Source organism: Alosa pseudoharengus, unplaced genomic scaffold (genome assembly GCF_046254945.1).
Source record: "Alosa pseudoharengus isolate Yale_2024_CS ecotype anadromous, Long Island Sound unplaced genomic scaffold, YU_APseudo_1.1 YU_APseudo_1.1_scf_4, whole genome shotgun sequence".
Taxonomy (NCBI): domain Eukaryota; kingdom Metazoa; phylum Chordata; class Actinopteri; order Clupeiformes; family Clupeidae; genus Alosa; species Alosa pseudoharengus.
In genome coordinates, this window is record NW_027468774.1 from 23,227,582 (window position 1) to 23,341,100 (window position 113,519).

General features: G+C 41.8%; 10 protein-coding genes across 25 annotated transcripts in view; 8 read left to right on the plus strand and 2 right to left on the minus strand.

Annotated features, from left to right (window-relative positions):
- The first annotated feature begins 15,333 nt into the window (after positions 1-15,333).
- On the plus strand, positions 15,334-17,082 carry tmem205 (transmembrane protein 205). Its single transcript, XM_076266850.1, has 4 exons — positions 15,334-15,416; positions 15,831-15,940; positions 16,036-16,199; positions 16,334-17,082. The coding sequence occupies exons 1-4, from the start codon at positions 15,406-15,408 to the stop codon at positions 16,634-16,636; spliced, it is 588 nt and encodes a 195-aa protein (XP_076122965.1). The 5' UTR covers positions 15,334-15,405; the 3' UTR covers positions 16,637-17,082.
- A 1,803-nt stretch (positions 17,083-18,885) lies between these two features.
- On the plus strand, positions 18,886-28,557 carry rab3db (RAB3D, member RAS oncogene family, b). 5 transcript variants are annotated; one of them, XM_076265365.1, is made up of 7 exons: positions 18,886-19,388; positions 20,907-21,031; positions 21,959-22,020; positions 22,146-22,382; positions 25,043-25,161; positions 25,384-25,508; positions 25,826-28,557. In XM_076265365.1, exons 3-7 carry the CDS (start codon positions 22,018-22,020, stop codon positions 26,011-26,013), a joined length of 672 nt encoding a protein of 223 aa, XP_076121480.1. In that variant the 5' UTR covers positions 18,886-19,388; positions 20,907-21,031; positions 21,959-22,017; the 3' UTR covers positions 26,014-28,557. The 5 variants fall into 5 exon arrangements, with proteins under 5 accessions (XP_076121480.1, XP_076121478.1, XP_076121479.1 ...); XM_076265363.1 differs by lacking the exon at positions 20,907-21,031 and adding an exon at positions 21,333-21,477; XM_076265364.1 differs by lacking the exon at positions 20,907-21,031 and adding an exon at positions 21,333-21,448.
- Positions 28,558-30,015: 1,458 nt separating this feature from the next.
- Positions 30,016-35,584, plus strand: epor (erythropoietin receptor; the record flags this gene model as incomplete). The annotated part of the gene is made up of 7 exons (XM_076266656.1): positions 30,016-30,049; positions 30,354-30,410; positions 30,610-30,755; positions 31,054-31,207; positions 31,360-31,447; positions 31,553-31,640; positions 32,906-35,584. Coding segments are annotated over 7 exons (1,365 nt in total), but the record flags the coding sequence as incomplete, so codon positions are not given.
- Positions 35,585-35,832: 248 nt separating this feature from the next.
- swsap1 (SWIM-type zinc finger 7 associated protein 1) lies at positions 35,833-37,425 on the minus strand. Its single transcript, XM_076266657.1, has 2 exons — positions 36,925-37,425; positions 35,833-36,448 (listed from the first exon to the last, which is right to left on the minus strand). Exons 1-2 carry the CDS (start codon positions 37,195-37,197, stop codon positions 35,840-35,842), a joined length of 882 nt encoding a protein of 293 aa, XP_076122772.1. The 5' UTR covers positions 37,198-37,425; the 3' UTR covers positions 35,833-35,839.
- Positions 37,426-37,448: 23 nt separating this feature from the next.
- Positions 37,449-44,261, plus strand: znf653 (zinc finger protein 653). The gene is made up of 10 exons (XM_076265367.1): positions 37,449-38,054; positions 38,274-38,314; positions 38,460-38,759; positions 39,129-39,682; positions 40,153-40,336; positions 40,824-40,914; positions 41,178-41,292; positions 41,721-41,835; positions 42,488-42,587; positions 42,954-44,261. The coding sequence occupies exons 1-10, from the start codon at positions 37,624-37,626 to the stop codon at positions 43,129-43,131; spliced, it is 2,109 nt and encodes a 702-aa protein (XP_076121482.1). The 5' UTR covers positions 37,449-37,623; the 3' UTR covers positions 43,132-44,261.
- A 1,167-nt stretch (positions 44,262-45,428) lies between these two features.
- On the plus strand, positions 45,429-51,265 carry LOC143103066 (tetraspanin-1-like). Its single transcript, XM_076266851.1, has 8 exons — positions 45,429-45,578; positions 48,113-48,190; positions 48,580-48,795; positions 49,216-49,290; positions 49,434-49,541; positions 50,119-50,244; positions 50,339-50,431; positions 50,690-51,265. Exons 2-8 carry the CDS (start codon positions 48,134-48,136, stop codon positions 50,741-50,743), a joined length of 729 nt encoding a protein of 242 aa, XP_076122966.1. The 5' UTR covers positions 45,429-45,578; positions 48,113-48,133; the 3' UTR covers positions 50,744-51,265.
- Positions 51,266-52,198: 933 nt separating this feature from the next.
- LOC143102845 (tetraspanin-16-like) lies at positions 52,199-56,811 on the plus strand. The gene is made up of 7 exons (XM_076266658.1): positions 52,199-52,275; positions 52,995-53,192; positions 55,298-55,372; positions 55,478-55,585; positions 55,739-55,891; positions 56,337-56,420; positions 56,694-56,811. Exons 1-7 carry the CDS (start codon positions 52,210-52,212, stop codon positions 56,808-56,810), a joined length of 801 nt encoding a protein of 266 aa, XP_076122773.1. The 5' UTR covers positions 52,199-52,209; the 3' UTR covers position 56,811.
- A 1,884-nt stretch (positions 56,812-58,695) lies between these two features.
- Positions 58,696-67,418, plus strand: LOC143102025 (tetratricopeptide repeat protein 39A). The gene is made up of 18 exons (XM_076265368.1): positions 58,696-58,985; positions 59,795-59,899; positions 60,423-60,554; positions 61,222-61,280; positions 61,662-61,729; positions 61,933-61,997; positions 62,252-62,351; positions 62,465-62,530; positions 62,802-62,910; positions 63,238-63,305; positions 63,591-63,650; positions 63,949-64,110; positions 64,544-64,635; positions 64,790-64,910; positions 65,013-65,124; positions 65,345-65,459; positions 65,727-65,843; positions 66,645-67,418. Exons 1-18 carry the CDS (start codon positions 58,951-58,953, stop codon positions 66,754-66,756), a joined length of 1,698 nt encoding a protein of 565 aa, XP_076121483.1. The 5' UTR covers positions 58,696-58,950; the 3' UTR covers positions 66,757-67,418.
- Positions 67,414-70,837, minus strand: gadd45gip1 (growth arrest and DNA-damage-inducible, gamma interacting protein 1). Its single transcript, XM_076265369.1, has 2 exons — positions 70,437-70,837; positions 67,414-67,881 (listed from the first exon to the last, which is right to left on the minus strand). The coding sequence occupies exons 1-2, from the start codon at positions 70,829-70,831 to the stop codon at positions 67,575-67,577; spliced, it is 702 nt and encodes a 233-aa protein (XP_076121484.1). The 5' UTR covers positions 70,832-70,837; the 3' UTR covers positions 67,414-67,574.
- Positions 70,838-95,704: 24,867 nt separating this feature from the next.
- The window catches only part of nfixb (nuclear factor I/Xb), a 120,257-nt gene continuing 102,442 nt past the window's right edge, over positions 95,705-113,519 (plus strand). For 3 of the 12 annotated variants that reach the window (XM_076265382.1, XM_076265385.1, XM_076265377.1), the window contains exons 1-2: positions 95,709-96,116; positions 101,620-101,703. In XM_076265382.1, the coding sequence (XP_076121497.1) occupies positions 96,114-96,116; positions 101,620-101,703 (87 nt within the window). In that variant the 5' untranslated portion in view covers positions 95,709-96,113. Of the gene's footprint in view, positions 96,117-101,619; positions 101,704-105,426; positions 105,585-113,519 lie in introns of those variants that run through there. The other 9 variants (XM_076265376.1, XM_076265378.1, XM_076265383.1 and 6 more) reach the window with 7 other exon arrangements.

The window sequence follows — 113,519 nt, forward strand, 5'->3', positions numbered from 1 at the left end:
CAATCCAACTGCTAGGACAACTTTGCGCCACACACACACAGCCAGACAAGGAGGCCTTTACCAATGCAGACTTTACCTTAATGCAACACTGGCCTATTATTAGAAGATTAAAATGCACAAGATTCCCCTGTTATGAACCTCTTGGGGATGTCTCACTTGAACCCACGTGGCTATGTCACTAAACTGCAAATTAAAATTAGCCCAAGGGGATGAACCATAGAGATGCCTTGCTAGGATGTGTCGGGTAATCAGTGGAGCTTGCATCAACAGGCTAGAGGAAGCACGACAAAAAAGCTAATGGCCATTAGGTAATAAGAGACACATCCATCTGACCCCTTTGACCCATAGGCAAAGGTTCAATTAGTACATTCAATGGGGAGTTTTGGGGCACAATTGGCAACATCATCTGAATCACATTCAGGTCCAAATGCCCACAGGGGTTCAAATTCGACCCACATTCATTTCCCGATTCCATTTCATCTCTCCTCATTGGCAAAAAGTTCATTCAGGCACAAAATGGTCAACAAAATTGGTTGGATCTAATTATGTCCATACAATGAAGATCATGTTTTGGTTAGCAAATAATTATGTTGTTGAAATGAACTTTCAAAACTCATGTGTTTTATAGAAATGTCATCGTAAAAACACTTACATGCAAATCTATGGTATCAAAGAATGCCCCCCCCCCCACCTTTTTCACTACAGTAAGTGCTGTTGGAGTTATGAGTACCAACTCTCAGGTGCCAGAAGGGCAAGGTGTCTCCATCTGTTGTAACAAACACCCCCTTAATGACACAGGAGGGGGCTATTTACCCTCCAGACAGGGTCAGCGCTGTGTAATCCCTCAAAGCCCTTTCCTATAAACCAGCTAAGCTGTTTATGGCACAATCCTGTGAAAAGGGGGGACACGTTTCCTTTTCTTGGTCAATTACTTCCTGGGGAAGTGACTTTGCCAACCGGTAAGACAAACATCTCCCATCTCCCGAGGGTTGTAGTAGTGCTGGTGTTCTTATGACTGTTTGTTGGGAATTAGTGCAGTGCAATGTTACGGGCAAAACTAGTTTCTCAGGCCTGTAGCCAAAAAGGCCTTCACTTTCCACTCAAACAAATAGTTCTTGTTAAATAGGCCTAGCTAACTCAAACAGCAACCGAGAAGCAAGCTGGTTCCCCCTTTGTGTATGAAATGTCTCACAGGTAATACCTCTAACACATACATGGGCAACATACGGCCCGCGGGCCACATCCGGCCCGTGGGCTTTCTCTGACCGGCCCGCGTAAGGTCCGTGAAAGAACAATAGTCAAGAGCCTAGCATAGAGATAATGCATGCAAATCAATATCTTGTTTTTATTTTGAAAGCGGCTGCTATTTGTACGCCCATACATTTGTGCGTGGATGCATACGACGTAAACACCCTCACTGATGTGCTGGTGAATAGAATTTATGCTTCTGCGTCGACACAATGTAGTTGCCTTTACGGCGTAAATCTTTCAAAGTTTTGTGTCTCTTATGTCTGCGTCGCTCACCACCGCAAAGGTTGTTAGAACCAGGGGCGTAGCCAGGATTATTTTATAGGGGGGGCCAGCTGGGTCCAGACTTTTTATTGGGGTGGCACTTGGGAATCAAAACTACTATTTAAAAACTACTCAAAAAGTTTTGAAGATTAGGATAGCCTATTTTAATAATGGTAATAAATTGTGTAAAGCCAACACTGATACACAGGTGAGTTTGTTGTGAACTCCAAATCATTTTCCATAAAAAGTACATTATGACAATGCACCTTACTTAATCAGTCTTATTCAAATGATGTTAAAGAATAATAAATACTACAAATATTGTATTCAGATATTTAATCTTATACTGATGGCCAAACTATATTTCTTTCTGATATCCACTCTAAGTACTTGGCTGTAAGTAACATGGCTCTGAATTAAGAAATTAACCCTTAGAACCCTAGACTGTTTTAAGGGCTTTTCCACTACCTTTAGTTATAAGCATTTATCCTGGTCATTGTAAGTGCCATTTACACATGCTATATTTTTTTCAGAACAGTCTAGGCTACCCAGATCTGCCACCAATTCATATTAATACTTGCATTGATTTAATTTTGATTTTTAAATAATACAAAGACAAAAAGCGTATTATACCATTCTTATTTTGAAATGTATCTCTGTCAGCTGGACATGACTTTCATGTATGTGTAGGGCAGACTGTCCTGAATCTGGCAATATAAGAACCATGGTGGAGGGGGGCTTTGGGGCTGAGCAATTTACAGACATGTGGTGTGCGCCTTACAGAAATAAATGCCATTTTTTTATTTAGTAATGAAAAATGCCCTTTCTGCGCTCCATATGACACGAACTGATCTGACCTGACTGAACCCGAGTTTGCGTGTTCTGTGTGTACACTCATGATGATTCTAAAACAACTTTTTACTGCATTGTCATGAACAAAGTGAAGGCAAAAAGGTGTTTCTTTGTCGAATAAATTGGGATGCAATGTGAGTCTCGAATTGGATGCCATGCAGGAATTTGCTGGGATCTCAAAACCGCATTATGAACATACTTTGCCATAGAGAAACACATGATAGCGTTGGATTATGAACATGCCTTGCCACTACAACACAAAAACGTGGGGTAAGTGGAGCTATATGAAGTTATTATTTTGATGTCATTTCGTCTGTTTTATAACCCAGAAGGATGTACTTGGTATCAAATGATAGCGCTGTATCTCCTCTTTCATCTGACATATCTATCCGATCACGGGTTCGTGAGTAGGGCCTAATTCAAACGAGAGTTGGTTTTTGTACATGATGTTATTTTGCAGTCACGTTGTCTGTTTTTATAGCCCAGAAGCATCGATATACTTGGTACCAATAGATAGCCCTGTGTCTCCTCTTTCTTCTGATATGCTTGCCATATCTATGCGATCACGGGTTCGCGAGTAATTCAAATGAGAGTAATGTGCGCAGGTAAACTATAAATATGAATCAATTTGATTTAATTTCATTTTTTTTTCATACTTGATTGCACAGGCAAGAGTTTAGTCTCTTTGGAAAGCCCCACTTCTGCTCTGTCACACAATTAAATTAAAGTTTCATCTCGCTGCGATGAACAGTTCTGGAGCAATGTAACAAAGAACTCAGGCAAAAGATCTGCCTTACCAGCTATGACAAGAACCACATGCAGTCAGCAAATTGTGTTTTTTATAAAGTAGCCTAGCCTAGGCCCTATTAGCCTACTTTTATTGGAGTCATGATGCCTAATAGGCTTGCATTTCGCCTGAATTTTATCGAAATATTTTTGTAACAGCGTTATCGCGGGCATCCGATTATTTCTGATCAGCCCCACACGTCAATGTCAGAGCCTACCTAAGGACAGCCCAACGCAGCTCACTTGGCTATGATTCGTGACACATTCTAATCTTATTAGCATTAATGTTCCAACTCATAATCAACTCACCTGTTGCTACTGAGGTTAAGTAGTAGTCTACTGTCAAGTGTTTTTAACAGATGACTTGAATTGTCCCGCTGCTGCTGCTGCTGCACTAGGCCTAGCCTACTCACGATTTGATCACAACCGTGGGCTACACTTCCTGACTGGGCCAATGGTCGTAGATAGAGTGCAGTAATTGGTTCAGTCCCTGCTTTGCAAAGTGTTGGCAAAGTGCCGTCGAAAACGGCAGCAATTATTTTTTTCTTTTTTACTTTTCACTGAACGGAGCTGGGGGGGCCAGCAGGGTGGCCAAGCTTTGACCAGTGGTGGCCGTGTGCCCCCCCTGGCCACCACGTAGCTCCGCCCCTGGTTAGAACGAACTCTTACTGCTGCTCGTTGGCGATACGAAGTGTTCATTTCAAAACGTTACTGGCAGATAGACAGTTTACAATCGGATAACCCCGTAATTGTAACCAAATTATGTCTGAGTTTATTTGCAAAGCTTATGTTAGCGAACTAGTATGATGCTACTACCCACATGTTGCTTGAAGCAGCCGGCTCAACACACAGAGCGAGTTCACCAATCACAGTTATGTGCATAAAGTTAAAGCAAAAAACATAGCCTACATTTTTAAAATAGTTTTCTTTGTGCATGTTGATTAACTAATGACAGCCTACTATTGTCTGCTCCACATTTTTGTAGTCTAATTCTGCATAGAGTTCATTTAATGATGGTAATGATTTAATGATGAAATATTGTTGATGAAATGGTGGCACATTTTCATGACCTAGCCTAATTATATAGATATTGTAGTACTTTTTTATATCAGTCTTTGAAAACTGAAAAAAATGTCAATGTCAAAAAAACATTTTCGAGAATGAGGATTAAATACTGGACATAGATTAAATATTGCTGTTTTTCCTTTGTCTCCCTCACATTTTCATCTGTTACGACTAGTAAACAAAACCATATGATTTACTTAATGTTATACAAGAACAGAATAGAATTGAACAGAATTGAGTTCAGACTTGAGTTCGGTATTTTGAGTCCGGCCCTCCTCAACAGTCCCAGTTTGTCATGTGGCCCCTTGGGGAAATTAGTTGCCCACCCCTGCTCTAACAGTAGTATCAAAATATTTCTCAGCACAATATATCATATCATTCTGGTGGCAAGTATAACAATATTTCTTCATCTAATATTATTGTATGCATTGGTATTTTATTATGTCTACTCTAAGTAATAAGTGATCGCCAGTGTTGGGAGGGTTACTTTCAAAACGTATTCCGTTACAGAATACAGAATACATGCCCAAAAATGTAATCTGTAACGTATTCCGTTACGTTACTCAATCTGAGTAACGTATTCTGAATACTTAGATTACTTCCGCATTGAATTGCATTGGAATGTGGCCATCAAATCCTGCTTAGGCCTACTAAACAGGCCTATTCTGGTGTGTTCATCTGTTCCAAATGGCTGTGTTAGGCCCACATAGGAGAATGTAAAGTCAACTAGGCCTAAGCTACCTGATACAACTTTAAAATAGCAAGGTGACCACTAAAACTACAGCAGGCGACTAGGCTAATTAAAACAAACAAAATAAATAGGCTACTTTAAGGGCGTAGCCAGAAATTATAATTAAGGTGTGCCTGTGAGATTTTTCGGTGGCATCAACCCAGTACAAGTGAGGGGCGCATATGACTGGTGGAACGCAAATGACCTGTACATGTAAACACTATGGGCTACTGTATATCAGTGCTCTCAAAATGAACGTGATCGCGTAATCAAAAACCGCACGTTAAAATAGGCCTACTCGCAAGAATAATTCTTCAGAGGCTGCACCATATAATTCATTTTAAAACGTAAATGTAGATCTAATTAGAAAAAATAATAATCCATAAAGCTATTTTAAGTTAGAATAAACAACTTAGAATGCAGTGCCTATTTTAGAGATTGGTTTTATTGCCTAGGTCTAAATCAACACGTGAACTAGGCTTTGCTTATTGCTTAGCAAACTGTGTAACCAATTGGCCGAAGTAGCCTGAGCTATTAATACTTGGGAAAATATCCTTTGAACAGACATCAGGAACCACGATCAGTGAGGAACAGGAGTTACCTCCACTTACTTTACTCGTAATTTGCTGTGCAAACAGTCATTTCAGGGTCTCCGATATGACGCGTCCATAATGCGCGCTGGCTGCGCTTTGAGGCTAGTGCAAGACGGCGGGGCTTGGATTTAAACATGTAAACAATTTCATCATAGATTGCTTTCAGGAGCTTCTGGGAAATGGACTTGCCTTAATTTATTTAGTGAGTGAACAAACTTATGAAACAGAGAAGTATCGTCATGTAATCCATTGATTTCAACAATGTAACTGTATTCTAAATACCAACTATTTAACTTGTAACTGTATCGGAATACAGTTACTCATAATTTGTATTCTGAATACGTAACGCCGGTACATGTATTCCGTTACTCCCCAACACTGGTGATCGCTGCAGAAGTCCACAGTATCACAGTATCAAGATCTAGTCCTTCTTTTGCATCATGGTAAAAAAAGTTGACAACAATTTTAGCGTGCCAAGATGCAAAGGCTTCCAGTACACAAAACAATATATAGTAGAAAAAAATAGCAGTGCATCACATAATACTCTTGTAAAATAATAGCAATAATATAATGTCCGTATCGTCACCTCTGTGGCTATTCACAGCCCCTACTGTAAAAAAAGTTTCATGTTGGAGCACTTGACCCCACGTGTCACAACTCCTTTCTCCATGTGTGTGTTACTTATCGCCCTTTGCTTACAACAGTACGGAGCCCGGGAAGAGTCACGTTGGTAAATATTTTTTATTTATTGCGTTCTCTCGCAACAACTTTTGCGTTCCCTCGCAATACTTTTTGCATTCCCTTGCAATACCTTTTTGTGTTCCTCAGGATCATATGGAGCCCGGGAAGGGTCACGTTGGTAAATATTTTTAGACCGCACTATTGCGTTCCCTCGCATTAGTTTTGCGTTCCCACAAAATACTTTTTGCGTTCCCTCGCAATAACTTGAGTTCCCTCGCAATACTCGATGCTGCTCCCTCAGCGAGCCGCGCCACATCCCATATCGAATTGGACAAACGATACTTTAAAATCCTCACTTTAATGTTACTGTGTGAGGCTGGCAACTATAGTTATGCCAGTTCCAGCCTCACAGCTGTTATGCCTCACAGCCCCCCCCCCCCACTAGATCCCACTCACTCACTGTGCGCTCTGATATGACACTGACCATGAACTAACGCGCTGACAGCGCTGTGTGAATGGGGAATGAAATACGGAGCCCAAATTGAAACTGCAAAGCAACGAAAAAAAATGATTCTGAGGAACACAAAAAGGTATTGCGAGGAAACACAAAAAGTATTGCAAGGGAACGCAAAAGTATTGCGAGGGAGCGCAAAACTATTGCGAAGGAACGCAAAACTATTGCGAGGGAGCGCAAAACTATTGCAAAGGAACGCAAAACTATTGCGAGGGAACGCAATAGTGCTGTCTAAACATTTACCAACGTGACCCTTCCCGGGCTCCGTAGGATCAGGCCCAGGTTAAAGTAAAACTTAATAAAGTCCAGGTTATCCATGATGGTGACTGAAATCCAAATCAACCGAAGGCTAATGTGAGAGGCTGGAAATACAGAGCCCTGTGTTTCAAGGGAACTCAAAAGTTATTGTGAGGGAACACAAAAAGTATTGCGAGGGAACGCAAAAATGATTGCGAGGGAGCGCAAAGAGTATTGCGAGGGAACGCAAAAGTTATTGCGAGGGAATGCAAAAGTATTGCAAGGGAACGCAAAAGTATTTCGTGGGAACGCAAAACTATTGTGAGGGAACGCAATAGTGCGGTCTAAAAATATTTACCAACGTGACCCTTCCCGGGCTCCGTACAACTGTTATCACTGACCCCTTGTAAATCTTCATGCTTAATCCCACATCTCCCTTGACCTGAGTCATAGCAGATTAGAGCTCATGGGAATCCTCCATCCTGATGTTTTTCATCTAATGGACATTGGACAATGTATAACAAGGAACATTACTTTGCTCACAGCGGCTGACCACCAATACTCAAAATTAAAAATTACAAACTTAAAATAGAAATTTATTCAGCTTTGTAGCTATACAAATTCAAATTCATACATTATATCACATTTCAAGAATTAAAAAAAATTAGCCCAAGGGGATGAACCATAGAGATGCCTTGCTAGGATGTGTCGGGTAATCAGTGGAGCTTGCATCAACAGGCTAAAGGGAGCACGACAAAGAAGCTAATGGCCATTAGGTAATAAGAGACACATCCATCTGACCCCTTTGACCCATAGGCAAAGGTTCAATTAGTACATTCAATGGGGAGTTTTGGGGCACAAGTGGCAACATCATCTGAATCACATTCAGGTTCAAATGCCCACAGGGACTCGGGTTCAAATTCGACCCACAGTCATTTTCCGATTACATTTTATCTCTCCTCATTGGCAAAAAGTTCATTCAGGCATTCATTTATTAGCTAAAACTTCAAACTATTGTAAATTGAACAACACCAGTCCCTCACCTGTGATTTTGATCTTTAGTGTGAAGGGAATATTTCTGTATGATAATTTCTTGCCCCAGACGAGGTGGAGGCTTAGCCCCATTTACATGGAGAGCGTATTCTATCCATTTTCCCTTTGATCTATTCAATGCAGATGTAGGTGTGAAAAGCTTCCCTGGCTGGGTACCTTCTGCTGTCTGTACCATCTGTTCCCCAATCTCCTTTGTTCCGTTTTTTAGTAGACAAAGACCCTGGGTTCAACCTTAGCTGAATCATATGTTTGTGTTATTAACTGTAAATGTATTCATGTTTGGTATCATTTTTATAGTCTCAGTACAAGGAGTACAATGAATTAAGTGTAAGAATGTTTAAAACATCCTGTATAACATTTCTACCTGAGGAGCCTGTCTTGTATATTAATAAGTAAGTGGGTGTGTGTAGGTGTGTCTGGGTGTGGCTCACGGAAACGGCGGGAAGGCAAAGCCAATCAGAGGACGTTGCACCTATGACCACCACGTGAACCACACCCTTGCAAATTGAGCATAAAAGGCCAGCCTCTTCCTGTAGTCTTTAGAATTTGTAGTCGAAGCTTCCGAGCTGAAAGCTGTATTCTCCCTTGACGCGCCTCATTGACAAGAATAAACCTGTTTCTTGATTGACCTTCATCTTGACTGAGTTTCCGGCTAACTTTGGTACACGAAAATTTACCAACAAGTGACAGTTAAGGTATTGTGGCTTTGACATAAGATGCCATGACACTGCAACAAAATTGATTGACCAACGATTGACAATCTGTTGACCACATCAAAAACACAGAAGTTAAACAGCACTCTGATCAATCAAAGCCTATTTTTAGACACAGTAAGCACTTTCAAAAAAAGAGAGGATTACTAGGCATCTTACTCAGCATTGGATTTCCATGGCTATCCGATGTAATATACAAACAAATTGGCAAGTGCCAATTAGGAGGCAGAATTATGGAGCTGGGGAGGTGTCATTGGAAGATATTTTTGTATATTAAGAGATTGTGCGCTCATTTTACTAAATTGTCTGCTCATTTTACTAAATTGTGGTTTAATTTTACTAGATTGTGTGCACAATTTGGCATATTGTGTACTCATTTTACTACATAGTGCTCTCATTTTACTACATAGTGCTCTCATTTTACTACATAGTGCTCTCATTTTACTATATGTGGTCTCATTTTACTACATAGTGCTCTCATTTTACTACATAGTGCTCTCATTTTACTACATAGTGCTCTCATTTTACTATATGTGGTCTCATTTTACTACATAGTGCTCTCATTTTACTACATAGTGCTCTCATTTTACTATATGTGCTCTCATTTTACTACATAGTGCTCTCATTTTACTACATAGTGCTCTCATTTTACTATATGTGGTCTCATTTTATTAGATTGTGCGCTCAATTTAGCCAATTCTGCACACATTTTACTATATTGTGCGGACAATTTACTAGGATAAATCATGAGCATGTTTTACTAAATTGTATGTTCATTTACAAAACTTAAAATGAGCGCACAATTTAGTAAAATGAGTGCATGTTTTCTGGATATAGGCCTACACCAAAAAATCTCTTGCAGTGAATGACCCCTCCAGGGTTCTGTATAGGGGTCCATTTCCCAAAACCTGTTGCTAACCTGTTAGTAACTTTGTTGGTTGGCATTGGGAAATTGCATTGCAACCAGTAAAGTAGCTAACTTAGTGAGCAACTACGGTTTTGGAAAAAGCGCCCTAAGTTAGCAACTTTGTTAGTTGCAATGCAATTTCCCAATGCCAACCAACAAAGTTACTAACAGGTTAGCAACTATGATTTTGGGAAACGCACCCCAGAACTTAAAGGACAATTCCGGCGCAAAATGAACCTAGGGGTTAATAACACATTTGTACGAGTTCGACCGTTCGCTGGGATTTATTTTCATGCTAGTCGAATGTGACCAGTTTTATTGCAAACCGCTAATAAGTGTTTAACGCTAGCCTTCGGGGCACACGTACAGTAGAAAGAAATCGCTATTTCTATACCACTAACAAGGCTCAAAATAGCACCACACTTACACAGTAGCATAATGAGGGTCTCTACATGTAAACCGAAGCATTGAGAACTTTGTAAGTGTACAGGCAGTTTATTAAAAAGAAACACATTACCGTTCACGTCTGGTTCACATACAGGCAGGCGCCTTGGGAAAACGAAACTCTGGGATGTGAAGTGAATCTCATGTGAAACATTGTTGCTGAAAGAAAGGACTGTGCGAAAGAGAAGCACTGAACGCAACAGGAGACATAAGAGATGGCAGGCTATTTGAACGAATTTGAAGACATCGAGGATGAACCCTTATTGGACATCGGAATATAGCCTACCAACGAAGAGCTGCGGAGCTCCGTGAAAGGGCTATGAGAGAGAGAGAGCTAGCTGTAGTCAATGCTGCACACAGCCTCGCACTTCTAGAAACTGTAGGCTACCTGCGGACATTGTGAAGCTATAGCCACCGAAGAGGAGTGCCTGTGTTGCATGGAGTGGGACCTGTTGCGTCGCGACCCCCAAGAGACGCAGTGTTTTGTAGAGTCTGAAGATTTCCCCTTATTGATAAACAGGGCTGTAGTTGAAACTTTTTTCCATGTCCCGAAAAGAAATTGGAGGCGGCGATCCATACCAGAGAGACCAGATGGACATCCACTAAGTAAGTACACTATACAAGTTATGTTACATCGGAGCTATTAATTCTGATAGGCCTATATTGAGCAAATTACGTTTGATTTTAGTTCACATCGCCTGCCTGTATATGTGAACAACCAGACGTGAACGGTAATGTGTTTCTTTTTAATAAACTGCCTGTACACTTACAAAGTTCTCAATGCTTCGGTTTACATGTAGAGACCCTCATTATGCTACTGTGTAAGTGTGGTGCTATTTTGAGCCTTGTTAGTGGTATAGAAATAGCGATTTCTTTCTACTGTACGTGTGCCCCGAAGGCTAGCGTTAAACGCTAATTAGCGGTTTGCAATAAAACTGGTCACATTCGACTAGCATGAAAATAAATCCCAGCGAACGGTCGAACTCGTACAAATGTGTTATTAACCCCCAGGTTCATTTTGCGCCGGAATTGTCCTTTAAACCAACTTAAATTTACGAAGCAAAAGAAAAGAGCTCTCTTCCAAAGGGTGATCTGTGACTTGCACACAGGTAGTTTATCTCACATGGGTCCATGAGTAAAGACAAACAGGTGAATTTATTGTGTTTTTATGTTACAGCAACCTACAGAGACATCAAAGTCCCTCCAGGTGAGTAATCTACATCAGTGTTTCCCAAAGACTGGGTCGCGACCCACAGGTGGGTCGCAGGAGATTTTATTTGGGTCGCCAGCACAATTTATGTTGTCTAATAAATTAAATATTGGTGGTTGCATGCATGTTGCATGTTAGATCTGAAGTGAAATGGGTCGCGATGGTCTGTCATTTTTAAAAAGTGGGTCCCCAGAAAAAAAGTTTGTGAAACACTGATCTACATGACTCACTTAGGTCAGAGCCGTATACGGCTCTGACTTAGGTGGTGTCCAACTGCCACCTAGTGGTCATTATATGCACATATTATTTACCAAGAAATACATGCACATCAATTACGGATTACTTTCAAAACAAATCAAAAGGCAAAATCTTTTCTCCAGATATTTACTGCATGTTTGTTATGTTGGAGTATTTCAGTTGGACCTGTGATATACGTGGAATCCAGTGCTCTATTTCCTGCTGCAAAAGAAACAAACTAAGTTGTCAACTCTAAGTTGTAAACTCTGCTTTTTCATCAAACAGAATGAATCAGCCAAAAGTGGTTACCGAGATGTTGGGATCATTTCCTTTTTTATGTTCAATGACATCATTGCAAGTTGAGTAGAACTCTCATCGGAGTCTGAGGTTGTTGGCAGAGATTTGGTTGTTATAGGTTTGAACACCCGTCCTAATGAACACAGACACACACACACACACACACACACACACACACACTCACACAAAAATACACATACACACACACACACACACACACCAAGGAGGACTTGTAAGCGTTTTCCTCATGTTATTACAAAACTATACAGCAATGCAGAATACTCCCTTTCATTTGGAAACATGACATCTTACTAGGTTTTATAGGAGCCTTCCCCTTGGATATGGTTATCTTCTGAAGTGACTTCTGTAGTTGTGAAATATCAGCCCTGAAATAAACCAGATGTAACTCATAATATACTAATTTCAGCTTTGCTTTTAACATGGAGCACTAACACAAACTGAAGCACATCATAAACATTCAAGTTGTCCCACATATACATTGCCTCATATAGGCTGCATTTTACCCATCCTGTGATCTGCGCAGTGTGTCATCTTTCTCCATACAGCAGCTAATCACACTCTCCATGCACTGCAAATGCCACCCAAGAGACTATTACTTCAAAGTGCACATCAAGGAAACATTACCCACATAGTGACATATTTATGTTGCAAACCACACCACAAAGAATCCAACTGACAGGTTTCACTTCAGCATTTTATATATTTGGCTGTACTGTATCTTCTGAGGTTCAAGGTGACATAAAACTTACTCTGTCATTGTAACACCTCTCAGTCAGTTTCCGTTGCACATCCTCTCTTTGATGATCTACACAAAGGTGACACCAGGTAAGATCCAAACACTCACTATACATTCATCAAGACCTCTGCTAAAGAGATAGTGTGATCGCTATAGCATATATGTGCCTTATTATCAGGGAAGCAAATGCTGACGGAATTATGGACACCAAGAAAGTTCAGGTTAAGCCAGAAAACAAATTCATATCCACTCAAGCATTCATTGCTTAAAGGTAAATCTATGTTATCTAGTACAGAGTGTAGGAGTTTAAAGCTCTGCTATATGTAAGAAATCCAACTTGCTGAGCTGGTACTGGATGTCGTGCATCTCCTTCCTCAGCTCTCCTATCTGCTCCCAAAGAATCCGTCTACTGCATGCATTTCCAGAAGAAAAAGATGTGTGAAAACCGGATGCACATTAAAGAAGAAATCCGTACGATTTTTACATGGATCTTGATTGCTAGACGTCGCCGAGTACTGTCGATAGGAAAAATAACGACCAAATGGAGTAGCTGCAGTAATGACTAGTACTCCCATTGAGCTACAATGCTAGGTCTGGGGGCATCATCTAAGCATGCCTTTTTTGCCTCTTAACAGACTCAAAATGTAATTAAAAGGTCCTTACGTAACAAAACGATGCATTTTCTGCTCATTATAGCTGTGAAGAAAGCGTTTGAATTCAAAGTTTGTACTGTCACATACCTCAGTTTCCATCAGTCTCTTCCAGGAAAGCCCAAGGCAGTCTGTTGTCAAGCTCATGCTGTCTTTGCAACGAGAACTTTAAGTTTATTTCCTCTCAAAAATAGGTAATTAAGCACTGTAATGGTTATGATATTAATGACAATGTAACTACATGGAAACAGTCCAAATGATGCCTAAGCTTGCACGTTACTGAAAGCTAGCTCACGCTGCATTATTGTGGGAATTCAGTTGTTGCAGGAAAAGGCAAGCAGAGTGTGACAGTAAAAACGTTGAATTAGACAGCTAATGAGTAGAAAATGCATTGTTTTGTCACATAAGGAATTTTACTGACATTTTGAGTTTGTTAAGAGGTCAAAAAAGAGGCACGTTTGATGCCCCCAGACCTAGCACTGTAGCTCAGTGGGCTGGGAGCACTGGCCATTAGCTGCAGCTACAGTTCCGTAGCACCGATTTTGGTCGTTATTTTTCCTATCAGTAGTAGGCCTATTCGGCGACGTCTATAGCGATCAAGATCCATGTACAAATCGGCCAGATTTCACCTTTAAGAGGTTTCAGATCCTAGACTGTCATTTGGATGTTGATAGGTATAAAGGTGACTTGTAATTGTGTAATTGTCATCATCATCATCATCACCATAATCATCGTCATAATCTTCTTCGTCATTGTCAAGACCAACCTAAACTAGATAGATAGATAGATAGATAGATAGATATACTTTATTGATCCCTAGGGGAAATTCACATTTCATAGCCTAGCTTAGAAAACTTAAATTTCCTAGGGGAAATTTACATTTTCTAAGCTAGGCTAATCGATTTTCAATTGGTGTAATCCTTGCCCCTCACACAGCCTACCTGTGATAGAGTTCCTGGGCAAGGTGGCTGAGACCAGCCTGGCTCTGGGGGTTTACAGGGTAGGGTTTGGAGCTTGACGGCAGGCAGACAGAGGAAGGCCCAGAGGAGGAGGAGGGAAGCAGCAGGCTGCGCAGGTAGTGGAGCTCGGAGGACACCTCACAGTGAAGGGCCTCGAAGCGCTCCTCCAGCCGTTGACCAGAGAGGTGTTTGGCGAGGTTGAACAACTCAGCTGAGGAAACACCAACCAACGTTGTAAAAAGACAGTTAGTGTGTGTGTGTGTGGATGTGGTTATGTGTGTGTGTGGGGGTGGGAAGAGGGAAAAACCTTGAATTTGTGCGATTGCAGCTGTATTTTGGTTGCTTTCAGTCTGTAGAGCACTCAGTGTTTTGCTCAGTGAATCGATACTCTAAAGAAAGACAAAATAACGGAGAGAACACACATATAAAATAACACAGTGAATTCTCAAGTAAAACACAATATAGGCCTAATTATAGATATTTTAAATTAAATGTAAAAGTCTTATCTCTTTTACTTTAAGGTCTTATTGACCACCTCAGAGCAATGAGAGTCCAAGAGAAAGATTACCCAGGCTTGAGTGCTAATTTGTGCCTTCAAAGCTTGCATCTCATCAATGACAGACGGTCGTACCAGAACCCCTGCACAATTTAAATGTACTATGTGAAAATGTTCCTTAAAAAGTATGACTGTTAAACAAATCAGAGGCATAGATCTACCTGTTGTTCTATGCATTCCCTCAGCAGCTGGCTGCAGAGACTTGGATGTACTCTAAAAGAGTAATAGATTGATTAACGTGAAGCATTTCATTTCCCTGATATTTTAAATAACTAGATAATGAGCCAAGCGCATGAACACTTAATTTTGTTACTTGTAGCCTACCATTCCGCTTTCTTCATCCATGACTATCTCAACCAAGCGTTAACACATCAATGAAAAGGGGCCGGTGTTACATAGTAACTGCCATGCAACATACATTTCATATAGTGAAGTGTTGTGTCATAATGACGGGGAGGTTCTAAGGGAACCCGTGTGTTCTCAAAGATGATTGGCTTGAATGTTTCTAAAGGGAAATTGTGATTTGCGGTTGGCTCTTGGAGGGCGTGGTTTAACAAGGAACACATTTTCTTATTACGAATTCGCTTTTAGTATCCAAAGCGGACCCGAGACGACGCCTGCCCAAGGTCCAAGTTCAAGCTCAGTTCATTTGATGCACGTAAGGTAGGCTAATCAGACAAAAAACCGGCTTTAGCCTACACAATTTATCATTGTGATCATCTATAACGATAAAGGCACACCAGGAGTTTTGAACGTAACTTGTGTAACAGGTCGTTGTTGATTACATATTGATTAACTATTTTATGTAGCCTAATAATTGTTTTCGTTTGTCACTATAATGAACAGCTTGTAGCCTATTACAATAAAATTGAGTGGTCTCTTTGAATTCGAGGAAATTGGTTTGCTGTACTGGCGGCCTAATTTGAGTAGATAGGCCTAATATCTTATCAAGGTTGCACAGTGGCATCTGAATAACGATAGCTGTGAGAGTAGGCATGGGCCAGTGCCTAGGCTAAGCTTGCAGCCTCTTGTTGCAGTGACATAAGTTCCACTGAAATAATTGTAATTTCCTTACAGCCAGTTCGCCATGGCTACTGAAGGGGATCCCACAGACCTTATTAAAGTGCTTCACCTCTTGGTGATCTCTTTCACTTGGGGGATGCAGGTGTGGGTATCTTTCATAGGAGGTAAGGATTGCCTGATGTTTGAAATCATTTACTTACTCTTTGAGTAATGTTTTCCTAATAAAACAGTGGCATCTCTCTCTCTCTCTGATCCTCAGGCTTTGTATTGGTGTCTCAGGTAACACGACACACCTTTGGCCTTGTGCAGAGTAAGTTATTCCCTGTCTATTTCTTCTGTCTTCTGGGAGGCAGCTTTGTAAACCTAGCAGTATATGCAGTGTACCACCCCAGAGAACTACTGGACTGGCATGAAGGGGTACAGGTAAGCACCATGGTGGCAAATTAATATACTGCATGCTGCTCTTTAAGAAGGATCTTTGAATAAATAATTCAGAATCTGGTCCTCTGCATGACATAACTCCATAAATACCTGTACACACACCTCCTCTTCCACAGATGGCATTTTATTTTGTGGCTTTGATCATGGCTGGTATGAACGCACACTGGTTCGGCCCAGATGCTACAGTGGCCATGTTTGAGATGCAGGCCATCGAGCAGGAACACGGCCTAGGGAACGATATTGGCCTGAGCGCCAATAAGGAAGGCTACACCAAGCTACGTGAGCAGGATCCCAAGTACCAAGCCCTCAGAAAGACTTTCTTTCGCTTCCATGGCCTCTCAAACCTCTGCAATTTGGTCGGCTTCGTCTGTACTACTACCAACTTGGTGTATTTGGCGCTGAACCTCCAGACCATATGAACCCTCGTGTTTTTCAATCGGAATAGTTTAATCGGAATGACAAAAAAAAACTTTTCATGTTAACGTGGCTATAGATCTCCTACCCCCGTTCAAACAATCCTTGAGATGTGAACTTCTGAGTGGTAATCAATTGGCTGTGAACGAACACAGTCATAGCAGGTGTATTTGAAGCTGCAAAAATGTACTGCTGTAAAAAAAAAAAAAGAAACCCAGTAAAGTGAGCATGTATCTTTTATCTTCATGATAAAGCCATTAAGTTTCTCATAATATTTTTCTATTTCCTATATTTTTAAGTTTTGTACATCATAAGCATGTATACATGTTATAGGCTACTTGAGATTGATCCTGAAACTAATCTTTGACTAATACATCCTATTTTGGATTCCTCATGAGTAACACAACTCAGTGTCAAGATTTTTTTTTGCAATAAAATATTAACAAATATGTATGCTCTGCGTTGGCTGTGTTGATATACTATAGTTTTATGAAATGCTGGCAATACAGTGATGCATTGTTACTCAGCGCACCAGGGGGCACTCTATGAAAGGGCCAACACATAATATATGTGGGCATGTAGCCCCACTAAATTTTGGTCCCCGGGGGCCTCACCACCCCACGTCCAAAATCTAATAACCCAAATATAAGATTTGCACTTGATGTATACATCTCATGTTGCTTTAGTAGTTGCTGGACTGGTGCATATTATGTGTTTGATTTTCCCTTTAAGACACATTTTGAAACATTGTAAACAACTAAATGTACCGCAGAGTGGTACAAAATATGACCGCCCCTCAGTCCTGCACATTCTCTCTGCAAAAATAAATCATGCTTGTCAATTGGTCTCCAACTCCTACTCCATCCCCTACTTTTATGTAAATGAGTGTGCATAGTGTGTGTTTGTTTTTGTGCATATGTGTGCTTCTTCTGTGTGTGTGTGTGTGTGTGTGTGTGTATTTGTATAGTGTGTGAGTGCATGTGTATAGTGTTTGTGTGTGTGTGTGCATGTGTCTTTATGTGTGTGTGTGAGTGCATGCGTGCCTGTGTGTCCATGTGTGTGTGTTCATGTGTGCTTTTTGACAAGCGTTATTCATTTTTGCAGAGAGAATGTGCAGGGCTGAGTGGCGGTCATATTTTGTACCGCTTTGCGGTACATCTAGTTGTCATAAGGACTGTTTTAAAGCTCAACAAACAATCAGTCTTGGAGGAAGCCAACTACTTTCTTTCATTGGGTCTCCACTAACCAACAGCTCTTTAGCCCCTTGCTCACACTGTTGCTATATGTGTAGACTACTGTGATACTAAAAAGGCTGAGTTCTACAAAAGAACGCAGTATAGCTTTAACAACAATATGTTGCATCCTTCAGACTGTACAAAACAATATTTCTGATTGAAAACTATTAATGTGCAAGTACATATTTGAGATCCAAAAAAAAAGCATGCTCTGGCCAATGACCATTTTGATGAGACCACTTGTTCTCATCAAAAACAAAATCACTGTTTGAACCCATTTGGCTGGACAACAGGCAGGGTTAAGGGTTCCCGGCAGTTGGTGGTATTTGTGCAGTAACTTTTAGTTGATGCGGGAGCCTTTCAATGGAATAAGTGGTACACAAATGGAGTATTTGGCATGCTGAAGGCTTTTCTGAGAGCAGAGTTGGATGGTCCAACAGCAGTTTTCTTCTCTTCATTAAGCCACAGCAGGCAGGCCAATAAAGAACTGGCTGGAAACCCAGTTGGAGGATGAAAGAGCAGGGTTGAAGAGAGCAGTAGAGGAAACTTCAGAAACAGGAGAACTCCAAAGAATTAGGACAGATCTGTGAGGTGTTATACTATTAAGACACACTTGAATACCCCCAGCCCCCCAGTGCACATCCATCAGTCACTGCAAAAGACCGGGGGAGTAGCCCTGCTGCGATGGTTAGTGGTGAGAGTTGTGCCAAGTTCATACAGGATTATATGGGTCAATCAAGTATTCAAGACATTGTGTGGTTCTTTTCAGTGCAGTTCTATAACGGGTTTACCACCTACCCTAGTTTTGTTTTTTGTCACCCATTGTCACTTATGGTATATAAATTCCAGAAGTTTCTTCCTTTTAAAAGAGGGAGGGACACTTTAAGGAGCTGGACCTGCATTCTTTACAAATAAGTCACAACACACTGCTTCCTTAAAAAAGAAAAAAAATCCTGTTGCTAGAATACAATGAACAAAGTCAAGATAGATTGTTCTGCGGAAGTGTCCATGGTTTTGTGACAAAGGAATGTTAACAGACTTTAGCCGACAGCTAAATGTACATGCTTCGTAGACGGAAATACTGTATTTCATATTAAAAGGGCATTAAAAATAAGTGTTGGGACACACCTTTTAAGTAAAAAAAAACAGATATTATTCGGACTGGTAGGCTATCCTACAAGACAAAATAGAACGAGGAACAGGTTTATTCTGCGTGCGTGCGTCTATGTATTCCTAGCCGCGCGCAACCGCGTCATTGAAACACCTTCCAAGAGAGGGCCAGCAAAGCATTCACAAACTGAGTCCCGGGCAACAAGGGAACTGCTCTGTTTTCTCTCAAACTGGCTACTCCTTAGTACACAGACAAGATCCGGGAGCAGTGTTCAAGTCCGTTGTTGGACGGCGCTGCTAAAGCAAATCGTAGGATAGCCTACAACAATAGTAAAAGTTTTTTTTTTCTTCTGTCGGAAATAGACTGGTCGTCGAAGGGACCGGACACGATAAAAGAACGGTTGCATTTAAGGTTGGTGGCTTATTTCCGTATGTTCCTGCACTTTTAGTCTAGTTTGTATTTGTGTTCAATCGAAATCTTTGTGCACTGTTGGTCACTGGGCGTGTTTATATTTTTGAGAATTCTATGGTTTTCCTGAAAAGACTACGAAAATGTTGTCCATATGGTGCGTGCGCCTGAAGCTTAAACGCTTTTCAAATCGAGGTGCGTGTGTCAGGTGAAATTGATGGATGATCGGCAGTTGCCACTTAGAGCTATGCTGTGGAAATTAAGTTGGAAAAGCCTGACAGTGCCGTCCGTCGGCAACTTCCTTGAATGTTCATGTCCTATCAGTTAATTCGATTTTTGTGGTAGGCCTATACTTCGGTCCTCTTTAGTGGTCAGTGACTAGATTAAAGATATTTGCTACTTGGCCAATGGGCCTAATATCTTGTTTTCCATAGCATTGTGTTTGTAACTAACAGGGTTTACAGTTTATAAAAAAAACGTAGGCTAGCCTACCAGCATTCCTTATTTTCTACATTAGCTTCGTGTCATCAACCCTCTTTCCAAAACAAAGAACAGAACAGTGCCACAACAAATCTGATCAATAGTAATGATATTCTAGCGGTGACTTTAGGCAACAAGCTGTGTGCATGTGAGTCAGCTTTCCCTTGAGCTAATAACGATTTTCCAGCAATCAAGAATTATAATATTTCGCTCCCTCAATTTAGTTAGTGTCTGAATGAGAGCCTGGTGCCAAAGCAATGTAACGTGTGCTGTGCAGATGGCTCAAAAAGCTCTTAAAGTACATTTCTACTCTGTGGACAGGTTTGGTATCTATAGACTCCTGTTCTTCCTGGCCTGCTTGTTTGGGCTGCTGAGAATGGCATACAGGGCAGCTGGTGGGCAGAGCTTCTCTCAGCTGCAAATAAGGAGCGCCTAATTAAAACAGGGTTTTATGGTTCTCTTTATGATTTTAATTTTCACAAGACATATGCCATCTGTTTGGTCTAGTGGAGGAGTAACATCTAATGGCCAGGTTGTTACACCAAACACCTACAGAAAAGGCAAGGTATTAACGTAATTTCACTGATTTTTTAAAAGTTCAGTAGGCTATGTGTTTTAACTCACGTTGATACACCCCAGAGCATTCTGTAATAGCTGCAGCCTGCACACGTCAGACATGTGACTGGGCTTTGCAGAAGGCTTAAGTTTTTCTGGTGAGACAGAAGAGAACAACATAATGTTCCAACCGCAGTTAAAACAGAAGCCATTTGGGCAAATCTTTGATGCAGTATTCACCTCGGTGCCTAAGGGCCTGGCCTTGTGGTTCTGCTACTGATTTGATCCGGTCCTGTTTGCCATCAGTGGCTTGTCACTGGATGAAAACTGATTTACAGGGCCTCTCTTACTCCAAAGGCTCATTGAACGAAGGAGCCTCAGCCTTCCAGAACTCAAAATACTGCTGATGTACTGCTAACTCTTTAATCTCGTATATAACTCTTTTAAAAAGCTGGGTGTTGATTTTTCTCTTGTGTTTTGTTTTAGATATAGCATGGACATACCCAGTCAAACACACATACATCTGAAGAGAAAATAGTTAAACAAGGGCTTCTCTCCTGGACAATAGCAATTGCCTCCTTGTGTTGTGCGTAATAGCTGCTGCTCTGGAGGTGAGCCCTGTTTGGCATACAGGCACAACGCTCTAATGGGTTTGGGGCCTTTGTTCCAGGCCGGTCTCCATGGTGACGCATCTCTTCCCTTTTAAAGGGAAGTGCTGCCGTGTGCCTGTGATTGATCAGCTGCCATAAGTAGGGCAGTCTCTCTCTCTCTCCCTCTCTTTCTGTCTGTCTGTCTAATTTGCTCTGTGCCACTCCCCATCGCTGTCGCACTCTCCCTGTATATCTTCCCTTTTATTCCCCCGTCGGGTCTCACTTTTCCCCTCCCTTTCTCCTGATCATTTTTTTCTCTCAGTCCGTTCTTTTCTCCTGGGCGCTGTGCCTGTCAGCATCTCACCTCTGGGACGTGGCTGATGCTGGAGGGTCTACTCTATTCAGAGTGTAATGTGACACCACACGGCAGATGATGAGGCAAGAGCCTGACAGTGTGAACTTTAAAGGCCAGTCATTGTTGCTATCAAACATTCATTGATTAGTAATTCAATCCTTTTCTATCCAAACAGTTTTTTTTTAATGAAATGAATCCTCACTAGTACATACAAGGGAAACCCACCCCAGATGTGATTAGTTGTTAGAATATTACTGTATTTCTTATTTTTTGGATGTGAATTCCTTTCTCTTTATACTGTGACCAGGAAATGGTCTTTATTTCCTGCATAGTTATAATTTCAAACATTGTAGGGATGAAATCAGGTGAAGCAGAGCTTGTTTGACAAGTGTGTACACTTTTTGCTATCGCATATGTGTCACATACAAGCATTACATAATCCTTCATCTACATGCTACATCTGCATTTCATTTGATCTTTATAAGTGAATAACTTTCACATTATCATTATAGGTGAAACTCGAGTCAATATATTATTATAGAGTCAATATCCTTAGTTGGTCAAGGTTTTGATAGTATTTGTATTTTTGTCAGGTACCCATTTCCAGTCCAGAGGAAGCATTTAAAGGTCCTAAGGGCATCGGCATTTGATTATGGTGTGTTTTTCATTTTGCTCCACTCAGTGGAAATAGTCACATTTGTATTGGTGTATGTCCAGCCAGTGTTGCCTCCAGACTGCCTGGACAAAAGCTCATAGCACTTAACTGTCCTTCTCCATTAGATGGCGTCAGTGAATGACTCCCGCGTGCAGCAGCCATCGCAGAAGGATGCGGCCGACCAGAACTTCGACTACATGTTCAAGCTGCTGATCATCGGCAACAGCAGCGTGGGCAAGACCAGCTTCCTGTTCCGCTATGCCGACGACTCCTTCACCTCGGCCTTCGTCAGCACAGTGGGCATCGACTTCAAGGTCAAGACCGTGTTCCGCAACAACAAGAGGATCAAGCTGCAGATCTGGGTGAGTTAGAGTACGCGTAGACTTCTACAGACTGTGTGTTTGCAGATGGACCCCTAACCTACCACACACGCACTACACAACAAAACTACACAAAGCAGTAGTGTACGTTGACCTCTGAGGCAAGATTGAGTTTCCCAACAGCTACTAGATCTAGCAACCTAGAAGCAAATCTTCCTGGGGTGGAATGAGGAAGCCTGCAGGTCTTTTGAGCAGGGCGAAATTAGTAGGAAAAGTCACCTCAGTCAAACTACTCAGCAGCAGTTTAAAATATGAAGTGTGAAGTGATTAGTAACTGAACAGGATGTAGGTTGAATCTTCATTTATCTAATTTAATTCATACACAGGACATAAAATGTAGTCTGTGTAGTCAGTAAGGAGTACTGCTTGGAGATATTATAGCTGTCTTTGTGGTTCTTCTCACCTATATATTAATGAGGAACAACTTTCAGGATCACATCTATCTCAGTTTGTACAACTTGTTAACTCTCTCTATGTTGTTTTTGGCTCCAGCCCCATTCCCACACTCTTCTCATGCCATAGCCATCGCAATGTTCCTTGTTCCTGATGTGAGGGAGGCGTAGACAGGCAGCTGTCCAATTTCACAATACACACCATTTCACTGGGCACTACACCATCATTCTGAATAATTAGGTACACAAGCCACATGTCACGGTGCGGTACAGTTCACAGGCAAAAAAGAGGAAGTTGTTGTCCTCGCAGCCTCTCTGCTGCTGCAGAGCTGTGAAGTGCATTTGATCTACTGTGTATCTGATGTGTTAGTCAGTTTGACACTTCACTTTCCATTTCCTGGTAATGGGCCTCAATTGTTTTAGGATCTTGCCCTTGTGTCAGCAATGTGCAAAATAACTCTGGTCCTGAGCCAGGAGGTCTGGAGAAAATAAATTCTGCCAGTCTACTTAAAGCTAATGTAGGTGCCAACTTGTCCATTTGATGTTTAAAAATCATGGATAAGTAAAGGATATAAGCATAGGTGTCAGTAGCTTCTATGATTCAGTAGGTTGAATAGTCTGTTGGCACACCCAGCAGTGCTTTATCAAGATCATGAATCAAAAAGAGCAAAATATGATTAAGATATTAATCCTCTCCAAATATTAGATGTTGTCATGGGAAACGAAGAGGAGTATAGCAACAGTGCAGTGGCAAAAATAAATCATCTCATTTGGCCCAGATACCCCCTGGGGCATGGAACGCTTAGGTCAAACCAGGAGTCAGGACTAACTGAGCTAGCTAATGTCATTTAATAATTAACTTTGTGTGCGTGTGCGTGTGTGTGTGTGCGTGTGTGCATGCGTGTGGTTGGGATGGAGGACTCCGGACTAAGCGTTATCACTCAGATGATGTAGCCTGCTTCCAACCTCTTTCACATATACCTATTATACATGTGAATATTTCTATTTAGTGCTCTGTGTCCAAAAATTGTAAATGTAGTTGACCCTCAGAGTAAATCAATAACAAATGAGTGTGTGTGTGTGTAAAGCAAACAGTGTATGAAAGTGTCATCTGTAGAGTAGTGACACACCTCGTCCCCGACACCTGGTGTGTGTGTGTGCGAGGGGTTTGTGTGCCTCCTAACCATGTATTGGTGGTGAGCCTTCACAATGGGGTTGATGGATTCATCCAAACAGTTAAAACATTTTACTACTACATTTTTACTTTTACTACTAATCCATTTACCATGATTGTCAATAATATAATCAATAGTTTACTGACATACAGTACCAATTTTGGCATGGTACTGTATGTCACAGTATATTCAAGTGAAACCACCACTTACACTGACACACATTTACTATGACACTCCACTCATTCTCCTCTTTGTTTTGACAACACCCAGTCATTTCCTGCTCTGCACCAGGGTAATGTTGGTGGACATACAGCGCATGTAGCTGATGATTATCAGGATCAGGCAGATAGTGAATAGGCTTCTTCCTTTTGGCTGAAAAGTGCATTCCTTTTGGTCCTCCAGTGTATTCAATATGAATTGCTCTCAGCCTCTGAACAGGAATATTGAGTCGGCTTTCATTATAAATTCTGATGTGTCACCTGTGCCTAATCATACAGTATAAAGCACACACAGTTACTCATGAGGCACATGCTATTGTGTAAATACATTCACACACACACACACACACACACACACACACACACACACACACACACACACACACACACACTCACACACAAATGTCAGAGCCACTTGGTTTTCATATTCATCTCTGAAGGAGCTGCCTCTGTGTAGCGGCCAGCTCCTGACATCCGCAGTCTCTCAAAGCACTAATGGGACATTCATTGGTTCTAGTGGCCCAGCTGTTACCTGGGTAACCCCCCTTTCCCCTGCTCATTCACTGATGTCAAGGCCCTCAATGCAAATGATGGGCCTAGACCAGGTAACCAGGAGACATTTGTTAGCAAAGGAGGGTTGCCTTGACGACACTCCGATCACCTGCTTGATTTTTTTTTCTTTTATCAGTAAAAGGGCATACTTAGAATTGTGTTAAATTCAGTATGGAACATACTGCTCCAATGTGGTTGTATTAAATGTCTGCTGCTGTGACCACATTTTTCCTGTTACTTGTCATTGGCTAATGGCGTGTAACGTTATGCTTCATGTGGCTCTGTGTATGCGTCCATCTTAACAGGACACAGCAGGACAAGAGAGGTATCGCACCATCACCACAGCCTACTACAGAGGAGCCATGGGCTTCCTGCTCATGTATGACATCACCAACCAGGATTCCTTCAGCGCTGTGCAGGACTGGTGAGTGGGGGGGGGGGGGGGGGTCATTGGTCATCTCCATCTCCCCACACAAGCAAGTTGATTTTTGATCATTTTTTTGGAAAATTTAATGATCATAACCCAACTATTTAAGATTCTACTTAATAGACCAGTCATTGTATCCTTGCCACAGTCTCTGTAAGACACTAGTCGGAGGTGTTTGTGTGTGTAGGTGTGTTTGACAGCGAGGGCTCTCTCCCACAGGGCTACCCAGATTAAGACGTACTCGTGGGACAACGCCCAAGTGATCCTGGTGGGGAATAAATGTGACCTGGAGGATGACCGCCTAATCCCCACAGAAGACAGCCAGCGACTGGCTGATGAGCTAGGTAAACATTGGTCTCGCAATTACGCCATAGTCATTGTTAGTTGAGTAAGGGATAATGACACACCTGTTGGGTAGCAAAACGTATGTCTACATTACCACCTCAAACGTTAAGTGGAGTGGCTGCTACACCTCAAAGTGTAATTAACATAACACAAGTGTGGCAACAGTGGTATTAAGTAACATTAATGCACTGAGCTCTGCCAGAACTACCACCAATGTTAAGTCTTCCTCCTTGCATTTCTCATTTGCATCTCGGTCGGTCTGTGTTTCTTTCTCTGTCTGTCTGTCGGCCATCGTCACCTCTCCTCCTTTCTCTAGGATTCCAGTTCTTCGAGGCCAGTGCCAAGGACAACATCAACGTGAAGCAGGTGTTTGAGCGCCTGGTGGATGTGATCTGCGAAAAGATGAACGAGAGCATCGAGGGCGAGAGGGCGCAACCCAACAACCACCACGACACCAGCCTGCATGAGACCCCCTCCGAGAGCCAGGGCACCTGTGCCTGCTGATCTGTGTGTCAGACCCACTCCACATCCATACACAGACCCCACTCTTTACCCCAATCCCCATCGTTTCTAAGTGACAGGCTGCTTATTTGTGTACAGTACAAACACAGTCTGTTGATATACTCAAAATCACTATAATCATGGTGGGAGATCTTCTTAAAAAGATACTCATTCCCTCATAAATGCAAACATAACTTTACCCACACCCAACATAAGTACTCTTGGTTGGGTAAAAATGAAGGAAAAGCACACACTCACCCCTGTGTCTTTTGTTACTGGCCTTTAACAAGGCCTCTCCTGATAGCTTACACACACTTACAAAGTTCACCACCACAATGCTTTACCCCGTGCCCAAGCCGTCTTCAGCCCCCCCTGCAGGGATTGGCGGGTACTCCAGTACTCCTACAGCGTGCCATTTGTCCACCAAAATTTAGATGATATATCTGCCTGATATTCAAGCCCATATACAAACAGTTGGGACACTACTACTTCTGTGACCCATGCGTTGCTCACATTGTCAGTTTTAATTGAATGTTCGCATTAAAGGTGTATTTACACATTACACTTGCCACAGCAATCTACTAGACACATCGATATCATAGGAGAAAGGGAGAGGTAGAGAATGAAATATAGTCTCTGTCTTAATTAAATGCTTGTTCATTGACAGAAGGGTGCCATTGGGCTGGGAAATCAGTGGCAAAGCAAATTGAGTTTACTCAAAACTCAAAAATGAGTTTAAACAAAGTTCTTGTTTCCAAGTGTCAATGTCAAGTATTTCAGTACAATGGAGAGAAACATCAAGCGCCATAGAACATGTTATGCCCTGGAAGTTGAACCAAGTTCAGATCGAATAGGCACTCTAGTCCCAAGTCCGTCACTTCAGTTTTGGAGGAGTCATTGTGGTATGCTTTTATCTCAGCCATGTGCTGCATTGTGTCTGCGTGTCCCTATCTGCTCTGCACCACCTCAGTTTCTCTCGCTCCGTGGCGTTCGTTTTGGCCTCTCCCAACTCTGTCCCTCACCTTGTGTCATATCTGAAATACGCACCCCACATGGTTACAAAAGGAAGATAGAAAATAACCTCACCATTGTATGCATTCTTTGTTAACAAGATTGCAATTGGCACAGAAATATCTATTGCTGTGCATGATATGTGTGAGATAGCTAACTGTACATCGATGGACTGCAATTCAATCATAATGAAGATGCACAATTCTTTTTAGTGGTTTCATCTCAGTGGATGTGGAATGTCACCTTGTTGTGTGTATAATCTTAGTAGTGGAATATGTATGACTGCATACTACCTTAAGCCCAATTTACACCAAAGATTCGCGACGAAACGAAACCGTTGCAGAGGTGAGAATTAAACGTTGCACGTCGTTGCCAGCTGTTAAAAGCCGTCGCAAAGCATTCACCATGTCTAGTCGCAGTTGCAAGGTTATAGAACATTGCAGCAAGTTGCTGGTTTATAGAATGTTGCAGCTCATCTCGTCACAAATCTTTGGTGTGAATTGGGCTTAAGATGACTTCTTTATATTCATCTCTTTTTTTAAACCATATCTTGATTTTGTTAGATGGAGTTCTAAAAGCTGAAGACACATGCAAGTGTGTCTGAATTTCATGTCTAAATTGTATGTGTCCTTAAGCTTCTCTCTTAACACCAGGGTTCACACAGTCCGTAGACCCAGTGATAGTGATGACTGTACCTCACACTCTTCAGAAGGGAGGTGTACTCACCAATCAGTTACCCTGTTTAAGTAACCCTGTATTGACCCTCTTGAATTTCAAGGCAATCAGAAAATACATAACACAAGAATTATGACATAACACAAAAAAATAATAGAACACCGACAACTTTCTTTTGCTGTTCCACGGACACCAATCGGTACACACTGAATTAACACTACATATTTACTTGGTAACTTTTTCTTGTTACAGGAAGAGCAGCAAATGTTTTTCCTTGTCCTATGTGTGTGGTGCCAAAGATCCATTGCTTTATGACGGTTTTTAACTCGCAGATTGTGCGAGGCATGTGGAACATGTTTCTGTGTGTTGTTGGTGGGACATTATTGCACTCTTGTGTGTTTAGCTCAAATGCTTGTTCGTTTTAGTCATACACTGAAGTTTAAAGATACACACTGGATCTCTTTCACATAGCATTAATGCCTTCTAGGGGGTGGAAGCTAAAGGCACATGCCTACATATTTACGTGTTATATTTACCCCACACAGCAACTGTTTAGACTCGTAAATGTAACAATGTTGAGTCAAATCAGTCTACTTGTTGCGGTCAGATTCTGACACAAATTTGAGATTTGTTAAACGTTTTTACTTTTGTTGTAATGCATTTGCGTATGCCACATTCAGTCTCATACAGTGGTTTGCAAAAGTGGCAGAAAAGTACTGTTTATTTCCTTGTATTTTGTGAGATGGGATGAGATTTGGGAATCCATGTCTTTTTAAAAAAGTGTAGAAAAATCTTTGCCAATTGAAATGTATTGACGCATTTGTTTACATAAATAAAGATAATAAGTATTGTAAAAGGGAATTGTTTAGTTTGTCTCTGTAAATTATCATGTTATTACAAACACACACATACATGACGTTTTTATTTGATGGCATGTTGCCTAATTTATAGCTGGACATACCACATCCTTGTTTGTAACCACCTCGAAAACCACACTCCATTCTCCAACCCATTGTCCCCCTCATGTGCTTTCCTGTTACCCAGCAGAAGGCTAACTGACTGTTGGACTATGATGTATTGAATTATTTATGGAGACAAATGTCTGTAGACTTCCAAAACACCCCTCGTCAAGATCAATGTTGGTATCCAGTTAAGTAAATTAGTGCTCTAGCTGGTCAGTTTGTGGCAGATTAACGGACAGGATGATGCCAAACAATATTGTTTTTTCCCCTGGGGCTGTAGAAGGCGGGTTGCTTTGGGTCGCAACATTCGGCTTATCTGACACCCAGAGACATGACCACGTGCACTGCTGATAACGCAGGTTGAGCTTAAAAACAGTGGGTTGCGCTCGCCTGATAAAAGACCGTTTACTCCGCGCTCACCAGCTCCCAATCTTCGTGGAAGGTGCCCTCGTGGATTGCGCATGATCCAACATTCTACTGGTTAATCCACCTGCAGTTTCTGAGTTATTCAATTAGTTGAAATGTGCCTTTAGTGTTTCCATACCTAGACATAAACTGGTATAATCATGTTTAGAATATTATTGTTAAGATATATTTTCTCCATGTTACATAACAGTCAAGGCAAAGAAGGATTGTAAACGTCAATGAAATTATTGAGCACAGTGGCTCCTCCCACACAAGTTTGAAACGACATTGTAACTTTTCAAGGTCCCGCCTACGATGTAAGAAATGTAAGAAAAAAAGGTAAACAGCTTGTAAGCTCTTGCTTATCTCCTTCGATGCAGGCGTGTGTGACGGTGTTGCGCAGTCCATGGGAGGCTATCTTATGGTAACGTTGTGGACAACCACAGACGACAGACGTAACCTGGGGAATAAAGGCACTAAATTATACACCCCAAAAAAATGCAATTCAATTTTCGTTCAAACAGATGATCAAAAAATGACAAATGTCAGCCTAGCAAGGGTGTTGGCGTTTTGTTTTCTCCTCTGCATCTCCAAAGACTCAATTGCGGAGGTCTCAAAGGAACTTGAAGTGAAAGGTAGGCCTTTTACCAGTAGAACTCACTTCCAACAGCAGCTCCTGCTTGTTTTTGTTATTTCCTTAATGTAGAGACAATGTTATCAGCTTTCAGTGTCTCACACTATGCACTCACATTTTCTTGAAGGCTTTAAAGACAAAGTAAAAATGTGCTGCTTTAATGAAACTTAAATAGCACTACAATGGGGTTACTTGACATAATTTCTCTTTTTGCAGTGAACATGTTGCTTCAGTATGAGAAAAATGATCCTAAATGTTTCCTGAATGGGACAGTTCAAATCTTTTGCTTTTGGGAAGAGAGGGATGAGGACAATGTGACCGCAGATCAGTATACATTCAGATATACATACCCGTAAGTGACTTTACAGCATCCTATTTGAATGTCCTATATTCCAGTTTGGATGCAACTGTCCCTATTCCCTGTTAATGCATAAATGAGAATAGAGAATGTCTTGATGGAGTAAGAGTTTTGGCATGAGCCAATTTGGCGATATGGCATTTTGCCAGCAAGCTGCATTTTGACTATGGCGGTCATGTCTTCCACAGATACTGTGGCGCTGCAGTCTGTCCTGTTACAGTCTTCTCTATTGGTGGCGGGAGGACATTCTATTCTTGTGATAATTTTCAAGCTACACTATACGTTCCACTCTCCATAGAAGTGCTGCGTGGTGAGCAACTAATCCACAACCGCACTGTCTTCAATGATCACATCAGTAAGTCCCCTGGTCATATTTTCAAATAACTATTTGAATAACTAACTTCCACAAGGTCTTTGTAACAAATGCTAAATTAAATGCCCTGTTAGTTATTCTGTGTTGGGGGTTAGTAATGCCACTTTATGGCTGATTTTGGTGAGGTTTGGGGCACTTTGGTACTGCACTTGACTTCCCTTCCCCACTATGTGTGGTTCAGTCTTACTAGATCCTCCAGGCAACCTGACACTGAGAACAACAGCAAAGCCAGGCCAGCTGAAGGTGAACTGGGTGCAACCAGTCTTCATTGATGGTGACCTGCAGTACGAGATTAGCTATGCTGTTAGAGGAAGCCAGATGGGAAAGGTGAGTCACTTTGCTCCTAGGATCAATGGTCTTTAAAAAATACACACGTTTTTTGTGGAAAGCTTAGTGGAGTTTGTTGAAGACATTTTTATGTATATATAATTGGGTGTAGAAATGTATTACATCATTGGATGGGCAATGACTTCTTGTCATGTTTTGCAGAGATCCCAACAATCATTCTTTTTTGCCAAGTTAGACAGACAACATGAAACCAGTGTTGTTTTCTTATCAATACTTATACAAATAACAGCATGCAAAGGAAAGCACCCTAACGGTCTCAATTTCCACCCTCTCACAGCGTGACGTGGTGCGCAGCAAAACAGACCTGCTCCTCCAAAACCTGCTGCCAGGTGCCAATTACTCGGTGAGGGCCCGCGCTCGGCCTCAGAGCTCAGGCTTCAATGGCTGGTGGAGTGCCTGGTCAGATCCAGTGACGATTAGGATACCCAATGGTGATTGCAACTTTTTTGTTTGTTTAGTCCCTCTTCTGTCTTTCAGTCCTCTGTTTAGTTCTTGAGACATACTGGAGTAGACCAGTATTATGATCAGGACTTAAGTTCCACAGACAGACAGCTGTCAACAAACTGTTTTTGTTTTATGACAGAGACGGACCCCCTCATATTATCAATGAGCCTCATAATCTCCTTCATCTTCCTTCTGCTCTCTTTGACCATCTTCTTGAACCATCGCAAGTCAGTCAAGTTTTACAACTCATTATGTGCATGAATAAACAGTATGAATATATTCAATGTTAGACCAGCATTTAATGATTTCCACTTATATGCCTTTGCCCTTAGGTTCCTTTCAAAGGTCCTGTGGCCCACCATTCCAAGCCCTGAAAGCAAATTCCCTGATCTCTTCACTGTCTACAAAGGGGATTTCCAGGTATTGCAGACCTTATATGCCAATTCTATACTATACAACTCCACTGTGCAGTAGTGATGCAACTTGAAAACACATAAACAGGGTGCATGTAAGGCAGGGCTAAAATTATCTTTTTGTCTTTAAGGGGGTCTCTCTATCTCATAAAAAGTTGGCACACCCCGCGTATAGCCTAACAAGGCGATACAATGAAATAGCCTAGGCGCAAGTGGCGCTTTTGCGCAGTATATGCGCACGGTAGGCCTAGGCTTTACCACACGCACACAACAGACATAGATTTTTCATAGAAATTGATTACTTTTAATTAATTTCAACATATTATTGATTATAATAGTCCATATCTCATTTCAATTTCACAATACAAAGAAATAGACTAAACGATTTAGTCTGTGCCATTCTCAATTTCACAACGTAACTCATTTAAACCAGACCACCGTCTCAGATAGGCTATCCTCAGTGTCAAACACAATAATGCATGTAGTGTAACTTATACACAGGGGAAAAAGCACTAACTGGCAGAAATGAATAAAGCCAGCCAAACTATGTTCTAGTAGGCTAATGTGTTGAACCGTGGAAAATTAATAGACGAACAATTTTGGAGTTTGCACTGAGATATTGTCGGGTAGCCATTGAATATTCCGACATCAGAGATTGCTAACAGGTGTTTCAAAATAGCTGGGAACTTTCCGGAGCTCTGAATGGCAGAGGATAGCTAGATCATCAGACAACACAATCATTGTAGGCTGCATTATGGGCCATCATTTATGGCTTTGTCAATCAACATAGAATAGGTGAAGCGCAAGTTCAACACCAAACAGGACTTTTCAGCACGTATCAAACCACGTAGGCTAGCCCAATGAACGCCTATGCAAATAGACAAAACACTCACATCAAAGCAGGGTGACTTCTTCAGATTTGCGAGTGCTGTCAAATCGATACGGTTTGCTCATATAGTCTAGTGGTGTGGTGGTGAAGTGTCATGCTGCGTTCAAGAGCGTAGTGTAGGTCTACGTCCCGTAGTAGCCTATATTTTAATTTAACGTCTTTAATGGTAATAGATCGCACAGGAATGGATCATGAGCGGTTGTTTAAGATTAAATTACAATGCCAGACACCTTCAGATATGAGACCCCCCCCTTAGATTTTTGACTTTGTTGCTTTCATGGGAGCCAGTCCTCACTCTATGGGAGCTCGGCTCCCTCTGGCTCCCACGTAATTCGAGCCCTGATGTATGGACACATAGAGTAACACTTGTCTTGTCTGTACAGGAATGGATGAACCAAAGCACTGGCAGTATGAGGTGGATCCCAGTCCACTACTACATAGAGGAGCCTGTGGCTCCGCTGGAGGTGCTCTCGGAGGTCACCGTCAGACCGACCCCGGCCAGTCGCGTTTCACCTCCCAAGGACACTCAGGGCGCAGAGGCTGATGGAGCCAGGCGAATGGAGGTGGGCGAGCATGAAGTGGAGAGAGACTCTCCGCACAGGTGGACTGAGCTGCAGCATGAGGCTTGGATGCTGGAGCACCTTCGGAACCTGCATCACCACCCGCCCCCCCTCTCCCAGTCCTCTCTCCTGGAGTCCCAGGACGCCTACGTCTCCCTCAACAACTCGCAGAAGCCCGAGGAAGAAGAGGAGACGCCAGGAAAGGAAGGGGGTGGCCTGGAAGACATCCTGGAGGAGTCCATACCTCTGCAGACTCTATTCGCAGGGACAGGAACCAGGTCGTCCACATCTCACTCTGACCTGGGCTCCCTGCAGCAGAGCTCCGGCTCTGGCCGACTGTCTGCACAGTCCAGCTTGGAGTACCCCAACCAGACCTGGCCGCCACACGGCCCCAGCTACACCTACATGGCCGTGGCTGACTCAGGAGTGTCCATGGACTACAGCCCCATGAGCTCCAGCCAGATCGCGGATGCAGAGCGGAAACACAAGCCCAGGGTCATCTACACCAACGAGTATAAAAACGAGCTGCCCCTCCACAAACACTGGCCACTTATGGGGGCAGCCAACGGGCTCCTGAGGGCTGACCTCATGGACTCTGCAGCTTCGAAACACCAAACATAAGCTTTCAGGGAAGGGCAGAAGTGGATTTCCACTAAAAGAAGAGGACATTATGAGCTTTTTTTCTGTTGATGTGCACCTGCCATATGCACCTGTCTTCAGCTTCTAGTATTGAAGCTGAAGCGGACACGCAAACAACGAATGAAGTCTTCGACAATAGATAAAAAGGCAGAGGAATCCAAAACTGGGTGAAGGCAGAGGAATCAATAACTGGGTGTCCATTCAGCTCATTTGCTTATGTGCACAATTCAGTTAAAGAAAATGTGCATCTGTATGCATTTCCATCTGTTATTAATGCAAATTAAAAATGAAAGGTCATTTGGGCAATGTTTATGGAAACGCATTTTAAAACTGTATCAAATGCTAATTTATGTGAATACACTCGTTTCCACCAAACTTAGTCACATTATTACTTATACAAATCGAGCGTTTATCCACTCACTTTTGTGTATCAAATGTCTATTCGCATGAAAAGATCTTAAGCAAATTTCGAGTGCTTCCAATCAGAACTACTTCTTTGAATGGTCAAAATGTGCATTAAAAAGTTTAATGGAAACCCAGCTATTGAAATAATGAATTTTGCCATAATGTGAATGTGCCATTTTGGCATAGTGTGAGAGCTGCTCATGCAGCTATTACTGTGATCATGAATTTAGTCATTATTATTTAATAACCATGTAAATGTCAATGTCAAATGTTGTTAATGTTGTTTTAGGCATATTTTTTTTTCTTTATTTCATCATTTTTAAATAACTTCATGTACTTTTTTGTTGTCATTGTTAAAATTGTCAGTGTTCTTTATAATACAATTACACACATCAGACAAATAAGCATTACTGTAGGATGTGGAATAAGAGAAAAGAGTTGATATCAGACTTTTCTCTGACACTTATCTCCAGCTTGCAGACAGGTTGAGTATATTCACTCTATAGTCACTGGGTATCCCATTTTTGTGGCCCGATTTCTCATGGGTTGTTTTTACAAACTGTTAATATATTTGTTATGAGAACACAATAAAAATGTCTGCTTTTGCTATTAATTAATGTAAAGCTTTTCAGCATTACTTATAAGTGACTTATTTTTAATAAGCAGCCGTGTGATTATAATTGTTTGTAATTTTAATTCATCATAAAACAGCCCAGACTATAGTTTCATAAAAATTGCACAGAATACCTATATCTGTAATGTTGTTTTCAAAGACATTTATTTGCCTTGACCCTGGAGACATTCAAAAATATTTCAAGGCATTCTCCCAGTAGCCAATAGCTAGCAAGTATCTCCAGAGGATGCCAGTTTGAATTTTGCAAATTTGCAGTAAAAACTGTGTTTATTATGTCAAGATTTTTTTTACCTTGTTGTGTCATGTGATATTTCATTCAATATATTTGTATGTAATTTTGTTTCATATCCAGAAATACACTATATGAATAACTCTAAGTAGCTCTGCCTTCTCTTTTTTCTTGAGGGCCAGACCAAAGCTTTCAGTTAGTTAACCACCTCCTACCTTCATGTAGACTTGTGATCTAAGACATGTCTCTTGTGACTGTTGTATTGAATAACACAAAACATGTAAATATAAATATCAATTTATAAACAAATATCATAGTACCACACACTGCAAGTAAAACGAAACAGGACTATGATCAACAGAATGTTTGTGAATTCTCTTGTCAGTTTTTTTGGTAATTTTATCACATGGAAATATTGTACTTTCTATAAATATGTACTTTTCTTACATTCTAACATTTTCATTTGTTTTAAAACTGTTTCAAAGAATGAGAGATTTGTGTAAATAACTTATTATTCTATACAGACAAAGACTGTCAGATGTAAACACACTGAACCATTTTTATACTTACAATACATAAACTTCATCCCAATTAATTGTGTCTTCTTTTCTTTGTGTAATAGCAGACGACAATATTGCTGATGACAATAAGTTTTCACCTAAACAAACACTTTTTTCCTTTAACTTTAGTCTCTCTCTCTCTAATATACAATATATATATATATATATATATATTTTTTTTTATATATTATATATATATATATATATATATATATATATATATATATATATATATATATTTCACTACATCTTCAGTCTTCCATTCAACAGGAAAGAGGGGGAGTTTAATACTATGTAGAATGCAACTGATTTTGAACCCCTTCCCTTTGCTGGTCTGTGTCTCTAGGCTCTCTCAGTTTGCTGGTTAGAGAAAACTTCATAGCACCATTGGCATGAACAGCTAAATGCCACTGCAGTCTGTTGGCAGCCCCAGGACTAACCCCTGCCCCAGAGAGATGCACCTGCCAATCATGCAGTAACTCATCCCCACCGGCCATGGAACGCAAGTCCTGAACCAAGGTGCAGCGTGTTGGTATGTAACGATCTAGCACCGACAACACAGGATCAGTAGTCGCTGCTTCCCAGTCAGAGTGGAAGGACACGATGACACGGCACGGAAGCGCAGCACCCCTATCCGTACCTCTACTCGCCTCCGCTTTCTCATGCATGGGGTTGAAAAATGAGGACGTGTCGGTCAGCAGAGCTGCCAGGTGCGCTGTGGCACTCATCTCCTCTCTCTGAGGTCCTCTGGCACCTTCGCCCATCCCACGCAGGTAAGCGTCCAGCCCGTCCACCAGCACCAGAGACGGGGCAGCAGTTGCCCCTGAGGCCTGCTCATGTAAGGAGGCCACGTTCAGTAGCAGATCCTCTAAGGATCTGGGGTACACAAACTGGATTTTCTGAAGTATCAAGAAAAATAATGCATCAATCATCTACTAAACAATGATATGAACACGTCTGACCTTATGAAAGAGCACAGCTGATGGAAAAGGCTTGTTGTGCTGGCTGTTTGGTCTAGTTTAAAAGGAGGTCATCTCAATTCTCAAGTACTTGGCTATGGGCCGATCTTTGAGCTCCTGTTTTGTTCAGATTAGTCAGGATAAACATCTTTTACTGACTATGTCCTAATTTAAGAAACATGTTTACACACACTATCTATCTGAGCACAAAAAGATAAGTCTATTCCCTTATCCTCCAACCACAACACCATGGACAAAAATAACCTTCCCTATATACGGTAGCCTTAAAGCTATATGGTCAATCACTGTTGAGTATTGCAATTTACTTTGTAACTTGTGGAGTGGAAACAATAGCATAAATGCTAACCAAGACTGCAACGGACATTGGAAGAGATGAGACAATTTGCCGTTATTACCTTCAGACTGTCTGGTTTCAAGCTAGTCACGGACTCCTTGACTGGGATTGGAAACTTTTGAATGGCAGTATGGGTGTAAAACATAACTCTATGGCCAAGTTCTGTGGCAGCTGTCACTGCTGTCAGGAATAGCAACGCACTGCTGACGCCTCGCTCTCCAACGACGACCACCGAACTATATTCGGTAGAGCTGTGACACAACACGCTCGCGTCTCCTGAAGAGGTAGTAGAACAACCATGCCTTCTAAATACTGCCTCCAAAATGGCAGCCATGACAACTAATTTGTCGCTCCTCTGGTAATAGACACTGAGATGCTCACGAAGCTAACCATGGCAGTACAAACACATATTTTCACATTTCCACAGAATGACAACAGTCAGGCAACTTTCCGCAACTTTTTGATTCCCGCGTTCAGTATCTCTACACGCCCTAAGTACGCACTGTGATATCTGATTGGTCAGTGTAGACGTCTGTTAAAAAGCAAGCAACAAGGAAGTAATCAGTGTCCCTCTCTGGCTCCTAAATGGGAATATTTGTGCAGCCCACACTGACTAGGAAATAACACAACTCTGTAATTGCAAAATGTGCGTTATTGTACGTTATTGTTTACTGTGCACAAACTGGTCGATAAAATACGGAAATTAATACTAAAACAATACATATCCCAATCGAAGAAAAATAATTACTGAGCGCTCCTGATGCGCAGTACAGTTGCACTAGAATGCGCAGAGAACCACGGCTCCAATGCTACCCAAACATTGCTATTTCCTGTCTTCAGTCAACTTCCGTTGAAATCATCAGTAAACCACCACAACAACAGACAGCTGATGGCCAAGATGGCGACTGGGTATGCAGGAGAGGCCACCTTGGACCCGAAAGAAACGGGGGACCAGATCAAGGCTATTTTACGGCGTTGTAGAGGTCGGCCCAGGCTTACCGACTCCGACCGAGCGCAGAGGCGACTGGAGTCAAGGAAGAAGTACGACGTGCGGCGAGTATACCTTGGAGAGTCACACAAGGTTTGGAGTGAGCTGCGCCGGCAAACTACCTTGAGCGATGCTGGTTTAGCAGAGTATTTGATTCTGTTGAATTCTGCATATGGAGAGAGATATCAGCAGCGATATGGCGGGTACGTGAACAGAGTGATATTTTGCTTTAACACTGATTGGCTCTTCATGCTGCTGCAGATTCACCGCTGGCAACGCCAGGTCTAACTGCAGTGTATACGTTGCACTTTTCCACATGAACAATATTGCATGGTTTACCAGTATAGGAACTCTGTTTGCGTGTTGCCTTCTCCACAAAACCTTAGTGTTGTAAATTGTAGTAACACTATTGCTGTTAACAGGAAGAAGACCATTCCAGAACTGTGTGGCAATCAGAGAAAGAGTGAGTCACTAGTCTCATGAAGTTAAATTTTAGTGTATCTGACGTGTTCAGGGTTGTACCTGACAAACAAATATTTGTTCTACTCTCACTTTGATAGTGTGTTGATTCTGATTCATAATTGTTACACCCTGGGCCTGCTTTCTAGGCAAGAAGACCCCTGTTACCAGCTTGCAGGCATTAGTTGGCTGGTACCAGGAGCACTCACAGACCTGTCCACATGAGCCCCAGCTGAAAGCTCTTGAGCCAGTCCTAGGCCTGTCCACCTCTGTGCTGTGGCAGTGTGATGCAGCACACTCGTTTGTGCAGCACCTGTCCTGGCCAGCTGGGGGTGGCAGCGAGTCTGAGGCGGAGGAAGAGGCCGAGACCGAAGGAGAGGCTGAGAGGGAGACCAGGGTCGAGATGATATCGGGGGCCAACACTCGGGGAAGACGGAAAGCACGCAAAGGTAAAGGTGTAACATAAAGTCTCTCCCCTCATGGTACTGGCAACTGATGTGATTTTGTGTTCACATCAGGGTCAACATTAGATCAACTATATGTGACACATGATATCTCTATACCTGATCTTTAGGAATGTTTGAAAACTGAATAGATTATCCTTAACGAGTACAATGTTGGTGGTATAGATAGATGGATGAATGGTGGTGGCAATGGTATGGATTTTACATGCCTGTCTTCAATGCCTTTCTGTTTGTGCAAGCAGTCTAATATTATATGTCAGCAGTTGTATTGGTGCAATCTAAGTGTCACGTTTTAGTCAGATATTTAATGATTAATCTATCTGTGTCACCCTCCCCCTTAATTTCGTTTCACAGAGGAGCTGAGTGACTCCAGCATAGCCAACGCTGATGTCTCCCAGGCCGCTCACGTGACTGTGAGCCACGAGGACCAGATCACCGCTCTCACCCAACTTACAGCGTCCTCCAGTGTTGCGCATGATTGCACATCGGGCACTGAGTGCCCAGCAGAGAGCCAGCCTGTCTGGGAGATGGAGGTGGTCATGGAGGGCCAAGCAGCCCAGGCACTTGGCAAGCCTGACCACAAGGGCTCCTGTGTAGATGCGGGACGGGACCTGGACCTGTCCGAAGACGCCGTTGGGCAGCTGGGCATGGCTGCAGTAGGCTTAGGAGCCGAGGTGGTCCCCTCTAGCTATGAGTGTGTTGTTGTGACACAGGCCCTGATGGACAGGCCGGCGGTGCAAGATGGAGATGGGTCAGGCAATGCTGGGGCCACCCTGTTGCAGGCGAACCCTGCGGGCACCATTCCCATGCAGGGCCAGGCGGGAGAGCTGTTCGAGCCACAGACACTGCAGACTGTTGTTAGCAGCTGTGAACTGCCTGAGCAGAGGGGCACGCTGGAAGCATCACAGGTAGATACACACCTGAACAAGCAATGCAGTCCTAGATATGTCCCTGTCCACTCCTTGGAGTCCTAGATATGTCCCTGTCCACTCCTTGAAGTCCTAGATATGTCCCTGTCCACTCCTTGGAGTCCTAGTTATGTCCCTGTCTACTCCTTGGACTCCTAGTTATGTCCATGTCTACTAATTTCCCTTCCAGTCATCAGAAATTGCCATTAGGTAATATACCTAACAGAATTGATGTTTTGGCTGTCTGGTATGAGCTGGCTGGTAAAATGCAAGAGGGTGTGATTTCCATTTCAATAAAGGGTAGTTGCTAATACAAACAGGAATACGGTCTAATCCCATGATTGCTGCTGTTGTCAGATGAGGTACATAATGAAGTGCCCCCAGACTATGCAGAGCATCCACGTGAGTCATGGTTTAGTCACATGATCTCTACTATGGTAAAGACCCTCTCTTTTTCCTCTTACCTTTAGCTCATAATCATCACTGGCCCCAGTTATGAAGCGCTGACATCGGAAGGCATCCAGCTCAACATGGGCTCTAGTGACGGGGAGGAGGTCACCTGCACCGTTATAGAGGGCATGGCCTACAACCAGATGTGTCAGGCAGAGGCAGGCCTCAGGGGGCCCATTACTGACTCAGCGGAGGCCGTCACAGGTGAGGAACCATCCATGTTAAAAGTTTAAACCGCTGTTTAACCAGCTGTGTTCATGTGTGCTTTGGCCTACAGTTAATATGATACATTTGAATTGATTTAAAGTTGATAAATCAGAATTAATTGTGCTGAATTAATTATTTGAATAGATTAATGCATTTCTGTGTTGTACATCTAGAGTTAGATAGTATTTTAAAGGCACATACATTTAGGGTAACAATGAATATAATGTAATATAAAGATATACAGCAATACCAAAACATCACTAAGTCGGTTTGTATTTATGAAAATAGTGTCTAAAGTTTCAGAAGGCATTTTGTTATTTGGCCACCAGAGGGACTGATAGTCTTTTCACTCAAACAAACTACATTCAATGAGCAGGCCGCCTTATGGTGGATGTAATAAGTGACCTCCTTCACACTGCTGACAGAGATGTCACTGACGGCCCTTTTGAATGTGTGCATCTGGACGACTCTGTCCTCCCCACAGTCGTACAAGAGAGACAGCAGCTCCAGCCTGCAGAGGAGGTGCACAGCCTCCGGACACCCAGCACCAAGGATCTACAGCGCAGCCTCACAAGGTAGGAGACCGCTGGAGGTGGCAGAAAGGCGCCACTCAGTCTAGGTGTGTAGTCAGGTGTTTAGGACGTTTTGTCACAGATCTCTGGAAAGGGTTAGTTCAATTTACAGGTCACCTAGGTTTTACTTTTTTTTTTTAAATATCCAATTGTTTTAGAGTTTACTGCTTGCATTGTCATTTCCTATCATTATGACTGCATAAACTACCTTGCCAGTTCTGATATGTGTGAGCCTTGGGTCTTTATTTTTCTTATTGCTACTGTAGCAGGTCCAAAAGGAGGCGGCGAGGTCCTGTCATAGAGGCTGATGGGATGCTAAAGATGTTCCACTGTCCTTACGAGGGCTGCAGTCAGGTGTATGTGGCCATTAGTAGCTTTCAGGTGAGCTACAACTCGGGGCCTACAGGGTGTAGGTGTGTTTGCCAAAGTTGTGTACTCCATACGTAAAGGAAACCTTTTTGTTTGCACAACTCCTGAACTAGTGGGAGCGTCATTTTAGATGGAAGTAATTGAAATGAACTAATCATTAATGAAATAGTGAGGTGTGCTATGGCCTAAGAATGATACACGTATAGATTATGATTGCAGTGTAGCTGTTCTAAACACCATCTAGTTATGGAAAAGCTGTGGACTTGTGCATGTAGATTTGTACACAGTAGAGGCATGAGGCCTTTGAAACACAGAAAAATAGACAGAATCTTTTCTCAAACCTTTAGAAAGCTCCTTGATCAATCATTCTGTGCTTTTCAGTTTGCAGAAGCAGTAAATCCTAAATGTAGTGTATAAAGTATTCTGCTTGAATCTTGCAGAACCATGTTAACCTAGTCCACAGGAAAGGGCGGACAAAGGTGTGCCCCCATCCTGGCTGTGGGAAGAAGTTCTATCTCTCCAACCACCTGCATCGCCACATGATTATCCACTCAGGTACACACTCCCGCAAACTTTCACATTACAAACACATTCAGATGTCACATACATTTATTGAACAAAACCAGCCTATATGGTATGTTCTTTTGCTGTAAGTTAGGTTAGGTAAGGTTTATTTTAGAAATATGCTGAAATACCTCTGTTTACCCATTTTACAATGCTGATAACAGTCAGCAGTGGTAGAGCACACACACATTTTTTATGGATTGACCTGAAGTACTTTTCAGACCCCTATTACGATCGTATTTACAACCGCAAATCAGAAAAAGTTGTGACGTTGTGTAAAATGCAAATAAAAAGAGAATGTGACAAGTCTCGTAAACCCATATTTTTGCAGCAAAAAGGACATAGACAACATATCGAATGTTGAAAATGAAAATTCGGACTGTTTCATGGAAAATATATGTTCATTTTGAATTTGATGCCACCAACATGTTTAAAAAAACATATATAACATATAAATATATCTTATGTATTGACTACATTTGACTGCCTGTAACTCGCACACATTTATGGTAGTGATGTCTATCTCTGTTTATAATCCAGAACACAAATGCATTTGTTATCACAAATGCGCCTCTTTATCAGGAGCCTTTAACCTGGTAAGTCCCTAGTGCCCCTTTTCCCACTGTTATGTGACCTCTGTCAGGTGTCCGAGACTTCATCTGTGAGACATGTGGCAAGTCCTTTAAGAGGAAGAACCACCTGGAGGTGCACCGGCGCACACACACAGGAGAGACCCCACTTCAGTGAGTCCAGTCTTGTCCACACACACACTCACACAAACACAGCTTAAAAACAGGGGTGAGAAGTGCCCAGTGTTTGACACTGTCTGGTTGTACTGCAAGGGCAAGGGAACATTTTGTTTTTGCAGTGGCTTTGAAGACACACCACAGCATCCCAACCACAAAAGACACATGTGACTAGCTTTGGTAAACGTTGATGTCTGGCTTTCAGAGAAAATAAGTGATGATCTGTCAGACCTAACGACACTCTGGGTGGCACTGTGAGATGAGCATGTCGTCAACTTGCTACTTGGTTCTCAGACAATGTACTCTCTTTTGTGTCTTTTTTCTACCTCAGCCTCTTTTTCTTCTCCATGTCCTTCCCCGTAGGTGTGAGATCTGTGGGTACCAGTGCCGGCAGCGCGCCTCCCTCAACTGGCACATGAAGAAGCACACGCCGGAGGCCCACTACAACTTCACGTGCGAGCACTGCGGGAAGCGCTTTGAGAAGCTGGACAGCGTCAAGTTCCACAAGCTCAAGAGCCACCCGGAGAAGCAGGCTGTGTGAGGAGAACAACCAAAAAAAAAAAAGCACTAAAGTGGCATTACAGGTGCCGTGAGAATGAGCAGAGTGGTGGACCCATAGAAATGAAAGATGGATTGGGGGAAAAAAAAGAATGAGGGCAAAAACTGTCCACAGAGGGTCAAAAGTGCAATATGGAATTCTAGAGGTGACTGAGATGAATCCGGGGAACGGAGGGTGTGAAGGGACAAAAAACCTTCCAGAGAGCGTCGGGCGTCCTGATTGAGAATGTCCTCTGTGCTGGTCCTCTCAGTCTGCTGGACTGTGCTGGACATGGCCTGCATTGGGTCATGCAGGCTACAGGACTGTGGTTTGCCCAGACTGTGCTGTACATGGCCTGCATTGGGTCATGCAGGCTACAGGACTGTGGTTTGCCCAGACTGTGCTGCTAGGGCTTGTGGCTTGATCCACGGGGCTTCTCTCAGAGGAGAACATCTGCATTTCCTGTTTGACAGCATCCAATAAGAGGGGACAGAAGATCACTGATACACTTGAGACTCTTACGCCTGTGCTTATGTGATGATTTTCTGCATTTCAACATCCTTACTTCACTCCCTCTTATTAGTCACATGTACAACAATGGACAATAAGGTACAGATGCATCTGAAGCCCCTCCAGTAAGGCACACAGCTCTGATTGGTGCCCTTTTTATAGAACTAAACGTGGTTTCTTCAGAGATACAGTTCAAAATCAAAGATTTTCCTCTGATGGGCTTTATCGAAAAAAGCAGGGGCACAAAAATGTATGGACCTCTCAGTATAAACCCTCTCCTATGAAACCTGTGGAAGCTGTACGTGCTGCCTATACTCTCAGGAAATGTAAGCCAAACACATGTTGGTTTGTGAATTAGTGTTTGTGACTGCCCTACCCCATGTCCCTTCACTCCCAACTGTCTACAGTGGTCTAGAGTGTGACTTGCCGTATCAGTTTCACCTTCTTGATAAAAGAACAAACAGTTATAATTTATATATTTTTTCTTTCCTTGGTTCTCTACTTGTATCATAGAAATTGAATAAATCTGTAAGATATGTGAATATAATGTGAATAGAGAATGTACAGGTACCCTCAAAAGAGAATTGTTTTGGATAAATAAACAAGACACTGTATGGAAAGTTGCGCAGCCTTTTTGTATATTTTTTTTAGAAGTAAGGTAATTCCGTAAATCAACATCTCCAGCCACTATTGTGCCCTGTAGTTCTTACGTCAGCTGTGTTTTAATGGCTTTTTACAAGTGTTGTGAAACAGAACAGCTTGTCTGTATGTGGCCATAATGCCATCACATGTAACGCAGTGTGTACCGAGCTGCCAAACCTACTGTACTCCACAGTCATGTGATGGTTAGGTTGTACAGTTGGGTGATTTTAGGGAGAGGGAAGTATTCCTATTTCAATGTGCAATAGATACGTACCAGAAAAGTTGTTTGTTGGTGCGCACATCCATGGCAGGTGCTGGACAAAAAGTGCTAGGCTATAAAATAGAAAAAGGGTGGAATGTTCGCACACTGGCTCCAATCAGGATTTTTTAATGACTATTCACCAGTGTTACGTTTCGAGCTTGAAATGTAACAATAGATACGTACCTACATACGTACAGTGAACTGACCATACAGAGAACTTCTCTGCTGGAAATTCCTCTTTCTAATGTAGTCTGTAATCACAGTTTTGAATGTCATTTGCCTCTTATTTCTTTTTTCACAGCCATTGTTTGTATTTCTGGTTATTGCCATTGTGGAGTGTTTATAGATCTAAAAGCTGGTCCCGTGGCTTTGTTCATCTGTGTTTGCCAAAGTTTGTTTGTTCTTGCCTACTCGAGCCTTTCGTGTCATGGCAAGGGGCAAGGGGCCTGAGTCTTAAGTCTACTATGCCACTATCTGAATAGTGAGTTCTCTTTCTGTGTGTTGAGCAAAGGCTGTTGCTTTTGTTAACCAACACAGTCATTGGTAGTATATTACATAAATAATGTGATTGGTCACAGTGCAGTGATGAATGCCTTTGTCTTGCTGTTGGATGGCAGGCAGGTGAATGCAGAAACTGTAGTTGTTTATGTAAATTACGTTGTGGAAATTAGTATAGAAAAGATTTTACTGACATGCTGCGATGATTTGTGTGTGTGGCTTTAATGGTGCCTTGGTTACGGCTGCATCCCTCCCCCTCTGTCGTCTCTTTACCAGACTGAAACTTGTTCCAGTGGGAGGGCATGGCATCCCTGCAATCACTCCCACCTGCAAACACCCAGGCTCCCTCCCTTCCCCCTGTTTATAACCAAGCCCCTGCACCACAGGGAGAGAGGGAAAGAAAGAGAGAGAGAGGAGGAACAGAGCGTGTGAGTGAGCAATTGAATGAAAGAGCGCTGTCCACGCCAAACAGCACAGGCAACGTAACTCATAGATACGCAAACATCACTCAACATCCTACTCAGATCATTCAGTACAGGTAAGGCTCTCTCTTTGGAAGACTTACGGTGTTTTGGTCAAATTGATAGAAATGTTTCAACATTGTCAATTATATTGTTTTAGTTATATTCAATACAAACAATGTTGTATGTTACAGCATATGAAACATTGTCATAGAGAAATTGTTTATTGCTTAAGAAATTGTTTGCTTTTTTCATTCAAATATTATTTATCAATAATTACATTTGTGTTGATAGTAAACTAGAATTCATTTTGACCCTATAGTTCAGACAGCAAACACTTGCTGAATTGTTAGTTTGTCCAACATTGTGAATGACACTAACCTAGCAGTGTATATCACATGTAGCTACTCTAAGACATTTTGTCGGTTATTTTAATTAAGGCAGGCAGGTGTCTTGAATTGTTTAAGTCACTTCGATGGCCATTTTCTATTTAAATTCCACCAAGACAAAAACATTAAACTTTCACCATGTCTTTGTTGGACCAGGACAACATCCATGTGGCAAGAGCATAATGAGAATTTTCATTACAGCCATATTTTTAATAAACATTTCCCAATCTGAAAAAGGCATTTACATGTGAACAGTAGATATTGTGGAGAACACTTCTGATGAAAATATTGTTTTTGTGTTTCTCTATGCTTTTGCCTATCCACATCTTTGTGTTCTTCCTGATTTGGGCTCATTGCACACAGTGTTTATCTCCATTTCTCCAGGAATTACCTGTCACCAGGTGTGTGTCCTCTAGTGTGCCCTACAGAAATGCAGGGCACCATCAGAGAAACCATTATATCAGGCTTGAGCCCTATAAGACAAACAAAGCCCTCTTTTATCTGCCATGTTTAATGGGCATGGGAAACTCTCCCTCGTTCATGCAGACATCGTCAGAAGGGGCTACGAGCCAGGTTGTTCATGTTTGCCTAATTTGGCTGGAGGGGACTGGACTGGATCTCTTGGTTTGCTATTCAAATAGAAGTGCACTGAGGCCATTTTATCTTCTGCTAAAAAATAACCCTTCAGCATAGCAGCCAACAATTATACATGTTTACGTTTGAGTGTTCATGGGAGATGAAGGAAGTGTATGCCACGATCTCACTCAGGTGATTTGAATGTATCATAGAACTTCCTCATGGCTCTTGTGGTATTGTATTATTATATAGTAATTATATGTATCTCCAATTCTAGGGAGTTTTTCCTCGCCCCTGTTACTCATGGGCCCTGTCTGAATGTTTAACACTCTGTAAAGCTCCATGAGACATATTGGTTGAAAAAGGATTGTGTGGGCTATAGGTAGAGTACCTAAGCTTTCGGAGTGAGTGAACTACTTGTTCCGGAAATGTTGGGTTGGGTCATGTGATGAATGTGTTACTGGGCTAAATATTGACCTGGCATTTTGACCCCCAATCCTAATCTGTAACCTTTTTTTTTATGAGAAACACCAAATGGAATATTAATCTGGTTCTTGTTGTGTTTTGTTTTGGACTATGGGCTGGTTCATTCTTTAATTACAAACTCTAATTTGTTTCTCTTCACATGTTGTCTTCTACTTCATATGTATTAAAGTGGAATTTGTTAATTATTTATTCTACAAAAGGAGCCTCTCGGCCTTCTGGCTGCTATAATGGCCTGACTTCATCAGTTTAAAGATGTGAGAAGTTGCTCAGGGTCCAGAGTACATTGAGCCAGTTTAAAATGAATTTTCTGAAAACCCAACTCATCTTGGGTCAAAATGAAATGGGCCAGATAACCAAATAAATTAAGAAGGGCCATGTGGTTTAGTTTACTTGAGAATGAAAGTTACATGGGGAAACAGTCAAATAGCCAATGAACATGTCACAGATAAGTTTGTAGGGACTGGACAATCATATCTTTCATTGTATGACTAGCTAGACAAGTAAATTTGAATGTTTTTGCAAGGCATGAAAAACAAACCGGAAACTAAACCAGTAGGTGTGTGTGTGTGTGTGTGAGAGAGAGAGAGTGTAAATAAAGTTAAACCAAGCTGCATCCACGTTGTTGTTCTTGGTCTTCCTGGTAACGTGTCTGTTTCCATGTCTCAGGTGTCAATGCTTGTACAGGCCTCATTTCAGAATGGTTTGAACTGAGGCCTATTAAGTCACATTGGCACAGAGTCCCTTTGCCCCTGTGTCAGTGAGTATGGAGACAGATAGGAGGAAATAACACTTTCTTAAACCTGAACTGACATACGTGCCCAAGGTTAATGAGTGTCACAGCGAAATGCACAACATCAATGATTTATATGTGCAAGATTTATTGTTGGTTTCAAATGTTCTTTTTGTCATATTACCTCTTATCTGATTTTATGTGGCAGCAGATGTTGTACTGTGACTGAGAGCCTGTACGGATTCTGGGTACAACATGCGGCACATTTGCGTTTTTTTTGTGCATGGCTGTTGTATCTTGTAGAATATTGTTTAATGTTAAATTGGCTACTGTGGGAAATCCCCTAAGAATGTATCACCTTTCATGTTATATAAAATAGTACTACTTGTGAAAGTCTGTTCAAAAACACATTTTTGTATATCTGTTCCAGGAGGAAACCGTGACCTCAGGAATGGGCTGCTTTGGATTTCTCAAACTCATGATGTTTGCCTTTAATGGCATCATCTTTGTAAGTTCAGAAACACACCCTTACTGCTTTTTCAGGTGACTCATATCACACTTATTTAATGGGTTTCAAGGACCACAGTGTCAACAGATAAGATCAGAGGGTACCAATATAAAACTTGTTTCGTCTGAGTTCGTGGTCACTTCCTCCTCAGTTTCAGGTTAATCTTTGGTGATTCAAAGTATGACATGTCAGTTTCCAGTTAGCAAAGTACAGATATGGAGCGCATGGAGTTCCATTGAGTTCCATTAAACTTCACAGTCTTCCTACCATGTCAAAATTGTGTTTCAAAATAACTGTTTAGAAAACGTTTCCTTAAACCTCATGTTCACCTCTTAATTTGTTTCGTCGTACTTTCTCTCATTCTCTGCGACCTTCACATCAAAACTCAGCTGGCTGGAGCTACGATCCTGGGGGTGGGCATATGGGTGAAGGTAGACAGCAACTCCTTCTTCTCCTTGCTGGACAAGATTCCTGGTGCGCCGGAGGAGCTCAACCAGGTCGTAAACGTGGGGTACCTCCTGATAGCCGTGGGCGCCGTGCTCCTGCTCCTGGGCTTCCTGGGATGCTGTGGAGCCATTAAGGAGAGCAAGTGTATGCTGCTGCTGGTAAGCCTGAGTACCTCAAAGACAGATGCTTTTGTACCTGGCTAACACAACACCAATTTAATTCAATGAGTTTTCAGATTTGTATGCTTCCCAGGCTAGTGGTTAAATGTATACCAGAAGTGGCCATAAGGGACCAGGGTTGAGAAGTGTAGTGAGGAAAAGAGTAGGGACAGGTACTTCATAATTTTATATGTAACATAAATTACTATATGTCTGTAATTACTTTACTCTTACATATTATTCAGACAATGTTGTAGATAACTGTTAACTGGATAATAATCTGGAGTGTTGCCAGGAAGGTGGATTGCAGTTGAGGTTGTTTGTGTTATAATATTGTTACTTCCTGGTGTGAACCAAAACAACAACAAAAAAACACAAAAAGGATTTCTTGCTGCCACTCTTATACCTCCTCTCCTGCAGTTCTTTATTATAGTGTTGCTGGTCTTCATAGCAGAGGTGGCTGGAGCGGTGGTCATTTTGGTCTTCAAACCTTTAGTAAGATGACACACACACACACAGACACACACACACACACACACACACACACACACACACACACACACACACACACACACACACACAGACACTACTGTGCTGCAGAAGAGACTAATGACAGAGGTGTAATTTGTATCTTTCAGGCCGAAGACCTGATCAGGAAACTTGGCGTTGAAACTGCTGAGAACATCCGAAATGACTATGGAAGAAATCCTGATGTAACAGGCCTGTGGAACTCAACCATGGACACGGTAAGTTTGAAGTTTAAAAAAAATAAAACCTGAAAGAGGCAGTGATTTCCGTTATTGTAATGTCAGACCCATGGCATTAGTAAATTAGTAAATTAAAACACACTGTAACAATTTTCCACAATTTGGATCTGCACAGTATTTAATGGTAAACTGGTTCATCTTATTTCAAATCATTCTCAAATTAATTTTGATATGGTCATGTGGAGGGCAAATAAATATGAGTCATTATTCAGGAAATGGACTGTGTAGTTCTGTGTTCTGGGCTAGACCACCTTGAAAATGTAAACATGCTTAGACCATATCATTATCACTGTCAATAAGTCCGGAGTACCTTTCAATCAGGTTATCATTTGTGTTTACATGTTCATGTAATATTCAGCAAAATACTTTCCAGCAGGCTGGAATCCAAAGTATAGTCTGAGAAATAGACTTGTTCATGTGACATCAAGCCAGTCATAACTTAAAACCATACCCTGTCAAACACAGGGCCAGGGACATTAGAAGAGACCTGAGACCAGAGAAATATTATTTGCCAATAAAAATTAATAATTTTCACAACATTTCCCCTCCCAATTAGCTGAAATGCTGTGGGTTCAACAACTACACAGACTTCACAGGGTCTCCATTTGTCACTGACACAAATGAATACCCTTCACCATGCTGCACCTCTTCTTCCTGTACTGAGAGGAACGCACAGATATCGGTAATTTACACCTGTACACAAGGCTGATTGAAGCACTCAACCTGACTGCACTGCATTGTCATCACTCATTTTTGTATTTGAATGTATTTTACAGGCAGTACCTGGTTGCTTGGACAAACTGGTTTCGCTGATTAATGAAAATGCAGTAGTGATAATAGCTGTGGCTCTAGGCATTGCTGTTTTAGAGGTAGGTCTACACTTCCTCTTGTCTAATCTAATTTGCAGTGCTTATCTTCCACTAAGCATCAAGCTTTAACACGACACATTAACTGAAAAATAACAATTCTAGATTCACCCTAGATAAATTATTCTGATTTATTGCACATTTATTTTAGATGAAAACTGTGGTATTAAACTGTATGTGAATGTGAATACTGATATGATCTATGTGGTTTTGTTCTGAAGAATCCATGATAACCAGAGGATGTCTCTTGTTTTATGCTAGATCTCTGCAATGGTTGTCTCGATGTCCATGTATTGCCATATTGACTCCAAATAAGCCAATTGATCAAAGAAGTTCACTGAAGAGGAGGCATCCCAAACATTTCACAGTTCACACAAACCACCAGACAAGCCAAAACCAAAGAACTCAAAAATGGTCTTATAGCCGAGGATCATGACTGGTATCTTATGACGCAGGGATTTTCATTTTATGCATTTCAAAATTCAGATGTCTTTATAATGTAAATAGATTATTTTGCATAGGCAATAATATGATTCAGCATGGGAAAATAATCTCACCACAATTTTGAATTGTAGGCCTACTTTGGATAGGCTAAAATGTGAGTTATTTTTCTTCTCATAAATGTTCAACCAGTTTTCATGGCACATGTTGAAATGGAATGTGTTTTCAATTAAATATGCACTTTAAATTAGGTCATAGGCCTATAAATCACCTTTTTACATGTGTCAGCCAAAGAATGTCAGAAAATATAATGATGAATGGAATTGTGTATAAGGCCACTGGCACCTGTTTCCTATTATTTTCCCAGCAAAATAAAGTAACTGATATTACACCACATTCAAGGTGGTTACGATGTCTTAATGTGAAATGTAAAAATGGATAGCTACATCAATGGATGGGGGATGAAGGTTGATGAACTTTGGACTGTGGGATTTCTAAAGCTGTTGCCATGGTAAACATAATTCATTGGAATGTGTTCATCTCACCTTTGTAGTTGTAAAGGTTATTAGCATCATGCTAACTAGCTAAAACCTTCTGGACCTGACTTATGATTATCATCTGTTTCTAAGTAAGTCACTGATGCATACCTTTGCATGTTAGTAACAAACGAAATACATTTATACATTTTATCGGGCCAGATCGACAGATGAGTTGAAGATTAAAATTATATGCGATTTACCTCATTATTCTAGTTTATGTATTCTTCCCTCTCTAACTTTACCTTTGAAGATGTAACTGGCTAACATTAGCAAGCGGGAAGTTGATTGTGTGCTAACGTTAGCAGCTAGCTGCTTATAAGATCTAGCTGCCTTAAATGAACTTGAAATGAAATGAAATGAACTGCCTGAAATGAAATTAATAATTGGCTTTACTTTACTTTACTTTCACCTAACTATGTTTGACCGTCTTTACTGTCGCCGATAATGTGAACTTATGTTTGCAATTGCAGTTATGTAAACCTTAGGGCAGATTATTAATCACAGTGGACTTCATGCACAGTGGACTCAATACACTTGACGAAGTGGTAAAAAAGTCTAGGTTAGCTATTGTCTATTGTCATCACAAGAGACATACAATTAGTGCTGGCTGGGGTAGAATTAGAAATCCATCTTAAGTGTAATGACATGGCAGACTGCTTGTAACATTACTATTATAGACTTGGGTAAAAAAAAATATTTTGTACAAGGAACCTAAACAAATTAGGCTAGTCTTTGGCTAACGAGCTAACATACAAGCTTGCAACTTTGTCCTCCTAGATTCCTAAACCGTTACTTGCAAAGATGGCCGGTCATCGCACATACTTATGTATGAAGCATTCAATGATATTTTCCTGTGCAGTGATATTCGTAAGTAGTGTTATTGAGACATGTTTTCTATTCACCAAAACTCTGACTTACCATGTTTTACTGCCTTTTGATTGTTTTGATAACTTACAGTAAAATTCGTTAAATTTTCGTTAAATCATATTAGCCTGACATTTCGGAGAATGTACTAATATAGTACAGAGTCAAATTAACTACCCTTTGAACTGTTTTGCCACTGATTTTGCCTGATGTGGATGCAACAATGCTTCAATTAATGCCAGATGCTACAAAAACAGATAAAAGTGTATTTGACCTGCTTTAAGAATGACATCACTTAGCCTAATGTCTAAAGTCTAAAGAAGTCTATCTAGATCTAATTGAATAAGGTGGCAAAATGTAACTGCTTTGAACAAGATCCTAATTAGCACAAACATCAGTGAGTCATCTCACTGTTTCCACATGGCACATGATGGCTTTAGTTTTTGCATGAGACACTGCTTATTGAGTGATTTTGCCATTTGCCTGTCATCTAAACCAGGGCCCAGCATATTGTTATGCCTTTTCTGCACAGATTTCTGTAAACTGTTCTCAAAGGGTTAGACATGCCTGCTGTGTACTCCGTGGCAACTCAAAGTAATAGAGTTGTTAAAATGATGTCCTTGAAGCAGGTTGAAAACAAACATAAACTAAGCTACACCTTCAGGATTTTATTCAAAGATCAATCTCTAACATCAGCATATTCCATCCCAACCTTTCCCTAGCTGAGTGGTATGTTGCTGGTCGGCCTGGGTGCATGGATGAAACATGGTGCGACCACACTAGTCGACTTGATGGGCCATTACTTTATGCAGCTCATCAACCTCAGCTACATCTGCATTGCTATGGGCTCCATCGTCAGCCTCACCAGTATAATGGGGTGTGCAGGGGCCTGCAGGGAGAATCGCTGCCTCCTGACAATGGTGAGTGGGATAGGAAGTGATAAAAGAAGGATGAGAGGTGAAAGCCAGAACTGGGACATTTCAGATGGATTCTTTTGTTGATGTGTGTTATGATAGGTTTGGTCACACGGTAGAAATGGTGTGTTCAGGCCATCAGGGAATATTAGGGACCGCCCCCGTGATTACGTTGTTTTTCCCACTGCGAGTGTTCATGTGCTGGGTGCAAAACATGGATGCCACAACAAAGGTTAAAACATACGCTCACTAATCTTAAATAAACAACTGTATTTGCTTAAAAATGTGGTGTAAGACACTTTCAAGTGACAAAAATGGCAAATTCCTAAGTTCACATTAAAAGTGTTAGACATGTAAATCAGGTTTCTAGGCCAAGTATACTTGCATATACAAGGAATTTGGTCTCTGCATTTATCCCATTCGTGAATTAGTGAACACACAGAGCACACAGTGAACACACAGTGAGGTGAAGCACACACTAACCCGGAGCAGTGAGCTGCCTTGCTACAGCGGCGCTCGGGGAGCAGTGAGGGGTTAGTTGCCTTGCTCAAGGATTTATACCACCCGTTTGGGGGTGAACCCAAACGAATCTGTTAGCAAACTTGAATTTCCTCTGCAAGCTGGTCTGGAAAGGAGGCCATTGATGTCCGTTTCTGAGTCACCAAAAACCCAGGAATGTTTTTTTTCTTTGGAATTGAGTACAACTGCATTTAAAACCTTTGGTTACAAGAAAGTTATGTTTGCTGTGCTTCTGAAAGGATTTGGGAAGACTTTAATTCACACATTTAAGTTCAGTTTCACTGCTGGTTATGCCTGTGGAAGTAGTAAAACAGTAAGTTTGCTAAAAGGTTTGTCTGGGTTCACCCAGGCTAACCACCCACACCAAACTGAACGTAACCAACAACTGCACCTGAGCTGGCCATAGCTCGTGTCCAGGGAGTGTGACTAAGCCACCAGGTAGGTGACCACTCTCAGGAGCTCTGCCAAGCTGACACACACATTCATCCACACTTGGTAGGTGCCACTACCACATATTCACATCATGTAGGGATAGTGTGTAAGATGTTGGGCTTAGAGGTGGGTTTCTTTTCGTTTGTCAAGTCAAGTCAAGTCAAGTCGGCTTTATTGTCAATTTCTTTACATGCACTGGTCATACAAAGAATTGAAATTTTGTTTCTTACTTTCCCATGCAGACATAGACATACTTTAAATACAGACATAGACATACTTTAGACATAGACAATAAAAAATAAAAATATACAGACATACCACATACAGACATTAAAGTGCGAGACTGAAATATAGAACATATATCAAAATATAGAAATATAGAACATATATCAAAAAAATAGAGGTAGTTGTGTTGTATATTTACATAGTCCTAGCGTAACCTTCTGACAGAGTAGTAGTAGCAGCAGCATTGTGGCAGAGTGATAAATAATGATCATTTCAAGTATATCAGGCTTGATATGAAGCAGCAACAAGTTAGGCTGCGCAGTCACAGTGCAGTTTCACAGGGCAGTCCTGGGGGGGTGTTGGGGGGGGGGGGGGGGGGGTTAGGGTAGAAAGGATCCTAGGTTCCTGGGTGGGTGGGGGGGCTGTCAGTGATGGGAGACTGCGTCGAGTGTTCAGCATCCTGATTGCTTGGTGGATGAAGCTACTTGCAAGTCTGGTGGTGCGGGAGCGGAGGCTCCTGTACCTCTTTCCAGAGGGCAGGAGGCTGAACAGTTCGTGTGCAGGGTGGGTTGTGTCCTTGACAATCATTAGTGCTTTGCGGGTGAGGCGGGTGGTGTAAATGTCCTGCAGGGAGGGGAGTGGTGCTCCAATGATCCTCTTAGCTGTGTTAACAATGCGCTGTTTTGTGTTTTGTATTGTTTGTTTTGTTTATGTTGTGACCAAGTAGGGCTCATAAATGAAATTAATCCCTAGACAACAAAGCTTGGTAGTTGCCAAACTCCAGAGCCTCTTGTCGTAACATGATGTTTCATTACTTTTATTACATGGGTTACAACATCAGAATGTACTTTCAGAGTAGATGTGTAGACCAAATTGTTGCTTTCAAATGTAATGCTTGTGCTTATTCCTTCTATACCTCCTTTCTCTCTCCACAGTTCTTTGTCATTATGATGATGTGGGTTGTTGCACAGACCGTTGGTGTAACTGTTATCCTGGTGTACAGTAATTCAGTAAGTGCACCAATGAATGTGTGCAGTCCCTTTGAATATTTGGCACTGGCCCAATCTATTGGTCATCATAACTCTACCTACTCTGGTACCATGCTTGTGCTGTAGGTGGGATTCATGCTGTATGATATCTTTAAGGACTCTTTGGTGAAGTTTTACATGGGAGTGGCTGCTCCAGACCCTATATCCACTGCATGGAATGTTGTCATGACCAAGGTAAGACTGCACTTCACTATATATTCTCTTTAGCACAAAGATTTTCAGTGGAGGACACACATACTTTACATAAAATATTTTTTTTTACCATACTCTTTGTTCAAGTCTGAAATATGATTGAATGACTCTTCATTCACTCTTGTTTTTCTGCAGTTTAGTTGCTGTGGCTTGACCAACAAGACCGACTTTGTGGGGTCCACGTTTACTCAGGTCACTGGGCTGGCTTACCCAAAGACCTGCTGTGCCAACATAACCTCTCCCTCCTGTGATGGCACCACCATTGTCCCCAACCTCATTCACCCCGAGGTACTAACTAGAGCAATGAGACCAGTCCTCTCTCTAGCTCATTTAAAAAGCCTCAAAGATTACACTGTTAATGCACTTAACATGCTCTTTGCTCTGTAGCCTTTGCTCCCATACCCCCTTCTTTTCAGGAAAAACTATTTGATTTTAATTGTTTCATAATCTTCAAGTTAAGTTAGTGTCACCCATCTAATTCTTTTAGTATTCATGAAGTGCATATCTGTATACTAGTTCTACTCAGCTCTAAAATATTTTCCCCATATCAGTTTACACCAAATTCCTCTAAACAAATTGATAAGAAAGTGAAGAAACAATGTTTTATTAATCCACTACATTGATGAATAGACAGAAAGGGAGATTTCTTTTTCCGAAAGGTGAAATTATTTTATTTTTACTGTATTACTGTATTTAGGCTAATGTCATCCTTGTGTGTTTACTCATTTTGCAGGGCTGTTTTAACAAAGTCATTGATGTGATCAAGAGAGATGGTACAGCATTGGGAGCAGCTGTAGGAAGCATGGGTGTTGTTGAGGTAAATTACAGATGATATTCAACACTCTTAGACATTGAAATGTTCCAGTAATATGTCCAATGTAGAGGGCAATTAGACTAAACTTCAACATCTGCAAATTAATTTTCCTATTCAGACAGTTATATTCCTAGTTATATCTTTGCATTTTTAAATTCTAGCTGTTAAAAGGAGAATTCTCCCTTGGCAAACCTCAATTCAATGAGTTTAGTGATTTTCTTTATAGTGTTAGGAGACATGTGTGTTATGTGACAGTGTATGATTATGCCTTCACAGATTGGATCCCTGATGCTGTCCATGATTCTCTTCATGAAGCTGGGCAGCATGCATTACGAAGTACGAGATAGGAAACATAGAGTCAGGCCACAAACATCTGAGCACAGAGAGGCGTAGAATTAAGACTATTACATAAAAAAGTCACCATGACTAAGGTCAGACCAGAGTGATGAAGCTAGAAAGTATTACATTTCTTGCTGAGATTTCTCAACTAGATTTGTTATGTATACACATTGTTTTTAGCCAGATTAAAACTTTTTGTGGGATTCTATGGTCATCTTGTGGTTTTATTAAAACAGTCACACATTTTTGTGCTGTGCAGGAGTACGAGAGTGGAAATTCTATCTTAACAGCCAAGTCTGGTACATAGACACATTCTGCCCCCTACTGACAATACACCCTCTTAGCACAGTTTACATCTAGCTCAAATAGCTCCTTATAGTTACCAAAATGATAGCTAAGGAGCCAGAAGTGAACACACATGGATAGCTATAAAAACTGTGCTCTCATTATACAACTAAACATGACAAAATACTTGTATAACCCTTGAGCCAGCTCCTTTCTATGTGATCTGAATAGCAATGCAGCTTTTGTTTGCACCTTCAATAACATGGCATACCTGTATACCAAATAACAACAAATATCCACAAATGCCCGTATGTTTGTGTGAAAGAACACAAATCTTATATGAATGTGTCTAGCTATTTGTCTGTGAAACTGACTGCATTTAAGATTGCGAGAAGTATTTACATGGTCTTTTCTCCGTCATGCTCTCATCTAGTATTTTGTCTGTTTTGCAGAATATAAATTTAAGAGGTTCACTGGCCATCAACAGTTTTGTTTGATTCAAATATCAAAGGAAAGGTCTACTTATAAGACTCATACAGGCCCATCTCTATAAATGTGAAACACAGTGACTCGGAGCGAGCCATAAACATTTTCGGCCAATGAAAAGAGGGGTGTAATTTGAATAGCTGTTGAACTGTAATATCAACAATATTCACTTACCTGAGTCACAGATCACGTATGTAATGTGTCTAACAAATCTGTGGACAATAAGTTAATATGGTAATTAATATATAAAAAATAATGTATCAATGAGCCTGAACTTATATATGGTGTAAGACACTTTCAAGTGACAAAAATGGCAAATTCCTAAGTTCACATTAAAAGTGTTAGACATGTAAATCAGGTTTCTAGGCCAAGTATACTTGCATATACAAGGAATTTGGTCTCTGCATTTATCCCATCCGTGAATTAGTGAACACACAGTGAACACACAGTGAGGTGAAGCACACACTAACCCGGAGCAGTGAGCTGCCTTGCTACAGCGGCGCTCGGGGAGCAGTGAGGGGTTAGGTGCCTTGCTCAAGGATTTATACCACCCATTTGGGGGTGAACCCAAACGAATCTGTTAGCAAACTTGAATTTGCTCTGCAAGCTGGTCTGGAAAGGAGGCCATTGATGTCCGTTTCTGAGTCACCAAAAACCCAGGAATGTTTTTTTTTCTTTGGAATTTAGTACAACTGCATTTAAAACCTTTGGTTACAAGAAAGTTGTGTTTGCTGTGCTTCTGAAAGGATTTGGTAAGACTTTAATTCACACATTTAAGTTCAGTTTCACTGCTGGTTATGCCTGAACTTGTTTAATTTTTACTCTGTCAATTGGTCTTACGGTGTAGCTTCCCTGTCAGTAGGCTATGTTAGAAGAAGACGGACTGATAATCTGCTGCGACTACATCTTGAGCAAACAGTTAAAGGCAAAAACACAGCCAAAACGAGAAAGTCTTAGAACAGAAAAAAAAACGATTTTGTTATATGGTTGTTCACTAGACTACTTTGCAGTTACAGAAACAGTTCACATTTCAAGTACATTTATTCGCTGAAATAAACACTAAATCATATGATCCACATAATCAGCAGGTTGCCCGTGTGCGTGGCATGCAAGGTTCTGCGAGACGTTGCTAAGGAGGAGTCGAGCAGTTCTCGCCACTGTCGAGCACACCCACTTTGCGGACGAGCACTTTATCCGTATGAAAAGTACTATTCGTTTGCACTTAGCGAAGTTACAGTTTAGTTACTTTTCGTGGGCGCCGCAAGTGTTCATGGCCCCATAATACTGTGGGGATGACCAGTTTATAGAAGGCTTTATTTTATAAAAGTCACGGTCCTGCTTGGTGTTTAGTATAATTTACTCGCAGACACGGACTTCCCTGCATTTTCACCAGGTGCTTTCGCACGAGGTCTTTGAAGGGAAAATGTCCAGTGGGAAATATGCACCTGTGGCCGAAAAGTAAGTAGGCCTATGCCTAATTCACCTGTCTCATTGAGCGTCTTTGTTATGTCGAGTTAGTGTGAGGGGATATTGCAGTAGCGACATTATGGAATAAGGAAAAAAACATAATCATTGAATGCGTATAAGGAAGCAAATGCTTTCCAAATGTAATTTAGATTTTTGGTGAATGGTCTCATTTCCTTGTCTCTGTCATGTTAGGCTTTAGCAGGGAAACTATTTCCCTTTAGCCAGGTCTGTCAGCAACTTCTTTTTACATCATCCTTCCTCATTGAGTAATCTTCTGTGTTCTGTGCTTGCTTTGTTTTGTGGATTGTAAACAACAAAATGTCCTAAACATACTAGTTGGTTGGACCTTAGTCTGAAACCACTTCTGGTAATAGCCGTGTCCATGTCGTGAAGTGATGTTCTCAGTAAACATTACACCTTGAGCTGTGTACACAAGCAGGTGACATGTCCACGTAACTCAGATGCCTGATTAAATGCCCTATTGGCTGTAAGCAGAAAATCTATACGGTTATATGTCTGTGTATTTTCTTTATCAAGGCAGGGTGAAATGACTAAGCCTAAATGGAATTCTAAACCCCAGTTCCTTTCAGTAGATGCAGACTGCCATCTTTAAATGAAATTGGCTTTCATAATAGCCTATGTGCACATCCACATATGTCACTTGACCACTCTATTTGATTTGATGCATCACAATGTTGGTAAAAGTCAGTATTTAGAAGAGGTAATCTCTGTTGAATTTCCTGTTTTATTTGTGTGTGTGTGTGTGTGTGTGTGTTTGTTTGTTATTGCACATGTGCCAGCTCCTCATCGATGACCCTACAAGGATGTCTGGAGGAGTGTATGGAAGCCCTGGATCTTTTTCTCAACAACCACTTCAGTGAGAGCTTGGAGAAGCTAAGACCACGGTACGGCCATAGTGTCATAACCGTTACCATAGCCACTGGCTTGAAATGATGCTGTGGGTTTTAGCAGATGTGTAGTAGGCTATTGTAGTGGTTGTATTGATGGTATGCTATTATTGTAAAGCTTCATTGTATTTCGGGGCCACACCAAGCGCCACAGTCTAGAAAGGCTCTGATAGTATTATAGGTAGACTCTCTGCCTCCAGGATGTAAGGTATTTGTTGAAGCCTACACCCAGGGTTGCACAGTCAGTGTGCAACGCCCTACATATAAACACACCACACCAAGGTGCGTGTGGCACGATGTAGATGACAAGGTGTGCAGTATGATGAGAGGCTAGAAACTGGGGGGGGGGGGGTCTTATCTTTATAGACCACTCACAGGCCTGCTCACTACTTTGAAGACCCTATTGAACACGGATTGCTTTTTACATTAGCATTTGTGAAATCAATGTCCATGTTCAGAGCTCATCAAGCTGAAGGTGTTGTTGACTATGCAAGCCCATCTCTTTCTCTGGCTCAATCAGTGCCAAGGACAGCATGTACCATGCGCTCATCTATGCCACAGTGTTGGAGATGCAGGCCATGATGACTTTCGAACATGAAGACATTGCAAACGCAGGGAGCACCATGAAATCTGCACAGGAGGTCTGCCAAAGGTGGGCACTCTCACATTCTGATATCCCTCAGTCTGCAGCACTTCCAAAGGGAAGCAATGATGTGAAATATTCTAATAGGATTTTGTCGAGGTCTGCCTCACCTAAATTCTTGAAACTAGCATGTCTAATAAAGGCAGATAATCTACTATGAGTTCTTCCACCACTGTGGGCAGCATATCCCATAGAAAGCTTCAGCTAAGCCATGGCTTTCTTTATAGGCTATTGGAACTTAGCTGTCAGTGTGGAATATTTGCCTGTATTTGCATCAGTTTTGGACAGGAGGCTCGTTACATAGGTCTGCTCTTAAGATACATATCCAATTACACTGGCTAGTGCATACAAAGAACTGGAGGATAATAAATGGCCTAAAATGTTACTGTGTATTCCAGACAGTTTTCCATGTAGGCCAACCATTAATTTACTTTAAATGAGGTGATAAAACAACACAAGCAACCAACACAATTCATGTCCAAGTCTATTACAGCTTACAACTAACAGTTACTTACTAGATTCTCTTCCTCTTTTTTAGTGACTACACAGTGCACACGTTGCTTTTTTTTGTGGTTTTCAGTAACGCATTAGTTTCTTGTGAAATTGCTTTGTTTGTTTAGTGTTTTCATTAAATTATTGTCCAATATGTATTTGCTATTTATTGATTTTGTGACAGGTTTCGTCGAAGGTCTGGCTCACTGGGGAGCAAGTTGTCTGGAGACAGTTTGTCTGAGGGTAAGAAGTCATGTTTGGTGTGGAACTGAGAAGACACCACTCCAATAGGTCCAACCTCACACAATTAATGAACACACAGCAGTAGCAGTCATAGGGCAACTATATGAACAGCCTGTTTGTAGTGCTCTGTTAATGTTCACTGCTCATGCCTGTTTGAATATCTCATGGCCAGGATAACATTCTCCGCCATCACCATTAGCATAGCTGGCACACAATAAAATGACAAGACACTTTTGTGAACAGTACAGTCTAATGGTGTGCAATTATGTTTTATTGTGTGAGAAACTGTGTTTGTGAGTGTGCATGTTGACATATGTTCTGTGTGAGTGTGTGTGTATATGTGTGTTCAAATATGAACGTGTGTTTCCTGTGTATGTTCAGAGGAACTCCATGCGGAGGTGTGCTACGCTGAGTGCCTTTTACAGAGAGCTGCTCTTACATTCCTGCAGGTCAGTCAGTTGGAGCTCATGACACTTTTTTAGACCTCCTCTCTGTGAAACTGGGGTCCCCTTTTTTTTGGGCAACCAGTAGAGTTATGTTAAAAAAAACAGCTTGCATCACCTTACATGTGGACGGAGAGGGGTATTCTTTATCCAACTGTTGTCCTCCTCGGCCTCATTGCTCATGAATGTGTCTTCTGTTGATCTCACAGGACGAGAACATGGTGAACTTTATCAAAGGAGGAATCAAAGTGCGCAACAGCTACCTCATATACAAGTCAGTGTACTTTTTCTGAGTGCTGAAATGATTGGAATGAGGAAGAAGATAAAATGAACCGTCTCTCACTTATGAAAAACAATCTTAGAGTTCATTCATACCTGTAGTTTTCCTCAAGCTGTGATTTAGATAACAGACCTGTATTTCCCCTATTTAGCCATTAGTCATGTAGTGCTTCCATCTTATCTAGACATGCTTTATGCCTGTACAGTTGTTGTATTGTTGTGTGGGTGATCACTTACCTTCTTATCCAGAGAGCTGCACACTTTTGTCCAATCACGTCGCGCTCCCACAGGGCCCAACCACGCCCAGCTAGAAGGAAGCCTGTACTTCGGTATCGGAGCTTTTAATTTGGTATGCCTCAGGGTTATGTGAGCATTTCTCATTAGGTTAAGAGCAACTATGTGTGTTTCTGTTTTTGTGCGTTTGCCTGATTTTTTTATCTCCTTTTTTTCTGCCCTCGCCAGACCCTGTCATTATTTCCTCCACGTATCCTCAAAATCCTAGAGTTTGCTGGCTTCTCGGGTGACAAGGTATCATACTCTCCTCATAAATACTATAACAGGTGCTTACCAGTGATGCTTTATCCACTTGTACATTGTTAATGGTTAACCACAGAGCTGGCTAACTAATTCTGTAATACTGTTTCACTGCATGATATTCAAGGACATATAACTCTCTCCCTGCCCTGAACAACTCCTGTCTGTGACATAAAGGGCATATAGCTCATCTGTGAAACATACAGAGAGAAAGTTGTGTACAATTCAACTGTAAGCATGAATTGCTCTTCTCTTTGCACTGTAGGTGTATGGCTTATCACAGCTCCACCAGGGGGCGCTCTCACACAACCTGCGCTCCATGCTGAGTGCTCTGTTGCTACTCTGCTACTACACATTCCTCTCCTTCATACTGGGTAACCTTTCCCACCTCCTGCTCCTCCTCACTATTGACCACACACTTCACTGCGTAATATGTTTTTTTTTTTTAAATGTAGTTGGTTTAGCATAATCATTTAGGTTTGTTGTAGCCGCACCTGTCAGATATGTGGCAGTGTTTCTGCTTTGCTCTCTGAAACTTAACCCAGATCATGCTGTCCGTCTCAGCCTAGAAGAGCTCTCATCCCACATGCAAAAATCTTTAGCCCGCTCTCGATGGTCCCCCTGGTGTCCATTTGAGCATGCAGCCTGCGCACTGATGTTCCAGTCCATATGCTTTAATTTGTGCGTGATGTGTGCCGCAGGGATAGGGGAGGCGGACGTGGCCGAGGCAGAGAGCCTGCTGAAGCCGTTTCGCCTGCGCTATCCAAGGGTGAGTCACAGTCCTCTGGACGGTCTCTCCAACATGACTCATGACACAGTGCCCTTTCTGATAATTGTCTTTTGAAAAGGCAGTTGTGACTAATTGGAAGATTGGTGGCCCGCAAGTAGGCAAGCCTGTTTTAGCAATTTGGTGTAATGCTGTGTTGGTGAAACACTGTTTTGTTTGTATGGCGTCTACGTCAAGGCCTGCTGTGCCAAGCAGAACACTGCATCAAACATGAGCCAAGAAATGCCTCCTCTGTAATTTCTCCTCTCTCTCCCTCTCTCTTCACAGGGGGCCATTTTTCTCTTCTTTGCGGGCAGAGCAGAGGAGATCAAGGGGAACATTGATGAGGTGCGCAGACAGGGAGACAGCCTGCTGATGAAAAATCACTACAAGGCTTGATAGCTTCTTAGAAACGTATCTGCACCTGATTCTCTCCAGTGAAAAGGGCTCGGTGTGATTTAGAAAATGGAGGCTAGCTCATCTCAGTAATTGGTTGTCATGATTCCTTTGTATTTGCGGCAAATAAGTAGGCACTCTGTTTCTCCGTTTCCTCAGTAGTCTACCAAGCAATTAAATATCATGAGTCATGACTTGTGTGCTTGTGAAAGGTGAATGGGAAAGGCATGTTATGTCTCCTTTTGGCCAGGCGGTGGCACTGTTTGAGGATGGCTGTAAGGCTCAGCAGGCTTGGAAGCAGTTTCACCACATGTGCTACTGGGAGCTGATGTGGTGCTTCACCTACAAACGCTTGTGGAAGATGGCTTACTTCTATGCAGACCTCCTGAGTCAGGAAAGCCGATGGTCCAAGGTAAACAAACACACATACACATTACACACACACACACACACACACACACACACACACACACTCCATTGCCTTAATATCCTGGAAAGGATTTGAGGATAATGTTACTTTTCATTAAACATAAACACTTGCACCCAAAAATATATACTTGCTGTTAGACTATAGCATTGTAAATAAATTCAGATTATAACCACAGATTGAAGTCTTAAGTGGCTCCTTATATGGTTTAATTAGGGGATGAATTTGTTATTTTGCCCTTTCAAAGAAATCGAATTAGCTAGCAATTTTAAGTAATAACATTTCACTGCCCTGGAGGCTGCCAAAATATTGAGAGAATTTTGCCAAGTATCACAAAAAATGTCTAAAGTAGCACTTCTGAACTCGCCGTTAGTGTGGAAAGACCATCACCCATTTGTTTCCTTCTCTCCTCTCTCAGGCCATGTACGTGTACATGAAGGCAGCCTGCCTCAGCATGTTGCCTCAGAGTGATGCCAGACCCTTCGGGGAGAACGAGGTGGACCTCTTCAGGTGAAAACCAAAGACTAGAGCAGCCAACGTTTAATCAGTTTCAAGTCCAAGTTCAAGTCCAAATCTGTCTCTCTCATTATGTCTGATTTATTCTGTGTAATTTGCACTCTTCCTCCCTTGTGTGTCTCTCCCCATTTGGACCTGTCTCCCGTAGACAGGTGCCTTCCTTCAAGCAGAAAATAGCAGGCAAGTCTCCACCAACGGAAAAGTTTGCCATTCGCAAAGCTCGCCGCTACAAAGCCAGCTGTCCCATACGGTTGCAAGTGCCAGTTCTGGTAAGAGTCAATCTCTTTCTCTCTCACTCTCGTGTAAACAACCACATGTGCAAACTAAAAGACAGCTCAACAAAGGAACCTGTCTGTTTCTCTGCTGCTTAGGAAATGATGTACATGTGGAATGGCTTTGCAATGATCAGCAAGCGGCCTGAGCTCACTGAGGGCATGATGGAGACTCTCCTGGCGGCAGAGCGCTCTCTACAGGAGGCACCTGGTACTGCACATGTCTGGACTGCCAAGAGGGCATTTATTTAGGGCTCATCATTTTTCACATGTATTTTTTAAGCAGTATAACCAGTACATAGTAATCTCATAGTACTCACATTATGTAGACAACGCAAAAGCAATGTAAGTTGTGCAGCATTCTTTAGGGGTGCTACCATGTGAAAGTAAGCAGTGAATGTATGACAAATATTTTTATTTTATTTTTTCAGCAAATGAATACATATTAGATGACACTAGTCTCATTCAGCTGCTGAAGGGACTTTGCTTTAGGAACCAGGGCAAAATCCAAGCAGCAGAGGAATGTTTCAACACGGTGTACATCAAGTGAGTGGTTGAACTGCTGTTCTGAAGAAATATTGATATTTGCACATGCATTACACTTTGTTGACCTAGACCCAAAAAAATTAACAAATGACAACATACAATTATAAAGGTAATCTATGTGGTTTGTGCTGCTGCAAACAACTAATACAACTAATGTAGAGATAAACTGCACGCATGGTTGGATTAATTTGATTATAAAGTTATCTGTTGTTTGTATCAGGCACACATGGTTGAACTGAATGTTTGTGTGATCTGGTAACTCCATAGTGAGAAGAAGCTGAAGTTTGACCACTACCTGGTTCCCAATGCTTTGCTGGAGCTGGGGCTTCTCTATATTAATCTTGGACGACGAGAGGAGGCAATCAAGATACTGCAAAAGGCAAAGTAGGTCCTCCCAGTTGCTGATTCAAAGTAGCATCTTATTAGACTTGGTGAACCCAGACGAATATGTGAGCACATTTGAATTGCATTGAATTGATTTGCAGATCCATCTGGCCAAACTTCCCATTCAAGCACATTTTTGAATCACTGAAAACCTAGGAACCAATCATAACCACTTATTCAGTATGAGGCGGGCTTTATACAATAATAGGAGTACAGTTAGCAGCGCTGTTGAACATAACTAACCTTGGACATTGGAAGGGAACCGAGGGTCCTCGATCAATTCTCTTCTTGAGAGCCAGGCTAGTATTTTAAACAAATGCTATGCTAACTCACCAAAATGAGCATGGATTTCCATCCTCCTGGCTGATTATTAAGCCTACTGAATTGTTTCACTACAGAATTGAGCCAGTAGTTGTTCACTACAGCTTTGTGACGATCATTATCTTGAGGTTTGATACTTACAACTAATCTTGCTGATCCTAGCACTTACCACCTGACTACAACTGACACTCGACAGTTTAAAAACAGCACTCACTGATGCACTTATTCTTATTGTACTCTACCTTTTTTTAATTTGTCCTAGAATTGAGAGACTTGCTTTAAAAAGCTTAAACTGTTTACCATGTTGTTAGTCGCTTTGGTTAAAAATGCATCAGCCAGATGTAATGTAATATGTCGTCAGGCTTGCACATTTTTTCTCTCGCATAAACCAACATAACAGCGTAGTACCTGTACTGCAAATGTATAGCTGGTAAAATGCCTTCTGTATGACTGATAGTTCTACTGCTTTCCTCTCCACAGACACAACTATAAAGAATATTCCATGGAGTCTCGCACCCACTTCCGCATCCACGCTGCCCTCTCTAAACTAAAAGCTGACACAAATGACAAGGGAGAGACAACTGCACTGTAATACATACATTCTTTGAAAAAGATTTTTGAAAAAGGTTTGTTTGCCTGATATCTGGGTTTAGTGATGATAAGCATGCCCTCCGCAAACAGGAAGGAGGATATACCGTATAGAGAGGAACCTGTTCCACTTTTCAAGGATGGCATTTTTTGTTTTACAGTTACATCCCTGCCAAAGGGACAGCAATTTATTTTTTTTATATTTAAATGTTCCTGAAGAGCAGTGGATGGAAGACTTATGTGAAATTTTAAACTGAAATTTTGTCAAGTCACTTAAACCCATGTTTAAGTCTTAAGTGTCTCGATGTCTTACATTGCATTATGTTTAGTGCAGTTCACTACATGACAAGTAAATTGTAACGTTACTTTAGTATTTTATCACTGCACGAATCAATGTGCACATCTATTTTAACATTGGTGGTCTTTATCTAGAGGTGAACAAGCGGACACGTGTCAGCCAATGTGAAAACAGCAAAGCATTTGCACCAAAGAGTATTACTTCTATACTCTTTGTTTGCACTGGCTTAACTATTTTAAGTGGCCTTGCCATGTTCAATTTGTGCTCCACTCTTCCCTTTTAAGGAAAGAAAACCTTGTAATTGTATAATTTAATTTTAAACCTTAAATTATATTCCACATCCTTATATAATAAAAACATATATTGTACATTGTTTACTGTTATTTATTGGAAAACCAGACCAGTTGCACTGTCACACACAGCTACTGTACACCATGCTGCCCATTCAGCTGAACTGGTAAAACAGGTGGTTAATGTCCAGACACACAAGACTATGTACAACACTGCATGCCTAAGGCCCAGCATTAGGAGGCTGCCGTGCCGGACGCACCCTCCGCCCCAGGAGTGCCCAGGCCTTGCTCCTCCTCACGCTTCCTCCGCTTCAGCAGCTTCCTCTTCTTTTTCTCCTCCTTCTCGATGTCTTTGATCATATCCTGAAACTTGGGGCTGCGCGGGTCCATGGCGTAGCCGAAACGCTCCCTGGCTTCGGCCAGCAGCCGGTCCCGCTTGGCCTTCTCCTCCTTTTTCTTTTCCTTGGCCTCCCGTGTCTCGCGACGCCAGTTGGCCACCATCTGTGGCATCTTGGCCATGTTTGCAGCAATCAGTTTCTCTCTGAGGGATGGACAAAAGGTAAACACGGTACGATCAGATTTAAGATAAAAAAATTAAAAGATTCAAATTTAATACAAACCATCAAAGCTTAATCAAATTTGACAGTGCTTCGGACCACAGCAAAACCCAATTATCTCACAATTGTTTGTATTTGGGTAATTGAGGCCTTGGTCTGAATGAAACATGAAACTTTAGACTGTATAGTAATTGTATCAAACAATTTGAACCTGACTAATAAATCAATAGGCTAGGCCGTACATATTTTGTGTATATTCACACAGACTCAGATTGCATTTTCTGTACCATATCCCTTAAGAGCTTTTCTTTTTCTTGGACATTTTTTTCCTCAGATGTGACTTTTCTTTCATGAATATTATACAACCACAATGTACCACTTACAACACACCTATATCCAACCGGGCTCGCAAATCATTTATTCCTATCAGCATTACACAACCGAATAAGTTAGGGAAAATAGCTTGATCCTTCATGTGTCATAATACTGCAGTTTGGTATAATATTACAATGTCACTGATGACATTGCACCTTACTATTGATGGCCCACTGGTGCTGACGATGCTGCACTTTACTATTTTATAAAGTAGAAATACTTGGTGTTGTGTATTGTTGTTGTGTGGGGGTGAGGGAGGGTTTAGTGCAGCGTTTCTCAAACTGTGGGTCGGAGATATGCCTGGTGGTGCGAACTGACGTGAAAAACAGGAGTTTTTTTATTTAATTTTTTTATCTGTAGCCTAGGCCCAGGTAGCACCCGATGCGCAATGGACGCACTGTGTTATTCATAGGGAAGTGCTCGTGTCAAGGCAGCTTAGTTAGTCCCGACCTGAATGAGATTTTGAACGAGGTTGTGAGTGGTGAATTTCATCAAGACCCGGCCCTTAAAAGCGCGTCTATTCTCCGCACTTTGCGAGGAGATGGGAGCTGACCAAAAGGCTGTACTGTTCCACAGCAAGGCAAGGTGGCTTTCCCGAGGTAAAGTGCTGTCGTGCGTGTTTGAGCTCCGAGTCGCCTCTTCTTGGAGGAAGAGCGCATGTTTGAATCTGCAAGCACGTTCACTAATGAACATTTCTTGACGAAGCTAGCCTATATATTTGGAAAGCTCAATGAGTTAAATCTCCAGTTACAAGGCAAAGACAAGCACCTACCTCACCTAGCAGATAAGATTACGGCATTCACCAAAAAACTTGAGCTATGGGACAGGCGCCTCGATCGCGACAGTATTATGCCTTTGAGAATCTGAGTGAAATCGCTGAAACGTCTGATTCGGGAGCCACTCTTGTGATCCCATGTATTAAACAGTAGGCCTACATCACATCCCTGCAAAGTTTATTTCAAAAATATTTCCCAACCAGCAGTGCTCAGTATGACTGGATTATGGATCCATTTAATGCAGCATGTTGGTATTTCATTGAATATGTTGTACAATGCTGTAAAATATTGGCCTATGCTTTCTAATATGTTGCTGGAAAACAGAAATATGTGTGTTTAATTTACAATGGCACATTATGTATTTATTATTATATCTGCAGCACCAGCTGATTTTAACTCTGCTGAAGAGGATTTAGAACTTGTCATTATTTCAATAAATTTGACAATTTTAAGCTTGACCTACCACTTTCTTAGAGCGACGAGGGACAGGTGGGGCTCGAAAATGCCCCCTTAATCAAAGAATTGATTTAGGAATGAAAGAAAAAGTTTGAGAACCACTGGTTTAGTGGTCCTGTTGTTGTCTGTCTATCTGATGGGCTGTATGGTGCAAGAAGAATGTCCGAAAGGATCAATAAATGTCTATCTATGGAACTAGATGTATCACATAGTGCAGAATGGTGTTGCCATCTGCTACACATAGAAAATGAAGTATATTTTCCATGTTCTCTCCATGACTTACTCCCTATACAGTGTCCCTAAATATTACCCAGGAGTCAGCGGGGCCTCTTACACATGTTTTCAGGGCCAGTGCTTGGTAGGCTTCTGAATATGTGTTTGTGTGTAAATGTAAAAAGTCTGTATACTCTACCCTGCTCCCAAACTTATTTAATATACACATTTTCATGTGCACATACATGCAGTGTTAATAGTGGTCCAAGCAGCTATTGAAAGTGTCGGCTGCAGTGCCCCCTATGTGTATAAAAACATACAAAGACTGTGGCGGCGACTCAGCACGTGAAATTCCGTAAAAGTTTAACTTCTACACCGAGCTATTAACACATGCATGTCATGAGATAGTGAAAATTGTTTAAGTCTCCTTCTGCAGTTTCCTCTGGTAAGACACGTAACAATGTCAAGTTAAAGCCATGTCAGTCACTGTCACTACAGGCTTACACAACGTTAACACTGAACAAGACCAATGTTGATCTTCAAACATTTGACATATTGGTAAGACTGCACAAGTCGTGCAATACATATACACACGGTCGTGTTTTAACGAGGCCGCAAAGTCATCTTTATTGTTGCCCTATATGATTATGTTGTTGCCTTATGATTGAACATTTAGCTGCTATGTATCACCAGGCTAGCTAGCTTAGCAATTGTAGTACCTTGCCGCACGTTTATCTGCCAGTTCCTTATCCTTGGCTGAGACATTCTGCAACATTTCTTCCAGCGACGGATGCCATTGCTTTTCTTCCGCTATAATTTCGTCAAGTTGTTTGGGGCTTGGCCAAAGTGTTGCAGGGTTGATACCAGAGGCCGAGCCGTACCGTCCGAAGAGTTTGCGGTCATACTTAGCGGTTTTCTGCCACACGGGCGTCTTTTCGTTCTGTTTATCCGGAATATACGGTTCATTTAAATTTCGTTTGAAAGGTTTAGCATGGTAGCTGGCAATTTGTTGTAGGACACCACAAGAACAAATCCTCGGAGCAAATGCATTTAAAGAAAAATATATTGCTTCAGTAAATAATGCCGTCCTCCTGCCCAGCACGGAGGCAGCCATCTTTTTTTCTTTCGGTAAGGACCCCACTCTCTGACGTCATGCAGAGATCTGTAGCTGGCAACTTACATGCCTATCTATAATTCGTATGAGTCGCCCCTATGTGAGTCGCCAAATATTGAAACTTGACAGTGAGTAGATTAAATGTCTTTAAATAGAAAGTAACAGTGTGGAAATGTAACCTGAATTAATGTTTTAATATAGGTCTGGGCTGACATGCACACACTTACCACAAGAAACCCTTGGTTAGGCCTAGGACTCCTCACAATTGGGGGGTAGCCTTGCATTAATAATGTGCGTTGCATATAAACCTGACATAAGGTGTGTGTGTGTGTGTGAGTGTGCGAGAGAGAGAGAGAGAGAGAGAGAGAGAGAGAGAGAGAGAGAGAAAGAAAGAAAGAGAGAAAGAGAGAGAAATAATTGATGAACTGACCTTTTTGTCTTTAGCCAATCATGTAATTGTAGCTAAATTGAAAATATGTTCAAATTTAAGTTATCCCAACACTTGTCATGCAGAGGCCAACTAAAGTTGTAGGCCTAGTAAGTATGCCTCCTAACAATATTTTAACAGAATAGCAGTTCTTCTGTTAATGAGACCAGACAAAAATCACTTCATAAGTTATTTGTTTTATAGCCTTCACACATTCATTCATTAATTCACTCACTCATTTACCCATTCAATGAAAACTGCTAGAAACGTTTAGGGAGTGGAAGAGGGTCCGTGTAACGCTTTGCAGTGCTATGTTCTATTTGCAGAATTCACATGAAAAAATATAAAAATAGGCTTAAAAATCCGTTATCCATTCTTTAGGACGGCACAGTAAATGGGATTGTTGCATATTTTGACTTTCAATTGAGCACAGTTACGGTTTTTTGTTGAGAAGTTAAACATTGAAATGATGCGTCAATTTTTTAATTTTCCTTTTTTGAGCTTTTGGTTGGACTGAACCACAAGCACCGGGGGGAGAACAGCATCTAGCTGGGCCAGGCTAGATGGTGGAAGAGAGCGCCGCCTGAAGTTGTGCGTGATTTTGACTCATTACTTTAGAGATTAATAACTAAAACTTCGCCGATTTTGGGAGATGGCAAGTTAAACATAACTTTCAGCCTATGTTAAACATATCTACAGTATATTTGAATACCATGGCCATGCCATACCATAGCAAATACTTCCCCAAAGCAGAAGACGTCAGTCTACAGGCTACCCCAAGCACTGTTTGACGTGGGACATTTTTGCTTATTTAACCTTAAGAGTCTCATTAAAACTAAGAGACTCATTAGGCTAAACGAAGACACAACAGTGAGTATGCCTAATTTATCAGTTTATCCATGTATTAATTTCAACAGCAAATAGCCTACATTGCTATAGGCTACTATGGCTCAAGTCCATTGGATCATGTAGGCAAAGATCCTTGATTACTCCGCTTGAACCCTCTCTGATGTAGGTCTCCAAAGCCTCCCAGAACATGAACATTCTAAACACGTATATCAGGATGCAGCAATGTCTTCTTCTGCATCTGAAGTTCTAATCTCGAGCTGACATTATCAATCGCTTGGCACCTTGATGCAAGCTGAACTGTGTTTGATAGCCCTCCATCTCTACATCCGCTGATAAAATGTGATCACCAACACCGCGCGCCAATATGTATCAGGTCACCCCCCTACGCTTGTGGTTCACCCAAACAAAAACGGTAAAAATGGCAAAAATCCAATATTAACTGAATTTTACTTGTGTTTCCAATCCAGTTTCTGTTTTTTTCTTTATCTTGCGTGACTAATGACACATTTAGAAAATAGCAGCAATTATCTATTTGCTGACCAGTTAAACAAATTTTAAATTGGATTATTGAACACATTTTTATTTTGATCAGATGGATGGAGCAAATAGAACAAAGCACTGCAAAGCGTTACACGGACCGATCACCTTAAACCCCCATAGAAAAAAATCTAAAATTCCAAGCATTTGAAATGTCAATTTCATCATCTCTGTTTAGCAGTGTCATAAGCTTCTTGGACAGAGGATCTATTTTTTTTAAGATCCCCAAGCTGATTGGACCCCCTTCCTCCATGCTGAGATGGCACTGGTTGTTGGTAGATGAGGCCCAACACAAGTACCAACTCTTTAACACCTCCTTTCAGTCATTGTATTGCTTTTTATGTGGGTTGAGGGTGGGAAAGGGGGGCAATTAATTTAAAAACATACATACAATTTGGGAGGGAAAAAAGGCCTCTTTGTTTTAATTTCTCTTTTCCTTCCTCTTTCATCAGAAACCCCCCTCACCCCACCCCCCTCTTCTTACCAACTCCTCTTTTATTTTTTATTTTCTCTTCCAGAAGGAGAGATGGAAACAAATGGAGTGGAGGTTTGGGTTGGGGGGCTGAGGGGGGTGGGGTTGCGCTCTTGAGTGCAGTACTTAGTGAGACAGATGCCACAGCTTTTGTGTGGCACCGAGCGTGCAAAGCCCTCCGTCGTCATTAAAGATGTATGGTTCCCATGGCAGGGGGAGGAGAGGGGGCAAGGGCGGGGGTGGGCATGACATGGGCTTCATTTGGGCATGTTTGGTGCCAAGCAGAGAGCTTTAGGGATCAACTCAACGTCACTCGCTGGCAAATAGGCCTCGTTAGTGCTCCAAATCCGAAGGATGAGGAATGCACAGGTTTATCCATGCTGAGTGGGTGGGACAGACGTAGCAGATAATTCATTAAATAGAGAAGACAGGCAAATGATGTGAGGAGTGGCTGAATGCACTTGCGTGAATATTTCTGAATGACAGAGAAAAAAAAAGAAAAAAGTCAGCATCTAGCTCCGCTATTTAACATGTTTCTGTGATGACCAGGTAAAAAGAGTTGTGCATGCCCATCAACCAAGCTATACCTCCTGTGATTTTTGACATACACCACAGGACTCTGGTTTGACAACCCTGTCAATCCTCATATCAGCTGTTTGTGGATTGAGGTCACCGTGGCTGCCTCTCAGGCGTTCAGATGTGTGGAAAATGTTTTGGCATGCACTTGGCATACAATGGGGCTCGCTGGGGGGGGGGGGGGACACACGTTCGTTAAGGGTGCTGATGGGTAGTGGGGCCGCGCTGCCGCTGCCACACCGCCGTTCATGGTGCCCTATGGAGAGGAGGAGAGCTGGGATTATCTGGGTTGTGCACTGTGGGCTAACCCCATTGAGCGTGCCCAGTGAGCCTATCCATATGGCCGTGTGATCAAATATTTAAACGATTCCACATTTTCTATTAGTTCATGCAATATTAACAGAGAAGTTTGCAAAATGTATGTCCACCCTTCGCATTTTTTTGCTATTTCTCAAATTGTATCAATCCCATCTGCTGTCTGGTTGCTTATATTGCCATAGTATTGAAGGTTCAGACATTACAGCAGACAGCAGTAAATAGTCCAAACTTCCATATCCTAGAGCAGAGTGGATACCTCTTATAAACATAAGAATGATTAATAATGATTTTTCTCAAGACGTATCCACAAACATGATGTTATCAGGATTTGTGCCTTTGATATTTCATATCAGAGCATAGGTCCTCTTTCTTTTCATTCAGATTAATAGACAGACAGACAAGCAGACACACAAACACACACACACACACACAGTGAGAGAGAGAGAGAGAGAGAGAGAGAGAGAGCAAGAGAGAGATGCTAAAACATTTGGCAGCATTTAAAAAGCACAGTCAGCATTTGCAAAAACCTAAACCACGTTATTATAAACAAAAGAATATAGTTTTCCCAAGTCGTAGATAAACAATGGAATGCATTGCTCTGGATTTGGCACCATCCAAGGATTTGGCGGCAAAGCCCCTTCTATTTGCAAGGAGAAAGAACAATAAGGACAAACTCGAATGAATTTGCACCATACACTGGGGCTAAAAATAGCTGTTCTCCTGCATGGGTTAACTGAAAACGATAATATAGTCGAATTCCTTGTAATGTGTGTTTTGGCCCAGTTGTTTATGCTATTGATTTTCTGCACCCGCTGAAATAATTTTACATCCTGTCCTTGCATATGTACAGGGCTCGGTGCATGCAGAGGGCTCCAATTACCCATTCATGAGGAATATTTAATTATGGAGAGGGAGAAAGCTAATTAATGTCAGGCATAAACACATGAGTATTGAACTGGAAGCTGGGAGTTACCGACCAAATGTTCGTATGTCTGCGCTCAACAACTCTCATACAGGGGAACGGCCTCAGAAGTGGACTTGGTCAGGGCACAGGGGGGTGTCCAGACGGCACTGATGCTGACGCTGATGATCGCAGGTGAGGATTCCTCCTTGTTTGCGGTGTTCCCCTGCAGGAGTTCAAATACATTCCCAATTCGGCACCATCTCGTCCAACTGAATCCAACTAATGTTCGGCTTGGAAGGGGCCCAATTTTTGGAACACAGACGTAAGCACGGTTTGGAAAGGGAGGAGGGAGGGGAGGAGAGGAGTGTTCAGCAGGGAGCTACAGAGAGCTTTACCATAATGGATGTACCACATGGAGCTCCAGTTAGTGCTGTGGTGCAGAGGCTCTGTGGGACATTGAGGCAATCAGCTTGCCTCCATTCCAGCAAAGCTATGACTGAGAGGGAGAAAGAGAGAGAGAGAGAGAGAGAGATTGAAATGATTGGGCTTTAAAACATTCATTAGCACTGACCTTATTTTAGGGGTATGCGTGAGTGACCCGTGGGAGCGACTTTTATTTCCGCTCACTTTGTGGAAAAGATGCACTTAATGTGGCCCAGGGGCCTTCAAGCCACTAGACTTGCATTCTAATGACCACTGTAGTTACTTATTTTGAACTACTATCGTGTTTTGAGCTGTTGTTCAAACTGCCTCAACAGGAGTAAGTGCAGTGGTACTGAGCCAAGTTGCATCTTTGCACTTTAGAAAAAAAATGAAGGGACTAGGGTCATGAGAGACTACAATGAGAGAGCTTTTAGTCAGCTGAGGTGGGTTTAATTCATGGATAATTTGCCTAACCCCAGATGTTAAGAAGCATGCTAGCTCGTTTAAAGCATTTTAAAGCACTCAAGCATATTTAAATGGTCTTTATTTGGTTATGTGGGCATACAAGGAAAATTTGATTTGTGGAGACCCTCTGTTTACACCAAGGACCTATTTAAATGATCACACTATACTTCCATTTTTGACAGGCTAGATATCTTTGTTGGTATCCAAGTTGGCATTTCATTGACACTTCCTCTTTCTGTTGAGTCAAGTATACTATCCCACTGTGGCTTGAACATAAGCTTTACTTTATTTCCTGTACTCAAAATGAAAACGCCATCCATTTCAGCACCTACAACCCTACCTCTCTCCCACCACGCTAGAAATCCATTGCCAGTGCTTAACACAATGATGGATACTTCCAGGAGGGGCAAGGGAGGCCCCAGGGCTCTCCTGGCCACTAATTTAAGGACAGATTTATCAAATGCTGAGGCCACACCAGGGCTCCCTGGTTTGATTGGGTGCTGGGGTTTCCATAAAGATGAATGGCCTAATTAGGAGCCTCTGCGTCCGGGCCGTCTTCTGCTGAGCAGGGCCTCTCTCCGAGCCGGTGGAAGTCATCCATCAGGGCGAGACATGGTGGGGTCCAAGAGTGTGTGCAGCGTACGTACTTCTCTGCAGCGTGCCACTTCACAGGCCCTGTCTTTGAGTCTGAGTGGGAAGAGATTAAAAAAAGAGAAAAGAAAACCAGTATCATTCCTCCTCTCATAAAGTGTCCCTCTAATGAAGCCATGATTTGGCTGCTTCGCCCACGCCATGTTAATAAATGATTGGGCATTGCGGCAGCCACCCACGATAGTGTGCGCTAGTTTTTGCACTTAATCGGCGTGTGTTATTTATGCTATGGGGAGTCTGGCTCGTTGCACCATCCAATGAGAGGTACTGCTGCCCCCCAGAAACAATCCCAGTGCCAAAGACCTAAACAGTGTTAATGGTCAATAAATGAAATGAAATGTCATGGCTGTCTGCTGCTTACTGGAGCCCTGAAAATATCCTGTATATCTACTGACATCACTGTACAGTTTAGAGCCATCAGGGAGGCTTATTATACATTATGACTGATTATCAACAGCCAGGGTATAAAGATGTGTGTCTAACCTGAGAGTCTAAATCAAATAGAACCTGGGAGATAAATACAATAAAAAATAATCTAAAAATGTTGCCTGCCATTCTGATTTGTAAAAGAGAAGGTCTGCAGAAACACACAGACACAGACAAACACACACAGAAACACACACACAATACCATAACCTAGTGATATATAGGTGCTGAGTCATCCTATAGACACAAACACACATAAAGCGAATCAACAACAGTGCCCGCCACACCATGCCACACCCTGTCGGGGTATTGTGTAGATAGACGGGGAGCTGAAGAGGGGTGCAGGTGGCACAAAGCTGGCGCAGAAGGCCTGCCATCTCTCCCTCAGCCGCGCCAGCACCATCTGTCATCCATGCGAACATCTGCAAACCCAAGGTGCCCTTGTCACCCAGTGTTACGCCAGCACGTTTGGTGTTTCCATTAGAAGTCTATCCTAATATTTAATTAATTTATTATATTTTTTTGGCTTATGCAAAATACACAATGAACAGTTAATAACAGGTCGATATAGCTGGTTAACAGATATTTTTGATCAATACCAAAGCACACATCAGAGAGAGGGGGGGGGGGGGGATAGAGAGAGGGGATGGGGGATCTCCTGCATTGCTGCTCAGCAAATTCTCCCTTTGTGCCCCAACTGTGTAGGATCAAGTATATAGCCAGACATTTGTGGGAGTTTCACATAAAACAGACCCTATACCCTTTCGTGTTTCATTTTTATGCTTTCCAAATGAAATCCCTCACCATGTGTAAAAACATTTTCTTATTTATATCCATTAAAATATTCATGTATTTTTTATTATATTTTTAATCTGAATTAATGATTATCTCAAACAATTTATATAGGCCACTAGCTAGGCCTACTGTTCAGGTAAAGTTTAAATGATTTGATTACAGCTGATCTAAATGCTACTATTTCACCATGGACAAACTCACAGAGACAGACATATAGTTTATAAAAGTTGTTGTATAACAAAAAAGTATCTCTCTCTCTCTCACACACACACACACACACTACCTGTCTTGTTTGTTTGTCTTCACTCTTTTCAAATTCACCTTTGACCTAATGAGCATAATTAGATAGGAGTTGATGCCAAGAGACCGTGATGAACAGGCCTTGGCTCAGAAATACGACGTGATTATCTATAGGCAACAGGGACTGTGATTCATAATGTATATATTGCATTATATGTTCTGCAGTAATTCTGAGTTGTTACAAATGATTAAAATGACACTGCTGAATGCATTCCATTTTCTGAAGCGTGAGTGGTTCTGCACAAGGCGGTCCATGGGTACAGTTTCAGGCAAAAGTATATGGAACATAAATTTAGAGCCTTTCTCGTTTCCTGTGTTTGGATTACCGTCCCATGACTGACTAAAAAGCTACAGCATGGCTCATGTATTTCCATAGGTAATTTATCGAGAAGTCTTCCTTTGCCAGAGAATCTTAACGCATGAAGTTCATCTTAGGACAGTGAAAAGCAGACGGTGCACTCTAGAAACAGTCCCACTGATCTGTCGTAAAACGTTGCAACAGTTTAGAAATAACTTCAATATATTCTGTCGTCTGGACTAGAATTTACCTCCATTTTGGCTACATTAACTAGTTTGGAATCATATGTTTGTAAACTGGCGGTCAAGAAGTCTATACATTCCTATTCGTTGTTGGATAGGTTTAAGATCCCATTGTCAATTTGTTTAATTTCTTAAGGCATTTTCTCCTCTTTTATCGCTCTTCAGCCAGGTGCCTTTGAAGCATGTGTTTGGACCGGGAAGAAGATGTGATTGGTGGGGAGAGAACAGGAGAGACTTTGGACCGCGTAGGATTGGGGGTGCAGTACGCGCGCAAGAGGAGGGGGAGCCTCGGTGAAACTCAAAGCAGATGGTAGTGCTGGCACCTGTTTCCCCCTAAAATCTGTTTGGAGCTGTTCTCCACATGTATAAAACAGCCAATCCCTTGTTGTGCCAAAGTGAAGAGAAAGAGAGAAAAACACATTTAAAAAAATCTCAGGTTAACCCTTCGTCACCTCGCCTACCCTTCTTCAGTCCCTTACAATAATGGGTGTCCCAAAAGTGGACAAGAATATACAAAACAAGTCTTTCAGGCTCCCCTTGCACCTGCATTTCCTTTCTACGCAATGCAAACAGTGCAGAGCATTCATGTGATGTACTTGCGCTTTGATAGTCTGTCGAGTCTGCCTCTCAACGTCCTTCTAACTATTTCTAAATGGTTGCCAATCTTAGAAAATTACTTCACAGTGTTGAGAGATTCCTTGTTAATTTGTTTAATGTTTAGGCCTATCACATAGTCGTGTGTTTTATAGCGTCTCCAGTAGGCTACAACAGAGAAACATTTGACATAAAGTTAGCAGTTTTCCATGAGCTATCAGATTTAACTTTGTGAGTGAAACCGCGTAGCCCACATAAACTGTTTCTCATACATAGTTGTGTAGGTCCTGTATATTTGGGCTGTACAACTAGGCTACACGAAGTTACAATGTACATCGAATTTAGCGCACTTGTATTATATTGATTCTATTCTATATTGACTCACACGAATCTGTCCACGAAGCAGGCCTATGAAGAGCATGAGATCGAGTAGACTATTCAATTCATCAATGTGGCCAACAGAGGACGTCAGAGCACTCTTTTTTTGTGTGGCCCGTGAATGAGATGCGCTTCATCTAGAGTCGTAAGGTTGAAGCGACGTGCCCCTACTAGATCCTACAGTCTCAAATAGGACTTAGCGCGCACCTGTTAAATAAAAGTAATGGTGCTTTAGCATCACACCCAGAAAGTAGTTCCAAACTGAAGTCGCAGTGCTACATCGCTTACCTCGCAATCTGTAAGCAAACCACAAATTGCTTCCACATTTTTCCACACATAGTAACCCGATGTTTGGGGGCTGTTTGGATCCGGGACAATTTCAAATAAACCCGCAGTTTTACGCTTTCTTCTCTAATGATGCTGGGTGAAAAATACATGGAAAATTAAACTTCTTAGTTCCTCCTTTTAGACTATTTAAAGATCCGCGTGTTGCCTACATGTTGCATTGCCCTGCTGAATTGAATTTGTAAAATGTATCCCAATTATGCAGCCGGATACAACATGGCGTCATCTTTCCACAGTATTTACCCCTAAAGATGTATTAATTGTTCACATCATTTTATGTAAATAACGTCTGTTCATTTCTAGATTCCAGTAAACCTCGGCATTTTTTCAGTAGCCTGTTTGCTCTGTTTTAGGCCTATTCATTCTTACAGCCTATAAGAGATTGGAACAGAACACATATTTTGCTAACAGCAGTCTTATGTTATTTATGCGTCTTCAGAGTGTCTTTCTTGCAAATATTCCAGTAGGGTAGTACTAAGTAAAATATGAGATCCCCAAGAATTGGCTACCTGCATTGAAGTGACACGTACATTCAAGTAGCCTAAAAGTTACACTTCTTAGAGACTGAACCAGGAAGCCAGTATTCAAACACTGTTTTGGTATAGCCATAATATTTATTAGGGGTTTATTTGATGGAGTATGTAATACATTTTACGTGTTTAATTTTGTGGTGGTTGAGTGGGGGTTAGCTATAGGCAACCTTTACATAGATACTCATGTTACGATTGATCAGAATTCAGAGCACCCAACGAATCTTAAAGAAGTTAAAGGTTGAACTAGGTGAGGATGCATTCACATTTTTTTTTTTATCAAACTAGAGTAGACTATCCAAGGCCTGCAGATTCCTTTTCATGAATAAGTAGTCTAAATCTGATGTCAACTCTATGTATGTAAAACAAATCTATGATCTAATACAGTATATCTTTTTATTTCGTTCAGGTATAAAAGTCAAATTTGTATAACAATATACTTGGCCAACTTCATATTTAATATAATATGCCAGTAACAACGTTGACCTTCCTTTAAAAGGTAGGAAGCCTACATATGAACATACCAGAATTAGAAGTCAGTCATGAAACAATTATGTTGCACTACAAAATGATAGGTCCAGATAGATCGAGTGGGTCTTTTCTTTTTGTTGTAAGTGTTAAACCTTTTGCATTAGCTACATTTAACAAGACCCTCAGCAGAATATGATGTCCAGTAATTCACTCCATTCCTTAAAAAAAAATAAAAAATAATTCCAAACTGTCTTACAGATTTACAGTAGTGAAATGTCTACGGCATAGAAGTAAAGCACCAGTTTTAGCTTAAGTGCTCCAAAACTTCCAAACAATTGTATGGACTGCACAGTTCACTGTTTTCTCCTTTTTATTTCCACAGTAGTGGCCATGTTTTAAACTGAAACATTTAGAATTAAACGACACGCAATCTAACAAAATTCTGAGCAATTTATCAGATGGTTTCTTTCTCCACATGAGGCACTGATGACTGTGTTTGATCAAAGGGGAAAAAAAGAGAATGAAATCGTAGTACAATCAGCAATCAGATAGGCTATACTCAATGCCCTTCCACTATTTACAAGATGCTGGCATGGCATTTTGGTTTAGTACATACACTCCGAGACACACATACAGACAGACAGACACACACACACACACACACACACATACACACACACACACACACACACACACACAGACCCCAACAATGATTTTCTTTATGAGGTACCCACCGATGCCATGGTAACCCCCTTGTCCTGGGCAAGACGAGAGCAGCGGTGTGCCAAAAAAATGCCATGGTTACTTTTTTCTTAAACCATGTTGCCCAGAAACCTTTGAAACTTAATAAGTGAAACCAGTGGGTAGACAAAATACGATGGGGGGAGAGAGAAAAGAGAGAGAAAGACAGTGATAGAGAGAGAAGCAGAAAGGAAGAAAGAAAGACACAACAGAACGAAAGAAAATAGAGAGAGAGGAATAGACAGAGAGGGGAAGAAAGATGGATAGGGAGGGGGGCAGAGAGCAAATAAAGTAAGTCAGGAATTTTAGTGTATCCTGTTTCGATGCATAAATTTAGCCCTGTTTTAATGTGAGGGGGTAGGAGAAACAGGGGAGGTCGAGGAGTCAGGGAACAGGAGCGGCATGCCGTTTAAAATGAAACAAAACCAAAAAAAAATGAAACAAGGTTTAACTCCTGAGGATCTCTCCAAACCTGCTCTACCACACACTGAGCAGCCTGTCAGCGAAGACCGCCACTGTTCAATTAGTCAGTTTAGCTCTGTGGTCCTAAAATCCTGCCATAAAGATCACATAGCTGGAAGTGGTCTGGCCACAGAGAGGAACATTGGAGAACAGATTCCCCTCTTTGTGCTCTCACAGTGAATTAATGGCTCTAAATTCCTCTGAATCAAAGCAAAGGGTTTGGGTGTGTGTGTGTGTGTGTGTGTGTGTGTGTGTGTGTGTGTGTGTGTGTGTGTGTGTGTGTGTGTGTGTGCATTTTCAAAGTGTGCTGTGAGTGCTTGCTCATACGGTGCCTGTGTAAAAGTAGGCTATAACTCCATGGGGCAACAGTGGGGGCCAAAGAGGAGCAGTTGTGTCAGTTCTTGTTAACCTTATTTGAGTTGGTGCGCTTCAGAGAAACAAAAAAATGATGCAAAAATGTGTGACAGTGTGTACAAGTCTCTCTCTCTGTGTGTGTGTGTGTGTGTGTGTGTGTGTATGTATGTGTGTGTGTGTGTCTGTGTGTGTGTCTGTGTGTGTGTGTGTGTGTGTGTGTGTGTGTGTGTGTGTGTTTGTCTGTGTGCATGCATGTGCTGGTAGAAAGGGATAGCAGGCTGTCCTCTTGCTAGAGTTCCATACTACCCTGGGGTCATGTAGGCACCGAGCCTGCTCCCTTGGCATGTAAGACCCACAGAGGCCGTGAAGGCTGGGAGAGATTAAAGATGGTGCTGGAACAGAGGATGGGTCGCGGAGGGGAGGGGAGTGGGGGTACACGGGTGTAGGGGTGGGCAGGAGGGGGGAGGCCATGGTCACACAAAAGGGTTCCCGTCTAGCGCGTTTTAATTCCCTTAAACTGCGGAGCGGTGCCAAGTGCGTCTCCTGCAGCAGCAGCCATCGCGCCATAACTAGGCCTATAATTACCCCTGATCTGACACCTTGGGTCCCGGCCGCCGCGCTTTGTCCATCTCCCCACAGAGCAGCGCTCCTCCCGGCCTTTCACAGGGCTCCCTCGGCCGCCTCTCATTCTTGTACATGCGTGTAGAGCGCACGCATGACTGCACCTTTCAGTGCCGTTACAAGCTTTTACACACATGCACACACGCACATGGGCGCACACACACACACACACACACACACACACACACACACACACACACACACACACACACACACACACTCACACACACACACACACACACACACTTGCACCAATAGACAAACAAAAACAAACTCTCTCTCTAAAACACGCACATGTAGATGCTTGAATATTTGCATAGGGACAAAGAAGTGAAAAACATCTAAAGAAATTAGAGCTGTTTCCTTTAGGCATTTAACAAGCTCTAAATTACGTACTCTAAGGCTTGGACCTTCAGTAAATTACTCTGTTCAGGAAATGGCGAAGTAAAATGTCAATATCTAACCATTTTACAAACAAAATTAGATTTAATTTTCAGTGGAATCATATAAAACTTTCAGTTAATCTTAGCCTGAACACTGAATAGAAATAAACTTTATCACCTGGTGCATTATATTATTATATGATATAATGAAGATGCATATATTAATTAACCATGAGCAGCATACTTTCTGAAGAATGTTACATTGAATGAGAGGATTTGAAACAGGAGGTGGAAGACAATTAATGAGCCATTCTCACATCTTTTAATGTGTCCAGAGAGAGAAATTATAAGACCTACTCTACTATGAGGACATAACATGGGGGAAAGTCCATTGTGATACAAAATTCTGTTTGGAGGTGGACATAATACATTATCAAGTTTCTAGCCTCATGCAAAACCTGCATGTAAACCACTTTTTCAAGATGTTCAGATGGTGCAAGTCTCGGTCGTAACTTTTTGTGCGTCGAAACCTGACCTAGCATTTGGGAACTCTTAAAGAATGATTTTCTCTTTGGCTTGAAGGCAGAAAGAACCAAATTGAGTCCAGAACATTCCTGTTCTCCCCATTTTCTCTCTCAATTGGTTTATTGGCTGTCAGTCACTGTCTTGATAATACAGTCGCCTACTGCCAACGACCAGGACTCACTGTGCAGCAAACCTCTCCCTCTCTCGTTCCTGCCGTCTCTGACCAATTTGTTACTTGTGGCTAGAGGTCAGCCTCTCCTAAATCCTAATTTGCGCACTTTTCAGGCAGTAAAAGGGCAGAAATAACACAAAAACATACACAAGCGGCGGCACACCCAGGGCTCAGCGCTGCTTGGCCGCCTCTGGAGTTGGTTTGTCTGTAAGCTTGCATATGGCAGGGTACTTGGACCAACACTGCATGGGCACAGCTGCTTGGACTGAGCTTCTTGGCATTTTTTTGGGTCTGTGTCCTCTCTCCTCTCCTCTCCTCTCCTCTCCTCTCCTCTTCCTCTCTCCCTCTCTCTCTCTGTGCGTTGTGCGTACACATTCACACACACGCATGCTGAGCACATCCCTGTAAAAACACTGCTCCTGATTGGCGCTTGCGCCCTTTGCTTTTCCTCTTTTTTTGTCTCTCTCCTTCTTTATTTATTTCATCGCTTATTTATTTATTTAATTATTTAATTATTTCCGTCTTCTCTGCGGAAGGATTTTTTCCCTACTTTTTTTCCCTGGCGTCGGAGTGCGGGAATGGCATCGGACAGAGAGTGTGACCCAGGGCTCAGGTGGCAGCTGTGCTATGACTTCTCTGCCAGGTCGTGGTGGATGGTAGGGATACTCCCTCTTTTCCCTTCCTTCTGTCTCTCTCTCCATCTCTCTCTCTCTCTCACTCCATCTCTCTCTCCCTCTCTCTCTCCTTCACTCTCCATTACACTAATTGAAGTCAGGAAACTGCAATTAAACAGCAATGGTGATACGAACAGTGAGACAGTTGGTACTTTATCAGAAAAGTGTTGTGGGTTGACTGTCTCTGCATTTATTGCCTTTGCTCTATTTTTTAGATGTGGGTTGCTACAAATCAGGCTGTCTCTGAGTTTAAAGTTGTTTATGCCTCTATGATTTGTGACATGTGCATCTCAAAACGAGGCTGATAATTAAAACTTGTTTGGTCCGTGTAGACTACTATTAAGGCTATGGGGTTGTGAAAAGTGCAAAAGCATTCTTTGTTTATAGCTTTGATTTTGCTTAGTAGGACATTTTTCTTTCCAAAAATCTATTCCACAAATTGTTCTGCATTGAAATGTACTTGTGCAATACCATTAACTTTTTACATTGAATATTGTGAGAGATCAGTGGTCTCTTAAAGGACATTAGTTTCCATAGTGTTTCATACAGGCAGTTTAGGAATAAAAGGGAAATTATCTTAAAAGGTGAAAAGCTGTAAGTGATAAAAAAAAACCCATCCCTGCTTTGACTGAAAACATACTGGTGATTTGTATACAACTATACAGTAGTAGTATGTATACTAGTATAGTAGTCTGACAGCTAAAATAATTGATATTTTGATGTTTACAAGACAATTCAGCACCACATTTTACGTTAAGCCTTGTATGGACAAGGCTTAACATAAATATGGATTTGCCATACTTCTTTGATAAGTTAAAATACATTACATATGAGAGGGCACAATGCTCTCTTTTTAGTATGATGAAATAAGTCAACAAAGCACAATAATAAATCATTATTTAACTTAGTGCATAGTATCATCATGTTTGAAAACTATTCAACACTACATTTAAAGGGTAAATGTCATTACAAATATATTCACAATAGATTAGTGTAAAGTTTGATTATGCACCTGAATTGTTCAAACATTTCATCAGTCTGACACTGTTGCAATGATGTTTATAGTGGTAGCCTATGGTTATGGGTATGTTTATTTTAGAGTGGAATATTTAGTCTGGCAAATTAGCTTTAGTAAGACCAATTATTCAGTAGAGTTGGGATTTGTGTGTTTTGTTTATTTACATATTTACACTGAAATGATAAACAGATATCTGTGTCTATTTCATGTGTGCACATGTCTGTTGTTATCCTCGTTCTGCTATTACTTTGTGTGTGCAGGCTTGAAACATACACACAGGTTTTGCTTTGAACACACACATGTACACTCACTTTCTCTCTCTCCCTCTCTGACTCTCTCTCTCTCTCTCTCTCACACACACACACACACACACACACACACACACACACACACAGACATGAAATGAAAACCTCTCCTCACAGTGGGTTCCTGGACCTCCCCGGAGGCTCGACACACTTTGGAGCCCACAGGCACTTCTGCAGTGGCAGTGGCAGCGCTGTGCTTACTGCTATGTAGGCCAGCGGAGGTGCAGCCACATGGGCACCCAGGGCCTGCAGAGGGGGGCAGAAGGCACGGACAGACCTCCATCCTAAATACACAGGGCGCGGAAGGGTCAACAGATTCATGCTCGGGCCACGCGCCAAAGCTGCTCTCCCTCCACGGCTCCAGATAAGGCGGCCATCTGCAGAGATGTGTGTCACAAGTGGAGTGGGCATGAGTGGCCATTGCAGGTATCTGTCAGGTATCAGTGGAAGTGCTGCTGCTCGGATGGGGCCTAAAGGAGCTACAGCATATGGGGCATCTTTTAAGATGAACACAAACGCACACAGGTCGAGCCGTGGGGGTTCAGACACATGCTTCTATAAGGGCAAAATGTTCCTTTTATCTTTAGTTTATAAAAAAAACAATGTCATTATTTTATTACGATCTTTACAGTATTTATTTAGTTGACAGTGGAGTTTGATGCAAGGGTGTGCATTTGCGATGCTGGTGTGTGCCAAATTCACACCCAAGCCTGTGGTTTTATTGTGTTGCCGGTTGCCCCGGGTCTGATTTGACAGTATCAAGATAGATTACAAATGATTGTCGCACAGCTCTCAGATGTTTGCTGAAGATCTGAGGCCTTTCTCTAAAGATTAATCACATGTGTACAATAAATGTGACCACAACCAATTTTTCGCTGTAACTACATTAATGGGCCGTTTAGCCTGGCTTTTCAAAGCAGGCCATTTAGGAGAGCTTTCAAGTGGCTACAGTGGGCTGCGAAAGTGGTGGAAACAGCTGCTGCAGCCATACCGCCACATGTTGGTTTATCCACTCCACCTACGCCACTATTATGGCAATACTCTACCTGTATTATTATGGACAGCATTCTAGATCTCTAATGCAAGCTGTGCTTTTCAGAGCATTCAGTTAATGCCCTACCTGTCCTTGACACACCTGTCCGTGACAATCAAAGGGAGGCGTGTGTGCAATGGTGCTGAAATGCCTGAGTCAGTGTGCTGTGTAACTTTCCTCTCCTTTTTGTCAGATTCTGTCGCAATATTTTGGACTTTGGTATTGTTTTAACACTGTTGCACTCATGTTGTTTCATGCTGGGATGCATATTCCAACACTCTCTTAAGACAAGCAATGCTTGTCTCTTTCAATTATGTCAATTACAGAATGTTTGTGGTGCGTGAATGATTTACTGATGTCATACCTGGCTGCTGACATATAACACAGCAGCTGTTAAATGTACATAACTTCATGGACAGGCAGTCCAAACGTACATGTGTCAGTATCCTTCATTTATTGTCTATTTGGCATGTTAGTGGCTGTGCTATGCTGGAAAGCCTATTCTGAGACTGGGGAAGTTGTATTATGGAAAACAGGGAGGAATGGTGCAGTTGGACACTTCTAAAATGGTTTGCAGTTGGACTGACAGCTGGATAGCAAGTGTGGTCCGACGGGAGATTCTTGCATTCTGAGAAATAGTGGTTTTTTTTTTGGCATTTTGAAAAAAGGACAAAAAAAAAACAAGAACAGAAATATCTCTTCTCTTCTTTTTCTCCCCTGTCTGGAAGGGTCTCTGGTGGCTGACCTGTGCCAGTCCTTCTAATCACATGGCTATTCCATACCCTGGGGTACCTCAGGTCTCCCAGCAATGTGTCTCTGTACACACACACACACACACACACACACACACACACACACACACGTTGGTCCTCTCTGTTCGGGAGCCCTGCTCTCTGCCACCCTAGCTGGCTCTGCTTCCCGCACAGATGCCCCAGTCTCTCTCTCTCTCTGTCTCTATCTCTTTTTGTCCCAGTCTCTCCATTTCTCTCTTTATCTCACTCTCTTCTCTCTCCCTCTCTCTTTCTGTTTTTCTATCTCTGTACAGATGCCCATAGAACTCCCTCTTTCTATTTCAGTTTCTATGTCAATCTCTCTCTCTTTCCATCAACTCTTCCCTTTGCGATTCTTCCATTTTCCCACTACTCTCTCTCTCTCTCTCTCTCTCTCTCTCTCTCTCTCTCTCTCTGTCTCTCTCTTCCTCTCTCCCACTTCTCCCTCTGCACAGATGCCCAGCTTGGCCTGCAACAGCTGTCTCGCCATGTGCTGCTACCAAGTGTTGCCGTGGAGTTGGGGATGGGTGTGTGTGTGTGTGTGTGTGTGAGTGCGTGTGTGTGTGTGTGTGTGTGTGAGTGCGTGTGTGTGGATGGGAGAGGAGGCTCATGAATATTCATGTCGTCTTGGATCCTCTCTACCAAACAGAGCCTGGCACCACTGAGGAAGCCCCTCCCCTTGTTAAGCTGGGAGGGGGTAAGGGGGGCATTTGGGTGGCATCGCTTAGTGGTTGAGTGGGTCTGTTTCCATGAAACCTTTACACGAACAAGACTCTATAGTCTATCAGGTGCGAAAGAATAAAAACACAAAAACACACAAAGGGAAGAGAAATGCATAAAAGAGGCAGAAAGAAAAAAGACAAAGGAAAAGAGAGATGAAGAGAGAGAGAGAGATGGAAAGACAAAAGGAAGAGATAAAGCGAAGCCAAGGGAGAGGAGAGGACAAGAGGGAGATAGCTTGCTTGTGAGCGAACAGATAGTAGAGGGAGAATGATGATCCTATAAAGAGTGAGCGTTATTCCAAAGCTTAAGATATTTGGAGTAACATCAAAGAGAGCTGAGAGATAAAATATGAGTGAATCATCCTCAGACCCGGACCCACAAAGGCTCAGAAACAGTCGCTCTGTCTCGAGTCGTCCGAGGAGACGACCGAAACACTTTTTCATGTTCCCTCAAAATATTATGAGCTATGAGGCATTGATCAAATACGCCATTATCAATCATGTCATTTCACAATGGTACAAGTTAATGTGGACCCCGGGGAACGAAGTGATGCAAATTGATTGACATGGAGGGATATGAAACGCTAGGGGCGGGGAAAAGACTGCAAGCAACTTTGAACTGTTGGAGTGTTGAAGATGAGTGCAACTGTAAGGCAGTCGAGCAAAAACAGAGATATAACATTTGGAAAAAAAGGGGGATACCAAGGGAGAGAGAGAGAGAGAGGCCTGGAGAAAGAGATGAACCAGGGTAGGGTATAGAAAGAGAGGTATGGGGGAGATAACAGATGAGCGTGGATGGCACAGGGGGTGGTTGAGGGAGGGGGGAGCTTCTGCAGATCTGAGAGGGACAGCCTCTAGTGTGTCCTGCTCACGCTTTAATGGAGAGCCAGGAAAACAGATTATACCGGCCCTCCTCTCTCTAGGGGGAGGGCAACCCCACTCTGCACCTAAACCCCCCACCCCCCAATACACACACACACACACACATACACACACTCCGTACACCCCCCTGCACTCCCCTCTTTGTGCTACTGGCTGGGCCTGGCCCAGAACACATCATCATGATCAAGTGTGTAGTCTTGAGCCTGCAACCACACCAACAACAACAGCGAGCAATGGCAGCGAATTCTGTACCTATTTTAATGATCGGACTGGACATAATGCTTTTTGGAGGCACCGCTAGTGAGTAACCTCGCGTAAATGCTGTGATCCATTTTTAACAAGCTCGGAGGAATGGCGCAGTCGAAGCTTTGGCTGGAGCGCCTTACAGTTCCAACGTCGGTCGTTAAGAGATTTGCATCATTACCACTATTAAACAAGACTCCCTTTCAAAGCAAGCGGCGACGCCATCTCAGCTCAGTACATCATTAAATCGGCCCAGTAAACAGATATATATGGTCTTCACAGTGTTCTGAAAACACACACACACACACACACACACTCAGACATTTATATGTAACATTTCACTAATCTCCCAATGAAACAACCCCAAAGCAGTCACAGTCACACACACTCTTCTATCCCTAATCAGACACACACACCCTGCACACGCACACCCATACACACACACACACACTTAATCAGACCTATAAACCCTGTTTGGTGTGGTAAGATAAGCTCGGTGCTCATAGCCTTTCTCTCCCGAGAGCAGCTCTCCTCCAGCGGTGCCGTGTAGGAGCCTGATAAGGTGGGAGAGGCAAGGGGCCGCCGCCACACACCGCTCCTGCCGGAGCCACCCCACCAGTCACCAATCACCTCGCTGCGCTGCCGTTGCTAATCTCAACAATGACCACAGCTGCTGTGTGTGTACCTGGCCAGGCCAAGCTAGAGTGTATCTCCTGAGCTTATGTCTTTGTCACAGAATTGTGATCATATCTCTCTCCCTCTCTCTCTTTATTTTTTCCTGGGTGCTGCAACCCCATCCATCCTCAGCCCGTGTCTGATGTTTGGATGTGGGGAGGGTGCTGATGAGGGGCTGTGCTACCTGGAGCACCGCTGCTGCCTTGCAGTTGGTCCGTTTTATATACCCCCTTTCCCATTAAAGCTTCCTCTGCTTATTAAGGAGGACTCGTTTTGAAGCCACACGGAGCTTTACCTAAACATTAAAAGGAGACACCTCACACGGGTGACTGATCTTAGAGAGTCTAATCAAGTTGTATTTGATTTCACCATTAAAAATATGCTCAAAGCCAAGTCGGTTCTTTGCCAGATTAGTTGTATAATCCTACGGGAGGTTGAAACGTATACCTTTAAAATTAAGGGGTTCTTTGAAGCACTGCTTTGCTCTGTGGATACACTGTGTACAGTAGAGCACAAGGCCTATGGGGAAATCTTGTACATATTTTTGTCCTTATAATCTCATTTCATACCTAAACTCTAAATAAAACATAACTGAGGGGGGTCTTAAAAACAATAAAACTGAGTATTTCCCTAGAGCCTTTGCTAAAACTTAATTATCCAGTGTGCAAGTTACATGCAACATTAGGCCTACTTGCTGTTGCAAATGTTGTTACAACTTGAGCACGTTTGCCTGTTTCGTGGGTCATCATGTCCAGGTCTGTGTCCACTCTACTTGTTCCTGATGTGTACTCACTTTCTTTCCTCAAACTCTTAACTCCAGGCCAAAGCGAGGAGAGAGGAGTGTGTAGCCAGGAGTTGCTGCGATGACAGCCGTTGGCCCGGTCAGCCTGCCAAGGTCAGCATTCCGTGCCTTCTCGTTGCTTAGTTGAACCTTTCAGGCCTTTCTTTTTTATTACGGTAAGAATAGGGCTTGTCGTAGAGAGGACAGCATTGCAGAAAAAGCGTAAGTTCTTTACGGGGCCTAGTTGCTCTAATTCTGTTTTCAATGCATAAAATCACAGACGCTTGTTATATGGGCAAACTATTTGATCATATAATTTATGCGAGGTAAGACTGAAGCATTTTCGTGTTAAAATCACGCTCAATCTAATCACTTTATCCGGTTTGTTGCTGACAGTCATTTTGTTTGACTTCGAAACAGGTGTGCCAGAGAAGGGCGCAGAATTTACCCATTCAGTCAAAAAAGAAAACAAAACAAAGGATTAGATCAAATCACGAAATCGACAGAGAGACCAAACAAATTAGTTTAATTTGTTTTACATTTTCAAGAAAAACATTTAATGCAAATTCTCTGACCTGACACTCATTAAAAAACATCAGTTCAGTTTCTAATATGCCAATGTAATAAAATAGGAAACTATACTTAAGCCTATACATATAAAGAATATAATTAATTTGTTGCATGTGAAAGAGTTATATTTTTTATTCTTTCAATACAAAACAAAAGTCAAAACAAAATAAAAAGTCAAGCTAAATCTTAAGCTAACCAAGGCATCAAAATAAGACAACTCATTTATCACTAAAACATTTGAGATACAACATGAAGAGAACGTTTAATCAGTTAAAACACCCCATCATTAAATAGCCTATACGAGGCCATGCTATTACAACTCGCAGAGAATTCACCGCAGGGTGAACTGAAAGTAACGCTGGCATATTTATTGTATCAAAGGAAAACATTTTCTTTTCCCATCCTTCTGATATATGTAGCGCATGGCACAATTTTATTCCCATTTTACGCATAACTTATGAAGTTCCTCTATGATCTAAAGAGTGTGCGTGAAGTTTTCCCAGTTTACAGAGGGTGATGTAACTGCTGTGCTGTGTCTGATTTCAATAAAATGTGCAATAAATGACTGTGGTGCAGCAGGGTATGGTGCGCAAGGATCAGCATTCTGTTCTTGAGTTCACTGTTACAGGCTCCAGTAGCTTGATATTGGAGTATACTGGCGGAGTGGTTCTGCGAGGATGTTTTGGGGATTAATCTACTTCCTCATCTAGGCTTGTCATCTACTGTCAAGGCCTCTGGTGTTATTTTCGCAATGACTGTGCACCTAAAAACTACGAGTGTATGATGATTTACAAAATACAGTTGCGAAATATAGCCTAGCCTATATATATATATATATATATATATATATATATATATATATACTGATAGGCCTACTGAAAGCAAAGTAGCCTAAGGCCGAAGGAGATGAAGATCGGAGCAAACCTGATTGCCACTAAGTCTTTCATCGCAAACTTATTTAGTAGGCTATAGTACATAGTCATATTTTAAAGAGTTTTGAAGAATGGTAGAACGAACCAACTTGACGTCTAAAACAGCAATATATAGTCATTATTTAGGCTTACTAAATGTGAGCGAGAGAGAGAATGTTAAAGTTCATTGTGATAGTTTCTTATTTAACACATTTTGGAGCTAACTCAAAGCATTTTTTTTACTTTGTCCAATTTCATCTTTTTACTGAAGTCACTGGCATAATAATAGCATGTATTATTGAACATCTTTTAAAATAGCCTTTACCATCATTCGTATGTATTAAATTTGTATCATTAGGATATAAAAATGTGAGGAAGTGGTTAAAGCTGCGTTGTCTGTGAAAGCAGTTTACAGGTAGCCTAAATATGGCTACAATGGAATGTTGGATAAGAGGCCACTACACTGCTAAATTAATTTGAATCTTATTACGTCGTGCATTAATCTCACATTTTATAATTTCGTTTTATTCTTAATTATTATTCTAAATTATACGTTTTTATTCAAATGACTGCAATAAAATGACATTCTTTACAGTGCATCACGACATAAACCCGAACCCTCAAGGCTGTGTTGAAAGAACGACACCAAGCAAAGGGCGGATGGGTTAAATTCTTAACGAACGAACATCATGAAATATTGAAATACCTTAAAGTCAAACAAAATCGAATAAAAAAATTAAAGAGTTGCCTGTGCAGACCTAACAGTTGCAACAAATTGCACAGATTACCAAGTTTGTAATCAAGCGAAAAGACGGGGGAACAAGGACTGCCTTAAAAAGCACTGGCTGTTTTATATTAATGCCCAGACATGTTTAAGCAATGCCATTAGTCTATAAGTCTTTCGGAAGCACACTGAAGTTTATCACTATGATCTGGAGAACTCTTCGCTACAGGTAACTCACCTGCCAGGATGTATGTAGTCCGCTGCATGTAGTCTGTCTTATCACAGATTGTGAAAGCTGAATGGAGTATTTGGTTTTACAAAACAATAATCTTTCTCTAACCCTAATGTCATTACACAAGAAAACATGACATACATATTTACTGGTATTTGACTGGCTGTATCCCAGTAATAACCACGTTATAGCACAGACTGTCAAAACCACAGGGAATCTTGTTCAAAACTGAGGCTAAACACTCACAAATTATTTTTTGGAATTTATAAAAGACAGCATTATTATTGACTTGTATTACAATCATGATCTTAATTATTGATTAATTCATGTTAATGTACAATACAGTCTCAAATGTTAACAACAAAAAAAGAATTCTCACACAAAAGCAGGAAAACCAGTAGCATTTTTATTTTGATATTGCTAACAGAATGACTACTCATTACACCAGGTTAAATGAATAAAAGGCTAGTCTTCACATTTTTACGCAGATGAATAGGCCATATTAAACTTACTCCTGCTCTCTTACATAATTCATTTAGGCCATATAGCACAATAGGTAATCAAAAGTGATGACAAATCGTGCTTGTTCTATAGTGTAATATAGGCCTATGTGAAAGGCATATTTTATAACTGTTTTATTGTTTTTTGCAGCCTGATTATAAACACTATTTGTCTATGTATTTGAGTCTATCTTGAACATGAATAAAACAAGGGCACAATTGCCATGGGTGTCATTGTTACCTAATAGAGTTACCTATGAAAACTTATACCCATTAAGAACTTGGATAATGGCATTGTATGATTACTTTATATGGCATAAGGAGGCAAACAGACCTAAGTTAGGCTATTCGACCACACAACTTCAACGCTTAGCCTACTAGAAGAAAGTTGCACTTGCCTGAATGTCAAGTTGGTTATGGGCTTCATAATGTAATGCAAAAACACTGGAATAATATGGTTTTACACAAGGGCAATTCACTGATAGGAACATTTTTTATTTGTATTAATCTCGTCAGCTCACCATCCTTTACATGAAAATAAATATGCGTGCACTTGCTTTAGATAAAGAGATAAAGAGAAAAAGTGACTCTTCTGCAACGCAAGTTGACAATGGTTAATCAGAGACTCCACTATAGTTAAAATGACAGACTTGTTGTAGCCTATATGATTTGATATGAACATTGAGAGATTCAGGGAAGAGTAAATAACAGAAGGTAACGACAGGTGCAATCAGTGTGTTTCCTTTGACATAAACAGGGGAATGTCAGGCTACGGCATTCTCAGTCATAATGTGGTCGGCATAACTCTTTCTTTGTGCCATAACAGTACACACCCCCTCTGATATCTTCTCATTCATCAATCTTAAATAGCCTATATCCCCTCCCTCTCCTCAAACTCCCTGCATAGCGCAGCTATATGCTGTTACCGGTGAGGAGTAATCCCCTGCCGTCCACGGTTTACTCTGAGCCCGTATTTAATTCCCTTAAACCCCCAGCTGCCGCCCTGGTTCTCAGTGAACACGACAGACTGTGAACCTGTTCTTGGTTATTAATAATTCACCAGGCTCGCTGCATCTCCGACCGCCATCCCCGGCAGCGACGCATCGCCCTTTGGGCCATCAAAACACGTTTCGGGTTTTCGTTTTTTGGCAAAGCACATCAGAAAACAACCATTACTCCGCTGATTACATTTAGAGGCTGCTTCGCCGGTAAACATTGTTTTTGTATGAATGTCCTCCACTTCATATACCGGCAGCAAGTGCTTTTTGAATACGCACCCCTTTTGTAACTCCGACTTTGTCTACATCCATCACCTGAAAATACACCAGTACTCCATTCAGCCATTTCTCTCCCGTTAAGTCCGACAGCAGAGCCAGATCTGTGATACAACCAAAGCAAGTGACCATCATTTGCGTCCCCGGCACAGAGGATGGAGATTGCGCACGCATACGCTTGAAGTTCCCTGGAATCCCACTGTTGCAACAGCTGATTTCCAAGCGCCTGAGCAGCAACTTCTCACCGTTTCTCTATAGCGCGTGGCTAGACTTCAACTCTTGTCAGTGGTGCAGCTGACGAAACGCTGACACCGAGCGCGGACTTACCTCGCCTGGGATTCGGTGGACGGAAGGGATCGCTTACTGTCACACTTACTGCAACGGCACGGACACAAAAGCCCTGAAATCAGTCTTATGTCGAACCTACTTGGATTATCAGCACCCAAATACGAACGAAGCCGTCTGGTAAACAATTAAGCAGGATAAATCAACAACGTCTCTCGTTCCGAGGAGTAATATAAACCACAATTTCAAAACAATATCGTTAGCTCGGCTACGGGTCGTCCCGCATTGGTCCTTCTGCTTCCGGTATCACCGAAGAAACCAAGCCATTTGTGTTCCCTCGGCCACAGTTTTTTTGCTGCAGAACTTTTTCGTAAAAAAAGGAAAATGGGTCTTTGAGGCGGTTGGCAAAATTCCCCGCTCCACAATGGTACGTGCTATGTAAATCAATAATTTGTTCTTTTGTGTTTCGCAAAGCCTTCCATTCTATTTTTCTTTCCCACACAAGTATGCACATTTGTTTTGACAGCTTTAAATACTTATGATGAACACTTAAAAGTTACAACGGGTGTGATAAAGGATGGGTTTGGAAATGTCTATGTAATTATCTAACGTTAGGCTACATTATATACTTGTCTCTAAATGCTGATGCCAGCCTCCACTTCGAAAGCAAACCACATTACGCTGGCGACGAACCCTCAAACTTTGATAATTAAACACACATTTGACGTTGCACATTAGGAAAAATGCAAAGCTTTCCGCAGTATATAAAAAAGTCTAAAATTGAACGCATCCACTTTGGTGGGATTCTGTTTTTGAACACCTTTGTTTTTGCTACTAAAAGAGTCATACAGGAGTGGGATCAATCGCAAATATTATACGGAATGCCTAAATCTTTGAGTAAACAATAGGGTAGTTTACATTTAAACATCTTGCGCAATGTACAGACACGAATGTCAGAGTCTATATGGTATTCAGTAGTTTAATTATACTCTTGCCTATATCAGTCATCTTATAAATTTATATATCTGTCGCACGTGCACCACTCGTGCCATCTAAACTCATTTGTGCCCCCACAAGCTTGTCACTCACCTCCCACCTGTTCTTTATCAGAGGAAATACGGCTAATAGAGCATGATAAAACATGATTAATATGCCACTGATTGTTCTTGTTAGTGTCAAAACTTAATTTTAACATGGACACAGGTGTGACAATATAGAAAGTAGACAATATAGAAAGTCTATGTTTCTGACAATAAGAACGCAGTTCTGACATTGGTTTATCATGACATATCTTGTGGTGTCATTATTAAACCTAGACCTATGTCCCTGCTGTGTTTAATTTTGTCCTAATAGCCAAATATGAAATGCATATGAGATATGAGATGCATATCTTCCCTCTAAAGTATTATCACACCATCTATTGAATTGATATATTCCTGAAATAATCACCCCCTTTAAACCAGAATCTTGATTTTATTATTTAGGAGATACTGACCCAAAAGTAATTGCAATTCAATAGTAATTTTATTGGATCTTGTCTTTGAAATCACATCATTCCCAATGTGGCACAGTGGATTCCTTTAAGTTGGTGGAATGTGCTAGTTTCGAAGATTTGATTTGAGCAAGTATAAGGAAAAGTAACCTTGAGGGGCCAAATGCTTCCCAGATGTGGGAGTATATCAGCACATTGATGCAGATAATTATTTGTTTACTTGCACAATTAAATGGCTCCTGTCCAAAGAGGCCAATAGTAAGAGAAAGATGAAAAAACAGCCTGTACAGGTCTCTTGTGTAGCCTGCTTGATGAGGGACCTTGAGACATGTAGTTGTTTTTGGGGTGAAAGAATGCGAGATGAAATACAATTTCTTCATAAAAGCAACACAAGAGGAAATCTCGGCCTCTTCACAATGTAGAGCAGCTGCATCGAATGGGCCTTGAAGCCTGCATTAGCAAAGAATTAATTAGTTCTGTAAGGTACAAGTAATTATAATGTCAAATGCTCACTATGATATCTGTACATTAATACTTGAATATCTTTTTAAACCAAATTTTCCAAATGTATTAATGTATTCACTGAAGATGTGCTGTATGCAATTAATATTTAAATAGACACTTACACAAATTTTAGTTCACATTTCTTATTTTACATATCTGAACAACATTGTCCCAACATTGGTGTAAAGACCACCCAAACCAGTCATTTGTTGTGTTTCTGCATTTTTAGCTTTTTCATACCTCATAACAAGTCGGTAACACTCAGGATTGAGATACCAGAAGAACTCAGATGACTGTCCTGAGTTAACTTAGGTCTGTTTGGGCCTTATTCTACAGTACATAATAAGGAGCAGCACAACCTACAGACTAGGATGCCTTTCAGAGCACCACTGAGTCATTTGAATCAATTTAATTTTGGATGCTGATGTGCTGTCCTCTCTCCCCCTTTTCTCTCTATTCTTAGTCGGTTAGAATGTTCTAGACTCACACCTCCTCATACATCACCTGGAAAACTCCTAATCCCACTGCCCCTTTGCAGAGAATTAATTTATATTAAAAAAAGACTATGCCTGTAGCAAAGCCACGAGTATAAACTGTAAGAATGTTCTGTAATGATTTCTAGCGACATAGTTCAAATATTGTTTTTCATACTGTGGGGAGCCAAGTGTATTGTTAAGAGCCAAGGGCTCTGCTGTGTATGTTGGGGGAGGATTATGGGAGAGAATTGTACTTTAAAATTGTAGCCAAAGAGCTATATGCAATCTGCAGTGCTAATCATAGCCCTTCTGTCTTTCACAGTCATTATAGTTCTCCATCCCCTATACCAGCACTCTCTCTCTTTCTCCTGAGAAGCAGGTATAAAATATCTCATTTTCCCAGCTATACTCCCCAAAGTGGCGTTGGCAGGCACTCAAGGCACACAATTCTGCCTTTTTTATTTTTATTTATTTCATTATTTTTGCATCACATTTTTTTGCAAACATTGTCACATCCCCCCCCCCCCCACACCCTGATACATACACTCTCTCTCTCTCTCTCTCTCTCTCTCACACACACACACACACTCAAACATTCATCTTTGATGTGTCTGCCATATTACCTAGGTTTGTTAGCTTGTTAATGGGTGTGCAGAGACTGTAGCCACTGGTGGATTTTCAGCTACTCAATCCAAGTGTCCTTGCAGCAGAGATGAAACAGCGTCAGCCCTAATGAAGCTGATGAGCACCATGTCAGGACTAAAATGTGTGTGTGTGTGTGTGTGTGTGTGTGTGTTGGATGGAAAGAGGAAGAGTTAGTGAGGTGGATGGATATGGCCATTCTCACTCTTTACAATAGTAATGAAGCGGATGGCTCTTTGTATGACTTGTCTTGTTTGTAGTCAGAGAGACAGAGTGACTGGGGAGGGTGGAGAGGCAAGGTGTATTTTCTGAGTGAGTTTATGGATATACTTGTGTGAATATATGTGCACTGATTTATCTTGTGCCATGAACCGGAGCCAACTGGAGCATCTCCCATCCCACATGTATAGTTTGATGTGGGTAGACTTTGCATTTGTGAGCAAGAGAGGGGAGGGGAAAGAAAGAGAGTTTGGGATTTGAGCTTCATGAAAAGCAATTTTTCAATTTGAAAAGAGCCATCTTTGTCATACAGGAGTAGATTTTGGTGCCTTAATTCTTCAGGTATGTGAAGAATAGAAATCTCTGAATTGAAATGTGAATTACCTTAATATATATTCATCAAGTAACACAACACATTGACCACAGATGGCTGCAATATTGGGAGCAATAATGATATACATCTATTTAATTTAGGTTGGATGAACCTGAGAGTTAACTTCAAATGTTTTTTTTCTTTTTGTTGCTTCTTAAGTGTTAATTAAGGGAGGCCTAGAGACCATTTTTGCTAAAGGCTGACCATATGGATTGGGCATATGTTGCATATATATAGAAAAGGGTGGCATATATAATTGATACCATGCTCCATAAAAAACCAACAGAGGGCGGGAAAAAAGGGGGCTAGCACTGCTGGGAGCTACATCAAACAATCATTGCAACACACACACACACACACACACACACACACTTGTACAAACGATGCCCCTCTCTCTTCACTGTGAAGGCGATCCAGGCAGAAGGGAGAGCGGAAGATTTCATCCCGTGATCTCTTTTTTTGTCTGCCCTTCGTTCATCTGTCCGTCCGTCTGTCCGACCTGCCATTGGTCCACTCGACGTCGCTCCAAATGTGCTCCTACGCCCTGTGCAGGGGGGCACTTGGTGTTTTTCTTTTTTTTTTTTTTTTTTGGTGAGGAGTGAACCCGGAGCCTGTGACTCTCTGTGTCCGCCTCCTTCTGTTACACACACAACACACACACACCTATTCTTTAGTCCTGGTGGGGAGCGGAAAGGGATTGTCTGCTAGGGTAGCGTAGCATGCTGTCAGCCTCTTCTTTCCTTTTTTACTCAGTTTGGAGGATGCAAAGGCTACATGAGTACCATTTGGTTGCCCAGCCTGTTCAACCCATGGAGGAGTACCCAGGGAATGACCAAAGGGAGCCTGTGCCTCTTTTGAAGTTGTGTGGAGAGTCGAACAAATGCTCAGAGGGAGGAGAGCCAACTCTTACCGGCCTCTCTCTCCCGCTCTGGGGTTGTCGAACACAGTTGATATGTTAATGCATATCATATATCACCCCCCCCCCCCATACACACACATATACACTTCAGACAATTTGGGTTCATGTACGTCCAGCACAGCACAGAGAGACAATAGGTTGTGACAACCCGCGTGGCCTCAGTGCAATGCAAGGGTAAGACAGAGGCTACAGTGCTAACCTCTCATTGCAGGAGATATGAATAGCTTGTGATTTAGCCACAACTTGGTTAGCCAACGTCTGGGACTTATTATAGTGTTGTGTGTATGTGTGTGCATGCGGATCTCTGTGTAAGCGTCTGTGTGTGTGTGAGTGTGTTTGCTTTTTCCTGCAGTTGCAAGTATTTTTTATGATATTGTACTTGTGAGCAAGTAGCAGTGAAAAGACTAAAATTGTTCTCTCAGCGCTCTTGCTATCTATCTATCTATCTATCTAGATATATAGATAGATAGATAGGGTCCTGTCAACAGTCAAAACAGCAACATTATAATTTCTCTCAGTTCCATTTGCTTGGTTTAAAAAAGCAGGAGTGGGGCTGTTGGCAGGGTAAGAGAAAAGTCCTGAGTGTTTCTGGGGGTCTGCACTCTTGGCTGTTATCGGGGCTGGCCAGACTGGTTGGTCATTCAGCACTGACGGCCTGGCTGCAGCCTGCAGCAGCATACAAATGAACAGGGCTGAATGGAGACGACACTTAGAAAAATACCTTGGCTGCACTGACCTGAGAAGGACTAGTTGTGTGACTGGTCCACGCTGAATAAAGTCGCAGCAAAGACAGAGACAGAAAGAGAGAGAGAGAGAGAGACAGAGGGAGAGGGACCAAGAGAGAGGGAGAGAGAGGCCTGCAGGTGAAGGCATGGTGTTGCTGCGGGGATGGTGTTCGCACTTCTCTCACTTTGACTGTGGTGTGGTGGACTTTTTTTCCCCTGTGTGATGCGATCTGAATTCCAGGCAAGAGTGAGCTCTTCATTCTGGGGCTATTCTGCAATCTCTCTCAGGAGCTCTTGGAACCGTGGCACAAATGTATTTGTTTCATTTCTTTATTTTAAATTCAGGGTTTTAGCAGGGTGAATGCGCCTCAAGCATTTTCAGACTTTTCCCCACCTTTTTTTTACAGATTGTTTTGTAAATATATACCATTGTAAGACAATTGCAATTCAAAATCCCAACAACGGTAACACCAAGAACTGCTATAATGAAATGAAGTATAATTAAATCTGTTCTGAGCAGGTAAAAATGTACATATAGTCTGAATGCCTGACTGAATGTCTGAATATCTGAATGTTTCAGGCGACCGAAACCTTTCTGGTGAATGAAGACCCTTCCAGAGGTCCTGGGATGCCTGAATGCTTTGTAGTGTCTGATTCCTACAGGGTATGCATTATTATTATTATTATTATTATTATTATTATTATTATTATTATTATTGTTATTATTATTATTAGTAGTAGTAGTAGTATTGTTATTATTATATTAATATTATTATTATTATACGTGTTATTATTAAACATGTTATGTTAGTCATTAGTAATTCTTTTGACTGATAGTCCACTTTCATGCTCTGCATAATTGCACCACAATCATAATGTCATTCACAGCTCCTTTTCCTCAGCTGCAACCCATTACAATCATTATTTCCACACACACTTTCAGAAAAGAGGCCTTACAACTTTGCCGAAGCGCCATTGTCTCGTGGGAACCAGAATTATAACGATAATGTGCAGCATGCATACTTGTATAAAATGAAAAAGTGAAGTAAAAAAACGAAGAACTACAACACAGCTTGAAAAACACTCTTGCGAGCACACGAACGCGCCCGGGTACACATACACACACACACACACAAAATGTACTTGCACACGCTCACACACATACATGCACACACACACAACTTGCATAGCTTTTAAAATTCCACCCAGCGTGCACATTGGATTTACAGCTATGGGAGTGAAATAAAATGGTAATAAAATGAGAAGAACGGGATGGAGTTGGGGAGTCTGTGCATGACTGAAAATGTGATTGTTAATGAGGTGGGAGCCGCTTTTCTACTCTTTGTCTCCAGCGCAAAAGGCTTTTGCCAAGTTTTTCAGGGGGAAATCTGGGTTGCTCCAGTGTATCGAGTGTCCCGGGGTCCAGGAACGAGCAGTAATGAGGGGTGGGGGGGTGGAGGTAGCGAATTGGGGGGAGGGGGGGGGGCAGATTGGATGTTGTGGTTGGTGGAGGACAGGCAAAGGGGGACGTACATGAAAATGGCCATATTGGATAGCAAGGGGCAGTGGGTTCAAGAGCGTGCACAGGAGTCAGGGTAGCTGGCGGACTGGCTGGCACAACGCACGCAGAACGTGGAGGCTTACCGAGGTACGGAGGTTAGGCACCTGCCCATCCCGCACGTGTCCTACTGGAGCATCCATTTTGTGATGTGTGGCGTTCACACAACACTTTGAGCATGCTGCGGCTACCAGTGGTCTTTGGACAGAGTCCCTTATAGTCTGTGAGTCCTCCACTGCTGTGGCTGCTAGTCTGCCAATGTCTGAGTGAGGACAGCATTTTTGGTTTCTTCTTCATGACGGCGCGTGTTGTGTTTTTTGGTACACACACTAAATCATCTCTCATGGTTTATGTGAAATGAGAATAGCATGCACTAGTCCCTGTATTGTGTCTATGGCCCAGGTGTATAACGCAGTTAAGCACAGCAGAGAAGCTCCATGCAAAACAATAGTGCATATTACAGCTAGCTGTAAAAAGATGGAAAAGAATTTGGTCCCTTGGTGGGTTTGAATTTTACACCAGGCACTAAATGAGGTGTTGAAAGATTCAGATGAAATTCGACTGAAGTGTTTTAGATAACAGCAGGACGACTCCATGCCCTCTGGTCGGAGGACTGCCTCCCACCACTATACACCATCCCCTCAAAGCATTGGCCAGCAGTATAGGACACTGGCCTGGGACCAAAAGCCTGACCCTTTAGTGACATCTGCATTTCATGTGTGTTTTGGCGACATTTCGAATGCCAGCCTTGATAATAATCAAATGCTATTGTCAACAGTTAATCATGAGTTAAAAAATAAACATTATGGGGTGTAGCTTCTGAGTCATATTTAGTGGAAGTCGGGACTGTCAGTGACCGTGAACTACTCCATGTGGCGAGAGGAAAGTGTGCTGGTTGGTGATGTGGTCTGTGTTTACCCCCTTACCACATGGCCTCTCTCTCCCTCCTTTCTTCCTCTCTCTCTCTCTCCCTCTCTCTCTTTCTTTTCTCTGTCTTGCTCGGTCGTTTCTTGGCTCCCTGGGCCGTACGCAGTAATTGGCCACACAGTGGCGAGATCTCTTTGTTTCTCCTGCAGCGGCTTGCGGTGGAAGAGCACGAGCGGTAGGCCCCCATAAATCCACAGGCCTGGTTGGCAGATCCAAATTTCAGCCCCACTTCTGCACAGAGACTATAAGCCCCCCCCCCCCCCCCCATCCCCAACCGCCCCCACCCCCCCCCCCCCGCCCCCCCCCATCCTCGGCACCTCGCCTCTCCACCCTGATGCCTCACTGTTTGTATCACCCTTCCTTAAAACATACACACCGAGACACAGACACACAGATACTTCTTGCATGTACTGTAAATATAATCTGGCATGCAGAAGTACACACACACACACACAGGCAAGCATACACATGTGTCCATGCATGCACACACACACACACACACACACACACACACACACACACACACACACACACACACACACACACAGAAACGCACACGAAACAACTCTCAAAATCCACATAGCGGCATTTATGGAGTGTGCATCTGCAGGTTTGTTCAGTTGCCGTCCTTGTGAGGTACTTGTCATCTGGTGCACACACTTTTCAGAGATCTTGTTTTGACTTCCAGAGCATTCGGGTATCCCCAGAGCTGGCTGCAGATTCTCCATAAACCGCCGAGTTTTGTTGTAGTGAGTGCTACACACTCGGGCGGCCAGTGAAGTTGTCGCTGCTTTGGTGTGTGTGTGTGTGTGTGTTTGTGTGTGTGTTGCAACTCTTGCGTGTGTTTTGTGGGAACAGCGGGAATGTAATGTGTTGTTGCACCAGCACAGATTGCAGAAGTTGTGCAATTACTGTTTTCTCTTTACCCAGTTCCCTGTCAGGGAGTCTCCTTCACCTTTATTCAGACATGTCAGCAGCTGATTACTTAAACACACTAAACCACTTTCCCTGCTAGTCACCCCACCTTGCTGTAGCACATGGTTAACATTAAACATGAATCTCATGTTTTGAAATTGGAACTTTGAGTGAAAAAAATAAATAAATTCACTGTGTACCTATTTTCCTCAAGGCAAACTTACTGTAGTGGCTGCTTTCCCCCTGAGCCCTTGCGTGACTTCAGAGAAGCCTGAATTAAATCCCTTCAGTGGATTATTTGTCTCCTACATTTCCTTCACTTGCAGAATATCAGTAATTAGGTACAGTATGTCTACTTGGGCATTTTTTTCTGCTGGTAGCTCTTAAGATTGATTGTTTGAATATTTAATGAATTAATTAATTGATTGATTGATTGATTGATTGGTTGATTGAAATGTTTATTGCCAATGTATGAAAACATGTTTTCTACATAAATTGAATCTAAATCCACATAGATCCTGGTAATAGTGCTTTGCTAATGCATGAGAATATTTCAGATGTGACCAACAAAGTTCATATGGATAACTATGAAACTGCAGTGTACTAGTGTACTAGCAGGCAACAAAATAAAACGATGGTTTGCAGCATTTATCATGGACGAGTTCTAAGATATATTGTTAACAATGATTTTTTGCCGGTGACTGGGCGCGCAGAACGGCGGTTCCGTAAAGCGGCTCAGCAGATCGTGACACGCATCTTCTATCTTCCGTGGTTCTTTTTACGGAAATAACGGCTAAATCTTGGACAATTAGACCAACAGTCGACTCACCACTTTGGGCAATCAGTTATAGATCAGTAATGAAATGCTATTAATTCAATAGTTTTCTTTCTCCGACGCTTGTGAGGGAGAGGGAGAGCGAGAGTCGGCAAAAGAGGGAGGGAGAGAAACTTTTTTTCCCCAAAAGTTTGTGTAAGCTTTCACTTTCAGCCTCCAAGGCGGGGTTAGCAGTACAGCATGGACTGAGCGAAACGGGACGGCGAGTGATTGCAATGCAGCACTACAGCGAACTTCCATCCAACTTAAATAAGCTCTCCAATTCTAAAATCTAAAAATAACCATGTACTCCCCGTACTGCTTGACACAGGTAAACGACACGATTATTTTATTTGCTCGGGGTTACCGTCGAGGTTGTGGGTTTGCTAGGAGCGCTGTGCGTTTATGGCTGTTTAATTATTGCATTTGGTCTTATTTTTCAGTACGTGCTCCTTTCTAATACAATTTAACCTCACGCCACTGCCGCTTTTCTGTCTCGGATGGCATATTTCCAGCTGACTTTCTTATGCGTTTCATTGCACATGGTTTGAGGAGAAAATGGCGCTTCTCTCGAATCTATTTAATATAAAAGGAGGGAGACTAGGAGGAGGAGAAGCGTGAAGACAGTTTAACTTTGAACTGAAGAGTAACATAGGATTTAGACATATGATTTGGTTGTTTAGCCTACCTGTGAGATTATCAGTTGTTGTCTTCAAAGAAGCTTGGTTGTCAGAAGCGTTTTAACTTAACCAAGTTAAATCAGAGGTCTTTGGGTTCAGTGTTAACAGCCGCTAGTCCCTCGGTGGTGTAGTTGCACACCGGGCTGTACCCGCTGCCGAAATATTTTTTGGAGACATCAAAGGTCGCCGTTGCGGTCGCACGGCGAATCTGCCGTTCTCCGTATCGGCTTTACTCGCTAAACAGCAATGTGATCTCAATTTTAGAGTAGACTCAATTTCCTTTGAAGAGTTTGTCCAGATCTTTAACCTCTGAATGCAAAGCAGCAATAAGTAGCCTAGATTAGAATATGTTTGTGTTGTGGTGTTTCTATCGTCTCAATGACTTTCTGGCTGTCACCCCAGAAGAGATATCCAGTAGTTCTAGTTCTAGTTCAATAGTTTTGTCTAGCCTATGTCGCTTATTTGCATCAACTATCAAACATAACAGATAACCAAATCTGATTTGAAATAGGCTATGAAAAACTGGCTTGGCATACATTGAAAAGTGTACATTTTTATAAATATTTAATGTGTCGTCTTAATATCTTTTTAGGCTACATTAAATGTAACATGTTACTTTTGCACAGAACAAATGATAGCCAGCGTTAAAGACCTAAATGTAGTCTAACTGTTTGCTGTTAGTGAGGAGCAATGGTCGGCAGAATAGTCGGGCCTACAGCGGAAGCATAACATCAGGAGCGACATAAGACACAGGTTGTTTAGCAAACCAAAGTATATGTAATAGAAGATGTGAAGTATATTCTGATTTTAATTACCACATAATTAAAACTGATACTATAGTCTCCATAGGATTAAAGGAAGGTCGGTGATACTAAGAAAAATATAAGAGTATGTTCTCTTTTAAGGGATAATATCCTTTCTTTGTTTTTGTTTAATAAGTTTTATACTCTGCTCATTTTTATTCTTAAAAATATTTGCTTTAATATTGAGAGAATTTTCAACTGAACATTCTGCATTTGAAAATCTATTTAATCAAGCTTCTCTGAAGGCCAAAATAGGCCTAATAGCTGGATATATGAAAATAGTGATAACATGACATAGACCTATTTTGTATTTTTATATCCATTTGTGCACTGATGACTATATGACATGTTTTTGAGAGGTTTTTGAAAGCATGCGAGGGTAGCGCATAGATTTCACAATCAATTCACTGTGAGTTTTCACATAGACCCAATGCACTATATTTTCCATCACTGCAGTACTGGTCATTTACAGTTATATTAGGTGAACTCTGTGAAGTTTGTTTTTAAACATTTTATAACTTAGCTTGCTACTTGGAAGTGAAAATTAGCATTGACCTTGCAAGTTGAACTAAAGCCTCAAGACAACACACCTCAAAGCTTTCCGTGATATTTAGTGGTTCCCAGTGTAAGCTATGTGCTGTCACTGAAAGATTAAGCTCCAGCACAGTTCTAGAACTTTCTGATTCATGGCCAGTAGTAGTGGAAGAATTATGCATGCACCTGAGATCCAAATGATATTACAACTACATGCATTCCACACCTTGCTGAGATGAATGTGAATGTCTTTGTGCTTTCATATGTTCTTTTTGGAGTTGCCATGTGAGTCTCCATAGTGCCCTATGATATATGAATGTCATACTTTAACTGGCGCTTGAGCACCTTTCTGGCTTTTTATTTGTCCATGTTATTTCTTTTGGCTGTCATAGTGTCCTGGAAACCATAACTTTCTCCTTAAAGACTTCTGGTGCTGTTGCTTAGGTCACATTTAGTGGGGTAGATCCATAGATTTACTACATGTCCAAAATGGATTGTCAAACTGGTAGCGTTGGACTCTCACTCTGATATGGTAAACTTGTTTACCCTTGGGCTAGGACAGACACTGGGTTGGCAGGGCCTTCCCCATTTGTAATTCATTCCTGATTTTACAGTGGTTTTATTAAAACAATTTTACTTCCATACCCTTGCCGCTTGTTACCAGAAGCAGTGAGTGAGCAAGAGAGAAAAATAGAGAGAGAGAGAGAATGTGTGTGTGCGTGTGTTTTTCTTTCAAGATGTGGTCTGTTTTCCATTTAAAACAGTTGAACTACTCAAAGCTTTTTCAACTCTATTCTTTAATTGACAGAAGCAACACAAATTAAGAGTAAATTATTCTACTATCTCTTGTGGTTATGATTAAAATGATTGGAATGGGATGGCAAAGTTTTATCCGCACAGTATTTCATTTACATTATCACATAAGCTGCTGAGGTCTGTTTTGCCCTTGCGCTAACTAGACTAGAGTACCACCTTTGGTTTTTTTTACATGCATCTGAATACTGTCATAGACAGGGACATACATTGAATAATCTTTCAGGATAATCAAGTGTTATGTTGAACAGGCGGGAAGTGGTGTTGGAAATTAAGCTGTAAGCAGATTTGAGTAGATTTATCTCTGGTTCCTCAAATCCACATATTTCTCTCTTTAGGTTGCACTGAACCTTACACGTTCCTGTTCCAGATTAAACAAAATCCGTGGCTGAAATGCAACTGGAAAAGCAAACATACAATATTATAATATTACAGTACTGCCTGCAGCCTCCCTTGGCTTCAGTCTAGATTTTTCTAAAAGATGTCGAGTAAATTGCTGTGCAGGCATTTTAAGTTTTTCTCCTTAACCCCAACCCATGCCGCACCCCTCTCCCCCTTTACCCTCGCGTTTTATGGGGCTGAGGTTTTCTCAGTACAATATAAAATCTATAGGCTATCTGCTAGGTTTCTGGAATTAATAAATGCACAGATTATTTTCGAAAAGTGGCTGTACAGCAGTCTGAATAGTTAAACAACGAAGCTCGCATTCAGCGCGAGATTTTTTCCGTTAATTAAAATTAATTGACAACAGAGACCATCAGAATGCGCACGTGGCGCACATATGCAGAAATACTGTGACATACATTTGACTGCATGTCAGCAGTTTAAAGTTGCTCTTAAACATGTTGCTGTCTTTAACATCCATACTTTCGGCTGTTTAGAGGGCCAAGATTCGCAGAAGGCACACTTGAGAGAAGAGCTTTCATCTGCGCAAGATTTCTGAATTCCCTGTCGCACGTTCGGAATTTTGACGTTGACTACATTGTTGTTTATTTAATTATAGTTAATAATTAAAAGCAAAATTAAAGACGGCACCATGTGTAAACAATCGAATAAATTATTAACTGAGATAAAAGGTTTTGCTAGGGTATGTGAGCAGTACGCGGACTAGTGGGGAATGCGCGGTAATGGATACAAAGCAAGAGGAGCCAAAACTTTAATTTCGCTAACTTAGGTTGAAAGTGCATTATAGAGTAACTGAGTAACATAGGCTTACAATTGTTTTAATTAAATATTTATGATTTTTAATACACTTGGACCTCTCAGACAAGGAATTGTGCACTCAGATGAAAACGCAACCATCTGTAAGTAGTGGAATACGGCTAGGCCTAACTGTTTAATTCATAACCAATGAGATGTAGCCTTGCCATTTTCTGTTATCATTAAAATATGGTAAACTCAGAGGGCTTTAAATTGATTGTACTAAATGAGCATAATGTACCCTTTGTAACGCCTGGCCGCATCTTCCCAGATGCTGCATAAGAATCAGATGGACAACACATTTCGCTTTAGAGTGACAGGAACCGTTTGCCAAGACTCCCTTTGAAAGAAGCTATTTTAGTCATTAGCCAAGTGTATGTGTTAATACTGGACAAATTAAGTGTAGCTTGTCAGTATATCAGTGTAGTAGTAGCCTATACTCCGTCTCCATCTCGAATGACAAGAGCCTGGCCTAAACCAGATATACTGTACGGACTGTCACTCTGCGCTCTGTATCAACCTTACAGCGCGAAATGGCAAGTGAACAGCTCATAGTTCAGTATATAAAGGCTATGTCTCCGCCAGTAGTTCTTTATTACTTTGACATGAGCAGTAGGCCTCAGTTACTTCAGTGGTAGCGTGAGTCAGACACAAAGTAATTGACAATGAAAAAGGGTTGTGAATGCGAAGTGGTAGCCTATAGTTTTAGTGGCGCAGGAAGAGGCCTACCAATGTAGGCATACTTTCAGAGGATGCTTACATTAGTGCCCAATTTAGGCCTTATGTGAAATAGGATAGGCTACTTAAGACCACCATATTAAGAAGCTTATTCATTTAGAATATTTTTCTTTATATTTTGAAATCATTTGGGTTCAGTCTTGTTTGTGTTATATTGTTTTGTTTTTAAATGTCTACTGGAATAACATTACCAATGCCTCCGCCGAATGTAAAACGCGATAATGTTTATCAGTCCAAATCAGCAGTAATTGCGTAAATATCAAGTACATCTAAGCTTGGGTTGCCAGAGCTTTTTGTCCGCATTCTTCCTGCTTTAAAAGTATCATTACACTCTATTGTCAAACTCGCTGATTACAATCATAACTGCAAAAGGAGCCAGGGCAGACTGACTCTAGGAACGCGAATGGGCTAAGGCACATAAAAGCATTATCATTGTGGCGATTTTATTATTTGCAGCCGAGGTCAGTCGCTCACTGGCCTTAACCCTCTCCCTCTGAAAATGGCATTAAGGCACATTTGTGCAGCAGCCTCCCAATCTCTCCTCACCAGCCCTCCCCGTGTCTCTCTCCCCAGGCCTGGAAAATGAGTTGGAACAGCTGTTCAGGGGATTAAAATCTGATGGAACCGCAGTCTGAATAAACAGAAATGTTGGATTTTTTCGAATTAAAGACACACACAGGCACACACACACACACACACACACACACACACACACACACACACACACACACACACACACACACACACACACACACAGTAGTGCCCTTCTAGTCACAACCACACACCAAAAATCAGTGGTCCAATGTCTTAATGCCGATTAGTTGTTATCGCTGGATTAGCCAATGTTCTGGGATCCCAATTTTTAGCCTGGAATGGCAATTACACTGGCCTGATTTTTTAGCAGACCCCCCCCCCCTCCAAAAAAAAAAAAGAGAATTATATTGTGTCCACAGTATGCCATATTTACAATATTATCATGAGGCTTAGAGTTGCGTTTAGGACATAGTTTGCATTAAGCTTCGAAAATCAACAACATAATTTGCTTTTATTGAATTTTTGGGATTGCTTTATTGAATTCCCTGTAATGCCACGGTATGGAGAGTGCCAGGGCCGAGCGACTACTGACGTTATTTGACTTGGATGGGCATGGCCTAGTCGAGTCTGTTGTGGTGCGTCCATGCCGTTATAGAGCCAACTGAGCCTGACATGCACACCAGCAAAGACACATGGACTCCTGCTCCACACCGGCCCGAGGTGCTCTGAGTGTGGAAACGCTGGGGTTGAAATCCTATCCCCGTGTTGTCCTCTTTTGGTGTCCAGTGGCAGTCTTTCTCTCTCTCTCTCTCTCTCTCTCTCTCTCTAGCTCTCTCTCTTTCTGTCACGGCGGTACCGAAGCTGGGGATGCGGGTGTGGACCCGGTGCCAGCCGTGCCGGGCAGTGAGGACGTTGTGTTCCCTTTACTTATTCATCGCCACCAGGCCGCTTACCAGCACCTTTGGCGCCCAAGGAGCTGGGCTACAAGAGAGGGGGGGGGGTGGGGGGGGGCTTGGTAAATGCCTTAATTCCTTAAAAAATAACAATGAAACAATCACTCCAAGATACAGAGCTCCATTTAATCAAGTCGTCAACATAGTCCCTTCAGATGACACAATTGACTGTGTGCACCTTTCTCTGAAGAAATTATGGGGTGTAGATATTTTCTTAGTCTGCACTGAAAAGCTCCCTATTGACATGCTTGTGTATGTGTGTGTGGGGGGGGGGGGGGGGCTGAAAACACAAAAACACACCAGGTTATTATAGGTGTGCATTCTCTGCCTGTCATTAAGAGGAGAATCAAAAAGGCCACCTCACAAAGACAGCTTTGGGGGCCTTTTGTCTGACTGTGGGTATATTAGGTGGTGGAGCGATGAATTGGATGCTTCTTGGCAAAGAGGACTGTAGCTTAAAATTAAATACCATGTAGTTTTTATCTGGGGCTGTAAGCAGAAAAACCAACTGCGTCTCATTCACAATCTGCGCAGCTGTCCCAGCCTCCGTGGAGAATGGATTCCTATTGCCATGGGAGCCTCCAGCCAAGAAGAATAGGAGGATATCCAGTATGTGTGTTTGTGAGTGTGTGTGTGCGTGCCTGCGTGTATCTGCTTGTGTGGGTCGGTGAACATGGGTGTGAGTATGCGGGAAATAAAGACAGAGTGTGTGTGTGTGTGCACGCGTGCAAGTGTGTATTTTGAGCATGTGCTTTAAGTCCGCTTGTGTGTATGTGGAAAATGGAGCAAGAGCAAAAAATAGTGTGAGTGAGTGTGTGTGTGTGTATCCTCCTCCCTTTTTCCTACGCTCACGTCTCCCCTGGCATGGATTATGCCTTGGCAGAACTCTGGCAGTGCCCGTAGCTCCATCGTGGTTCTGTGGTTGCTGATATGTTTTTGCTGTTGCCATGGTTATGGAACACACACTCTGGTTGTCGTGCAAATTACATAATTGTGCTTGCATATACATAAGCAGTCAAACACATTTGTGTACAGTGTTGGGCTTCTTTTTTTCAGGAGGTGACTTGTTGGAGAGGAATATGATTGGGACTGATCAAGTCACAGCCCCTAAGAAGAAAACGAAGTTTGGCCCTTTCTTGATTAAAAAAAAAAATAAAATAAAAAATGAAAAATTGTCTTGCTGCTCCGCTGTTTGGAAAGAGGGCAGGGCGGCCGCTGAGGCCCAGTGCCATGGCGACATGGTCGTTCAACCTGATTGGCCGGCCGAGTAAAATAGTGGCGGGCTCTTTGGATGGCTCTTCAGGCCTGTGTGCGAGCGAGCGAGCGAGCGAGCGAATTCTCACGTGAGGTTGCGTATGTGTTTTGATGCAAAGTCCCTTTTCTCCTCTTTTGTGGTTTAAGGGTGTTTGAGGAGCACTTCAACGAATAGACAGAAACGTTCAAAACACACAGACGCACGCGTAGACACAAAAGGGAGAGTCTTACCCACAGTACCTTTCTGTTACTAGGCAGATTGCACCTCATTCACACAAGCCATTCCAGCTTTGTTGTGGAAGCGCTGGCTTATCCTGGTCTCCCAGCCTGGCATTCTCATCCAAACGATTTACTGGCATGTATACCTAATGCCCATTCTGTTAGTCTGGACAGTGGTCATCACTGGATTGCAGGAGAGACAAATTGTTTAGAATGTCCTGAAATGTATTAAAGTTTGACATCTAGTTTAGCTAGGATATGATATTTCTCTTTGCAGAGCTTTATGTTTTTGATAACTGCTGTATATGCCGATTGTGGAAGGCTAACCTTGTGTGCCTTGTAATGATTTTTTTTTATGCAACAGTTATACCAGTTCCATTTACAGGTCTCGTTAGCGTCTTTTTTCTGTTGTGATCAGTTCTTCCAATGCTCAGGTTTGGTAGATTAAAGGCTAGATTGCTACGTTGCTCCAAGTCATAATGGCTTTGGTAAAGGTTGGATGTTAAAGCTCTGGTCCCTCATATTGTCTCATGGCTGA

Coding starts and splice junctions, on each gene's coding strand:
- LOC143102845 (XM_076266658.1), top strand. CDS start 52,210: ATGGCCGGTCATCGCACATACTTATGTATGAAGCATTCAATGATATTT. Junction 53,193..55,297: donor ATCGCTGCCTCCTGACAATG/GTGAGTGGGATA, acceptor CTCTCTCCACAG/TTCTTTGTCATTATGATGAT. Junction 55,373..55,477: donor TCCTGGTGTACAGTAATTCA/GTAAGTGCACCA, acceptor CTTGTGCTGTAG/GTGGGATTCATGCTGTATGA.
- swsap1 (XM_076266657.1), bottom strand. CDS start 37,197: ATGGCTGCCATTTTGGAGGCAGTATTTAGAAGGCATGGTTGTTCTACT. Junction 36,449..36,924: donor TGAAACCAGACAGTCTGAAG/GTAATAACGGCA, acceptor TTGATACTTCAG/AAAATCCAGTTTGTGTACCC.
- tmem205 (XM_076266850.1), top strand. Junction 15,941..16,035: donor GTGGGTATCTTTCATAGGAG/GTAAGGATTGCC, acceptor TCTGATCCTCAG/GCTTTGTATTGGTGTCTCAG. Junction 16,200..16,333: donor ACTGGCATGAAGGGGTACAG/GTAAGCACCATG, acceptor CCTCTTCCACAG/ATGGCATTTTATTTTGTGGC.
- znf653 (XM_076265367.1), top strand. CDS start 37,624: ATGCGCAGTACAGTTGCACTAGAATGCGCAGAGAACCACGGCTCCAAT. Junction 40,915..41,177: donor CTACAGCGCAGCCTCACAAG/GTAGGAGACCGC, acceptor TTGCTACTGTAG/CAGGTCCAAAAGGAGGCGGC. Junction 42,588..42,953: donor ACAGGAGAGACCCCACTTCA/GTGAGTCCAGTC, acceptor CCTTCCCCGTAG/GTGTGAGATCTGTGGGTACC.
- LOC143103066 (XM_076266851.1), top strand. CDS start 48,134: ATGGGCTGCTTTGGATTTCTCAAACTCATGATGTTTGCCTTTAATGGC. Junction 49,291..49,433: donor TTTTGGTCTTCAAACCTTTA/GTAAGATGACAC, acceptor TGTATCTTTCAG/GCCGAAGACCTGATCAGGAA. Junction 50,432..50,689: donor TAGGCATTGCTGTTTTAGAG/GTAGGTCTACAC, acceptor GTTTTATGCTAG/ATCTCTGCAATGGTTGTCTC.
- gadd45gip1 (XM_076265369.1), bottom strand. CDS start 70,831: ATGGCTGCCTCCGTGCTGGGCAGGAGGACGGCATTATTTACTGAAGCA. Junction 67,882..70,436: donor GCAGATAAACGTGCGGCAAG/GTACTACAATTG, acceptor TCCATCCCTCAG/AGAGAAACTGATTGCTGCAA.
- LOC143102025 (XM_076265368.1), top strand. CDS start 58,951: ATGTCCAGTGGGAAATATGCACCTGTGGCCGAAAA. Junction 61,281..61,661: donor TGGAGACAGTTTGTCTGAGG/GTAAGAAGTCAT, acceptor GTGTATGTTCAG/AGGAACTCCATGCGGAGGTG. Junction 65,460..65,726: donor TTCAACACGGTGTACATCAA/GTGAGTGGTTGA, acceptor GTAACTCCATAG/TGAGAAGAAGCTGAAGTTTG.
- rab3db (XM_076265365.1), top strand. Junction 22,383..25,042: donor GGATCAAGCTGCAGATCTGG/GTGAGTTAGAGT, acceptor CCATCTTAACAG/GACACAGCAGGACAAGAGAG. Junction 25,162..25,383: donor TTCAGCGCTGTGCAGGACTG/GTGAGTGGGGGG, acceptor TCTCTCCCACAG/GGCTACCCAGATTAAGACGT.